Source organism: Lepidochelys olivacea (assembly GCF_965140295.1).
Source record: "Lepidochelys olivacea isolate rLepOli2 genome assembly, chromosome: 20".
Taxonomy (NCBI): Eukaryota; Metazoa; Chordata; order Testudines; family Cheloniidae; genus Lepidochelys; species Lepidochelys olivacea.
The window spans coordinates 18068435-18209554 of record NC_140430.1 but is presented as its reverse complement, the minus strand read 5'-3'; the positions used below and the strand labels follow the sequence as shown (position 1 = coordinate 18209554).

Here is a 141120-nt window from a genome sequence, read left to right as displayed (position 1 = left end):
ACAGATCAGGAAGGACAGAGTGGGGTCTAGTGGGTAGAGCAGGAGGGCTAGAAGTCAGGTGTCCTGGATTCTATCCCCAACTCTAGGACAGGAGTGGAGTCCAGTGGTTAAAGTGTATGTGTGCGAGGGGGGAGTCTAGGACTCCTGGGTTCTCATTCCGACTCTGGGGTAGGGGGTTAGAGTGGGGAGACTTGGAAAGCAGGACTCCAATGTTCTCCGTGGGTGGATCCTCGCTGTGATAACTTTTTTTTAACACACCACATCACCTGTCGGTGCCTCAGTCCCCCCCCACCAGGGCTCAGACTGCCCAGGATTCTGTGAGCTGCGCCCAGGAAGCCCTTTGCCACCCTCATGGGTATGAGTTGAAATAAAGCCTCCCGGATCATCTGGGGATGGACCTGCTGGGAGGAGCTATGTGCAGGAGGATGGGGAAGCTGCATGAAATGTGTGGGTGGGAGCAGAGGCCGAGGGATAGTTTCAAATTCCTCCTTCAGAGCATTCACAGAGCCAGGAGCAATTTAGATCTCCAGAAAGGGACTTTTCCACTCCCTCTGCCCGGAATTTCCTGTTAAGGCTCATTGCAGGTCTATCTCTCTCTCTCTACGTTTTTTGTCAATGGAGTTTTTATTCACCGCAGTGTCCCCCGTAGGAGACAGCTCCATCCGCTCTGGGTGCATGCAGGATGGATGTGGTTTAGGCACTGGGGCCAGGACTTGGAGGTTTCATTCAGCGGTACTTAGTGCCGAGCCCCACTGAAATCAAGGGGAGTGAGACCCCCCCCCTAAGAACCTTTGAGTAGCTGGGCCAAATTGCTTTAGAGGTCAGTATCATTATACCCATTGTACAGATGCGGAAACTGAGGCAGAGAGCGGCTAAGCGACTTGCTCAAGGTCACCATGGCAGAGCTGGGAATTGAATTCAGACCCCCCCCCCGTCCATGTCCTAGAGGGGCACCCTAACCACTGGAGCACCCTTTCTCTCCTAGCAGAGCAATGAAGCTTGGTCAAGTCACATCATTGCTCTCTGCCTCGGTTTCCCCACCTGTAAAATAGGAAGAATGCTCATTCCTTTGTCTGTTCAGATTATAAACAGGGCTTCTGAGTTTCGGTTTCAACCGATAAACACCAATAACCCCATGCTAAAAAAGAAAAAAATCATTGTTTTTCCATTAAACACCAGAAAAACACCAGACATGGTTGGTTTGTTCTTCTAAAGACTCAAAACCACATCACTGCTGATTAGCTGAAGTGGGGTGAAAACACCCTGCCCGTGAAACCCAACACGGAGTTCGGTTATGGTAAAATGAAATAATGTGTAGGCGCAAAATATAGATACGATTAAGTGAGCTCAGTCATAAGGAATGAAGCTGGAAAGAATTACAAGTACACAAAACACGACACCAAGGGCACCGATTCATTGGGTGCTCCGGGGCTGGCCCACCAGCAGCCCCCCACCCCCCCAAGCCCTATCAGCTTCCCCCCACTGCCTCCCCGTCCCTCCCCCTACCTGCCGCCCCCGCTGCAATCAGCTGTTTTGTGGTGTGCAGGAGGCCGGGAGGGAGCGGGAAGGACGAGGTGTGCCCTGGGGAGGGGGTGGAGCGGGGGCGGGAAGAGGCGGGTTGAAGGACCCATCTTGCACAACTAGCAAGAGTTCTGGCCTCTTGTGTCTGTTCAGTGCTTGGCCAGCGAACCTGGGAAATGGATTTTTCTCAGGGTTACCCCGCAAAGTAAAGTGAATGCAAGCCGCGGGGAAGGTGGCGCAGAGGCCGGTGGGGAAGGAAGCTCCGTGCGCTTTCTTCCCTCCACCTCTTAGCTTACTAGCTTAGGGTAAAATTGCTCAAATAAATTGGTTAGTCTCTAAGGTGCCACAAGTCCTCCTTTTCTTTTTGCGGATACAGACTCACACGGCTGCTACCCTGAAACCTTACTAGCTTTGTTTCTCTCATAGGTAAAAAAGGATGACCGTTTTCTTTGCCTGACGATCGGGCTGGTCAGAGAATCAAATGCTCATTCCTTTGTCTAAGCAGGCCTGGTTACCAGCTGCCCCTGGCGTTCCTGGCTTGAACGCACTTGAGTTATCATGCCAGCATACCTCCATAACTCTTAACACCCACCACGTGCACACGTCCCACCAGAACTGCAATGAGCAGCGAGTTATTAGCTTTCCCATGATACCTCACACGGCATCCTTCATACCTGGAAGATACATACAACAGTGTGCAGGGTGTGAATACAAAGGGGCTTAATGTCACAGGGTCCGGCTACACTGCAGTTAAAAACCCGCAGCTGGCCCGTGCTCATGGGGCTCGGGCGAAAGGGTGGTTTAACTGTGGGGTAGACTTTCAAGCTGGGGCTGGAGCCTGGGCTCTAGGACCCTGTGAGGTGGGAGGGTCCCAGGACTAGGGCTGAAACCAATTAAACAGCCCCCTCCCCTGAGTCCCAGGAGCCCAGTCAGCTGCGGGTATTAAATTGCAGCACAGAGGTACCCGAAGAAATGTAGGAGTGAAAGGTCATCGTTCTAGCCCATCCACTCTGAGGCAGGACCAAGTACACCAAGACCATCCCTGACAATTGTGTAACCTGTTCTTCAAACCCACCAGTGATGGGGATTCTGCAACCTCCCTATGTCCCCTGGCCCCATGTTGAACTGGTTTCAGAGTTCAAACGTGCTTTTACCAATATCTGTATCTTCCTTGCTCCAAACCCTGCTGGTCCTGCTCTCTGTGAACACGGAGAACAACTGATCGTCATCCTCTTTAGAACAACCTCTTCCATATTTGCAGACTGTTCTCAGTCCCCCCTCCGTCTTTTCTCTGGACTAAACATGCCCGGTTCTTTCAACCTTTCCTCAGAGGGCAGGTTTTCTAGACCTTTAATCATTTTTTGTTGCTCTCCTCTGGACTCTCTCCAATTTGTCCACATCTTTCTTAAAGTGTAGCACCCCAAACTGGACCTGGTACGCCGGGGAGGACTCACCTCGTGTCCTATATATGACACTCCTGTTAATACACCTAGGACAGTCAAAGTCCAGACACCCAAAGGAAAGATCAGGGAGGTCTTACCTCCCCCCTCCACCCAGTATAAGAAATTGAATTGTTTGTAGACAATATTACTGTGTATAAGAAATTATGTCAGGTAAAGGCTTCTATGAAAGCATGTAATGTCTTGAACCTGACGGTCACTGGGAGGTCTGTATACAGGATAGAGTTATGAATATTGCCTATATGTGTCCAAAATTGTAATTATAAATACAGTGCAACTGCAGCCTCACCTCAGAGCAGCCTGGAGAGACAATCAGGCAGGGCACCGCCTCAAGGCCCCTAGCAATGTGCAGCCAGGAAGAGACAACGGCCTATGGTGGATCACTCCAGTTAATCGGAAAACAATGAAAGAACTTGAAACTGAAAAAAAGCCCACAGTGGGAACCACCCCAGCTCTGTGTAACTCTGAATGACCACGTTCTGAGAAAAAGGGGAAAAAAAATGACAAAGGGCAAAGCCTGTCAAACGGGAAGGGGTTTGAAGGGAAGCTTAGCCGGAAACCCAAGGTCAGCGCCCCCGGCTTGTCTCCACTTGACATTCTACAACGGCATCGTGCTGAAGTGTAGCCACTCCTGGAGCTGACGAGAGGAGTTCTCCTGTCGGTGTCGGTGATCGCCCTCCCCGAGATGCAGTAGCTGGGGCTATGGAAGAATTTTTCCATCCACCTGGAGCTGTCTATATTGGGACTTGGGTGCATGACTTAACCAGGTCACTCAAGGATGTGGATTTTTCACACCCCCAGAGTGGCCTAGTTAGACTGAACTAATATTCTTGTGTAGACCAGCCATACGTGAAACCCTGGATCCCCTCTAGTGCAGCAGGCCTGCAGGCAAACTGTTCAGAGGCAAGAGGTAACTATAACTAGAAAAGGAAATACAGCTCAGGCAGATGTGAAGAACCTGAGATTGCATCTTGACGTTTATTTTCTGGGTTACTTGTCTCTGTGCACTTTTCCTTGCTATCTCATCTCTGAGTCGACGATTTCCCTATTACGAAAATGTCTTTGTTGTGCAATCTGTGTGTGCTGAAGTGAGCCAATAATTGTGGGCAGGTTTCATGCCTTCGGGGCTGAGGAACCAGAGGGGAAAAGTCCGAGCGGCTGGTAGTTAAGAACTCGGGGAGATGGATTTGGGGGACTTGGGACCAGAAGGGGCGGCTGAGTTCACCCAGCTAGAAGTCACGAGCCTGGTGGGAGCCAGGGTGAAACCTTACGCTTGTGGGCTGGCTACTGGTGTCCGAGCGCTGACCCATAACAACGTTAAGACACCCAAAGTGACAAGGCAGGGGGTGAGAGAACCCCTTCCTGGTCTGGGTGCTCCCCTAACTGTTATAACACCCAGGAGTGACATTTGCATCTTTGGCAGGAGCATCACGTTGCTGGCTCGCATTCCGTTTGGGATCCAGGCGAACCCCGGAATTCCTACCTCACCGGTGACCCCTTTGTTAAAGGTACACTGTATTCTCCCAGAAGGGGGCAGCACTGAGCGTCACAGTTCACTGTCAGGTCCTTGGCAGCCAAAGGGACAGGTGGAGTCCAGGTGTGCAGGGCGTGTGTTCACATGAGATTCTTTGCTGAGCGCTTGTGCAGCCAAGTCACTCCCCCCCTTCCCCCCCCCCAGTGCAGCCATGGTACATTTCCATTCATAGAATCATAGAATATCAGGGTCAGAAGGGACCTCAGGAGGGTCTAGTCCAACCCCCTGCTCAAAGCAGGACCAATCCCCGACTAAATCATCCCAGCCAGGGCTTTGTCAAGCCTGACCTTAAAAACCTCAAAGGAAGGAGATTCCACCACCTCCCTAGGTAACACATTCCCGTGCTTCGCCACCCTCCTAGTGAAAAAGTTTTTCCTAATATCCAACCTAAACCTCCCCCACTGTAACTTGAGACCATTCAAGGGCTCCCACTGTGCGGATTCATTCAGCCTATTGTTTCCCTCCCTTCCCTCCGTGTAACCAAGCCCACTAGATCCACCCCTCCACTCAGCAAGACAGAACAGGTTCACTTCATGTTGCCTCTAAGGGGCCAACAGGGATCACCTGGGCTAGGGCAAGGGATGAGTCCTCACTCTGTCACACCTGGGTCCGGCTGGTTTCGAAATGTTAGCTGTTAGGGTTGGCCAACATTTCATACCCACGAATTTAGACCACCTCTTTAAAGAGAGGGAGCGTGGCATATTCCAGCCCTTTACAATCAACAGGCTAAGTCACCTCATTTCAGTTGGGCGACACTCCCGGGCAGCCCGCTTGAGTCGGGCGATCTGATGGGCGCTTCTGGTTGACACGGTTTGCCAATTAAAATAAGGCCAGTTCAGCCCGGCAGGTAAATCCACGTATCGGACTCGCAAGACGAAATGCAGCTCCGCAGGGGACGTGCATTGTCATTCGTACTTTGCCAGTGCGCTCTCTATTAAAGACCCGGCTCCGATCCGCCATGGTCTTTAGGCTCCTAATTTTGAAATCATAGATGTACCAAATCCTGCTCCTGATGGCCATTGGGATTAGGAGCTGGCGTGAGACTGCACCAGTCTGCCAAATTCGCCATGCCTGTGAGTCACATCCACTTTGGATCACTGCCCCACTATGTCAGAGGCTTAATTATTTCCTTGCCTGTATCCCCCCATTGCCTCCTGCCCTATAGTTAGATTGTCAGCTAACTGGGATAGGGACCATCTGTTTGTGCCGTGTTTGAACAGCACCTTGCACATGATCCACGACGGGGTTTTTTTAGAAGCTACCATAATACACCTAATAAATCATGTACTGTACCCAGCACCATGGGGTTCTGGTTCATGACTGGTGTACCTCGATGCTACCATAATACACCTAATACTGCACAGTGGGGTGCTGGTCCATGACTGAGGCTGCTAGATGGAAATAGCGCGGCTCACTTGAGTCGTCACCTCGGCAAGCACGCTTGTTGCTCTGATCTGCAGCTATGTCAGCACAGCCAGCAAACTACCGGAAACCTCACCATCCCATTGTTTGTGTGAGTCATCTGTAGATACAATAGCTCAGCAGCATTGTTCTCCGCAGAGCTTAAAATAGATGAGCAGGGGTTCTCTGGCTGCTGTTCCTTTTATTGAGGTCATTTACAAAATAACGCCCCCCCAAAGTCTTTTCATTTGTAATTCGTAATTTTTTTTTTAAATTAAGGTGCATTTCTATTGCTGAAATAGTTTACACTCCTGTTTTTCCTTTCATCCCAAAGGGCTAGCGAATGTTTTGCCTGCTACTCACATTGCAGCTCCCTCTGGGGTGGGGCACAGCAGCTGGCTGACCGTGCAGCAAGTAGGAACAGGGCTCATTCACCGACCACGGAAAGGCAGCTACCTCTAGGTGGGGCATGGCAGCTCCTCAAGAGCAACACTTCACAATAGTTTAGGGCAGGAAAGCAGAAGGATCCCAGCTATCACCGCAGGACAAAAAGCAGGGTGGCAGAATTGGACGCTGGAACTGGGCCAGCACCCTGAGGTTAATGTCCTGGTTCCTGTGAAAAGGCTCATGTGGTCTCTAAGGAAGACGAGTGGTCAAGACCTTGGTTTTTCGTGTTTCATCTGAAATTCAGCCCTTCCAAATAACACAGCACCCCCACCCGGCTCCCTGCAGCGTGGCACCCCCGAAAGCTGCACTGGGACACTGGGGTCAGCTCTGACAGCACCGCGAGAGCGCTCCCTACTGAGCCTTCGTCCCTGCTCCCCCTACCACTCCAGGGTTCTCTGGCAGTCTCCCATCCGAGTACTTAGCACACCAGGTCAGCCTCTGAGAGCAGACGAAAACGCAGACAGCCATGGCGCTGGCTACAGCCAGTACACAGGAAACACAAGGAACTGAGATGCGATTTTTCCGTAGCATTCTTGGAATCAAAACATTCGTCTGCTCTGAGCGAAGGAGAAGCCGTCAGATGGAATCTGGGGAGGTGTGAACCACCCACGCACACCCTAAAGAGATAACAAATTGTATCAGCCTCTGAGATAGGTTTGATCTGATGTACTGTGGCCTATTAAGTCCTAAAGATGCCACAGGGCCCCGTTCCCACCCACCAATGGCCCTTGGGAAGCAGAGAATAGCCATAGTGTAGCATGGTCTAGATAATACCTAGTCCTGCCATGAGCGCAGGGGACTGGACTAGATGGTCCCTCCCAGTCCTATGATTCTCTGATTCTATGCTCCAGCATTGCCCTGATCTGCCCCCAGTGCTAAGAACTGGGTTTGTGCAGAGCCCTTATACCAGTCCCACACCAGCTGGAGAGACCTCCCCAGACCCAGCTTTCTGGCAGGAGAAATTCTAAGGGCTTGTTTATATGGGGACACTCAGGAAAGTTAATCCAAATTAACTTTTAAGCGGATTACTTCAAGATAATGGAGTGGTTGTTATGGGACTTGATTACTAAAGAACTAACCGCAGGTAATGTAGTTCATGCAAATCAACTTGGGTTTACAGGAAACAGAGCCTGTCAAACTAACTGGAGATCTTTTTTTGGTGGGATTACAAGGTTGGTTGATAAAGGTCACACAGTTGATGTAATAGACTTAGAGTTTGTAAGGCGTTTGAGTTGGTGCCACACGACATTTTGATTGAAAAACCAGAAAAATTGAAAATTAACAAGGCACACATTAGATGGATTAAAAACTGGCTAACTGATGGCTCTCAAAATGTAACTGTAAATGGGGAATCGTCATCAAGCAGGGCTGTGTCCAGTGGGGTCCCACAGGGGTCAGTTCTTGGCCTTACGCTATGTAACATTTTTATTAATAACCTGGAAGAAAACATAAAATCATCACAAATAAAGTTTGCAGATGACACAAAGATTGGGTGAGTGGTAAATAATGAAGAGGACAGGTCACTGATTCAGAGCGCTCTGGATTGCTTAGTAAACTGGGTGCAAACAAACACTATGCATTTTAAGATGGCTAAATGTAAATGTGCTCATCTAGGAGCAAAGAATGTCGGCCATACTTACAGTATGGGAGACTCTGTCCTGGCAAGCAGTGATCCTGATAAAGATGTGGGGGTCATGGTGGATAATCAGGTGAACAAGAACTCCCAGTGCGATGCAGTGACCAAGAGGGCTAATGCGATCTTGGAATGTGTAAACAGGGGAATCTTGAGTGGGAGTAGAGAGGATATTTTACCTCTGTATTTGTTACTGGTGCAACCGCTGCTGGAATCCAGTGCCCAGCTGTAGTGCCCAAAATTCAAGGAGGATGTTGATAAATTGGAGGAGCTTCAGAGAAGAGCCACGAGAATGATTAAAGGATTCGAAAACCTGCCTCATAATGAGACACTGGAGGAGCTCAAGCTATTTAGTTTAAAAAAGAGAAGGTGAAGGGGTGACTTGATCACAGTCTATAAGTACCGACATGGGGAACAAATATTTCATAATGAGCTCGCAGAGAAAGGTCTAACACGATCCAACAGTTGCAAGTTGAAGCTAGACAAATGCAGACTGGAAATAAGGCATACATTTTCAATGGCGAGAGTAATTAACCACTGGAACAATTTACCAAGGATTGTGGTGGATTCTCCATCACTGATACTTTTAAAATCAAGATTGGATGTTTTCCTAAAAGCTCTGCTCCAGGAATTATTCTGGGGAAGTTCTAGGGCCTGTGTTATCCAGAAGGTTGGACTAGATGATAATGGTTCCTTCTGGCCTTAGAATGCATGAATCTATGAACTGCATTAAACCCATGTGTGAACGCTCTTATTCAGAATTAAAACACCTTAATTTGGTTTAGCTTAATTCCCTTAGCCCCCCGCATACCCTGCTCCCTGCAGAACAGCGCCCCCTATCACCCTAAGGGAGTCATTCCCACCCACTTTAAGACTCCTTTGTGTTCCCATGGTCTAAAGGGGCTTGCTGAGTCTAGTTATTTGGGCTCAGATCCTCAAAGCTTCTCAGGTTGAAAACTTGGAAGTCTGGGCTTTAGATTCTAGCTGCCTATAGATTCCTCTTCTAACTAGAATTGCGGCCCAAACTAACCTTCCGGGCCTCAAAGGTCCCCTCAAACTTTTGGTCCAAATCTGGACCTGACTCTGCATTTTGTGTATGAGGGTGAACTGAAATCCTGGATCCAGAGTGACACTGGTGTCTGCAGTGTTGCCCAAGCCAGAAGGTCAAAAATCAAGAGTCAGGCCATTCAACTGGTTTAAAAATTATGGTTTAAAAAAATAAAGACACTTTGGGTTCTTTTTATTTGCCTTCTGCTTCCTGAGCCTTTCATGTGGCCCTCAGGATGAGCTTTCATGCCTCCACACCCAGAATGGTTAAGAAAAGTCATTTAAATTTTTTAAAGGGAAGCTGAGACTCTCCCTTATTCACAGGAGCTGGGGCTTTCTGAACAGCACCAATTATTGCAGGAGTTGGCAGCGCTGAGTTGGCGACATGGATCTGACCTTGATGGGTGCCCTCAGGCCGATGAACCAAAACCGGAGGATCCATCCCGAGGGCATAGTGCGCATATTCTGAACCACAGGTTTACAGGCTACACACTTTGACAAGGACTGAATCAGCGGTGGCATTCAGGGATCACCTCCCATGCTGTGCAAGATCTCTGCTTTATTCTGATTCCCCTTCCAACTGGCTGTGCATAACAACAGAGGTGGTGGCTGGGAAGCTCAGTCCTTAAAGGCACAATTGCCCAATACGCCACACCAGCGATGTCCAGAACGAGAAACATGCGCCCCGCCACAGCTCAGTGTATATGACATGCTCCCTTCTGTGTCTCATCCATCTTTTTGTTCTGTGTCCATACAGCGCCTAGCATAATGGGGATGCTGGTCCATGGCTGGGACTCCTAGGCGCTACTGTAATACACCAGATAAATAGTAACGTAGAGAACCTAGCACAATGGGATCTTGGCCCATGCCTGGGGGCCGGGACACTACCATAATACACCTAATAAATAATAATAATAATTTTTCACTGCCCCCCGCTCAGGGCTGTAGCAAACCCACATCCTCTGTGGGGCAGGCAAAGAGGGCACCGCAAGACCCGCACTGACTCATGAGTTCCATGCCCACCTCTGGTTTATTAAAAGAGGGTATGTTGCCCCCCGGCCCCACCTCCTGCAATCAGCCTCCCAGCAGCGACAGTGCATTCCTAGCCCTTGCTTATTTCCCGCCGGGCTGTGCTAGGAAGTGATGCATCTGGGAGCCCTGTGGCAGACTCAGAACACGAAATGCTTTCCTCATGGTTAAGGGCCCTGGGGCGGCTTGCTGCAGCCGGGTGTTCCACTGATGCTCGGCTCCAGTTACGGCTGCTTCACGCTTCACACTTCACACCCCCGCTCTCCCACCCACTCAGCGGCTTTCCGTGTTCGCATCAGAACCTGGTGTGTCACTGCAGACAGCTGTGCCAGCCATGCCTCCCTTTCTCATGGGGGGGGGGTCTAGCGGTTAAAGCTGGGGGGGTCAGGTCTCCTGGGTTCTAGTCCCAGTTCTATGGGGGTAGTGAGGTTAGAGCGGGGCGTCTGGGAGTCAGGACTCCCGGGTGGTATCCATGGATCTGGGTGGGGAGTGGGGCTGAGTAGTCAGAGCAGGAGGGCTGGGAGCCAGCCTTCCTCAGTTCAGCTGCCAGCTCTGGGAGGGAAGTGGAGTCTAGTGGGTGGAGCAGGGGAGGGTGGGAGTCATGGTACATGGGATCTAGGATGAAGTGCGCCAGTTGTTTAGCACAAGCGACTGGGAGTCAGGAGAGGTGCAGCTTAACCCATCCTATGGGAGGGAGCTTGGTCCGATGGTTAGATCGAGGTGAACGCCGAATCCGGGCCACTGGGATCAGGAGGGGAATGCAACCTGTCGGATCCAGCAGTGACATGTCCCCTGTGGTCCAGTGGCTAAGGCATTGATCGTGTTCTGATTTGGTGCAGACATCTCCAAATATTGCTCTGTAGCCACATTACTTAATGACAGTACAGGCCGCCAAGGGCCACAACACCCCCTCGAGGCAGAGGGGACGTGTGGTGGTGGGGGGGTCGTGTGAGGTCATGTACCCCCCCCCGCCCCCTGGATTTCTGCCAGGATTTATATGCCCTGCCCTGAACCCCACCAGAATCTGTAAATTGTGCCCCGCCCCCAATCACATTAACCAATTCCTCTGTCACCTTGGGACGCCCCCCCCTTTGCCGTTGGTTCCCCTCTTCCTACTGCCTTCCTCACCGTTTCTCCCAGTGCCCCAAAAGCATTTGACGTTCACCTTAGAAAGTGGCGATGAATTGTGACAGCAGCAGAACCTAACTGATTTTTCAAGAGAGATTTAGACATGAAAGAGCCTAAATCCCATCAACAGCCAATAGGACTTTGGCTCCTAAGTGCCTAAATCCCTTTTGGAAATGAGATTTCAGGATCCTTAAACTGGTATGCATTGCAACGTGAGTGCAGCAAATCCTGGCTACCTGCCAATCTCTGGGCTGCTGTTCCTCACCCTAGGCCAGGCCAGGGTCCAGGCCAGAGCGGGGAGCTGGCCTGGAGCCCCAGGCCAGTCTCAGCAAGGTCAGTCTCCCCTTTCCTCCACCTCAGCCCGAGTCACACTCCCCCCACTTCCTGATTAACACATTTCAAACTCCTCTTTGCCCTGCTCCCTTCCCATGCCATCACATGCTCCCTTTTCCACATCCCCTTCCCCATGCCATCTCACACACCCCTCTGCCCATCTCCCCTTCCCATGCCACCTAACACACCCCTTTGCCCATCCTCCCTTCCCATGCCATCTCACACACCCCTTTGCCTATCCCTCTTCTCATGCCATCTCACACACCCCTTTACCCATCCCCCCTTCCCATGCCATCTCACACTCCCCTTGGTCCACCCCCTCTTCCCATGCCATCTCATGCTCCCCTCTGCCCATCCCCCTCCCATGCCATCTCACACTGAACTTTTCTGATCCCCTATCCCCTTTGCCCAGCCCCCTCCAATGTCATCTCACACCCCGTGATACTCTGTACCTCAGGCCTTAATGGCTGGATGCCGGGAGAACTGTAACACAAACTGCTTTTGAGATAGTCAGTGACTAACCTTCTTGCAGGAAACTAAGGGGGCAGGTGTGACACTCTGTACCTTGAGGGGACACCCTGCACCCCCATGTTCATCCTTATAATATGACTGTGTGGTATCCAAAGCAAAGTTTGTCATGTCGGGTGTCTTTGGAAGGCTCATGATGCCCTGAGCATTGTTGTTATAGTGAGGTTATAGGGTGTAATTTCATGTATATAGTTATGAGGCTGAAAATGTGTCCTCATGGCTTAAAACAAGGCCAGGCAAACACTCTCCAGGAGCAGAGGGGCAGCTCACACCTCATCAGGGCATGTATGGGACAAACCCAGCCCAGCCTCACAGGAACAAAGGACACCTGCCTAGGCAGCAACAAAGGATCTGTTGGACTCTGAAGTGAGTGAAACCCCTTCCCTGGGTCAGTTTGGGACTGCAGTGAGGTAATGCTCAGCTGACTCTGAAGGGGGTGGGGGGCAAAACCAAAAGGGAAGAAAGAACATGATAAAAGGGAGAGAGGTTTGCCATGCTCTTCCACCTACATCTCCAGACACCACACCCAACGACTGAGGCGCTGATCAAAGGGGAGAACCTGGCTGAAGGGCAACCAACCAGCCTGTGGTGAGAAGCATCTAAGTTTGTAAGGGCATGGAAAGTGTTAAGATCAGCTTAGAATGCATTTTGATTTTATTTATTGATCAAATCTGACTTCATAGAATCAAAAAATCATAGAATATCAGGGTTGGAAGAGACCTCAAGAGGTCATCTAGTCTAACCCCCTGCTCAAAGCAGGACCAATTCCCAACTAAATCATCCCAGCCAGGGCTTTATCAAGCCTGACCTTAAAAACCTCTAAGGAAGGTTTCCACCACCTCCCTAGGTAACGCATTCCAGTGTTTCACCACCCTCCAGTGAAAAAGTTTTTCCTAATGTCCAACCTAAACTTGCCCCACACTGCAACTTGAGACCATTTCTCCTTGTTCTGTCATCTGCTACCACTGAGAACAGTCTAGATCCATCCTCTTTGGAACCCCCTTTCAGGTAGTTGAAAGCAGCTATCAAATCCCCCCTCATTCCTCTCTTCCACAACTAAACAATCCCAGTTCCCTCAGCCTCTCCTCAGAAGTCATGTGTTCCAGTCCCCTAATAATTTTTGTTGCCCTCTGCTGGGCTCTTTCCAATTTTTCCACATCCTTCTTGTAGTGTGGGGCCCAAAACTGGACACAGGACTCCAGATGAGGCCTCACCAATGCTGAATAGAGGAGAATGATCATGTCCCTCAATCTGCCGGTAATGCTCCTACTTATACAGCCCAAAATGCTGTTAGCCTTCTTGGCAACAAGGGCACCCTGTTGACTCATATCCAGCTTCTTGTCCACTGTAACCCCTAGGTCCTTTTCTGCAGAACTGCTGCCTAGCCATTTGGTCCCTAGTCCATAGCAGTGCATGGGATTCTTCCGTTCTAAGTGCAGAACTCTGCCCTTGTCCTTGTTGAATCTCATCAAATTTATTTTGGCCCAATCCTCTAATTTGTCTAGGACCCTCTGTATCCCATCCCCACCCTCCAGCATATCTACCTCTCCTCCCAGTTTAGTGTCATCTGCAAACTTGCTAAGGGTGCAATCCACGCCATCCCCCAGATCATTAATGAAGATATTGAACAAAACTGGCCCCAGGACCGACCCTTGGGACACTCCACTTGATACAGGCTGCCAACTAGACATGGAGCCATTGATCACTACCCGTTGAGCCGGACGATCTAGCCAGCTTTCTATCCACCTTATAGTCCATTCATCCAGCCTACACTTGTTGTGCTTTGACTTATAATCACTTAAAATCTCTCTCTTGGAGTTAATAAATTTGTTTGTTTATTCTACCTGAAGCAGTGCATTTGGTTTGAAGTGTGTTAGAGATGTCCCTTGGGATAACAAGCCTGGTACATATCAATTTCTGTGTTAAATTGACAAACCCATATAAGCTTGCAGTGTCCAGCGGGCATAACTGGACACTGCAAGATGGAGGTTCCTAAGGTTGTGTCTGGGACAGGAGATATTGGCTAGTGTCATTTGGTTGCACAATCCAAGGAGCAGTTTACATGCCAGAGGCTATGCTTGAACAGCCCAGGAGTGGGGGGTTCTCACAGCAGAGCAGGGTAAGTCTGGCTCCCAGAGTCGAGGATTGGGGTGACCTAGCAGATCCCCAGTCCAGATAACACCAGAGGAACATCACAGTGGCACAGCAAGCCGAGTGTATATACAGTTTGTTACTTCAAGTGAAGTTCAACAAACTTTAAGCACTGATATTTCTGATTTTAAGTGAGTCTTAAGTTCAGTGGCTAACACTAGTCAGAGGAGATCACAGTTTTGTTATTTCCTGTTTGCTTATTTTGGGAAAGGGAAGTAAAAATAGGAAAGCAGGAAAATGAGTGAAAGCAGTGAAGCGATTACGAAGTTGTAGCTTTTTAGGCTGCAGGTTGCAGAAAAGGAGAGGGAGTACCAGAGATTATTACAACTGAGAACTGGAGATAAAAGAAAAAGAGAATGAGAGAGAAAAAAGAGAAAGAGAGAGAGAGAGAAAGAGAAAGAGAGAGACAGACAAGAAAGAGAGAGAGAAGAGAAAGAGAGAGAAGAAAGAGAAAGAGAGCAAAAACACCAGCTTGACCTGCTAGAGAAGCAGAACCAGAACCCCCCAATCCCAACGACTCCCATCACTCCAAAAATCCACAAATGGGAACACTTATGTCCTGCATACAGTGAGGAGGACGATATTGCTGAATATCTGACTACTTTTGAAAGACTGTGTGGAATACATGAAATCCCTGATGATAAGAGAGTTCCTTCCCTGATTGTGAAATTAACTAGTAAAGCTCGAAATGTATTCAATGGAATGCCTATTGAAGATGCTTTAGACTACTGTAAATTTAAAGATACTGTTTTGTGAAGTTTTCAGATTACCCCTGAAACATATCGAGTTAAATTTAGGAATCTTAAGAGGGAAATTGGTATGAGTAATGGGGCATATGTAAATAAAATGAAAGATTTGTTGGGAAAATGGAGAGGGGTAAGGAGGTGGCAAGTTTTGAAGGAACGCTTGATCTTGTGGCTCATATAAGGCTGATGTGAAGCAGTGTCTATGGGACAAAGATGTCAAGTCTGTGGACGAGATGGCTTTTTTAGTGGATGCCTTTGAACAGACTCAGGCGTCTATTGAGGGCAGGCCACAGAAAGAGGGGTTTACAACTGGTGGGAAGGGAGGATCCCATTTTGCCCCTGGGGAGAGAGAAAGGGGCTGGGGGCCTGAACAGTCTCTGACCCAAAAACAGCCCTCTACTGCTAATCCTCATCCCAAATCTCCTGTTAAAGCAGAAGAGCCCGGAAGGTGCTATCGGTGTAATTCCACTGATCACCTGAGGAATAGATGCCCTGTGCTAGGAGGAAGCAGGCAACCAATAGCTCATGTTAGTTCTGCTGTCCTCAACACAGAACCACCCCCAAGCAATGGAAACCGATCATATTGGTTCTGGGAGGTTAGCCTCTGCAGAACCAGATATGGAGCATGTTAAGGCTGTCCAAATTGATGGCAGGGAATACTTGGGGCAGAGGGATACAGGGGCCCAGATCTCTCTGGTTAAGCAGAGTGTGGTCCCAAAGGCCAGTATGTTGCCTGGCCAAATGGCAAAGACCGTGGGAGTGGGCAAATGCAGATTCCTTATACCACTAGCTAAAATCCACATGGCTTGGGAAGGTTTGGAAAGTGTTTTGACTGTGGGGGTAATGGAACACCTCCTAGTCGACCTGCTTCTTGGTAATCATTTTTTCTGTGTAGCTCAGGTTAAAATATTTGCCTGCAGCAGGAGGGGGTTTTATGCTGGGACCCCCGAGGGAAAGGGTAAGAGTTTTCTCAGGAACTGCTGAGAGAATGGGAGAGAGTCTCCTTGATTCTTCTGCAGCAGGGGGAAGCCACATGCTTCCAGATGGGAGGGTGGTTTAGACAAATTCCTGGACTGCAGCTGAAGGCAACACCACATCAGGAAGGGATGGGAGCGTAATGCCTGCCAGGGAGAGAATTGTCCAGGTTATTAGCTGCCAGCAGGTCGCAGCTGAACCAGAGGCAAAACTGGCTCTAGGGAGCACAGAGAAATTTGTCCCAGAGGAGAGCCCAGAGAAGGGGCAGAGGATCTCAAAAACCACTGAGGTGGGTGAGGATTCCTGTGACTCTGTAACACAGGGAAACAGGGTGCTTCCAAGTATGGGAGAGGCTGAGACTAGCTCCTTCACAGCAGAAGACAACATGCCCCCAAGTGCAGGGGCAGGAGAGGGGTTGTCAGTGATTATGAAAACTGCCCCAGTTGTTAGCTGGCAGAGTTTTGCAGATGAACAAGGGACAGAACTCTTCCTAGGGAGCACAGAGAAACGTGTCTTAGGACGGGGCCCAGAGGAGGAAACTGGGGAAGGAATAGTGCGGGCACAGGAATGTCTCCTCGCTGGTCATTTGGGAGAGGATGCCCAGGACAGAATGGCTGAGTCAGCATCTGTGCACCCAGGCACTCAGCCTGTGACTTGGGTTTTGAGGGGGGACCTGTGTGACCGACTTCCTGGAGGGGAGCAGTCACACAACTGACTTCTCTGGGACAGAGAAAGGGGTGGCGGAGGGTGCCCCAATCCAAGTCCCAGTTTGTCAGGATGCTATTTCTGATAAGTTTTTTGGAAGTAACTGTGTCTCTTTACATCAAGATGCAGCTCCAGTGCCTGGACCTGAGACCAGGAAATTGCCAGGTGGTAATTTGTGAGAACACAAATGACCCACCTGACAGAAAAGGGGGCGTTTTCCCTCAGGCTGGTGAGATGCAGAGAGCAGTTATGGAAAAGCTGATGGGGAAAGGTACTTCTGATCAAAGGGTAAGCACGCCTAGCCCAGAGGGCACAGATCACAGCCCTCTCGGGCACAGGGAAGGACTCAGTGCTGGGAGGGGGAAACACCGGGTAACCCCAAAAGAGGAGCTGTATTTTCTGTATATGTACAGTCCTGGGGTTGGGAGACTGCTCCCCAAAGGGCCAGCCAATGTGCAGGATCCCCCTGAACACCTACCTTGCCAGACCCTGAGGCACCAAAATTCCAGAAACCTGATTAAATTAAGAGCCCACACAGAGGGGAACACTGAAGGGAAAGAAAAGCCAGTGACTGATTACATGGGAGAGAGTCAAAGGACACCCTGGGTGATGAACAAACTAACCTCAAACTAGAATATCTGAACAGAGGGCCTGGTATTATTAAGATACCTGTAAATGTCCATCTGTGATAAAATGTTTTGGTAAGTTTTGGGGCTAAGAATTTTGACACGGATGTTAAACCTTGTGCTAATGCTACTTTTCAGTTAATACCTGTAAACAGACCACAGCAGAGAAACCACAACAAACCTGGTTTGCTGGATGAGGGGGAAACTGAGGCATGCTGCCTTATGGCCTTAATGGTTGGATGCCAAGAGAACTGTAACACAAACTGCCTTTGAGATAGTCAGTGACTAACCTTCTTGCAGGAAACTAAGGGGGCAGGTGTGACACTCGGTACCTTGGGGGGACACTCTGCACCCCCATGTTCATCCTTATAATATGACTGTGTGGTATCCAAAGCAAAGTTTGTCATGTCGGGTGTCTTCGGAAGGCCCATGATGCCCTGAGCATTGTTGTTATAGTGAGGTTATATGTTGTAATTTCATGTATATAGTTATGAGGCTGAAAATGTGTCCTCATGGCTTAAAACAAGGCCAGGCAAACACTCTCCAGGAGCAGAGGAGCAATTCACGCCTCATCAGGGCACGTATGGGACAAACCCAGCCCAGCCTTACAGGAACAAAGGACACCTGCCTAGGCAGCAACAAAGGATCTGTTGGACTCTGGAGTGAGTCACCCCCGATCCCTGGGTCAGTTTGGGACTGCAGTGAGGTAATGCTCAGCTGACTCTGAAGTGGGGGGTGAGAGGCAAAACCAAAAGGGAAGAAAGAACATGATAAAAGGGAGAGAGGTTTGCCATGCTCTTCCTCTCTCTTCCACCTACACCTACAGACACCACACCCAGCGACTGAAGCGCTGATCAAAGGGGAGAGCCTGGCTGAAGGGCAACCAGCCAGCCTGTGGTGAGAAGCATCTAAGTTTGTAAGGGCACGGAAATATCAGCTTAGAATGCATTTTGCTTTTATTTCATTTGACCAAATTTGACTTCTTGTGCTTTGATTTATAATCACTTAAAATCTACCTTTTATAGTCAATACATTTGTTGGTTTATCTTTACCAGTGAGTTTGTATGAAGTGTGGGGCAAATCTGCTCCGGTTGGCAAAGGCTGGTGTATGTCCACTTTCCATTGTTGAAGTGGTGAACCAATTAATAAATTTTCATTGCCCATCTTGGGCAGTACAAGATGGTATATTCCTGGGGTACAGTGCTGGGAACTGGGGGGATTTGGCTGGTGCCTTTCTCTGCGGGATTGATGAGTGGCTCTGGGAGCATTCATGCAATCTAGCTGGGTGTGGGGCTCCACATGCAGTTGTGCTGAGTGATCGCAGCTCCTGGAGGGGTTTGCTGCTGGTCACTAGCAAGGCATTGTGAGAGACAGCCCAGGCTGTGGAGAGTGCAGGGGGCACAGTCCCAGGCCACATCCCGGTCCCAGGCTGAACCCCAGGGAGATCCCGTCACACCATCTGACCCTCCCCTTAGCTCAGCCCCCTCCCATGCCATCTCAAACACCCCTTTGCCCATCCCCCCTTCCCATGCCATCTCACACTCCCCTTGGCCCACCCCCCGTTCCCAGGCCACCTCACACTCCCCTTGGCCCACCCCCCGTTCCCAGGCCACCTCACACTCCCCTTGGCCCACCCCCCGTTCCCATGCCACCTCACACTCCCCTTGGCCCACCCCCCCTTCCCAGGCCACCTCACACTGCCCTTGGCCCATCCCCCTTCCCCATGCCACCTCACACTCCCCTTGGCCCACCCCCCCTTCCCAGGACACCTCACACTGCCCTTTGCCCATCCCCCTTCCCATGTCATCTCATGCTCCCCTTAGCCCATCCCCCCTTCCCATGCCACCTCACACACACTTTAGCCCATCCCTCCTTCCCTCACACTCCCCTTGGCCTCACACTCCCCTTGGCCCACCCCCCCTTCCCATGCCACCTTACACACCTCTTTGCCCATCCCTCCTTCCCATGCCACCTCACTCACCCCTCTGCCCACCCCCCTTTCCCATGCCACCTTACACACCTCTTTGCCCATCCCTCCTTCCCATGCCACCTCACACTCCCCTTGGCCCACCCCCCTTCCCATGCCACCTCACACTCCCCTTGGCCCACCCCCCTTCCCATGCCATCTCACGCTCCCCTTTGCCCACCCCCCTTTCCCATGCCACCCCACACACCCCTCTGCCCACCCCCCCTTCCCATGCCCTCTCAGTCTTTCTTCCTATGCCCTCTCTCTCACTTATCCCGTCTTTCTTTCACACTCATCAGTTCTTTCTCACGCATCCCCGTTCTCCGCCTCTCTCCCCCCCGCGGCCCCGGGCCGGGCTCCCCATGATGGCTCCCCGGCCCGGGCTCCCCATGATGAGCGCGCTGCTTTCCCCGCAGCTCTCTTTCCTTTCCTGCCCCCGGCGCTGTCAGTGGAAATTCTCAGCCGCGCTCCCGCTTCCCTCGGCGCCTCCCTCCCTTCCTCCCGGGTCCGCCCCGCGCCTATAAAGCCCCTGCGCTGGGCGCCGCTGGCTCATTTCGGCCTCGGACCCCCCCCAGCCCGGAGGGAGCAGCCGCCTGCCCCCATGACGGCTCTAGAGCGCAGCCAGGACCCCGAGAGCCTCCTCCAGGCCGGCTCCCGGCGCGCCTGCCCCTGCCGGAGCCTGGACTGGTGCCTGCTTCTGGGGCTGGGCGCCCTGGGCGCAGCGCTCCTGACGCTCGCCTTGTTCTCGGTCTGGAGGGTCCTGCCTCCGCCGCTGGAGACCCCCGAGCGCTCCCTCCTCTCGCTCAGCATGGGAAAGGTAACGGAGTGGTGGGGAGGCGTCTGTCCAGCCCAGGGTCCCCTGCCTGTCTGCCCCAGCGAGCGGGGGCCCCCATCTGTCTCCCTGCCCACAAGGCAGGGGTCTGTGGGTCTGGCCCTTCCCCTCCTGCCTGTCTGTTGCTGGAGCATGGGGATCGGTCGGTCTGGGGGGGGGGGGGGATCTGTTTGTCTGGCCCCGCTGGGGGTGCGGGTGGGCTCTGTGTGTGCGGAGATGGGGGGGTAGCATCTCTCTCCTTGGCTAGCTGTCTGTCTCCGTGCCCCTGTGGGGTCCTCCTCTCCCGCTTTCCATACCAGACCTTCCCGACCCCTCTCCAACACTTGGTGTAAACACCCGAGTGCACTAGTTGTTTGGGCAGCCAGTGCTTAACCGCTTCACGAGCAAGGAGCTGCATGCTGAGGAAGGGTGGCCTAGGGGGTAGGGTGCTGGCCTGGGCCGAGGGAGACTTGTGTCGAATTCCCAGCTCTGCCACAGACTGTCTGTGTGACCCCGAGCAAGTCACTTCATCTCCCTGCATCAGTTTCCCCACTCTCCTATGTCACAGGAGTCCTGGGCAGTGTCCAGATGCTACAGGCATGGGAGGAGGATGGTGTGAGGCAGCTGATTCTTAATCTTAGGGCACAGTGGGTGATTTAGGGATGTGGCACTTTAAGCCCTAAATCTTCTGTCAGCTGCCAGTAGTTGCTGTAGGTTTTGTCACGGATCCTGCCAGCTAAGCAGGACTGGGAGAGAGGTGCTGGAATGCTTTGTGTAGCGGGCAATGCTGAGACCCACCGAACCAAACTGTAACCCTTGTATGTAATGGAAACCACTTCCAGCCAGGGGGTGCGGGCGCACCCCTGCTTCCAGCACCTATGATAGGGAGCGCTCTCCGTTTAACCCAGTGCTTGACTTGCCCCCTTGGGGCCCAATTTCTAGAGGTGCTGGGTTCTTGCGACACAAACTGAAGTCAACAGCTGCCACAGGCATAACTTGAAAACCAGGCCTGGGACGTCACAGGAAAACAGCCCAGAAACCCCAGCGCCCGCCTTTGTAAACTGTCACTGTGTGTGACCAGTCAGGCTGCTGGAAAGTCCTTTTCATTCCAGCTGTCAGCATCTCCGCTCTAAAGTTCTGCATCTCAACTTCCCCAAAAGTTGGCCTGCGCTCGGGCCCTGCCTTTGAGTCTATGCCCATTGGATCTAGTTTATATGATCTAGTTGGTGCTGCTCTCTTCGCTCCTGTGTCTGGGGGTGGGAATAGTATCTTGTCTGACCCTTGCAGAAAACAGCTGTTCTCGAGCATGGTCAAGTGCATCTTTGTTTGTAAAACAAACACTCTCTTTCCTTCTTTTCAGGAGGCTGGTGCCCAGGTATTGCCCACAAGCGGTGAGTATTTTACAGTTACTTGACATTAATGGCTCATGTTTTCCCCTTCCTGAAGGGGGAAAAAATGGGAGTTTGGGGGATCTAAATCCCTTGGAAGCTCTGGGATGGGAGACTAATAGATTGTTTGCATCGCTGGTATACACGAACCAATGTAACTGCTGTCCGCCTGTGGCAGGGTACTGGATAATTCCCCTAGCCTCATGCCATTTGTGCATCAAAGGAGACTTTAAAACTCATGCTGTTTGTACAGTAGGGAAATCTGTCTCTGTCACACTGCAGATCTAAGCAGGTTTGAGCTGGACCAATACTTAACACCTCTCCCATCCAACTAAACCAGTGTTCATTTAATCAGGGGTGCTCTATCCTCTAAACCAGACCCCCAGACCACATTACATTTTGGATGCAATGCCAAACCAAATTCTTGTCTACTCCTGCTCCCTTAGGCAAAAATCCTGTAGGTTGCTACCTTCACTGTCTTGACTAAATTCAAACTCTAGTTATATTCTGCCGACCTAAACCACAGACATACTTTCTGTTGGATAAGTGAGATCCCCCATTTGCTTCCTCTCTGAAACTGGGTGGCTGTCACAGGAGTATTGTGAAGTGTTCAGACATGAAGGTAGTGGAGGAGGAAGGCGTAAGACAGATGATTCTTAAATTTGAGGGCACAATGGAGGATTTAGGGATGTGGCACTAAATTGCTCGTAAATCCGTTCTGCTCCACCCCAGAGGTGGCTGCATTTCCACGGTAGACATAAGTGATTCTGACGTATCAAGCTGCTGGAGTCAAGCAGTGAGTGCTTTTGAGGTCTCTCTGCGTGAAAGAGCCATAAAAGAGACGGTGAGGTGGTGCTGATTTGTTATTTCACCTAACCACTCGACCTCTGGGGGCTCGCCAGCCTCCTGACTTGGACAAATGCATCGGTAACAAGGCTGTGTGGATGTATTTCCCAGCCTCCGAAGAGTTAACGGTGGATTTTTCTCTCCCTGCAATGATTGCTGCTGTATATTTCATGAGCACCTCACCCCTCCTAGAGTCAATGCCCGTTGTCTTGGTTATACGTGCTTGGGAGAATCCAGTAGGGTGTCTAGAAAGGGGGCACTGTGACCATATAGGATACAGACTCTGCCTAAAGGCTCCGTTAAGGCAGAGCATAAAGAGAAGGCTGTGGAGATAGGAATCTAGGGTGCGTTGCCAGCAGCGGACCCTAGAGAGTGCTAAAGCTCTGAATACCTTGTTCATGGCTCATGCGAACAGAGTCCCGGCCGCTAGATTGACATGAGTCATGTTGGCTAATTCTGCAGCATGTGACCTTCTCCTGCCTATGGGAGTGGGAAGGAAATGGTTTCACTGCTTGCAAAAATAACACCGGATGCAGAGAAGTCCTAAGGCAGCGGTCCCAGGGTGAGGAAATGCCTGTAAACCCCCTGGCTCGGACCCATGAGCTCGTACTGGGGCTGGATCGTCAGTAGCCATAGCTCAGGGCTCTGCGGTAGGATGGCCCCATCCTGCATGGAGCTGAGGATTGGGGTGGTTAGACAACCCCTGCCGCTAAAGGAGAACCTCTCATTAGCTCTTGTCAGTGCAGAGCCGGACACATGGTTGAACAGTTAAGACTCCATCCAGCAGAGGTCACTGCGGTGCATGCATTGACTAGCCAGTTCACTCCTACACTCCCATACTTTGTAGGCCCTAGCTCTAACGCCCTTTTCATCACTGCTTTGCAAAGGTCGCAATCATTTCTCCCCATTTTGCAGCTGGGGAAACTGAGTATTTATCCCCACCTCTTCAAAGATGACTAACATGCCTTCCCTCTTCTACCCTGTTTCTGCAGATGTAATCCAGGACAGGGTAATGGGGTTCTATCACGCCACGGGTATTGATGGAGTGGTTTTCAGCTCCAACTTCAACTACCACGACACCTCGCACAAGCTGGAAGTGAAGGTCGGAGGCCTCTATTTTATCTACGCCCAGCTTGCTGTCAAATGCATTGCCAAGTGCAGCAAGAAGCAAACAGTGGAACTGATTATCAAGCAGGAGTCCGGAGACACCCACAGCCGTGTTCTGACCATCTCCCTGCACTTGTCCTCCAAGTCGGAAGAGACCATGTCCAAGTTCTCGGCAGTTCTGCAACCTCTGAAAAAAGGGGACTCTCTCTATGTGGTGATGAAAACTAATAAAACAGACATCGAGAACTGGCAGCTGGACCAAACCAACAAAAAAGACAACTTCTTTGGCCTCTTTAGGCTACCTAGCTCTGCTGACCAATAGGTGGGAGCAAGGACCTCTGCGGTGGGAGTGGCAGTCTGTATATCACCTTAGGTTCTCTTGGACTCTGCTAGAGGTTGTGGAGGCTAGATTCCACCCAGCTAAATGCCCAGGGTAACAATCAGCAGCAGACACTGGGGAAACATGGGTGTGTTGCTAGCTCTGGGACAGCACCATCGCTTTGAGTGGCGACAGCTGGTTTCCATTCGAAGCAGGACTGAAACGGAAGGAACACGCTGTGAGGCGTGCGCTTGCCACACCAAAGAACTGGCGTGGGTCTGGTTTTCGCAATCAGTGATATTTATTATTATGTGTTTCTTTATCATTCTGTAATTTATTGTAAGCAACTGGGAGATTGAATGAATGGTGCTGCTTTTTTTTTTTTAATTTTTGTGTGGGGATTGCTCTAAATGTTGACAAGGACAGACATTTCCATTGGGGCACACGGCAACCTGAGTACTGACGTAGTAATTCCCATGACTGTCAGTATTATAATTGTCCGATCACTGCTGCATGTGGTATTATGTCATCTGTCTGGTCTTATGGCGGCTAGGGTATGGTGCTTATCAGTGTGGTTTAGGCATTGCCCGCTGCTGGCTGGCATTGCAACTGCTCAGTCATGTGTCATAGACCCTGCATTGCTGAAAGCTACTGAAGATTCTCTTTTAGTAGAAGTAGATTGAGGCCTGTTCTTCTGGAGCAGGAAGGTCTGAGATCTATCTGAGCTTGTCACCATGAAGCCCTAAGAGGCGGCAGATTTGTTACAAGAGCGTGTTTGCCTAATTATATTTTGCATTCTGTGATTATGTGTCTGACAGTGACTAGTGTCAGCATCTGTGTGGGCCCCCCCCAAAAAAATTTACTACTAAAAATACACATATGAAAATGCATCTGTTTGAAACTTAATTGGAAAGAGTCCATTTAGAATTTAAACAGCCTTCTGCGATGCTCCTAAAATTGGGTCTTACTCACTAGCGCAATGTCTAGTCAATTTCCATTTCCTGGTTGTGGTGTTAGCTGAGGGTGGAAATTGACTAGCTGGTTTCCACTGTACAATCGGAGTGACAGGCAAACAGCGTAAATAGGATTATTAAAAAAACGTATTTCACCCCTAATTGTCACCAGGGCCAGGGGTCGCAACAGCTTTCACAGGAGTCTTCTTGAGTTATTTAAGCGGATTATGATTTTTACAGCAATTTAGAGAGGCTTAAATTAGCAGATACAATAGTTGCCAACTTTCATGGCTTTGAGGGGTCTTGGGATATTTAGTCCTTTTCTTAAAGCCCCAGGCTCTGGTGTCACGTGAATGCATCAAAGTCTCAGGAATCGTTCCCCCCCCCCCCCAAAAAAAATCAATCCTAGCTCTAGTTTGTGGAGAAACGCTGGAAAAAAGTGGCCCCGAAAGGTGCAAAATCCAGAAAGCAAATAAAAAGAATTCCAATTTTATTTATATCCATTTTAAATTTCCTGATTTTTTTTTTGAGCCAAGCTCACGATGTTTGTGCAGCCTGACTTGTGATATTTTGAATGCTTGGGACTGGTAACCCTGCACAGAGCAACTACAATCGTGCCAATAACTTGACTTCAAACTGCACTTATCAAAGGCTCGGGTCTATCACTGCAATAGCATTACTTGGAGTAAGATACTATTCTGCCCGCAGAAAGTGAGCAGTGCTGGCTCCTAAGTTATTGGGGCCCTGATCTTTTCATTAAAGGAGAGGAGACTGCAGCTTGCCTTGACTTCAGCTGGAGTTGGAGGGATTTTGCACTTCTGGAATAAAGACTTCCATAGCTTGCTCCTGTTCTGTTGCATTGATGCTCTTCTGAACCCCTTAGGTAAAGCAACAGTGGTTCCAGACCTGCGTGTTTTTAATACAAAACACCCATGGTCTGTGAAAGCTTGTCTGACATTCAGATGTATGTATTTTCTTCCTCCATACTGGGGTATATTTAATATATGAATATACAGTTTAAGTATTTATTAACAGTCCATCATTTCCAACCAGTGGATTAATCCACAAGTACTAAGCTCAACTCAGTCAGGAGTGAGTTTAGAGGAGTAGTTTCTTAACCTTTTCCATCCTTTACAAAAAGAATCTAGGGATTCCCTTTTCCTCTCATCCTAAAGAGTGTGAAAGGGTGTAACCCCATAGGCAGAGAACCTCTGATTTTAGGACACTTGTTCTCTGGTGTCTGGAAAGAACTTGTTCTCATCTATTTAAATAAGACCTGAACTGTGTGCACGGGAAGAACTAAGACTCAGGTGTATTATTATCATATATGCTCTAACTTGTTTTGTAAAAACACTTCTGGAATATATATATACTATATATTTAGTATGCACTTTAAATGGCTTATTTATTTTAATACAGCAGTTAAAATGGACGTGTCCATCAATAATAAACTATTTATACTCAAGAGTCTGAGTGAACTTGCACTGTATTTTATAAGCTGGTTTCTTTGATCCTTTTGGGCCCAACGCTCCAGACGTACTGTTGTAAGGAGGAAGGTGAGTTGAGGCAGTTCAGAATCTGCTTTTCTGTGTTAATTATCCGGCAGATCCGTCCTTTGGAAAAAGCCACGCTGTCTAACCTGGCCTTTCTCCCCTATTGGTCGGTGAAAATTCAGCTTGGCCTTAGAGCTAAAGAACTATAAGTCCAGTAATGAATAGCCCTGGATTGGTCTGGGGAGATGGAGCCTATGTGGTTTTGTAAGTTTGTCACATGGTGTAGCGAGGCAATGACTCACCGGTGCGGCACCTCCTGCTGGTCATCTGGGAATTAGCTCTTTCCAGCCTTCGGAGCGCCCTCTGCAGGCCAGTGTCTCACCTGACGCTAGCCCTGTGTCCCTCCCGGACCCTGTGCCCCTTTACCTTGGGGTGCTGCCCCCTGGCAGTGTCCCAACACTCTGGGTCTCCCCTCCCAGGGAACCCCCAACCCTCTAAACCCACCTTGCCTCAGTGGCTACTGCCAGTCATCTAGTTCCCGCTCACTGGGGCAGACTGCAGTCTGTAAACCACTCATCATGGGCAAGGGGGTTTGGACCAGCTGCCTCTGCCTAACCCCAGGCTATACCTCTGCAGCCCCAGTACCTCCGTAGGCCTTGCACAAGGCCTGCAGCCTGGGGAGTTAACAGGCTGCAGCTCCCCAGTTCCTCTTACCTTTCCCCAGCACTGCTCCGCTCAGGTACCCTGCTCAGCTCCCAGGCAGCCAGGTCCTTCTCTCTCAAGAGCTCGAGAGAGTCTTCTGCTCCTGGCCCCCAGCCCTCTTATAAGGGCCAGCTGGGCCCTGATTGAGCTGGCCACAGCTGTGGTCAGCTACACAGTCAGCTTCCCCCAGCTGTTTGTAATCCCTTTTACCCAGTCACAGCCCTCTCCAGGGCTGCTTTTAACCCCTTCAGGGCCGGAGGGGGGGCACCTCACTCCCCTACACATGGCCAAAACTTTTACTGGTACCTTTGCTTCTACATCTCCAACCGGATGGATCTTGAGCCTCACGCTTAAGAAGTGACCTCAGCTGGAGCGGTGGGTGCTGACCACGTAGACACCAAGGCCCTGAGTTTCACAGTTGGCTGCTAAATTCAGTGCCTGCTGCTGAAAATGTTGGTCTGCCCCATCCCACGGTGAGTCACAGAGCTAACTCCCATAGGAGTCCTTGGCTCTGCCCTCTTCCACTCACCCTTTGAAAGAAGACGCAGAATTGTTCTTGTTTTCTTGGTGCGGATCGGAGCAACTTCATTGCTTTCTGTGGAGTCGCTCAACAGTTGCCCTGGGGTAAAAGAGAGCAGAATCTGCCTCATGGCTACTTCTCCCAACCTTCTGGAGGTTTTGCCCGACATTAAAACTTGAGTGACTTTCCAGAGTTGCTGGTCCTTTTATGGTCCATCCATAGGAGGTTACCCAACAAGGAGACTTTGGGTCAGGGTGAATGCAAGACATTTCCCAAGTTTTGGTCAGGAAACCTACTCTTAAGCCAGCTCCAAGCGATGTGGTGGCACCAAAGAGCATTCCCGGTCTTCTGGAAAGATCGCCCAATGGGGTCACGTGTGAGCATCTTCCCTCGAGCATCTGCTCCTGAATGGGCTTGCTCTGGAAACATTCAGCACCATGTTGAGCTGGAAATGAATCTAGAGACAGCCGAACCACCTCACGCGGGACTCTCAAGAGAACCAGTCTCTGGATGGGATTTTATTAATCCTTTTCAAAAGGTCCTGGATCACTGAGAGACAGGAATTCATTTAGGGATTGATTCTACTTTGGGGCTAGTCCAGCCAACTGTCCCAGGCCAACATACACCACCACTTCCCAGGGAGCGAGCTTATAAGAGGGGGAAAGTTGTCCCTCTATGGTCCATCCAGCCCTTGGCCTCAGCTAGTCGCCTCGGGGTGGGCAGGAAGCTCCCTGTCAAAGGATCCAGCCTGTCCTCTTGCTGAGACATGCCTCTTCATTCAGCGGCTGTTGGATGCCGGACTGCTTGTTAGGATATAGACATTCAGGCCTGTCTGCAGAGGCCTCTGCTTTAAGAATTTAGGTGTATTTTTATCACTTAGCTAGTTATGGAGGTATAAAACAAAGACGGAAACTCATAGTCTGCCTGTGTATGGGCCTTCTCTCGCTAGGAGACTCTGAGCCCCGGCTCTTAGGCTAAGCCGGGGTGGCCAACCTGTGGCCCCGGAGCCCCATGCGGCTCCTCAGAAGTTAATATGCGGCTCCTTGTACAGGCACCGACTCCGGGGCTGGAGCCACGGGCGGCAACCCTCCAATGTGCTCACGGCTCAACCCCTGGCTCTTCCCCCACTCCACCCCCCCACCCCCTCCCATGAGGCTGCCCTGCCCTCGCTCCTCCCTCCCCCTCCCCACCCCCAGCCTCCTGCATGCCATGAAACAGCTGATCGGGAGGTGCAAGGAGGGAGGGGGAGGCGCTGATTGGTGGGAGGCACGGGGAGTGGTGGGGCGGGGGGAGCTGACGGGGGGGGGGGGGCTGCTGATGTATTATTGTGGCTCTTTGGCAATGTACATCGGCACATTCTGGCTCCTTCTCAGGCTCGGGTTGGCCACCCCTGAGCTAAGGCCTTTGGCTAAGCAGCAGAGGCAGCCATAAGCTGGGATGCGAACGGTCACATCCTCACATCCCAAAACAATCATGTTGAAATAAGGTGCTATTGGGCTGTTCGGAATACAACCCTGCCCTGCTAATGCCGATCACCACCAGAGAAAGATGATTAAAGAAAACTTAGTCTGATAGCATCCTGTCTGGCAAGAGTTGTGGTTGTGAAACCCTCATTTCTGTATGCTTTATCTTTATGGCCCTCACTTTTCTATTGGCCCTTTAAAGAGTAACACATTTATTTGGGCATTTATTTGGGCCGGACTCCTCGTTGTTTTTGTGGATACAGACTAACTCGGCTACCCCCTGATACTTGACGCTTTTCTATTGTTAATCTGGCTGGTTCTCTGACTGTTTCTGTCTGTTGCATAATGAGTTTTGCTAGGTGTAAGTTAATTAGGATAGTGGGATATAACTGGTTTGAGAATTAGGTTCCAGGATGTTAGGACTGGTTAGCTAGCTTTCAGTAAAATGATTGGTTAAGATATAGCTGAGAATATTACTATATAAATTAGGGGCAAACAGGAAGTAAGTTGGGATTCGAAAATAAGGAAAAAGGAACTTGGATTTAAGCTTGCTGGAAGTCCACCCCAATAAACATCAAGTTGTTTGTACCTTCGGACTTCGGGTATTGTTGCTCTCTGTTCCCGCAAGAAGGATCAGGGAAGCGGGGTGGTGAAGGAATAAGCCCTCTAATGCTGCTTTGAACTGTTCCTGAGTGGTGTCACCCATGACCTACGTGTCCCCTCACCTGGCCCTCAAGCTTGGATGTGGTTCATCATGGTACATCACAGCATGGGGCGCTTGGTAGCTCAGCTCAAGGGTGTGACATCAGGCCCCCAGTGTACCCATCACAGGGGAGCTCTGTGTGCAGCAGGGAGGAGACAGAGAGAGGAGATGCGGTCATGGTGCCAAATACACATAGCCTTCCATCCTCTCCGGTGGAAACTGACGTGAGTTCAAGGCCAGAGGCATCTCTCTCTCTCTCTGCGTCAGCGTCACCTCCTCGCTCCCTCCCAAACAATAACAAGGGAAGTCTACACAACAGCCCACACAAAGCTAACCACATCCCTAGCAGTGACAATGTGAGCTCCAACTCACCCCTGGTTTTTAATCCTTTCCTTCCCTGTGTGATTAATGATCTCGGGGATTAAGTGCCGGGTTCGGCTGTAAGACTCCTGGCTTCAGTTGCTTCGGCAAGGCGCGTCCCCGCTCTGTGCCTCAGTTTCCCCAGCTGTTGAATAGGGAGAACAATCCGTCCCCTTGGCTGCTCAGACTGTAAGATCTTCATGTCTCATACTATGTGTCTGTACAGTGCCTGGCACGCTGGGGATCTTGCTTTTGCTGGGCACTCAAAGCACTGCTGTGATGCACGGCTTGGTGGCAGAGGGGGAGAATACACAGAGTCTGAAAGGTTTAGCATCTCTTCCCCTGAAGTTCCAGGATGAATGGGAGTCTGGTCCCCAGCAGGCCTTTGCAACACAATGGTTCTGTGGGAACAGTGCTGCCCGCTAGTGAAAGGGCGCCAGAGTGGCACGCAGCCTACTACCGCCGCTGACTAATGAGAGGGGAATTCTGCTTTAACTTGCGTGGTGGAGGTTTGGGGTTTTGAATCAGGCTTGTAGTCGTGCTTGCCCGAAAGCGTGATTTGATATCAGAGTGTCGGGAATGCTTCAGAAGCGCGAGCTGTGTGCAGAGCTCCCAGCTTCTCCAGTTCTGTCCTCTCCCAGCAAGGGGGCACTGTAGGGATGGGACGGGAGTGCTGGCTGGGTGCTGTAGTGTGGAAGCAAAAGTGCTGGGTGCGAGGGCAGCGCCTCTGTGCCTCAGTTTCCCCACCTATAAAAGGGGACACGGCCACCTCTCTTGTGAGGGTTGCATGCCGCTTAACTTTTACTCATCTGGCGATGGCAAAGCTCTAACGCCCATGAGCTGGAAGGGGTGGGGCTCGACCCCTACTCCCACCCCTTTGACAGCAACTCTTCCCAACTGCACAATGCTTTCGGCAGCCGATGTTGTTTGAGGCCTATGGGCCTGGCAGACGCCTTTGTTCCATTCTGCTCCCCACGGCATCGAACACCCTGGGCAGACCAGGGAACAGGCTGGGGACGAAGATCTGACTGCATCATGCCACGTCGTTAATAAAGTCTAGGATCTCGGTCCAAAAATCATATCCTGTTGGCTGAGCCAGAGGGGGGAGCTTAGCAGTTGGAGCCCAGGAAAGGAGGCGAATGGGTCAGAAATGGTTCAAATGGCTCATTTTTAAAAAGTGGCTTTTTTGATTAAAAATTCTGGCATTTTGCCCCCCCCCTTTTGGGGTGTGTGTGTGTCTGGGGAGGGGGGGATCTGAAATGAAAAAACAATTAGCCTTTTAATAGTTTTTCTTTCCTTTTTCCCTCTTGTGGTTTCCTTCCCCCTTCACATCTTATTTTTGTCTCTTTTTTTCTCAAATTTTTCTTGCTGAAAACCCAGACGTTAATTCGAAGAGCTCTTTTAAAAAATCAAAAAATTCCAAGGGGGTGGCGCAGAATAGAAAACGGAGGCAGAAAAAAACCCATGACCCAAAATTGGGTCAATTTTAAACTCCACTAAATGATCATTTGGATAATTTTTCATTCCCCCACCCAAGTTGTTTTTCTCTTTTCAATCATTTGGGGGGGGCGGCATGGGAGGAATTGAACTCTTCTCCCTCTGCGTTTCCAGGTTGGATGGTAATTCTGGGTAAATAGGGGCGGTGATAAATACACAATAAACCAAAGTCACGCATTGTGCTGCTGGAATAGCAGGGGGCAGCACTGAGGTGGGAGGGGCAGTTAGGAGCTGGCGGGGGGGGGGGCTCTCCTTGTGGGTGAACTCCAGGGCGTGCTACACTGAGCGTGTCTCACAGCAGCCGCAGTCAGTGTCCTGTAAGATGCAAGAGCAGAGGTGGTGAAGCTGATTCCTCTCTGCAAGCAACTGGGACTGGAGTAGCTGGGAGCTCCCCCGACAGCCAGGGCTCCTGCCACTTCCTACAGTACCCCCCTGCTGGGAGAGGCTGCGCGCTCCCCCTTCCCGCACAGCCAGTTCTCCTGCCCCATTTCCTACAGCGCCCCCTGCTGGGAGAGGCTGGGCGCTCCCCCTTCCTGCACAGCCAGTTCTCCTGCCCCATTGCCTACAGCGCCCCCTGCTGGGAGAGGCTGGGCGCTCCCCCTTCCCGCACAGCCAGTTCTCCTGCCCCATTGCCTACAGCGCCCCCTGCTGGGAGAGGCTGGGCGCTCCCCCTTCCCGCACAGCCAGTTCTCCTGCCCCATTGCCTACAGCGCCCCCTGCTGGGAGAGGCTGGGCGCTCCCCCTTCCCGCACAGCCAGTTCTCCTGCCCCATTGCCTACAGCGCCCCCTGCTGGGAGAGGCTGGGTGCTCCCCCTTCCCGCACAGCCAGTTCTCCTGCCCCATTTCCTACAGCGCCCCCTGCTGGGAGAGGCTGCGCGCTCCCCCTTCCTGCACAGCCAGTTCTCATGCCCAATTTCCTACAGCGCCCCCTGCTGGGAGAGGCTGGGTGCTCCCCCTTCCCGCACAGCCAGTTCTCCTGCCCCATTGCCTACAGCGCCCCCTGCTGGGAGAGGCTGGGCGCTCCCCCTTCCCGCACAGCCAGTTCTCCTGCCCCATTGCCTACAGCGCCCCCTGCTGGGAGAGGCTGGGCGCTCCCCCTTCCCGCACAGCCAGTTCTCCTGCCCCACTGCCTACAGCGCCCCCTGCTGGGACAGGCTGGGCGGGAGGAGCCACTCGACCTCTTGTTGTGGTCTCAGGGAGATGGAGTTGGAATCCCGGTGACGCCTCACCACAGCCACCGGACCTATTCCCTGGGGAGATAGACCATAGCAAGGAGCTGATTCACTGACCCCTCATCCGCTTGCCCTAACTCACTCGTCCCCCTCCCCTGCCCTCCAGATCTGTGGGCTAGACCCCAGGAATCCTGGCTCCCACTTCCCTTCCTCGGATCCTTAGCCCAGACTCTCATCCCCAGCACCTTCAAATAGAACCCAGGAGTCCTGACTCCTCCTAGTCCAATGCTCTGCCAAACTAGATCGTAAACCAGAACCACACTCCCCCAGACAGAACCCAGGAGTCCCACCTCCTTGCTTGAATCACTCCCCTCCCCTTCCAGAGCGGGGTCTAGAACCCAGGAGTCCTGAAGTCACAGCCCGCAACACACGTTATGCCGTTAGCCCCTCAAGCTGCGCTTTCCCGAGCCATGCAATCAGTCTGAGCCGCAGCCCATGAAATGCCCACGGCCAGCCAAGGCCCGGGCCTACTAGCTAGCCCCGTGGAAATGTGGCCCCCGGGTCATATGTCTCCGCGGACACATTTGGTTGCCACAGGTCTTCCCGTCAAAGCTGCATGCTAGGGACCGGAAACGCAATCCCTGGGCTGGTTCACTCCCCACCGCCCCCATCGGTTCTGCTCCGGTAGCTGCCAGCTTGGCTGTGATGAGGGCTAATGAGTTTCTGTAAGAGGCTGGCAACATAACAAGCCTGAGACTAATGAGAACCAGGCGGTGAGCAGCTGGGGGTGGGTGGGGAAGCAGGGCTGCTGTTGCTGTGATTAGCACTCGCTAATTGCGGTTCTCACCCTGTCATTGATTTGACCCAGATTCACAAAGGGACTTAGGTGCCCAAGGCCCACCCTGTGGGAGATTCAATTCCTTCCCCCTCTCCCCCCCCCCGAAGGAGAGAAAGGGTTTGAACAGGGGTCTTTCAGCTCTAACTCCTGAGCTATGTGATATTTGGGGGGATGCCTCAGTTTCCCTTGTTGAAGCTGTTCCATCATGGATCTAATTCAATACGCCCTGGGGCTGGCCCCTGGTCTCCCACCTGGGTGCCCAAAGCACCAGTCTACAGAGTCATTCTCCGTCTCCTCTCTGTGACTCAATGACTCTTTAATTATTTAATCCAGTGGTTCCCAAAGTGGGGGTCCCCCGTGGGTTATGCAGGGGTCCGTCTCTTGAGCCAGGGCCGGACTGCATCAGAACAGTGTTCCAGCGAGTCTGGTGCATGGCGGACGCCATTTTGTTCTTAAATGGTGCCTTCCACACACTGTGACCTCGCACGCACCGAGTGTGAGAGGTCTCATTGGCAGGGGCCTTCTCTCGCCGGCGGGGGTATTCTGGTAGCACTGTACCGGGAATGAAAGTCAGTCAGATGCCAAAGGGATGCTCGGGAGGAAAATGTTTGGGAACTGCGAGTGAATTAAATGCACCAACACATAGCCCCCGACTTTCTAATGGACAGTCATGCAATCTGGCTGGCTGAGTCCTGGGGCAGGGGGTTAGGAAGCACCTCTCTTGCTCGCACAGTCCAATGAATCTCAAACTGGTTCCCTCCCACAGCTGGGACCAGAACCCAGGAGTTCTGATGCCCAGGCCCTCTGCTCTAACCACTAGACCCAACTCTCCTCCCACAGCTGGGACCAGAACCCAGGAGTCCTGACTCCCAGCCCCTGTGCTCTAACCACTAGACCCAACTCTCCTCCCACAGCTGGGACCAGAACCCAGGAGTCCTGACTCCCAGCCCCTCTGCTCTAACCACTAGACCTCACTCCCCTCCCACAGCTGGGGCAGAACCCAGGAGTCCTGACTCCCAGCCCCTCTGCTCTAACCACTAGACCTCACTCCCCTCCCACAGCTGGGGACAGAACCCAGGAGCCCTGACTCCCAGCACCCCCTGCTCTACCCACTACAACCACTCCCTCCTTTCCAGTTTTGCTAAATCTCATTAGTTCCCCCCGCAACCCCTGCCTGTATTTCAAACCCGCTGCTTGCTCCAGAAAACCCGGCCTGCAGAGAGCCGGGCAGGCAGAGAGCGAAGCTCTGGGTCTGACGGTCCCGCCCGAAGTTCGGCTGAGGCGGATGCATGGGAGAGGAAGCTGTTCTCAGAAGGCAAGGGGGAGTCGGAAAGAGGGGGTGGGGAGAGGGGCTTTTGGGTGAAAAATTCCATCTTCGGACCTGGCCCCCGGGCTGCGGTCGGGATTCTCAGAACGGAGCAGGCCGGGGGCTTTCGGCACCGGGGGCCGTGTTATCTCTGCCCATCAGTCCACAGTACAGGTGCATGCATCTGGCCCTGGCCTATTTAAAGACAGAGGAAGCTGAGGTCAGAGCTGGTTGGGGCCCTGAGCTTGGGTGGGGAGTGTACGCGTCGGAAAATATAAACAAACAATCAACAACTCGCATGCCCTGCACCTTCCTATTAACATGCCCAGCAGGGCTAGGGCATTACTCCTGCTTTAGCTATGGGGAAACTGAGGTCCCGAGCCACTCACCCAGGGAGTCAGCAGGGGCACTAGGAATCAAACCGACAGCTCCAACGAGCCAGGTGAGCCCCCCACCCACTGTCCCGTCCTTCCCCCCTGTGACGCCAGCCCGGCTCAGTAGGTAACCAGAAGGCATTGAGACCAGTCTGTAGAAGACTCCAGGCATCCTGATCAAGCCTTCGCAGCCTGGCACTCCTTCTCTTCCTTGTTGCTGAGATCCCAGGGTGGCACCGGCAGCTGGCATTGCAGCCAGCGCCTGGCCCAGCCACAGCGCCGTCCAGCTGAGGGGTGCAGAGCACTGAAAAGACAGACTAAACCCGCCCCTCCCCCCCAGGGTGGGTATTATCACGCCAGCCTTCCAGATGGGGAAACTGAGGCACACAGCCAGGCAGGAACTTGCCTGAGTGAATCCCTGGCAGAGTGAGGAATAGAACCCAGGAGTCCTGACTCAACAACACCCTTCGTCTATCCCACTAGACCCCACTCCTCTCCCAGAGCTGGGAACAGAGCTAAGGAGAGCAGACTGCCAACCCCTGCCCCCTGGAGCAGGTGGTCTGGGGCTCGGAGCTGGACACGGCTGCCCGGCTATCTTATTGTCACGTGTGCTGCGGTACTTTTCCAGCTCTCAGGCCGTGCCCTCGGCCTCCCGGATGAACTGCCAGCCTCAGCTGCAGTAACCCGGCTGCGGGTGCTTCTTAATCTCAGAACCCAAATTCGTGCTGGGCCGACGTAAGGGGCTGATAGTGGGAGCGATGGAGGGGGAAGGCCCTGGCATGGCTGCAAAACCCAGGGGACGCGATCTGGCTGGCTGGCACGCAGCGATGGGTAGGTGCCATGGATTCCAGGATACAGCACTGTCATCACATGCATCGTTAGGATCTTTTGCGGCTCCTCCCAACTTTTAGACCGGGCAGGGGTTCTGGGTGTGTAGCAAACTCCAAAGCTCCCCACCCAGAATGGATCCCAAACTCCCAGCCCCCCACCCCATGCCCCTCCCAAATCTGGGAATGGAACCCAGGAGATCTAGCTCACAGCACCCCTGCTCTAACCATTAGACACCACGCCCCTTCCAGCGCTAGGAATGGATCCCAAGCATCCTGACTCCCAGCCCCCCCTACTTTCACCACTAGACTCCTCTCCCCTCCCAGAGCTGGGGATAGTACCCAGTAGTCCCAGCTCCCAGGCCTCCCGCCTCTAACCATTAGATACCACTCCCCTTCCAGAGTGCAACCAGGTCTCCTGGCTGGCAGCACTCCGTTCACTGCTACAAACACTTTTTGTTTGTCCTTTCCTATAATCTCATTTGCACAAACAGTGGCTCAGTCATTCAATATATTGGCACCAGTCCTCATTTACTACCCTAACTTCCTCCGTTTGCCCCAGAGAGGCCATTCTCACATTTCCTCTTCATCAGGTTTGTGATGGGACTGCTCAAGGCAATGCAAAATAAGTCCATGCACAGGAATTGCAGGCGGGGAACTCGATGCTTTGGGCGGGTGTGGCAGAACAAAGGGAGGGGTGGAGCATGGCGCTAACCCATAATACTCTGGGTCACGCAGTTAACCCCTGGATGATCATTTTACTGGTGCAAGGCACACCCCTCCCCAGTGGGATTCTAGGTATGCACTTAATGCAGCTTGTTTATTGACGCTCTAGGAGCGAGTCCTGGGACAGAGGTGGGCGCAAACAGCGCCAAGCCCAGTCTGAGATTTCAGCCCAAGCACCGGTGCCTGATCCGCATGAAGTTATCCAGCATGGACTCTAGGGAAGAAGATTTAAGGCCTGGGCTACACAATGATTTTGTACCCATACAGGTATATTATGGTAGCACCTAGAAGCCCAACTGATGGACCAGGACTCTTTTGTGCTGGGCGCTGTACATTATTTATTAGGTGTGTTACGGTAGCACCTCGGAGCCCAGTCTCATAGACATATAAACTTTAAGGCCAGAAGGGACCATCACGATCATCTAGTCTGACCCCTCTGCACAGCGCAGGCCACAGACCCTCACACACCCACTCCTGTAGCAGGCCCTTAACCTCCGGGTGGGTTAATGATCCCCTCAAATCTTGATGCAAAGACTTCAGTTACAGAGCAGCCACCATTTACACGAGTTCAAACCAGCAAGTGACCCATGTCCCATGCTGCAGAGGAAGGCGAAAACCCTCCCGGGTCTCTGCCAATCTGGGGGGGGAATTCCTGCCCCACCCCAAATGTGATGATCAGTTGGACCCTAAGCACGTGACTGAGATCCACCAGGCAGACACCTGGGAAAGAATCCTGTGGAATAACTCAGAACGCTCCCCACCGTACGCCCTTGGAGGTGACCGCATCAGATCATCCCCGCCAGCTCAGTCGTGAAGCCAGTTTGGTTTGTTCCACTCCACTGCTCACCTTGGGAGGCTGGTCCACTCCTCTGATGGTTAGAAACCTTGCTTAATTTCAGGCCTAAATAACTTTCACCCAGTGTTTATCCATCTGACTTATTGATACAGCGCAATCAGATCTCCTCTCGGCCTTGGTTTGGTTAAACAAGCCAAGTGCCTTAAGTTTCTTTTTGTCAGGTAGCTTCTCCATTCCTCTCATCAGCCTAGCAGCCCTTCTCCGCATCTGGTCCAGTTTGAATTCATCTGCCTTAAACATGGGAGCAGGACCCCACTGTGTGCACATTATTTATTAGGTATATTATGGTAGTGCCTAGGAGCCCCAGTCATGGAGCAGGACCCCATTGTGCTGGGCGCTGTACGTTATTAGGTGTATTACGGTCGCACCTGAGAGGCCCACCACCTCACTGTGCTGTCTCTATACAAACATCGACCAATAATCCCTAGCTTTTATCATCGTTAGCTCTCAAAGTGCTTTACCCAGGAGACCAGTATCATTATCCCTATTTTACAGATGGGGAAACTGAGGCACAGGATGGGAAAATGACCTGCCCAAGGTCACCTAGCAGGCCAGGGGCTGAGCAGGGAAGAGAACCCAGGTCTCGTGAGTCCCCGTCCAGAGCCCTACCCATAAGGCTGTGCTGCGAAAGGGGCAGGGGTGTGATTTGTTTACTGGTATGGCAGAACAAGACCCAATGGCTGGACGTTGACGGCAGATAAGTTCCAGTTAAAACAAGGCACATTTTTACAAGGCATGTGATTAACCAGTGGAACAAACTGCCAAGGGAAATGGGGGGTTTTCTACCGCTGGAGAGCTTCAGATCAAGACTCCATCCCTTTCTAGAAGATGCTTTAGCCAAATATACAAGTTACTGGGCTCAACCCAGTGGGGCTGGGTGTTCTTCTCTGGCCTGTGTTACACAGGATACCAGCTTGGATGATCTAACGGTCCCTTCTGGCCTTGAAACCGATGGATCCATTTAAACCCCTAGTATGACTGGAGATATACTGCTATAAAGGTATTTCCTACCCTGTCCCATATAGGAATAAACTAAATTGGTACAAGCACCTTTACACTGATATAACTGTGTGGGTACGATGTGGGGGGAGGGTTGTGTCATTAACTATAGTCTGCTGTAGTTAAAGAGACACCACTTTTGCATGCAGAGAAGTGCTTTGAGATCTACTGATGAAAAGCACTAGATAACTGCTGGATCGTAATTAATAATAACATAATAAATAATGATAATTATTATTATTCAGGCAAAGAGCAAACTCCCCAGCTGTCTGCAACAGCTCCCCCCTAGAGAAATGTCACAAAACTAACAACGCAGCCCGTCTTCAAAGACTGAAAACTTGCTTGCACGCTTAGAAAAAAGACACGCAAGGGTGCCACCAAGTGACTCCTGCCATAGCAGGGGTTCTCAAACTTTTGTACTGGTGACCCCTTTCACACAGCAAGCCTCTGAGTGCGACGCCCCCACCCCTTATAAATAAAAATATGTTTTTATGTATTGAACACCATGATAAATGCTGGAGGCAAAGCGGAGGTTGGGGGTGGAGGCTGACAGCTCGTGACCCCCCCCTGTAATAGCCTCATGGCCCCCTCAGGGGTCCCAACCCCCCAGTTTGAAAACCCCTGTGCCATGGCAACAGGAGCTGTCTGGTGGATCAGACCAATGGTCCACCTAGCCTAGTAGCCAACAGTGACCTTGCAAGAAGCCCCCCCTCGTGGTCACTGGAGAAATTACCTGCTTCTCATATCTCCCCCTCCTGACTGCAGCATTTCAGAGAATCATAGAATATCAGAAAGAACAGGAGGACTCGTGGCACCTTAGAGACTAACCAATTTATTTGAGCATGAGCTTTCGTGAGCTACAGCTCACTTCATCGGATGCATACTGTGGAAAGTACAGAAGATCTTTTTATACACACAAAGCATGAAAAAATGGGTGTTTACCACTACAAAAGGTTTTCTCTCCCCCTACCCCACTCTCCTGCTGGTAATAGCTTATGTAAAGTGATCACTCTCCTTACAATGTGTATGATAATCAAGGTGGGCCATTTCCAGCACAAATCCAGGTTTTCTGCCCCACAAAACAAACCCATTCTCCTGTTGGTAATAGCTTATCTAAAGTGATCGCTCTCCTTACAATGTGTATGATAATCAGGTGTGGGTTTGTGTGTGTGTGTGGGGGGGGCGGAGGGTGAGAAAACCTGGATTTGTGCTGGAAATGGCCCACCTTGATTAGCATACACATTGTAAGGAGAGTGGTCACTTTAGATAAGCTATTACCAACAGGAGAGTGGGTTTGTTTTGGGGGGGGGTGGGGAGGAGAAAACCTGGATTTGTGCTGGAAATGGCCCACCTTGATTAGCATACACATTGTAAGGAGAGTGATCACTTTACATAAGCCATTACCAGCAGGAGAGTGGGGTGGGGGGAGAGAAAACCTTTTGTAGTGATAAACACCCATGTTTTCATGATTTGTGTGTATAAAAACAAACATCTTCTGTATTTTCCACAGTGTGCATCCGATGAAGTGAGCTGTAGCTCACGAAAGCTCATGCTCAAATAAATTGGTTAGTCTCTAAGGTGCCACAAGTCCTCCTTTTCTTTCTCCTTACAATGTGTATGATAATCAAGGTGGGCCATTTCCAGCACAAATCCAGGGTTTAACAAGAACGTCTGAGGAATGGCGGGGGCGGGGGTGGTGGTGGTTAGGAAAAACCAAGGGGAAATAGGTTGGTTACCTTGAATAATGACTTAGCCACTCACAGTCTCTATTCAAGCCTAAGTTAATTGTATCCAATTTGCAAATGAATTCCAATTCAACAGTCTCTTGCTGGAATCTGGTTTTGAAGTTTTTCTGTTGTAATATCACAACTTTTAGGTCTGTAATCGCGTGACCAGAGAGATTGAAGTGTTCTCCGACTGGTTTATGAATGTTATAATTCTTGACATCTGATTTGTGTCCATTTATTCTTTTACGTAGAGACTGTCCAGTTTGCCCAATGTGCATGGCAGAGGGGCATTGCTGGCAGTTGATGGCATATATCACATTGGTGGATGTGCAGGTGAACGAGCCTCTGATAGTGTGGCTGATGCGATTAGGCCCTGTGATGGTGTCCCTTGAATAGATCTGTGGACACAGTTGGCAACGGGCTTTGTTGCAAGGGTCGGTTCCTGGGTTAGTGGTTCTGTTGTGTGGTGTGTGGTTGCTGGTGAGTATTCGCTTCAGGTTGCAGGACTGTTTGTAGGCAAGGACTGGGCTGTCTCCCAAGATTTGTGAGAGTGTTGGGTCATCCTTCAGGATAGGTTGTAGATTCTTAATAATGCGTTAGAGGGGTTTTAGTTGGGGGCTTAAGGTGATGGCATTCTGTTATTTTCTTTGTTAGGCCTGTCCTGTAGTAGGTGACTTCTGGGAATATCAGGGTTGGAAGGGACCTCAGGAGGTCATCTAGTCCAACCCCCTGCTCAAAGCAGGACCGATCCCCAATTTTTGCCCCCGATCCCTAAACGGCCCCCTCAAGGCTTGAACTCACAACCCTGCGTTTAGCAGGCCAATGCTCAAACCACTGAGCTCTTCCTTCCCCACCCCAGGCCCTCTACACTGTGTTAGCACTGAGCATGTCACAAGCCCCGTGGGCTTTAGATCCTTCCCTTTGCCCATTTTGCTCCGAAGAGAAAAGAGTTTCCTACACCGGCCTCCCCTCTCTAGCAGCCTGGCTTGGAATCCTGTCCGGGGTCACAGAGAAATGTTTTGTGGCTACTTCCTAAGTTGTAAGCCATAAAGCCATAAACGTGGTACTTAGTTGGGCCGGATTCAGGACAATTCAGGGCAAGAGCGGGCCAGGGCTGGGACAGCAGGGGCTGCAGGTCGGGACTGAGCCCCCCCCCCCCCCCGCAGAGCTGGGAAATCCCCCTGTGCCCGGCCCAGTAGGCCACAGACGGCTTTTGCGCTCTAACTATGGGACGAGAGTGCCCTCTGCTGGAGCTGAGGCCCAGGTACAAGGTATCCTGACTGCTCTGCAGAAGAGAGACAAGGTGGGTGAGGTAACACCTTTGACTGGGGCAACTGCTCTTGGCGAGAAAGCCAAGCTTTCAAGCCACATAGAGCTCTTCTTCGGGTCTGAAGTCACACGATGGGTGCCTTCAGCCCTAGGTCAGAGGTGGGCAAACGATGGCCCGCAGGACCCTCCCGCCCTTCCCCTGAGCTCATGGCCCGGAAGCTCGCCCCCGGCCCCTCCCCTGCTGCCCTGGGCAGCGGGGCTGTGAGGTCTTGCCGGGCAGCAGAGCTGCAGAGCCGCGGCCTGACCCGGTGCTCTGTGCTGCACGGTGGCACGGCTGGCTCCAGCCGGGCGGCGCGGCTGGCAGCTGCCGGTGCTCCAGGCAGCGCGGTAAAGGGGCAGGGAGCAGGGGGGGTTCGATAGACGGCAGGGGAGTTCAGGGTGGTGGTCAGGGGGTGGGAGTGTGGATAGGGGGGTGGGGCGGTCAGAGGGCGGGGAGCAGGGGGTTGAATGGGGGAAGGGGTCCCAGGAGAGCAGTCAGGAAGGAGAAGGGGGGGATGGATGGGGTGGCGGGGGGCAGGCAGGGGCAGGGGTTCCGGGGGTGGTCAGGGAGAAGGGGTGGTTGGATGGGGCAGGGGTCCCCGGGGGGCAGTCAGGAATGAGAGGAGGGGTTGGATGGGGTGGCAGGGGGCGGTCAGGGGACAGGGAGGGGTGGATGGGGCAGGGGTCCCGGGGGGAAGGCCATCAGGGGACAGGGAACAGGGGGGTTGGATGGGGCTGGAGTCCCGGGGAGGGGCTGGTCAGGGGGTGAGAACCAGGGGGGGTTCAACAGGGGGAGAGGGCACAGCCTCCCCTAACTGGCCCTCCATACAATTTTGGAAACCCGATGTGGCCCTCAGGCCAAAAAGTTTGCCCGCCCCTGCCCTAGGTGATGCTAAACTGCTGCTGTGTGGCTGTATAAACAGCTGCTGCACTCCACCTCAGAGCCAGCTGCATCTCAGCATCAGATGAGGTATCCCTGTATAAACAGCCCCCATGCCACACCCCAGAGGTGGGTGCACCTCAGCAGCAGGTGGGGGATTCCTGTATAAACAGCCGCTGTGCCTCACCTGGGAGGCAGCTGCATCTTAGCATTGGGAGAAGGATCCATGGATAAACAGCTGTCACTCCCCATCTAAGAGGCAGCTGCATCTCAGGGTCAGATGAGGGAATCCCTGTCCAAACAATGCTGCATCCCACCCCGGCTACAGCTGCAACTCTGTGTGGCGTGAGGGATTCCTGTAAAATAGCTGCTGCATCTCACCCCAGAGGTGGCTGCATCTCAGTGCCAAGTGTATCACAATGACATCAAGTGGCAGAGAGTTCCACAGATTAACATTCTGTTGTGTAAAAAAAGCATTTTCTGTGACTCATTTCAAATGCGCCACCTTTCCATTTTATTAGTTCCCTGCTTGTTCTTATATCATCAGAAAGTGAAAACAGGAGCAGCTTTCTCTGTACCATGCATTATTTTAGTACTTAAAGAGAAGGATCCCTATATACAGCCCAAGCTCCTCACTCCAGAAGTGGCTGCATTTCAGTGTCGGGCAATGGATCCCTGTATAAAACAGCCCCCACACCCCAGCCCAGAGCTGGCTGCATCTCAGCACGGGGCAACAGATCCCTGCGTAAATGGTTACTGCCTGCCTCCTACCCTCTGAATCTCCAAAGAAGCATTTGTCTCTCGCCCATCCACTATTTTAGACCACTCCAGCAGTTCAGGGCAAAAGTCTCCCCTCCAAAACACGCCAATTGTTTTTTGTGGGAATTTGCCGGGGGAGGGGGGGAGGGGACATTTTCTTTTTTCAATTTCCCAAGCAGTTTCAAAAAAATGTTTGACGAAAAAAACCCTGAACAAATTCCATTTTTTTAAAACCAGTTTTAAAAGTTATTAAAAACAGCCCAGGCCATTTTTTAAACAACCCCCCCCCACCCCAAATTTTCAGGGCTCCCCCCATTACATTTTTTCTCACCAAACTATGGACAAAAAGCTGTGTCAAAAATGTGGGCAATTTGCAGAAAAATTAGGGCGAGATGTGCATTAAAAAGGAGGCGGGGGGGGGGAAAGGGTGTCAAAAATGAGAAAAATGTTAGGGCGAAAATTGCAAAATAAAGAAAAGAAAAAAAGTTTCTGATGGAAACCTTTTCACCAGCTCCCATCCCGCTTTGCCCGGTTCCTCTTACCCGACAGTGCCCTCTTGTGCCCCCCAGAGGTCTGGCATTGACGCAATGCACCTTGCCTCCATTGGCTATAGCGCCTACTAGTGGTCTGTGGAAGGCATTGCACCCGTCTCCTCTTGCTCTCATGGGTCCGGGTGAGAGTCCTGCTTTCAATAGGTTGCAACAACTTGGCAGGCCGAAAGCTTTGCAGCGAAGTAAGAAAAACCTTCCATTGTCAAACGACAAAGCTTTTCCCTTTTCCTAAACCAGAAGAAAAAGCCTGACTCACATCAAGACGAGACTCCGGCGCGCGGCCCTGACCACACCCTCCCACCTCTTGCCTTTGAAAGACAGGCCCTGCTGTGGGAGGGGCAGCCGTTGGCAGGGCAAGCGGGGGGGGGGTAGGCGGGCTTTGAAGCTGCACCTCACAAGATCCCAGGCACGAATTGCACAAGTGTTAAAAATATCCATCTCTAGGATCCTGACTCATAGCTGGAGGGGGCTGCGTGCTACTTTCACTATTGCAAAGCGCAGATTGCCAGCTCTGAAGGCTGCAGCGAGGAGCCAGCACGAGCTTACCAAAGGGTGGGACGGTGGGGATCGCTGAGCCGGGAGGACGGTGGCCTCTATATCCACCCCTGCAAACAGCCCTAGGAGGCTGCTTCTTGGTTTCGCTGGTCCTGGGCTTTGTGGAGGGTTAAGAAGGCTTTAAGCCATCTGTGAGTGCCCTACTTGTTGATTGTATTATCATAGCGCCTAGGAGCGGCAGCCATGCACTGGAACACCCTGTGGTGCTAGGCGCTGTACATTATTTATTAGGTGTATTACGGTAGCACCCACGCACTCTCATCACAGCCCAGGACCTCACTGTGCTAGGCACTGTACATTATTTATTAGGTATATTACAGTTGCACCTCAGAGCCCCAGTCATGGATCAGGACCCGTGTCTACAGACACAGTTCCTGCCCCCAGAGAGCTGACAATCTAACTATAGGGCAAGGGACAGAGGGACACAAACAGGAGTACAAGGAATCCCTGAGACACTGTTGGCCCCTCTAATCTTTAGGCTGTGGCTGGTACTTGGTCTAAGTTAGAGCAGCCTCAGGGCTGCTCTAACTCATGATCATCACTCCCCACAATGGCCTCCTATAAGAAGCAGAGAAAAGCCACGCCCCTGAGTCCTCCCCTCCACCAGCTCAGCACCACCCAGGGAGGCAGCATTGTCCGGGAGGCGGCTCGACCCTTGTCAAGGCTCCTTTACAGAGCCTTAATGTCACTTAGGCCCTCAGGAGCCCTTAAGCAAGGGGGGCTGTGTCGAGTGCCACTGAGTCCCTGGCAAAGACACCACAGGTGCTGAATTTTATTTTTCCTGGGGGGTGCCTCAGCTGCCGCTCTGCCCCGAGGCCCTGCCCCCACTCCGCCCCTTCCCGTGAGGCCCCACCCTCACTCCACCCCCTTCCCCGAGGGGTCCCCCTGCTTGCTGCTCTCTGCCCTTCCCTGAGCGCCTCCCGCCAGCTGCCAAACAGCTGATCAGTGGCCCCACCGAATGTGGCTGGTATGTGCTGAGCACCCACGTTTTTTCCCCATGGATGCTTGAGCCCCGGAGCACCCACAGAGTCGGTGTCTATGAAAGCCCCCCACTGCTTCCTGCACATTTAAATCTCCAGGGTCGTACGCAGCTTAAAAATGATTTTGGCGTCTAAACTTGCAACCTGGGGAGGAGCGGCTGTGTTGCTCCCTCCCAGGGCACGTGAGTACCTGGGTCTGAGCAGAACTCACACAGCGGGATGTGCGGGAGGAGGGACTTAATGTATGGCAGGGTAAATCAGCAGGGTCCTCCGGCACCCTCTAGTGGCCATGCCACTCCTGGAGGACGATGAGCCGTAGACCCGCATGCTTTCATACTCAGAGCTCCTGCATTCAATCCCGCTGCTGACAGCCACCCTGTTACATTAAATAAAGCCAGGGACTTCCACATGTGCTCGGCTGTGGAATCACCACAGCTTGAGTTCCGCCTTTGTCTCCTTTGTTACCACACAGCAACTGCTAGTGGCTGAATGAGGTGCTGTAGGTAAGTGCATCATGAGGGCCACAGCACGTTGCAAGCCTCTGTCAAGGATATGGCATGAAGAGGGAGATGATAGTGTCTTGTTCTTGCTTTTGGGGAGGGGGGCGTGTCCCAGCCTGTACCTCTGAAAATGCCCCCTCTCCTCAGGCAGCTTAGAGGGGCGGGTGAATAGTGAGCTGGATGAACAGACAAATGGATGGCTAGATAGATAGACGGCTAGAATGGCTAGACAGCAAGAGGGCAAGATAGAGAAAGAGGCAGAAGGGCCAGTGGATGGATGGACAGACGAAGAGAGGTGGAAATGGGGCCCTGACAGAGCAGGGAAGGTACTTGGTGCTGGTGGCATTTGCTGCTACTTTGTTTCATTTAACCTGGGGCACTCAGGGAATTTCCTTGCAGGAAGAGAGGTGCCAGTCAGTCACTAAAGTGCCGGCAGAGCATGCTCAGAACTTCCCAGCGGCAGCCGGGCTGGAACCCAGCCCAGCTCCTCTTTTTGCAAAAGCCCCAGCTTCTGCCAAACAGGCTAAAGGGGAAGCGCTTAGCAGCACCGACCCTATGGCTAGGGCCCTACCAAATTCACGGCCATGGAAAAGCGTCTTGGACTGTGAAATCTGGTCTTCCCCTCTTGAAAGCTGGTCTTTCGTGCGCTTTTACCCTATACTGTACAGACTTCACGGGCAAGATCAGCGTTTCTCAAACTGGGGGTCCTGACCCCACAAGGGAGTGGCAGGGCGCAAGGTTATTTTAGGGGGATCGCGGTATTGCCACCCTTACTTCTGCGCGGCCTTCAGAGCTGGGCGGCCTGAGAGCAGCGGCTGCTGGCCGGCTGCCCAGCTCTGAAGGCAGCACCTAGCCAGCAGCAGCGCAGAGGCAAGGGGAGCAGTATCACCCCCCCCCCCCACAATAACCTTGCGAGCCCCCCCACCCCCACAACTCCTTTTTGGGTCAGGATCCCTACAATTGCACCACCATGAAATTTCAGCTTTAAATGGCTGAAATCATGAAATTTACGATTGTTAAAATCCTAGGACCGTGAAGTTGACCGTGAATTTGGTAGGGCCCTACCTGTCGCACACAGGTGAGCTGTTCTCATTCCTTTCCAGTAGAGGGCAGCGGTTTACAGCCACCCCCACCCCCCCCACTACCCCAGGCCTAAATCCCTCCAGTAGGGGGCAGCAAGGACACGGACACACATCCACGCACAGCTGGTTTCCTACACAGTGTCTTGCAGGCTGGGGACCGTTCAACAGTGGGCTGCGCCCATGTGCCTTCCCCTTGCAACACAGTCATGAGCAATGCAGCAGCCGCATCGTGCTGTGGGCTCTTAGTCGCAGAGCCTCATGGGTACGTAGGCATCTAACGCCTGTGGGCCTTAGGGCCTCACCCCAGGGACTTGGCCTCGGGGACACCCACCCCCCCATGTGGGAGCCACCAGCAGAAGGAAGATTCCACCCGTCAGGGAGCATCTGAAATCTCCGTGGCCGCCCAGTTGCTCTTGCCCTGATCTAGCCGCTTTCCCTTTGAGGAGAGTAAACTTCCTGTTTAGAGCATTTGCGCTCGGAAACCCGGCTCCCCTCCCCCACCCCTACTCCAGCACAGATAAGAGCAGCCCCAGCAGGCTGTTTCCCAGCGCAGCGGCCAGATATCATCGCAGCCACGGAGCTGTATAGTCTCTCCTCCACCCCCATCCCCACCCCCATGGTGTCCATGGCCCCAAAAGGCCCCTGCCCTGTCAATTTCCCCTCCAGAAAGTTGCTAGGGGAGAAGCCTGCCTGGCCCTGACTCACAGCAGGCCCCACACCTGCACCGGGAACTGGGGGAATCCAGGGCCCTGTGCAGTACGGCAGGGGATATGGCAATCAGGACACCTGCGTTTTCTTCCCAGCTGTGGGAGGGCAGTGGGGCTAGTGGTCAGAGAAGGAGGGGCTGGGAGCCAAGACTTTGGGTTCTGTCCCTGGCTCAAGAAGGGGCGTGGGGTCTAGAGGCTAGAGCAGGGGAGTGGTGGGGGTCTGAGAGTCAGGACACCTGGGTTCTAGCCCAGGCTCTGGGTGGGAGTGCTGTCTAGTGGTTAGTTTGGGGTGGGAGTCGGTTTATATGCCACTGAGAAGTAGCTGCTTCTGGGTCCGGGGGTTGGTGTGGCCACACAACAACACTGCACAGGGATTGCACCTCCAAGGGCTGATATGCAGCTGCCTCTGGGGTGGGACCTAGCACCTGTAGGACGGCACCCGGCAACGCAGCACCAAGGCTCAAGGCTCAGGGGGAAACGTTGTGTGACCAGATGTGAACACAGGCAGGACGCCAGAGTTCACAGCCCCACGCTCTGGTAAAACCCCGATGGAGCATTAATGATCTGAGCGTCTCTCTCTCTCTTGCCCCTTATCTTGAAGATCCATCTTCCCCTTCTCGCTACAGCAGCAGCTCGAGAGCGCCGCAAACAGCCAGGAGGCAGCGCGATCAGAGAGGCCTACTCCATCACGGGCACGGCCGAGATAAGGGATTCGCAGAATCACCCACAGCCCGTGGTTCTGCTTCTGCCGACAAACCCGCCGGTGCCTAAAGTAGGTCGAGGCAGCCACAGGCCATCGAGGCTGCAGCAAGAGCCTGGGTGCAGCAGAAGGAGAAGCACGAAAGCCCCACGAGAGATGGAGGAGCCGCAGGAGTCTGCAGTGAGCCGTGCCGGCTCCTCGGCCCCATCGATGTTCTGTGCGGCCCGAGAGAGCCGTGGCCAGGCCTAAGTCTGGCTGCGTTTCCCTGGGCTTCATGCATGGGCTTGTGTTGCCTACACTGCCCCCTCTCCCAACCCTGGCTGTCCCGGTAAAGGAAATTCATCTTCCCTTCCCTTAATGCCACAAACAGGGCAGCCATCTCAGCGCCACTGGGCACCAACCCAGGGCCAGGCCACAGGTCCGGCTCTCCAGCTTGGGTCACTAGATCTGCATAACTGTGAGATTTGCGGCCTGGCACCACGCTGACCCTTGGCATCATTTCAGGGCCGGATTTAGGGGCAGGTGACCCCAGCCGCTGGGCCCCCGTCATGCCCTATCCTCGACAGAAGTTTGCAACGTGCGATGGCGTTTGCCTGCAGTACCGTATTCAGCCACTAGCCGTCGCTGGGTGGTGGCTGGGTGGTAACAAGAGAGACAAAGTGGAACGCGAGCTGGGAGGCTGCTTTTGTTAGTAAATGCCCCCTCCTTGAGGAGGACTCTGGGATTCCACCGCCGAGCGCATGTTGAAGTCCCTGGTTTTATTTAATGGAACATGGTGGCCGGGCTTGTGGGGCGTCGGGCTGGGGATGCTGTTTTTGTTGTTTATAGATTCTTGCGTGCAAATGTATCGTCTGCTACCACCGGGATAAATCGTGCAGCAACGGTGTGAAAGGGGATCCCAATGCAATAAAAAATAAGGGATTCAAAAGTTCAACAAATAGGGGGGGGGGGAGGGAGAGTGGCACCAAAGACACTCCTCTCCTGGGGGACCATTTGGTTTAGGGCCGGCCCTGCATCAGCTTTTCTACGGCTGGCGTTGAGACCTATGACAACACGGTTCCAGGACCCCCTCTATTGTCCCCTCTCAGGAGCCCCAGTCTCCCCCACCTTGCTCCTTCCCTTTCTGGCTGGTGAGGCTCACCCTCAGGGGATGGGTCTGTCCCACTTCCCAGCTGCTCCCAGGAGTCGCAGTGGTTTCGGCAACAGCAGATGCGGGCCTGGCCTGCTCCCAGCTGCGACGTGTGAGGCCAGTTGTTACGATTGCCATGTGTATGTAGCAAAACACCTGGCACCTTACCTCTTTTCACTGGCAATCGGCAGGGCAGTAGAAAAACTGGCCAGACAGAGCAAAAACCAGCCAGTGGCAACCCAAGCCCACCCCCAGCCCAGAATGCTCAAGGATGTTTCACCAGTATGTGGCATGTTGCCCTAGTGCCAGGACTCACAATGCCAGCTTCAGCACATAGATACCACAGCTCCCCTGGGAGATAGACCAGGTTCTCTCCAGGTCACAGCTGGGGAAACCTGAGTCACAGAGAGCGGAAGGCCAAGGTCACACAGTGAGTAAAGAACCCAGGCATCCTGATTCCCAGCCCCCCACTCTAACCACTAGTCCCATCTCCCTTCTCACAGCCAGGATAGAACTCAGGCATCCTGACTCTCAGCCACCCCACTCTAACCACTAGTCCCCACTCTCCCCCCAGCCAGGATGGAACCCAGGAGTCCTGACTCCCAGCCCCCTGTTCTAACCCCTCGACCCCACTCTCCCCCCAGCCAGGATGGAACCCAGGAGTCCTGACTCCCGGCCCCCCCCGCTCTAAACACTAGATCCCACGCCCCTCCCTTCCCAGTGCTGGGGATAGTCCCCAGGCCCCTGACTCCCAGTCCATCACCCAGCAGACCATGCTGCCACTCACAGATCTCAGTCATTCTCTACACAAACAAGAGCCATCTTGCTTTGATTATTTTTTTCTCTTCCCACTTGTGGGCTCTGAATTTTGCCATTTCATTATTATAAATATCCCACCTGTAGGTGCCTGCTACCCCCCCACCCCCCCGGCCTGTGGGTTTGCAGCGCTGAGTAACCCGGCGCTGTTTCTTTTACTGTAACGCTACTTCCCCGATGCTTATCACACCCACAGCCACCCAAATTCTTCTTTCAAGTCAGTTTCATTTCCCATGGCAGCCCCTGTTGCTTTGGTACAGAGATTCAGCTGGCAGCAGGGAGGGGAGAGCCGCCCCCCCATCCCGCACCACCCCCTCGGGTTGGATTGGTTCCTGGGCCGATGTGCCTCTCTTAACGCTGAATCCTCTTTAGATGGGGGCTTCCCCTTCTGTTCTGTAGACAGCAGCATCAAGCATCTTGAATGCAAATCCACGCCTCAGTAGATTAATGGAGCCTAAAGCTGGATCATCGATTCTGACCTTCTGTATGACATAGGTCAGAGAATTCGTCTCCATTTTCTACCTAGGTGACATCATTGGTCCCAATAACCATTGAAACAAGAGTCCAAGGGGAGCAGGACACCTCCCGGTGGCTCTCAATCCAGATTGGAGGCCTCGCTGGGAGATGCTTTAGTCAAACACAAGCTCAAAACCAGGGCAAGGAGGTGAAATTCTCAGGCCTGTCTCCGATTTGGCGATCTGAGAGTCTCTTCTGGCCTTAAGCTCTCTGATTAAGCTGTGGTCAAACTAGAGAATGCAATCATGTGCCTGGTTTTCAGCTGGGGAAACTGAGGCACGGAGGTTTACCCAAGGTCACGGGCAGAACTGGGAATAGGACGCAGGCCCTGGGACTCAGCCTCCCAATGCAGCGAGGCGGTGTGCTCCACTGACGGTGCCATCAGCTTCACGAGGCTCGTGGGGGACTGGACTCGGCCCGACAGCTGAGTGAAAGTTTTCAGCTGAAACTGCTGTGGGTGAAAAATGCAGATTGGAGACGCCGAGCTATTTCATGAGGTTGAGTCGGTTTTGCTAAAATGTTTTGGCTGCAACAAAACCAAACAAAGACAGTCCTAAAACCCCCTAAACATTCCGGTTTGACATTTACAGCATGAAATTTTTCGGCTGGAAATTAATTTCCATTTCAAAATTTCAAAATGATTTTTTTTTTTAAAATAAAAAGTGTGTGGAAACGGACCAGATCATGCTCGAACCTGACCCACTCTGGCAAGTCCTCTCTTACTAACAATACTGTAATGTGGTGTGTGTGTGTGTGAGCCCTCTGCTCTCTGCAGAACTGTCATGAACTGAGTGATAGGTGTGCAAGCGAGCGTGTGTGACTCCATCGCCCTCTCCTGGATGCAAACAAAACCGCAAAGTTGGGTGTCAGACTCCAAACACCTGCCAGCAAAGGGAGATTCTCCTGTGCTCTTTAAGCTAGCAGCGGGCAACTGTCCAGGCAAAGTCCTAAGTGGGCTGCGGGCGGTTTTGTTACGCTCATTTGTACTTCTCTAGGTTATTTCATCTCCACGCTGTAGGGCAGTACTAGTTTCCTTGGGCTACAAATGGCGACACTGAGGCACAGCCAGAGGAAGTAACTTGTACTAGGTCACACAGTGAGTTAGTGGCTGGGTATAGAGCCCAGGAGTCCTGGCTCTGGCCACTAGACCCCACTGCCCTTCCACAGCTGGGCACAGAACCCAGGAGTCCTGGCTCCCAGAGCACCTGCTGTAACCACTAGACCCAGTATCGGAATCAATGTGTCCTGACTCATAAGCCCTGTAACCACTTGACCAGACTTCCCTCCTAATGCTGACTGTCATAGGGCGTGACTGCCCTCTAGCATCCTCTGTTGGCCAAGCACAGCACGGCAGTGCATCCCTGTCTCAGTTTCCCCTCCCCCAGGTTTTGTCTCTCCCGGAGATTCATGTGGCTCGGGGAGCGGGGGCACTCCCAGAGTTCAGGATAACTAAAAGCCAAACAACCCCCAAGTCCTTTCACCCCCATGTGGGCTCCTCTTCAGGATGCCAGAGGGTTAGCGTCCAGTATCTGAGCCTCTTTCCCTGGAGTCCTTCCACAGAAGCGCAGCACGCTACACCTCGCTGGGTGGTGCTTTCCCCCTTGGAGTTTTCCCCGCCCTTTTACGAGGGCCAGGTGTTTCAGGTTGTCACCTAGCTGCAGCCCTCTTAATTGCCACACAAGGCGGGCTCCCTAGCTCTAGACCTCCTGTCCCTCAAAGGACCAGCTGCCCTGGTACCCCAGGCAATGGGCCAGCCGACCGTGATGGGCTGTTGCAGTCAGACGTGGGCGTTTGGGGCACCATGACTTGGCTTCGTGCCATTCTCCCCCTGAGCTGGGCGCTCCCCCTGCTGTGTCCATATGCCCCACTTCTCAGTGCCATTGAGCCACAGCCCCTGAGCTCCAGCTGCAGGAGCTGATGCAGAGCTGCCCTCCCCAGCCGAGCCGTATCTGGCCACGGCTTGCAGCAGTCAGGAAATCCTCCTGTTCTCATGTGGTGTGACCTAGAGGGGCCAGATAAGCATGCGTGTGTGAGAGAGCTGACGCCGGGCATTTCCATCCCAGGCAGGGGCCTGGTGCATAACGGGCTTCTCATCTCTGGCACCTCCGGATCTCGGAAAACCGTGGACCGGGCAGGAAGTGCCTTCTCACCTACTCTGCCCTCAGGTCTGGAGTGGGGACTCTAGCCATCATCCGCAGTTCCCTAAAGCCTCCTGCACTGGAGCTAGTCACTTCATCAGCAGCTCTCAAAGCATAGTGTCATTATCCCCATTTTACAGGTGAGGAAGCTGAGGCGCAGAGCGGTGACGCAACCTACCCAAGTTTGCCCAGCAGTGCAGCTGGGAATAGAATCCAGGTCTCCTGAGACCCAGTCCTACCTACTAGGCCATGTTGCTTCCCTGCTGAAGGAGAGTTCCCAGTTCCCTCCCTGCTCACACTTCCACCCCGAGCCAGAATGAGAACCCAGGAGTCCTGACACACAGGGACTTATGCTGTCTATCCCTGGGAACGCACCCCAAGAATCCTAACTCCTCGCCCCCTTCCTCTAACCACTAGACCCCACTCCTCCTCCAGAGATGGGGCTAGAACCTGGGAGGCCCGTTTCACAGCCTTTACCTAAGCCATAAGAGCCTTTTGCTCTGAGTCTGTAGCGGTGCAGACCCTGCCCTGCGCTAGCTTGTTTGATTGCCCCGTTAGCGCACTCTCTGAGAGCGGGGTGCAGGCCCAGACCAGGTCAGTTTGCTTCCATGGTGGAGGCAGAGGACTGGTCCCCCGGGACGTGAGCCTCAGTGCTAGGCTCTCCTTAACTCAGCCGGCTTCCACCTTGTACATGCTTGGTTGGGAGACCACTACAGAGAGCACAGAAAGCCGGGGTGGGTGATTTCCACTGAGTCACTGCAGAACCCGGGGCCCCAGTGTGGTAGCAAGAGACGCTACAGTTCGGGGGAGGTGTAAAACCCAGCTCCTGACCGCTTGTGGTCATTAAACATTCCTACGGTGCATTTCGCCGGGGTGCACGCTGGCCAAATGCCACCCCACGTCTTTCCATTCTGCCTCTTTAAAAGGTCCCCTGTCATTTGGATTCTTCTTGGTTTCCTAACCGAAACTGCCATGGAGCATTGCTGTGTGCGGTGGAATACCTGCCGTGTGGCCCACCCCAGAGAGGTGAACAAACCCTCTAGACTGAGGGCCAAATTCTGCTCTCCCACTAACACCAGGTGTAAATCTGTTATGCTGGCATCTGTCAGTTATAAATGGACTTCAGTGGAGTCATTCCAGCTGCACACCGGTGTCACCGAGAGCAGAAGCTGATGCATCAAATAAAACTGAAACCTTGAGTTGAATAAAAGGTCAGGTTAGTCCCAGGGTGCTTTGGGACCCAGGGGTCAGATCCCAGGCTAGTGTAAATGGGCCCAGTCAACGGAGCTATGTTGATTTACTCCAGCTAGGATGCTGGAAACTCTTGGAAGTGGCTGGAGGTTCACTGGGCCTGAGTCAGATCAGACAATCTAACCCCACGGTTTTCTAACGGAGTTACTCGTATTTACACCAGGGGATGAGAACGCTACCTCTCCAGAGCAGATGCAAGGCCTGATTCTGCTCCCATCGACACCAGTGTCATTCCAGGGGCATTACGCCACCCTTGCTCCGGTGGGAGTGAGAATGAGGCACCGGGCTGCTGGCGGTGGGGTAAAAAAATGGCAGAACCTCTTGGAAATCCTCAGATGACCTGAGTGGTGCTACCCTGATTTACACCAGCAAGGGGGATCTGGCCCCATTCACTCCAATGGAGCAAGGGCCGATTTGCACCAGCCGGGAGTCTGGCCCTAGGGCTCATGCAGGGACTTTTCCTTCAGAGCAGTCGCATCGCACAGGGCAGAGGAGAGAACTCATTCTATTTTGAAGCTCAGCAGTGGCCAGTCTTTGCTCTGTCCCTTTGGGGGGCTCCAGGGGCTTTACAGACACCGATTAACCCCACAGCTTGCCCCCCTGCCAATCCTGCTCCCACTGAACTTAATGGCAGATTTGCCAGTCACTTCAGTGGAAACCGGATCGGGCCCAGGGAGGTAGATTATGTGTAAAACCAGTGGCAGAACTAGGAACAGAATCTCAGAATCCTGACCCCCCCCCAGCTCCTGTGGTCTTGGACCCCCCTCCTCTCCCACAGTGGGGAGTAGAACCCAAGAGCCCTTATTCAAGTTGAGAATAGAACCCAGGACCCTCTGCTCTAACCCCCCGGTCCCCTCCCGGAGCCATGACTAGAACCCAGGAATCCCAACTCCCAGGCACTATCATAGTAAGACTGCGCTTCCTCCCGGACCCAGGCATTGCAGCCTCTTAGTCCAGAATCCCTGCGCTCATCTCGGACTCTCCTCCCGGCATCTCGCCGCCCTGCACCTCTCAGCGCCGGTGCAGCCCCCAGAGTGCTCTGGACTCAGGTAGGGAACGATGCAACTTTGTGATCCATGCAAACATTGCCCTCGCGGGAGCAGAAAGAAGGGCAGAGGGGTCTGTAGCAGGGGGGCCTGCTCTTTAAGGGTAAGGGGGTGTGTGGCCAGTCCAGTGGGAGACAGGCCCCTCAGCCTCCCGTCTCCCCTAGGGAGGCATCATCCAAGGCTTGGAAGGATTCGATTTTTATCTGCCTCAGTAAACATCAATTTCACCGTACATGCCCACAAACTAATGACAACAAATATTTCCATTGCTCATCACAGAAATGTACAGATGGGCAAAGTGAGAAAAAATGCCGAACTTTTTGGGGTTTGATTTCAGGCCATTTACTTTGTATATTTTGACCCGGGATGTTTGACCATTTGTGGCTGAACAGTTATAAAGCTTTACTGAAGCTGAAATCTCAGCCCCTACTTTTGTCAAATAATTACCTCCTCCCCCCGCACCCCGTGTCCCCCAACTATGAAAATTGAAACCAATAAGAACAGGAGGGGAAAAGCTACCTGTAATTTTGCACAACTGTGAACATTTAAATCAATATTTTTTTTTTACAAATGCCTAAAACAAACACCAATATCATCCATCAAATTATAAACAAAATAAAAATCAAAATTCTGCCCCCCCCCCCAAACATACCCAGTGGCCCTGGGGTAATGGATAAATAACCATTAGATACAGCTGCTCCCTGAATATCAGGGAATACTCATTGTAAAATAAATAGGCGCACACACGGCACGTTCACGGCACGTAGCGCAGAGCAGGGAATGGGGGGAGCCGGGTCACAGCCCCAGTGGCCGGAAATCAGCTTCGCCTCACGGACTCCAGTGGATCGACGCTCAGGTCTCCCGGCCGGAGTTCTGGGCCCGTTCCCGCAGGATTCTCCCCTTGGGTAAGTCTTACATCAGTATCGCTTCCGCAAAGTTCCTCCGGATTAACACCGCAGCGAGTGAGAGGAGAACCAGGCCCGTTCTTGCCAAGGTCGGAGACACAGGGCTAAATAGTAAGGGCCCAATCCTCAGCAGGTGTAAGCTGGCATTGCTCCATGGCAGCGACGCCGATTTGCACCAGCTGACAGGATGGCTCTCTGCAGCTCTTCTTGGGGAAGACTCCTCGGGCCAGACCCTCAAAGGGACGTGCCCGGATCAGGATCAGGGCCTTCCCCATGAGCAAAGGGAACTGCAGGATTTGACCCCATCAAGCACCATCAGTTGCTAAGCAGAACTGCAAGCCAATTAAATACACTTTCCTCCCACCAACACCCTGGCAGCTGGCGTAAACAAGCATGGAATGATTGAAGTTGAGTTTGAAGTTATAGATTAAAGTTATAAAGATTGAAGTTATACTGACATACAGCAGCTGAGGGTCGGCCGGCCTTGGCGACCTTGAGGCGAAATGTCCCTTGTGGTACCCAGTTTCTTTGCCTCTCCACTTTCAAAGCTCATCTCGGCTTTCAAAGCTATTCGAAAACCCGCCGGACCTGACAGAGGGACAGTGGCCAGCTAGTCGGGGGACAGCAGTATGACCTATAACACAAGGGAAAGGGAGAACCATCGTCCCTGTTTTGCAGCTAGGGAAATGGAGGCACAGAGAGGCAAGATGACTTGCTCGTGGTTTCACAACAGGTGGGTAGCATAGCTGGGGATAGAACCCAGGAGTCCTGACTCCCAGTTCAGTGACCTCCCGCGGACCTAACCACTGCCTATCAGAGTATCTTCTGTCCAAAGCACTCCATGCAGCTTAAGCTTCGGGATACCCTCGTGAGGTGGCATGTTTATGCTCAGACGGGGAAAGCAAGCCATACAGAGAAAAAGTGTCTGGACTGAGGTCGCACAGCAAGTCAGTAGCAGAGCGAGGACTTGGCTCCCAGTGTCCTGATCCCTAGTACAACGCCTCAACTGGAAGCCCACCCTTCCTCTTCCGAGCTCTGTGACCAGCCTCGGAAGTTAACATGATGAGCTGGATCCAGCCTGGGGAGCATATTAGACCGGCAAGGTGCAACAATATTTTAGGGGGTGCTGGGTCAGAGTGACGTAGGAAAACCACATCAGTGGCGGATTAAAAAGCACAGGGCCTCAATCCAAAAGCCATCAGTTGTGGCTCCGGGAAGGGCCTGCTCAGATCATGAAGGTGCCAAAATAAGACCTGGTGCCATCTCTGATCTGTAGCACCTGTCTCTGCGACACCTTGACGTAAATCTGCTCCTCCTCTTCCAGGTGGAAGATTCCTCCAAGGAAGCTGTTTTGCCGCCAGAACTCGCTGTCCTTCCCATCGCAGTAAAGGATCAGGTTCTCCATAAGTTTCATCTCCTCGACATACCTGGGGGTCTTCTTATAGATGCCATGATAGATGACAGAATTCTGGCCCTGCTGAGAGCAACTCTGTGCCATGAGATGGATCTTGGAGTAGATGTAATAGAAGCCAGGCTTGATGCAGACCAGGGAGCCGCCCTGGTAACCCACATCATGCAGGAAAGCCCAGTCCTTACTGTGTTCCCACTGCAGAGAGCCGTTCCCAGAGGTGGTGAAGGCCGCACCTGGGGAACACAATGCCCACAACACGTCAGGCCTCAGCTCCCTCCCTGGGTCTCAGCCCAGAAGGAGGCATAACTGGGAAGAGAACCCCGGAGTCCTGGCCCCATCCCCCCCCGCTCTAATCACTGGACCCCACATCCCTCCTAGAGCTAGGGAGAGAACCCAAAAGTCCTGGCCCCCATCTCCCCTGTTCTGATCACTGGACCCCACGTCCCTACCAGAGCTAGGAACAGAACCCTGGTGTCCTGGCCCCCCCCCAACTCTAATCACTGGATCCCACATCCCTCTTAGAGCTAGGGAGAGAACCCAGAAGTCCTGGCCCCCATCTCCCCTGTTCTGGGAAAAGAACCCTGGAGTCCTGGCCCCATCCCCCACCCCTGCTCTAATCACTGGACCCCACGTCCCGGCCCCATCCCCCACTGTTCTAATCACCGGACCTGACTCCCCTCCCACAACTAGGAACAGAACCCAGGAGTCCTGGCCCCATCCCCCCTTCTCTAATCACTGGACCCCACATCCTTTCCAGAGCTGGGAATAGAACCCAGGACCCCTAACTCCATCGCCCCCTGCTCGAATCACTAGACTAGACGCCCCTCACAACAGAGGCAGCAGACTATGCAGGACTTATGCAGGACTTCAACCTACCTAAGACATGAGCTGCTGGCTTCTCAGCGTGAAGTTTCCTGTCTGCAAATGAAACAAACAAACAAACAAAGGCCCAGCTGTGAGATCAGCCCAGCTCCGAGTCCTCTGTTCCCAGGGCCAGCGTGGGCTGGGGAAGAGCTTCCCGGGGCTGAGTTCTGGAGATGGGCCTGGATCGGAACCCAGCTCCGGGTCGGAACTTTGCAAATGGAGCCAGGCAGAGCAGCACCCCGGATCAGAACTGGGGCTCACCCTCCAATGTAAAGCAATGGTACCCTGCGTCCCCCCCAAACCCCCTAGTAATGTCACATTCATCTTCCCCCCCATCTGCCTTGTTCCATTGCAACCTCATCACGCCCCCCCCCACTCACTCCATTACACCCCCGTTCCATTCACCCGCCCTTGCACCCCCCCCCCCCCGTCACCACTTCCTTCCACTCTCCCCCGCGCTGGGTCTAGCCTGCACTTTCATCGGGACTGCTATTTAATTTCTCTCTCTGTTTCCTTTCTGTCTCGTTTCCACACACACCGCGGGCCCCCCCCCGCCCGCTTCACTGCACCTATCTCTGAAAAGCCTCCCCCCCGGAAAGCAGTTGCAGGGGCGGATGCGCTAGGCAAACATGCTGCGTCGCGTTGTATCGCAGTGAACCGTCTAGCACCCCACTGTCCTCTGCTGGATGGATTTGGAACTGCTTAGCCATGTGTCAGAGCCCCCATCCCCCTAGCAGCTCAAAAGAGATTTTCTGTGAGGGGGAAGCGTTTTTGCAGGAGGAGGGCCTGGGCCTGCACGTCCCATGTGGTTCTTTTGTGGAGCACGGCTGCGACGCTGGGCAAACCGGTACAATATTTATGCCATTGTCTGCGGAGCCATCCAAACCTTTCCCCCGGCCACTATTCAACTTCCTAGGCCAGAACCTCAGATGGTGCAAAGCAAGGGAACGCCTTTGACTTCAGTGAAGCGCTGCTAATTTGCGCCAGCTGAGGATCTGGTCCACTAAAAGCAGTTAGCTCACTGGGGCAGGAACTGTCTTTTTGTTCTGTGTTTAAATTGTACAGCGCCTAGCACTTGGGATCCTGGGCCATGACTGCTGTATGCGCTACTGTAATAAAAATCCACCACCCTGGCTTAGCAATAGCCCCAGCCCCCACCCATTATCCCAAATCAAATCCACCTCATCCTGTCCTGGGTCTTGCTTTGCTGCACAACAGAGATGCTCAGAACCTGACAGCAACAGCAGGGACAGGACCCATAATTTCTGTTCCAAAAAGAGCTGAAGGAGAATCTCTGTTCACAGTGTCGGGACTATGAAACAGATGAGCAGTTCTGGTACCATCCAGCAGGGGGCAGCGGTGCTCATATGCACTAACCACCTTGTTACTGTGCTCTTGACCAACATAATCAACACAACAACAGATTAAAGACAGTGCCACTGCCAAGTCAATATCATCATCATCCCTAACTCACTTATATACCACTTTTCATCAGTGGACTGCACAGCCCTTTACAAAGGAGCTCAGTATCATTGTTCCCATTATAGAGAAGGGGAAACTGAGGCACAAAGAGGGGTAGTGACTTGCCCTCACCCAGCAGGCCGGTGGCATAGGTGGGGATAGAACCCAGGTCTCCCAGTTGAAGGCTCTGTCCGCTAGGCTGCACAGCCTCCAAATACCTGCAGCCATTAACACCATCGCAAAATGCTCCCAGAGCAGAATGGTACCCCGGATCCTCACTCCAGCATCATCGATTCCGAGGCCAGAAGGGACCGTTTGGATTAGCTAGTCTGACCTCTGGTATAACACAGACCATAGGACTTCCCTGGATTAGTTCCCGTTGGAAACCAGAAAACCAGAAAAACCATCTGGAATAAAAAGCTCCCATGGATGGAGAACTGTAGCCCAGTGCTCGCTCCGATCCATTACATCAGAGTCACACCGCAGGAGAAGTTTCCTTTCCTCCCCCTGCTGCCAACAAGGGCTGTATAAAAACCACGGACGGGCCCCAACCTGAGAGTCTCTGAGGCTATGAATAAACCTTGGTTGACCAACCCATTACAAATAACCCTTTGCAATTCTTTGTGCTCGCACACATCTCTGTCCCTAGCGTGGAAGGTCTGATGCAGAGATGTTAACCAGAGGAAATGGGGTGGGGTGTGGAGACAAGGGGGCTTCGTTAACAGAGATTAGACCCACCCCGTGTCGGAGTCACACTAGGCTTTGTGGAAACTCACTTCTGGGTAGGGTCAGTGGGACTGTTCATTGCAAATCAATGAACCAATGAATTTAGAGCCAGATCCCCGACTGGTGTAAACAGGGCCAGATCCCAAGCTGGTGTAAATCAGCAAAGCTCCCTTGGAACCAATAGGGCCAGATTCCCAATTGGGGTAAACAGATGTCGTTCCATTGAAGTCAATTGGACCAGATCCCTGGATGGTGGAAACGAGCATTGCTCCACCGGAGTCAACAGGGGCCATACTGATTTACACCAGCTGAGGATCTGGCCCACCACATCTGCTTGGGAATAAATGGGTGAATGTTTTTATTTCAGCGGGTCCAACCGCGAGGCAGGAATTCTCCTCTCCCCGCTCTGCCGCTGGCGAAGTCCCAGCGGTGTAAGGGAGATCACAGTCAGGCACTGGGAGATCGCAGCGGCGTTAGGTTGGTTCATTCTCCCGGCCAAACCCCTCAGCTGGTGCGAACTCGGTGGGGCTGCTCTGATTTACAAGAGCTCAGTTCCCATTTAGGTACCGACAAATGACTTTTCCAGCGTGCAGCACCCCGGGTGCCTCTGAATATCTGGCCTTGGCTTAGGTCCCTTTGGTGTGTTTCCACAGCAGCGCTTCTCAGAGCCTGGGCCGATTCACGGGGCTTGTGCTACAGGGCTAAAAATAGCCATGGAGACATCTGGGCTCAGACTGGAGCCCAGTCTGAGACCTGGCAAGAGGGGAACGTCCCAGAGCCCAGGGTCCAGCCCGAGCCCAAACGTCTACACCACAATGAAACAGCTCTGCAGCCCTAGCCCCGTGGGCTGGGGTCAGCTGACACAGGCCCCCTGCAGGTGTTTAATCGCAGTGTAGACATGTGTGATTTAGTGGAGTGCTTCTGGAAAAAATCTGTCCCTCGTTGGGAGAGCCACGCTCTTAAAATCTGGTCTGTGTTTCGGCAGGCTGGCAGCTGAGGGTTCGCAAAAGGGGGAAGAGATTTACCTTGAATGGACTTCTCGGAGATGGCCCCTGCTTCCTCCTAGGATACAAAATACAAGCCTATTAGAAAGGAGACACACACAAAAACCCCAACTCCCAAACCCTGAACACTTTTGGCCAAACAGTTTTGGGCTTTTGGCTGAAAAATTTCCAGGGTTCGTTTTTTCAAATAAACGGTTGACATTTTCAGTGGACCCACCCCCATTTTCCAACCAGCTCAACCTGCCTTCCTCCCACTGGATCTGTGATTGGCTCAGCACCGGGCAGGATCAGACACCTAGCTACGTGGGGTGTACAGACACACTTTCGTGATTCTGCCAATAATGTTGGCTGCCCAGCTGGAGAAGTCTCGGGCCTGATTCTGTGGGGTGCTGAGAACCTGGGGCTCACCTAGAGTTACAGGGGCTGGGGCCTAGACCTTCAAAGATATTTAGACACCAAACTCCAGTGCCTTTGAGGGTCTGAGCCTTGGCATATATGAAATTGAGGACTGAAATGCTGCAGCATACCTAAAATCTTTGGGGTTAATAGAGGGATATTGGGCTGAAATTTAATGGCCTGTGATCTGTAGGAGGTCCGACTAGATCATCTAATGATCCCTGCTGGCCTTAAAGGCTGCTGGGCACCTGAAAATTTTGAAGTCACTTTTGAAAGTTTGGCCCAGAGTTGGGGATAGAACCCAGGAGTCCTATTACTCACCCCAACCCTCTCGCTCGAACCCACTCCAGTCCCAGAACCAGGAGTCCTGGCTCTGTGCTTGAACCACGTGTTTGGATGCAGTTTACAAGCACCTGTAGCTGACCCAGATTCTAACACTGCTTGTGAGGGCAGCTCGAGCCAGGCCAGCTCATGCTGGGCTCCGCTCCCCTGGTAGCCCAGGCTAGTAGGGGAGGTAAAAGCAAACCCACCAGGGCACAGGCGATTCAGACTCCCAAAGGAACAGCCCCTTCCCGAGCTGCTCCCCTGCCTGCCCCCGTGATCCCCATGGCCAATGCAGATTTCTGCAGGGGGTCTTGGGGCTCGTTGGTGGAGGGGGTTGGTTGTTGGGGTGGGAGGAAGGAGGGGGCTTGGACACAGCCCCTGGATTTTCCCGCTGTACAGACCCCGCCAGGAGGGGCAGCAGCAGGACCTGGGCCTGAGCAGTTTGAGATTCCAAAGGAATGTTTGCAACCAGCTGGCCTGGGCACCCACAAGCACAACGTGGCTTGAAATGTGTCTCATGTTATGAGGTGTGCGCACACACAGTGTAATACACGAGTGCCACCCCAACTTACACACACAGCAACAACCCCATTTATCCACACAAATCCATGCACACCCCCACAGCTCCAACCTCATTTTTTTACACACACACACAGAGTAATATAGCTCAGTGGTTTGAGCATTGGCCTGCTAAACCCAGGGTTGTGAGTTCAATCCTTGAGGGGGCCATTTAGGGATCTGGGGCAAAAAAAATTGGGGATTGTGCCTGCTTTGAGCAGGGGGTTGGACTAGATGACCTCCTGAGGTCCCTTCCAACTCTGATAGTCTATGAGTCTACACACACACAGCTCCAACCCTATTTATACACACAAATCCACACACACACACAAATCCATACACACACAGTAATACATGAGTGCCACCCCAACTTCACACACACACACACACAGAGCTCCAACCCCATTTATACACACAAATCCACACACTCACACACACAAATCCATACACACACAGTAATACATGAGTGCCACCCCAACTTCACACACACACAAACACACACACACAGAGCTCCAACCCCATTTATACACACAAATCCACACACTCACACACACACAGACTCAGATCCACACAGTGCCCTGTCGAAGCACACAGACACACCCGGACTCACCCTAGCAAAGCCACGCTGCCCATTCCCAGCACACACACAAACACAGAATGTTCTACACAAGCAGGTGTGCACATGCCAGTCCTGATTCAACACACACGCCAGGTTAACACAAACATACTGTCCCCTACTACTGCACACAGCCCCATCACAGCACACAGACACACAAACCGATGTCAACACATGCATGACTCTCTGCTAACACAAACCTGCGCTGTCCCTACTAGCAGACATGAGTCCATTCCAAATCACAGTCCCAACACAGCGCGCACAGCCCTGTCCCAGCCAACACACAACTCCATCCTCATATACACTGTCCCATTCTGCTGCACACACAGTTCAATCCAAACGCTCTTACACACGGCCCCATTTTAACACACAGACGCTGCCCAGACTCCACCCGAGTACACAAACACACACCCAGATCCCTGTCCCAGCAAATGCCTAGCTTTATCCTAACACACACACACACGCTCACACCAGTGCCTTTGCAAATCAGTGCACACATGCGTACACACACACAGATCCTTCCCAACACACTTGCAGAGTCAGCTCATTTTCACATTGCAACACACACACACAGCCCAATTCCAGCACACAGCACTGCCCACCTCCAAGTCCACACCAGCTCATTTCCCTGTTACTGTGTACACACATACACACGCAGAGCCCCCTGCCAATGCACACTGCCCCATCCCCTCGTGCATTCCCCCCCCCCCCGCCCCATCACTGCCCATGCGTGATGCAAGACTCTCGTCGCCCGCTCCCCTTTCTCGGTCACTCACCCCAACCTGGGACGTTGTCTTCTCCAGCTCTTTCTGGAAGCGGATCAGGAAATAGCCTTCCGTGGCCACCCCGGCCAGGGCTAGGATGACCAGAGAGGCCAGGAAGCCCTGGCTGTGCCAGCAGACCCGCCGCTTCCTCCTTATGGGCGGGACAAAGGGGACCCCGTGCTGCTGGCCGTCCACCACGAAGACAGAAGGATACACCACCCCATCGCCCATGATTGCTCTCGGCGGAGCGGGGGAAGGTCCACAGCAGAGCTCGGGAGATGCTTATGGACTTGACGGCAGAGCCAGAAGCCGACTTGACGCCGTCCCTAGCAAGAAGAGGACTGATCATCCCCTCTGTGGCCTGGGTTATGTATCCGAGCCTGTGACGCCCACAGCCCCGTAGAGGAAACCACACAATTACTCAACTGGCCTCTGAGTCCTTACACTTTTCTCTCGCTTGACTGGGTGGGGCTACCCTGCAAGAAGCCACGCCCCCTTCCCCCCACCCCCTCCCGGCTTTGCCTCCCTGCGGGAGCATGTCTTTCTGCTAGAGGCAGCCACAGGCTGTCTGTGCTTTCCAACCTGTGGTAGGAAAAAGGGACCTCCATGGGGACTTCCCAGCCCCGACTAACTCCCTCCTTCAAGAACTTCACTAGAGATCACCCAGACTCATAATTAATCAGCTACCTCAGTTATCAATGGGGATCAAACCCAAGCCCCCCAGTGTGCCCCACACCACCCCAGCCCACTTGAAGTATAGAAGCAAGTCCTATTGTTCTAGGTTAAACCCCAGTCCTGGAGGAGGATCCCGTTTTGCTACGTGCTGTACAGACACAGAACAAGTCTGTCCCCTGCTTCACCACCCCAAACTCCCACCACTGAAACCATCACTTTCTGTCTGAATCTCAATTCATTACAATCTGGCTTTTCAAGCTCTTTTTTCTCTCCGAGAGAGACGCTTCTCTGGCCTCCAAAAGACCAGGAGGACTCGGGGCACCTTAGAAACTATCAAATTTATTTTGAGCATCAGCTTTCGTGAGCCACAGCTAGCTCACGAAAGCTGATGCTCCAATAAATGTGTTAGTCTCCAAGGTGCCCCGAGTCCTCCTGGTCTTTTTGCAGATACGGATTAACCCGGCCGCGTCTCTGGCCTCGCGCAGCTTCAACTGGTTGGGCTGAATAAAATGGGGTTTGTTGTATCAATAACAGGCACCCCTCAGGGTTCTGCCCTCCAGTGATCTCAGCATTTGCTTCGCAAAACGGTCATGAAAATAAAATAAAGCAACACTTCTCCGCATCGCCCCTTCCCCTGCGCTTGCTACCTGCCTGTTTTAGCTCGTGGGGCTGTTTCTGACTGGAAAAGGACCCTGGCGGCTCCGGGCGGCACCGCTGAAATCCCATCAGCAGCGCAGCGGGGGCTCAGGGCTAATGCAGGCTCCCTGCCTGCCCTGGCTCCATGCGGCTCTCAGAAGCAGCTGCCAGGTCCCTGTGGTCTCTATGCGCATGGGCGGCCGGAGAGGCTCCAAGCGCTGCCCCCATCCTGAGTGCCGGCTCCGCAGCTTCCATTGGCTGGGAACCGCGACCAATGGCAGCTGTGGGGGCGGCTCCTGTGGGCGCGAGGACAGCGCGCGGAGTTTCCCTGGCTGCCCATGCGCCCAGAGGCCGCAGGGACCTGGTAGCGGCTTCCTGGGAGTCGCAGTAAGCGCTGCCGGGACCCCGCACCCCAACCTCATGCCCAAACCCCCTCCTGCATCCCAAACCCCTCATCCCTGGCCCCACCCCAGAGCCCACACCCCCAGCCTGAGCCCTCACCCCCTGCATCCTAACTCCCTGCCCCAGCCTGGAGACCTCTCCTGCACCCTGAACCCCTCATTTCTGGCTCCACCTGAAGCCTGCACCCCCAGCCCAGAGCCCATACCCCTCCCCCCCACACCCCAACCACTGCCCCAGCCTGGAGCCCTCTCCTGCACCCCAAAGCCCTTATCCCCAGCCTCACCCCAGAGCCCACACACCCAGCCGGAGCCCTCGTCCCCCTCCTACACCCCAGCTCAGTGAAAATGAATGAGGGTGGGGGAGAGCGAGCGACAGAGGGAGGGGGGATGGAACAAGCAGGGCGGGGAAGCCTTGGAGAAGGGGCAGGGCAGGGCCTCGGGAGTGGACAGGGCAGGGGTGTTTGGTTTTGTGCAGTTAGAAAGTTGGCAACCCTAGTTTAATTGCGGTGCAGATGTTCTGGCTTAGGCGGGAACCCGAGCTCCGGGTCCCTCCCCACTCGCCGGATCCCAGGGTTTTTCTCCAGCCTGATCCTGAACATCTCACCACAGCTATACAGCCCCTTAGTCCGAGTCCCTTACCCCGAGCTGGCTGACCTGGGCCAGCCGTGGGTTTTCATTTGCAGTGTAGACATACCCTAAGAGTCTGGACTTCCAATGCCCCAGCTCTAACGCACAAGACCCCTCCCCTCCAAGAGCCAGGAATAGAAGCCAGGAGTCCTGACTCTGAGCATTTCCTGCTCTTGTGCACTAGACCCCTTCAAGGGCTGGGACCAGAACACAGGAATCATGGCTCCCTGCTCTAACCCGCTAGACCCACTCCCCTTCCAGAGTGAGGAAGAGAACCCAGGAGTCCTGACTCTCAGTATCTTGCTCTGACTCACTAGAGCACAGCCTTTTAAATCCTTTAATTAATTGGCCAGGTCACTCGGAGCCTTTGGATGATGAAGTCGCCTGGTAATTCTCCATGGGAACCAAGGACTGGGGCTCTTGTGGAACTATACAGATAACGAACTCTTCAGGGATGTGGGAAAGGAGGTGAAGAAGAAGAAAGTCCAAGTTATCTTCTTGGAGATCCTTCTGGTTCCAAAGAGAGACAGGACAAGGCTGAAAATACTGGAGGTCACCCATTGGCTACACGACCGGCAGGAAGCTGAATGTTTTGTGGAACACTGGACCACACTTTAGGGGGAGAAGTGGCTCTCTGAATGGGATGCCCTGCATCTCACAGGTAGGGGGCTAATCTCCATGGCTGGAGACTAGCTGGCAGAGGTGCCCACTTTCCAGTTTGCCAGGGGATGCTTGACCCCCAGCTATGCTCCCATTCCACCCCTTCCCCCAAGGCCCCACCCCCGCCACACCTCTTCCTGCCCCTGCTCCTTCCCCCTCTTCCCCAGAGCCTCCTGCACACCGGTGGACGGGAGATGCCGGGGTCGGGGGGGAAGCTCATCGGGGGGGCTGCCAGTGGGTGCTCAGCACCCACCATTTTTCCCCATGGGTGCTCCAGCCCCGGAGCACCCACAGAGTCAGCGCCAGGAGGGCATTAGACTAACAACACGAGGGGAGGGTGCTTAGGAGGCAAAAGTGGGACAAATTCCGTGAGCAAAGGGAGCAGATATGACGAAGAACGTGGGAATATTTTTCAGTTGCTGATGTGCTCATGCTAGAGGCGTGGGTAATCAACAAGAGGAATTGGAAACACCCATGGAGGAGATGACGTTTGATATAACGGCATCACTGAAACTCGGCGGCGGGACAATTTGCATGACTGGAATGTTAAAATCTCTGGTTCAGGAAGGATGGAGTGGGTAAAACAGGAGTGTGGGGGAGTTGGCACTTGGCATTAATTAATTGCTTGTTTTTGAGTTATTGATAACTCAGACTCACAGGATCTTGAGTGTGTATGGATCCATGTGCTCATTAACAAAGCACTGGACGGGGATGCTGGTGCGGGTCTGTTACAGCACACCGGATCAAACCAGAGAACAGGATGAGTTACTCCTTAAACTTCAGCCTGCAATGTGTGGAAATAAAAAGTGTGTTCTTATGGGAGACGTATGCTGGAGGTCTCAGACAGCCAGGAGGAAAACATCATTAGAAATTCTAAAAGTTATAGAGGATCGTTTTCTAACACGAAAAGTATTGGCCCTGATACGAGGCAACTATTTTGGACCTCATTATGTCATATAAAGATGAATTAATCACTGGACTGGAAGACGGTGGTGCGGGACCAGTGATCATGCCCTGATCACATTCAATATGGACAAACAGAGGACAGTCCTGACCAGTAATACAGATACCTGTAGAGCCCTGTGCCGATACAAAAATTGTATCTGCATCCAGTCCGTGACCTGCAAAAACGGTCTGGGGTAGATGCACCTGTGGCTATAAAGCGGGTAGCTGCGCATTTGTGGGGTTTTGCACACTTGGTCCTTCAACAGGGCTGGTTTCGCAAAACTAAGGAAAATTATAAACAAAATTGATCAGGAGGGAAAAAGTTAGGCAGAAAAATGGGAATGAAAATTGGGAGTTCTTTAAGAAGAGTTTATTAGGTGGCCAAAAGCAGCAGAAAGAGGGAAGAGACACTTACATTACAGGGCTGAGAACTCCGGAGTCCACACGTAACTTTGGAGTCATTACAGATTCCCCACAAATGCGTTGATGGAACATGCGATTCCAGCTTACAGGCAAGATTGTTGAGAGACCCTGAGCTAATCCCAGGGAAATGCATCCAAATAGCAAGGGCAGCTGAACTGTTCAGGGAAAGGATCAAAACAATGACAGCCACTAGCAGAGAATAAATACGCAAGCTCAAGCCAGAGGAACCCAGGAGGCAGGAGAAAGAGAGAGAGACATGGACCGAGAATGCGAGGTATCACGGTCCAACATATATACTGTGGAAAGCAACATGAAAGGCAGAAAGAAAACGCCCTGCCGATGGCGTAAGAACCAAACAGCACCACTGTATGTCCCAGCACTGCATCGGTCCCAGGAATTGAAATAGCAGCAGTACGTGTAGCAACTGGGGGTGCAGAGATGCTCAGCAAAGAGGAGAAGATCTGCCGTGTGGCTCGAGCAGTGCCGAAGACTCAGTGTCTTCACCCTGCAGAAGGAGGCTGCCACCTATTCTACCGGGGTGGCTGCAAAGATGAGCCGTTCGGGTCCAGCAGGATTGCAGCGCCAGCTGCAATGTAAGCCCAGCAGTCCCAGTAAGCAGCCCGGGCTGGTCTTTTACAATGAAACCATTCTGAGGCCAGTGGGCAAACGCAGGCTCAGACACCAATGAAAGGAGAGACGTTATCACAGGAGTCCTGCCACCTACTGGGCGCTGCAAGCATGGATTGGGGAAGCACACGGGATCCCTGTTGGGAGGGCAGGATTCCCTGATGTTAAGACCAGAAGGGACCATTTTGATCATCTAGTCTCACCTCCTGCATAGGACAGGCCAGGAGATTTCACCCAGTGGTGCCTGCCTCCAGCCCACATCCTGTGAAAGAAAGCAGGGTGAGAACAGCTAACACGTACCAGATGTTCTTAGAAATCTACCCCAGGCAGGAATTGAACTCCTAGCCCACGGAAGGGGGCTCAGATGACTGCTTGCTTCCTTATGGCACCAAATGACACGGCTGCTGGAAACCCAGTCTCCAGGGCTGCTGTTGGTTACTTTCATAAGCCTGGCCGGTTGAATCTGGATAGCGTGACCTTCTGTAACAACCTGTTGGTGGTTGTGCTGGAGTCATCTCTGTATGGTATCTCATCGCCTCCTCTTGCACACCCACAGTCACTTCCTCACCAGCCCCACTATCGTTAGCACCAAGAGGCCTGTTATCTCATCAGGATCTGTGGTTCTGATGGAAGCTGTTTATCCACTTTCTCACCAGCAGGAGTCTTCTCCTTCCCCACCATGTCAAGAGCTCTGAAGCTTCTGGTTGCACCTGACTCATACCGTGGCCTGCGTTGGGTGGGCTATGACCAGAGTGAGTAGGACAGGAATTCCCCAGGCAGGGGTGTGAAGGCTGTAGATTTTTAACCAGGGCCAAAAAGAAAAGCCCAAGGGCTCTTCTTCAAACTTTTGATGACTTCAGTGGGAGCTTGTGTAATAATTTGATCATCACCAGGAACTGAACTCAGGCTTCCCAGAGCAAAGAGCATAAGATGCTACAGCGTGAGAGAAGCAGTTAAGCCCGCCTGCCTTCAGTTATAGCACTCAGACGGTTACGTTCAAGGCACACACGCAGAGAAGTTAGATAAAAACCTAAAATATTCTTGTTGGAAGGTTGCAACATAAAACCTCTCTATGTCTTAGAATCCAGAACCCTAAGGCACAAGAACCAAAAGACAGAGAGAGACAAAGCAGGTTGCTCCGTAAGATAGAAAGACACAAGGGAAGCATATGATCTGGGTCTTTCAGCAGTCAGTCTGCAGAAAGCCAGCCTACTGGGTTGAGTTCTATGATTCTATGAACTAAACCCAGTAGGCTGGCTTTCTGCAGACTGACTGCTGAAAGCCCCAGATCATATGCTTCCCTACAGAGCCTCTGGACTTCCAAGGAGGACCAGGAAACCCCTCACAAATGTAAAGTGATAGCTTGTCATTTTAACACCGTTTTCACTCCACCACACACGTCCCAGGTGAACCGCTCGCTAGAGGAGATTGCATAACACGTGCCGGACAAGGGGTTAGATTCACCTGCCACAGATTGACCTCAAGTCTGTAACAAGATGACTCCACACAGGATCATCCTGTGACCCCCTTCATTCATTCAGCGACAGTCCGTGTAACTGGGCTGGTTCAATCCTCCCATCTCCCAGGCTTCCGTGAAGGAGGCTATCCCGACATGCGCCGCAGCACGTGGGACAATAGCTGCCGTGCTCTGCACCAGCCGCTAAGGCATTATGGGAAAGCTGCCCTTATTTCACACCCCAGACGCACACCGGTAACAAAACAGCGATCTCCCACAAAGCCACTGAGGTTTCTCAGCGCTCGCCCGTGACACTTGTTTATCCCCTGATGTGATGGAGGGTTTTGTTTTACTGTGCTTCACCACACTGACCGGATACAACCCCCCACCCCACTTCTCCCCCCCCCCCCCCCCAGCGCTAGCTCGATGCCCTTCCTGCCCACATACAGCAGAGAGCCTGCACTGTGCGGCTGTCAATACCAACTGCAGCTGGGGAGGCAGGGCAGCGAATGCCACACGATGGGAAGAGAGTGAGTTGAGCAGGAAGCTTATGACAGCACCTAGCCACATCAGGGGAAGAGAGGGGCGCTTATCCTGACATGTGGAAACCATCTGAGCCAGAGGCTCAGCTCTGCCCCCTCACTGAGCTACAGCTGGGTGCGGTCTCACCCCCGCTCGGGGGGAATGCTGCTGGCAGCGACTCTGGCAGGCCTGGAGGTTTTACCGTGCTCAAGAGCAGGGTGTGCAGGTGACTCCATTAACAGGAGGTAAGGCTTCCCCCCACCCCACTGGGCTGTGAGCTCCCAGCCCCAAAGATCACACCCCGGTCCGCATCCCCCTTGTTTTGCACGCTCTCAGCACCTGGTTTTGCTGGAGGAAGAGATACTCAAGAGCCAGTGTGTTCAAACCGGGGCATCTACAGGGCGGCACCTTTAGGCTCTGAAAACAAGTGGCCTGATTGTCAGAGGTTCCTGCACGAATCACTGGGAGAGCTCAGACTTCGAAAAGCGGCCTCCTCATTTCCAGAGCTTCAATGTGGATTCAAAAGCACAAGGGACCCTGCTTTGGGAATGCTGGCCCAGGGGCAGATTTCCACAGGTATTTAGGCATCTAGAGGTATCAAGTGGGATTTTCAAAAGCGCCCAAGCAGATGAGCCGCAGGCCTGGGCACTTCTGAAAATCCCATTAGGAGCCCAAATAACTTGGAAACTCAGAGTGGTTTAAGCTTCTGAGACGAAGTTCTCCAACTTATTCACCAGAGGACAATGCTGCCTTGTGCCTAAGTAGTTCCTTGGGAGACATGTTAACTAGGGCCCTGATTTGGCAGAGTGTTTAGTCATGTACTGAAGTCCATCCCCATTCAGTCAAGCACATGTATAACTTTAAGCACATGCTTAAGTCCCATTAGGATGTGTCAAAGAGACAGGGACCCTCTTTTTGTTCTGTGTTTGTACAGAACCTAGCACAATGGAGGCCTAATCTATGAGTGGGTGGGCCCTAGACACTACCGCATTATGAATAATCAATAAGAATATTAAGTGCTTTGCTGAGAGTAGAGAGGGACTGCTTACTCAGGGCCCAGGAGAGGAGTGGTTGTTAGCTATGCAGAAAGTTTTCTGAATTTCAAACTCTCTGGCCCACCTGGATTCTCTGTTCATGCCACATTGTTTAGAAAGGAACCAAGATATATACTGTGTAACAGAATCATAGAATCCTAGGACTGGAAGAGACCTCGAGAGGTCTTCTAGTCCAGTCCCCTGCACTCATGGCAGGACTAAGTATTATCTAGACCATCCCTGACAGGTGTTTGTCTAACCTGATCTTAAAAATCTCCAACAATGGAGATTCTACAACCTCCCTAGGCAATTTATTCCAGTGCTTAACCACCCTGACTGGAAGTTTTTCCTAATGTCCAAGCTAAACTGCCCTTGCTGCAATTTAAGCCCATTTCTTCTTGTCCTGTTCTCAGAGGTTAATAACAATTTTTCTCCCTCCTCCTTGTAACAACCTTATATGTACTTGAAAACTTATGTCCCCTCTCAGTCTTCTCTTCTCCAGACTAAACAAACCCAATATTTCCAGTCATCCCTCATAAGTCATGTTTTCTAGACCTTTAATAATTTTTGTTGCTCTTCTCTGGACTTCCTCCAATTTCACAGAATCATGGAATGATAGAAGATTAGGGTTGGAAGAGACCTCAGGAGGTCATCTAGTCCAACCCCCTGCTCAAAGGGGGACCAACCCCAACTAAATCATCCCAGCCAGGGCTTTGTAAAGCTGGACCTTAAAAACCTCTATGGATAGAGATTCTCCTGCCCCCCCGCACCAGGTAACACAGTCCAGTGCTTCACCACCCTCCAAATGAAACAGTTTTTCCGAATATCCACATTTGTCCACATCTGTCCTGAAACATGGTGCCCAGAACTGGGCCCAATACTCCAGTTGAGGTCTAATCAGTGCGGAGTAGAGCAGAAGAATTACTTCTTGTGTCTTGCTTAGAACACTCCTGCTAATACAGCCCAGAACGGTGTTTGCTTTTTTTGCAGGACTGTTACACTGTTGACTCCTATTTAGCTTGTTAAATGCTAAGCGGTACTATACTGTTCAGACACTAGGTGGAGCCATATGTAACGTACTTTAGTTAAGGTCAGAACATTTCCGGGCGGTGTATTAAAGGATTTTATAGGGCACACATCTGGTGTATCTCTCTGGGAAGGAAGCTCTGCAGCCAGTCCATAGCTGTACAACAGTCTGTCCTGCAACCTACCGTATACAACCACGACATGACATGGTGTCAGGGATTGGTCCTGCTTTGAGCAGGGGGTTGGACTCGATGACCTCCTGAGGTCCCTTCCAACCCTGATATTCTATGATAAGAAGTAAAGGTAACCGAACTGCTGCCACAGGAGAGCAGAAACGGAAGGGAAACAGCAATGAAGGTTGCAAACAGAAGGAACAAAGCACCAAAGGTTTCAAGTTCTTCAGTGCCCCCGAGAACTTCAGCTTTGATAGACCTTTGGAATGGACAGACTGGAAGCAACATTTTGCAAGATTTCACATTGCTACAAAATTTCATGAGGAAAGTGAAGATATCCAGTTATCTTTCATTGATGCTATGGGGAAGCAGGCAGACCATATCTTTAAATCTTTTACCTTTACTGAAGACAGTCACAAGATGACTATGAAAGGGTTTTGGGTATGTTTGATGCATTATTTATACCTCAAAGAAATGTGGTTTATAAAAGAACATGTTTTCACTAGAGAATTCAGGAACTAAGAGAGGATGCTGAAGCTTTTATAAGAGCTTCACATGCATTGGTTGAAAACTGATTTTGGAATGGCAAAACCTGAAAACATCAAAGACAGGCTGGTTATTGGGTTAACAGAAAAGAACCTTTCACAGCATCTACCATTAAAGACAGACAAATCTACCCTCAGCTATACAGATAGCAAAGAAGTCTGAACTAGTCAAACAGCAGAATAAAAGGCAGGAGCAAATTGAAACACCCGAAACTAGCTTAGATGCTGTAAACACACACCACAAAAAGCCCTGAGGCTAACTACAAAGCATTTCAGAGTAAATGAACAAGATGTGAAAAATTTCATAGCTCAAGACGTGTGTCCAGCTAACAGTAACATATGTAATAAATGCACAAAATACGGACATTTTGCAGATGTTTGCTGTACTAGGGCAGTCAGGGAGCTGACTACGTTTATAGACAATCAAGAGCCATTGTTTCTGGGCTCTACCATGTGTGATGAAACAGGGCCAGCCTGGACAGTGAAACTGAATATTCATGGAAAGCTATTGATTTTAAAATAGACTCAGGAGCAGATGTGACTGTCGTCTCAGAAGGGCCTTTCAATCATCTTCAACCACTCCCAGAGCTGAAATCACTCAACACACCCCTGAAGGTGTATTTAGAATAGAGCACCACAAAAACAACTTACAAAGACAAACCGCTGGCATTCAGAGTGCATGTGGTCAAAAGATCAAAACCCAACAACCTTCTCAGCTGCAGCACGATAGCCATGATGGGCCGAGTGAGAAAGGTGCAAGAACTCGACAGAGAATTTGGTGATATTGAGATTTTGAAAGGAGCTCCTGTTCAAATAACCTCAAGAGACACTGCTGAACCATCTCGTGTCCAAACATCTCCACCACACAGACCCTGGAAGAGACCAGCTGCAGATTTATGCAAATTCAGAGGACATTAGTACCTGGTCTTAGTTGGCTATTTTCCCAGACATATCAAAGTAATGTACTCGAAAGACATAACACATGGCAGTGTTATCGAGAAACTGAAGAGCCCTTTTACTCATTTTGGTATTCTAGGACCACTAGTGATGGACAATAGATCACAATTCACCACAGTAGTATTGAAATCATTCCAAACGAAATAGGATTTTGATCATATTACCAGCAGCCCACATTATCCACAAGCAAATGGAGAGGCTGAGAGAGCTGTACAGACAGCCAAGAAAATCCTACAGCAGGGAAAATCCATTCCTTGTTCTTCTGAGCTGTAGATCAGCACCAACAGCAGCTACCAGATGTAGTCCAATACAATTCCTGGGGGGACGACAACTCAGAACTACAGTTCTGGCTCTGGAAAATAATCAGACTTCAAAGTGGCCCGACATGAAGAGTAGCCAAATCAGATAAAGAGGCAACAAGAGTTTACAAACACCTTTATAACAGATGCCACTAAGTTAGAGACCTGCTGGGTCTACAACCTGGTGAGTGTGTTTTTGCGTCAAACTGGCTGGAGAAAAAAGGATAGAGAACTCCAGCTACCATGAAGAAAAAGAAGTCATCACCCAGATCATGTGTGGTCGGGACCAGTAGTGCAGAAGTGCAAGAGAAACCTTTGACATCTAAAGAAAAATCAACAGAGCCAACTCTACAGAGGGCGGATGCAGACCAAGATGATGACACCTCACAGATTCCAAACCAACCAGAGACAGGGGGACAGCCAGATGACCAAGCTGTGACATGTTTGGGTCGTGTAATTAGAAGACCAGTGTGATTCAGAGACACTCAAGGGACTGAGCCATACTGAACTTTAAAGCTAGCGTGATCGGATGGGCTGCGGGTGAAGCTTCCCCTTAGGGAGGCTAGCCCACTGCCCTACCTCTGCCAACCAAGGCCACGCCCCTGCTCGCTGCTCTCTGCCGCCCCCATGGTCCCAGGTGGGGTGGGGAGGGGTGCTAAGAGACCAGCCCCTCCCCCCAATAGCCTGTGCCTGCCAGCCCTGATGCCATGGCAGGGGGGAGATTTTTCCGGGGGCCCCAAATTCGCCACTGCCGCCCCCCCCCCCGGCAGTGCAAGGTTTGGGAAGGCTTAGCCTCCCACAGCCTCCATTACGAGCCACCCATGCGTGATCCTGTAAATGGTAGGAATGTAAAACCAAGGGGAGAAGTAATCGAATGTTAAACTGGATTATACTGTTCAGCCACTACGTGGCGCCATGCGCGACATACATTACTTAAGCTCCTAACAGCTGTTTCTGGCAGTGCATTAAAGGACGGTGTAAGCGAACACATCTGGAGTCCCACTCTAAGAAAGAAGCTCTTCCGTCAGTCCATATCTGGCACAGAAGTCTGACCTATTAGTAACAGTCCTACAACCTACCGTGTACAAGGTGTACATGACAAATGGCACACATCAAATTTCTCGCTACTTTACTCTGGACTTTTACTCTACCCTCGAACCTGATTCACAGAGTTTTAGGTCAACGGGGACCATTAGATCATCTAGTCTCACCTCCTGCATAACACCGGCCGGAGAATTTCACCCACTTACCCCTGTATTGAGCCCAAGAACCTGTGCTGGACTAAAGTATATCCAGTCTTGATTTGAAGACATGAAGAGGCAGCCAATCCACCGCTTCCCTTGGGAGTTTGTTCTAGTGGTTAATCGTCCTTACTGTTAAAAACTGGTTCCTTATTTCTCATTTGAATTTATCTGGCTTTAACTTCCAGCCTTTGGTTCTTGTTATACCTTTTGCTGCTACGTTTTTCCACCCAACCTAACCCCTCTCATTCATTAGAGAGCGGTCACTGTTCGCCTCCGATCAGCCCATGGTGCCAGCGTCCCCGCCAAATATCTGCAAAGCTGCCTCATTCACCCCCTTCAAATCCCTCCTCAAAAAAAAATCGACAACCGTTAGGCTGCTAGTGTGCAGAGACCACCACCCACAAGGCTGAGCAATACTTGTTTCCTTGCACTCCCCCATCTGTCAATATCTGTCTGTTCTCTCTTGTCTTATGCTTTGAGTGTAAGGCCCTCGGGGGGCGGGGACAGTGGTTTTGCTCTGTTAAATTACAGCAGCTGGCAAAATGGGGTCCTGGTCTCTGATGAGGCCCCCTGGGCAATACAGTAATCATCACCAGCTTCTTTTCCCAACCCCAAGGTTGGGTAGAGCCAAGCTATGGTAATACAAATAAAATAAAATAAATAATAATATAAGAAGATTAACGAGCCTTTTAGTACTTGGCATTTCCTCCCCATGAAGGTATTTAGGTATTTATACATTAACTTAATCTAATGCACCCATGGCCCTCATAATTAGCCACATGAGCTGTATTGTAGCATTAGATTATGTGATATTTGTAAAAATCCACACAAGATCGCTGTAAGAAGTCAGGCATTTTATATCTATAGAATAATTGGTAAGGGGGCAGGAGAGGAAGCGCAAGCAGGGTAGGGGATATTACAGCATAGGAATGTCAGAATGAAGATGTGTCAGCCTTGTGTGACGCTGTAGCTGAGCTCAAACCCTCCCATCTGGACTCTCGCCGCGAGTGCTGGTGCCGCGTTTAAGTCGGGCAGCCGGCCATGGTCATGGCTTGGGAGAACTCGTCGAATTCCTGGCACAGGATCTGGAAATCCTCCTCCTGGCAGTCTTCCTCTTTTGGCCACTTCTCGATCCAGGTGTCCTTGTTAATGATATAGGTGATGCTGGAATGGAGAAGAAGGTTTGTACCTTTGATCTCGGGATTTACTGAGTAATCTACCTGCGTGGCTCCTCAAGGCTGGCCAGGCTTTGCCCTGTTGGCGTAGCTCACACCCACGCTGGAGCAGGCTGGGCCACATCCAGAGGTTGATGAGTCTGTTACAGCCTTGGCTGACGGAGATGGGTCTTTTAGCTCAGGCAGTAGAGGCTCCTGCTTTAAGTTCCAGAGGTCCCAGATTCAACCCATGCCATCGTCAGCTCATCCAGGATCCTGATGCAGCATTGGCTGGAGTCTGAGGACCACATCTGACTTGCGTAAGAATTGAGCTGACTGCATCCACATTTATCTTTAATATGGAGGTGGAGTCTAGCCAGAGACTACATGCATGCAAAGCTCTGCATTCAGCCACACATATATTAGGATGGAAGTCTCTGAAGAGGCAGCACCCTCCTTGTTAAAGAGGAAGGTGCCATTTTGGAACTCCCTGGTTATGGGCTTGGAGGACCCTGGGCTACCATGGGGTAACAACTCAGTAAGGAAGCTCAGTTGAAGATATTGGATAAACTAGACAAAGGGCAACTGTTTCAGGTCACACATACTAAAAAGGCCCTCTCCTCTGGTCACTTTCTATCATCAGGGGGTGTCCCTGGCTATAATCCCATCACGTCAGATCCTAACAAGTCCCCCCAAAAATCTGACCCAACATTGCTAATAGGCAGGACCCTACCAAGTTCACAGCCATGAAAAATGAGTCACAGTCCGTGAAATCTGGTCTTCATCATGAAATCTGGCTCGTGTGTGTGTGTGGGGCGGGTCGCAGTATTGCCACCCGTAGTTCTGCACCGCCTTCAGAGCTGGGGTCTCGGCCAGCAGCTGTCGCTCTCCGGCCACCCAGCTCTGAAGGCATGGCAGAAGTAAGGGTAGCAATACAGTGACCCCCTCCCCCACAATAGTCTTGCAACCCCCTTTTGGGTCGGGATCCCCAGTTTGAGAAATGCTGACTTAAGGGCTTTACATGTTGATATTTTTAAATACATATTCATGATTTGTGACAACACTGTGAAATTTAAGATTTAAATATCTGTAATTGTGAAATTCAAAAATGTCTAAAATGCTATGACTGTGAAATTGACCAAAATGGACCGTGAATTTGGTAGGGCCCTATTAATAGGGCTGGTAGAAAATTTTCCATGGAAACAATTTTATCAGTGGAAAAGTGGGGATTTGACTAAATGCAATATTTTGTGAAGTGTCAGCTTTCAGGAGAAAATATACATTTTCCATTCAAAAAACAAATGCTTGAAAACTGAAATATTTCAATTCAGCAGTCCTGCCATGGTGCCTCATGGGAGATGTAGTTGGGTTTACTCATGTTTCATTCTTCTCTATGGGCCAAAATCCCCAACCAGACTACATATCTCATGGTGCATTGCACCGGGAGACTCCTATGATGGAATGTCCTCCCCTCACCAAGAGGTAAGAAAGTATTGCATCATGGGATATTTAGTCTGACCAAGGAGCCCAGTCTTTAGAGCATGAGGCATCCAAACTACAAATTCCACGAGGCACCACGGCGGCATTTCCAAACCAAAATATTTTGGTTTTTCACCAAAAAGTAGAAATTTTCCATGGAAAAAAGCCTATTTTCCAGCCAGCTCTAATTGTAAGGCTCAGATTTTGTCAGGGATATTTTTAGTAAAACTCACAGACAGGTCATGGGTAGAAAACAAAAATTCATGGAAGCCCATGACCTGTCTGAGTTTTACTAAAAATATCCCTGACAAAATGGGGAGGAAGGAAAATCCAGCACCCACAGCTGCTAGGGATGCTGGGATCCTGTCGCCACCTGCTACAGCTGGGCAACTTCGGGGACCCCACCATCCACGCTCTCAGCGGCTGGGAGCTCGGGGTTCCCCTGTTGCCCGGTGGCTAGGAGCTGCTGGGGACCCACCTCCAGCAGTGGCTGAGAGCTGCGGGGCTACCAGCTGACAGCTCCAGCCCTGGGCCAGAAAACGTCACGGAGGTCTCTGGAAGTCACAGATTCCCTGACCTCCGTGACATAATCAGGGTCTTAGTCATAGATCATAAAGAAGCCTCTTGAGAATCATAGAATCATAGAATATCAGGGTTGGAAGGGACCCCAGAAGGTCATCTAGTCCAACCCCCTGCTCAAAGCAGGACCAATTCCCAGTTAAATCATCCCAGCCAGGGCTTTGTCAAGCCTGACCTTAAAAACCTCTAAGGAAGGAGATTCTACCACCTCCCTAGGTAACGCATTCCAGTGTTTCACCACCCTCTTAGTGAAAAAGTTTTTCTGCCTTGGGGTTTGTTTGGGTCTCTTTATAGCTACGGAAATCTGAACAACAACAATACTTTGTCTCATGGGCGCAACTAGGAGCCCGAGTCACGTATCAGAGCCCCCGTGTGCTAGAAGCCGTAAAAACTCGGACCAAAAACACAGGCCATGCACCAGTCTAAGTCTCTTTGACATGTTTTTATCAACAATACATATTTTGCAATGTAGAAACACTTAAATATTAATTTTCTATCATGGCACAGAGATGATAATTGCACAGTAAATTACTATTTTCCCACCCTTTCTAGCAGGTAATTCACCCCAATTCAGCCCCGAAGGACTATGGATGGATAAACCCCACAACTACTTGGACACACTGACCACACTACAGCTGGGCTTAGTGCTAGAGAAACACAGGGGTGGCCGCTAGCACTAGCTAAGGCGAAACTGCATCTGCAATCTCCAGCCCTACAGCGCAGACCCGAAGAAGCTCGGAGGGTAGGCTGCTTACTTCGTTTTCAAGTCCCACAAGTCACTGCTGAGTCCCCAGATCAAGTAGTCCTTGTTAGGCTCCAGCCTCAGAGACTCCCTGCACTTCACGTGGCTGACAAACGGGCGGGTTTCTCCGAGCGGATTTTCATCAGTCCCTGAGGAAGAGAAGAAAGACGGTCAGTCAGATGTTCCTGGTGGGGGAGCCAGTGGAGCCTGTTTATCAGTGTCCAGAAGGAGGAGCTCTTACCTGTTTTAATGACTCGCAAAATGTTCATCATGTAGGTGTCATAACTGTTTGATTCTTCAGTTCCAACAAGCCTGGTTTTATACACTGAGGGGGAAGAAAGTGACACTGGTTAAAGACTGTAGCAGTTTTCTGTAGGGAAACTGGTGTGTGATCAACCCACGGAGAGGCAGAGAGAATTAATTAAACAGGGTAGAAGACCTTGATCCATTCCATTTGTTCTAAGATTTCCCCAGGGCTTGGCTTAGGAGTTTCACATCATTCTTTTAATCTGGTGCTGATAATAGTGACATAAGTGGTAGCCAGACAGTTTAGTCAAGGGACAATTTGACAGCTTGTCATAAGAACGTCCATACCGGATCAGCCCTAAGGTCCATCTAGCCCAATATCCTGTCTTCTGACAGTGGCCAATGCCAGGTGCCCCAGAGGGAAAGAACAGAACAGGTAATCATCAAGTGATCCATGTCATGTTGCCCATTCCCAGCTTCTGGCAAACAGAGGTTAGGGACACCATTCCTGCCCATCCTGCCTAATAGCCATTGATAGATCTATCTTCCATGAACTTATCTAGTTCTTTTTTGAACCCTTTTATAATCTTGGCCTTCACAACATCCTCTGGCAAGGAGTTCTACAGGTTGACTGTGCGTTGTGTGAAAAAATACTTCCTTTTGTTTGTTTTAAACCTGCTACCTATTAATTTCTTTTGGTGACCCCTAGTTCTTGTGTTATGAGAAGGAGTATATAACATTTCCTTATTTATTCTCCATGCCAGTCATGATTTTATAGACCTCTGTCATATCCCCTCTTAGTCATCTCTTTTCCAAGCTGAAAAGTCCCAGCCTTATTAATCTCTCCTCATATGGAAGCCGTTCCAGAGGCCTAATAGTTTGTGTTGCCCTTTTCTGACCTTTTTCCAATTCCAATACATCTTTTTTGATATGGGGCGACCACATCTGCACGCAGTATTCAAGACGTGGGCATATCATGGATTTATACAGTTAAATATCTGTAATCGTGATATGGCAACATGATATTTTCTGTCTTATTATCTATCCCTTTCTTAATGATTCCCAACATTCTGTTAGCTTCTTTGACCGCCACGGCACATTGAGTGGATGTTTTCAGAGAACTCTCCACAGTGACTCCAAGATCCCTTTCTTGAGTGGGAACAGCTAAATTAGACCCCATCATTTTATATGTATAGTTGGGATATGTTTTCCAATGTGCATTACTTTGCATTTATAACTTCAAGATCTGCACCTAAACTGGGGTTCACAGAGTGAGTGGCCAGAGAGGCCAATGGAGACTCCAGATTGATACTGTAAACCTTCTATTTGGGTCAAAATGGAGAACTGCAGGCCCTGGGACAAAGCAAGAGCATCAGATCTCAATCTGAATATTTCTGAGTAAGAGGTTGGATTTGAATTCTTAGACCCTCTGGTTTTGGCTCTGGGTTGGGTTCCAAATCAGAAGAGGTCCATTTTCCAGATCTTGTTGGTAAAGCAGGTGAGTTCTCATGAAAACAGCTGATTTTGTGAGATTTCTGTCATTTTGGGGACCCAAAATCTCACGAGTCTCTTGTACAGGTAAATCCAAAACCTACCCTTATTTCAACCTCAGATCCAGCTGTAAGTCTGGACCGTGTCTCTACTCTCATATGTAAGACTCTGCAGATCCAAAGAGCAGTTTTACCATAATCGACTCCAGATTCACATGACATCTCAATTCGTTTGTTCAGGGTGATGGGACCCCTCATCTTGTGCTGCAGGAAGCAGTTTTCTGGGGGGAGGAGAAAGAAGGGAGTCACCAGGGAAGACATTCAAGTAGACCGGGGTGAAATTTTTCAACCACAATTCATTCGGCACAAAAGGCAGAATCAGTGACACTGAAATACTGTGCGAATTCATGTCAAATTCGCCAAATTGTTTGGTTTTGAACTCCGCCTCCCCAAATTCTGAAATATCTAAACATTAAAGGCACTATAGGAGAGCTAGGGTGTGTTATTAAATACTCCAAGAACCTGTATCCTAGCCTGCCCTGATGTAAGCAGAAACAGGACCCTCCTTACCCTCCGCGCACCGACAAACATCCCCATGACAGATCTTATTGAGAAAGCCGCTCTCTTTAGGCAGACGGTAGAACATGGTGCATTGGTCCACTACAGAACAAGCAGAGAATCACAGGTTAGTAGATTTTAAGGACTCAAGGCACAACTGGGATCTCATCTGACCCCCTGCCTCACACAGACTGTAGAATTGCACCCGCCATACCCGCATCAAGCCCATAACTTGTGACTGAGCCAGGCTCTGTTGTTTAGAAAGACATCCAGAGATTGGAAGCAGGGGCACCGGAACTGGAGAGGTCAGGAGGGCTGTGGCCCCATCACTTTTTACCGGCCGTAAGGGCGAACAACAAGGAGGAGGGGAGGAAAGGAGGGAGTGGGGGGCAGGGTGTTTGGGGGAAGAGGTGGTGCGGGAGCAGGGCTCGGGGAGCAGGGGTGGTGTCAGGGCCGGGGCTTGGCAATGCAAGGGCAGGGCCTCGGGGGAATGGCGGCCTGAGGGTGGGGGGCTCAGGGAGAAGATGCAGCGCGGGGGCGGGGCCTCGGGGGAAAGGGGCGGCGTAGGGGGGCAGGGCCAGTTCAGGCACCGGGGGTCAGCCCACTTTTGGGAAGCTTCCACCACTCCTTAGGGGACAACCCTGAAGCCGTTACTCAAGCCAAAGTCTCACTGAGGTCATTGCCAGAGTTTTGACTGAGCAAAGTGTGAATCATGACGAAGAGCAGTGAGAGAGATCTAAATGTTTTGAGTCTCTTGGGGAGACCTAGGCGGTGCTGTGCCCTAGAAGAGACCAACTGGCCATTTAATCTAGAGATTATCCTGAATCAAATCCTTGTATCTTCATTTCATAGATTGAGAGATTTTAAAGCCAGACTAAATGCTAAACTACTTATGCTAACCAATCTGTTCCACCTTGCCCTTAACTGTGATGCTCGGAGTACCTTTCCCAGACCTGAAGAAGAGCTCTGTGTGTCTCAAAAGCTTGTCTCTCTCACCAGCAGAAGTTGGTCCAATAAAATACATTACCTCCCCCACCATGTCTTTTTGATTTCATGACAACATCGAGAGATTTCCTGTGGTAGCATGTTCCAACGATTTATTGCCCTCAACTTCTGAGCAGCCCAAGCTTTGTGGAAGTTTGGATCCGGATATGAATTTCCTGACTCACCTTTCTACCAGATACTACACAGGAAGGCATGAAATGCACCTTACTGTGCCACAGTGCTTGTCCGTTCTTTCCTCCTCCTGACTGGTGATCAGCTCATGCTTTGAAGCATGAAGAATGAGAATTCTTGTCACTACTGGTGTTTTTCTTATTCATGCATCTGATCAATTTCCGTATTCCCATAACATGTTTGCTGCCATGATAACAGAAAACTCTGAGTGTCTGGGGAAAGGGACATATTGGGCATGACCCCAGTGATGAGAAAAGATACAGCTCACTGTTACCTAAAGAGTAATACTCATAGACTTTGACAGACCCCGGCTGAATGAGACCAACTTCGAAAAATTGATGAGCTTTAAACTGCAGGCATTCCTCCTCCATATGTGAAACCTGGGTGGGGAAAGAACAGAAAAGGAATGCTTAGGTCTTTGGAAAGGAAGAAATGGCAGAGGAGACAAAAAGGCATGAAAGAGAGAAAGGTTGAAGGAGAAAGGGTGATACACGGGGGATCAGATTCAGCTGTTGGTGTTAGCTGGTGCATCTCCCATTAAAGACCACAGGACCTGTGCACAATTTATCCTGCGGGCGATTCTGCCATCAGTTATACCTGGGCGTCTCTGGGGACACCCAGGAGTGCAATTTGGCTAAAGCAGGAGCCTGCAGCAGTAGTTCCTGAATTTAACACAAGATCAGAGAACGCCCTTGTAAAGTCTTACCTTGTCCAGGTAGATGATGAGGGTGCTTCTGTCCGAAGGAGAGCGGTCAATTTCATACTTGGAAATGTATCTGTCAACCCCTCTGGAAAGCTAAACACAATGAAGGAAAAGCAAGAAGCATCACGGTAAGGCAGGGACGCAAAATCCTGAAGCCGCACCAAAATGAGTCAAGCCCCACTACTAAGCCATATAATATGGATGAGATCATATGTCCCTCTAGTGGCAGGCCTGCATAATGCCCGACCCTACTTCGAGCTGAAAGGGTTATTGCTTTAGGTCAAGTGCAAGAGGGTCAGGCTAAAGGTCCCAGGTACAGTCCTCACGGACGATCATGATTTCTGTATGCATGGGGGCCGATTTCACATACAACACAATACTGCCTGATGGTAACGAGTTTCCATTGCTGATCAGAGGAGACCTGCCGTCCTACAACTGAAAGGCTCCATGTCCCAATGCCTTGAGCCATCCAGCTGCTAACCGACTCGTGTAGCTTCCATGTCTCAGACAGTGGGAAGAACCTCCCCCAGCTGGAGCTTTAAGCTCTGCTTAGCCTGGGCCTTCCTGTTCTACTGAATAGCTTGGATGATGCCAACGTACTCTGGTCAGATCATCCAAATCTGGCGAGAAGCCCGTGAGCATGGAGACATCGAGGATCGACATTGTGGCATCAACCACTCCGAGGTACCTAGTGGGGAAAAGCAAATGCCCTTGCACCAAAATTTAACACTGAGAAACCCATTTTGAAATTGACTTGCCAGTTCTTAATATTTCTTCTGCTGTCCTCTAGAAAAATCTATAGCCTGTGACCATCCATCCCCATATACACCCATCTATCTCTCTCTCTCTCCCCACATACACCCCTCTATCTCTCCCCACAGTATCCATACATTTCTGAAGCTCCCACCAACACAGTATGGTATTAAGCGGTAAAGCCCATCTGTCTGAGGCATTTAGGGCCAGATTTACGACGAGTAAAACTAACCTAAAGAGTTTTACCAAAGCAGATCAGCAGGTTAGGTGCCTAACTCCCACTGAAAGTCAATGAGAGTGAGACACTTAACTCCCCACGAGGCACCTATCTCCATTATTCGGCCACTTAAATACTTCTGTAGATCTGGGTCCTTTTTCTTGCTTAGATGCTCCAGTTGCAATGAGGGACAGTGAAAAATTAAAAACCTCAAAACCAAATATTCTTTGCAATTTGATTCAAATTTTCAAAATTAAAAAAAAAAACCAAGTCGATTTGCATGGGAAAGAAAACAAAGCAACATATAGTATTTTTACACTCCAATGCGGGCCTGCCTTCCCTATTTGAGTGGGAAATGCGTCTGTTTCAAATATGTCATGGCTGCAAATCCACAGGCTCTGGAAAAAAAATGTTCTACTTTGCTTGCGGAACTGGCCATTTGGACAGAAATTCCACAAGAAACGAAAGATCTCATTTGTTGAAATGCCTGGAATAAAAGGGTGAACTAGTTGCTTGGAAGTTTCTAGCCAGAACGGTTGCATGACAATGCTGGGAATTAGCTATAAAGTCTATTTATCTGCCTCTCGCTCTCTAGGTATTATTGATCTTATTAATTATTGTAGAGCCTAGGACCCCAGTCATTGTGCTGGGCACTGTAAAAACATAGACCCAAAAGATGTTCCCTGCCCCAAAGATCTTACAGTTCAAGGACAAGACCAGATATAACAGGTGGAGACCGACCGATGGGAAAGCCCAAGAAAACAATGAGACAATATTGGCCAGCATGATGGGCCCTGGCCTCAGCTCACCCGCTGCCTAACTCTTGTCAATTTTTTTGAGTGGGCATCAGAGCAAAGGAGAGTTTAAAGACAAGATTAGAGGGACAGTGAGGTACCTTTTTGGATACTTACATGAGGTATTTATATGGCTCTCATCACAGCAGGGCCTAGCCCCTTCTCTATTCCTGACCGGGAATTTAAAGCATGACAACCAAAGACTTTCCTTGAGGAAGTCATTGCAGGATTTATACAAGACCAGTGCATGCTGGGCCAGGATCCTTCCATGTAGACCAGCAACAAACCCAGCTGTGCTGCTGTGTGGTCTAGTGCATAGAGCACTGGACTGGAACTCAGGAGACCTAGCTTCTATTCCCAGCTCTGCCCCAAACCTCATGAGTGAGGTTAGGCAAGTCTCAGCACTGCTCTGTGCCTCAGTTTCCCCACCTGTAAAATCAGGGTAATGATACTGTTTTCCTTTATAAAGCACTTTGAGATCTCCTAATGACAAGGGCTAGATAACAGCTGGGGCTCATAATAGTGATTCAGTAATACTGATCCTTATTCTATGGAAGTGTGTCCTGTGTAACAATATTCATAGATTCTAAGGCCAGAAGGAATCATTGTGATCGTCTGTTCTGACCTCCTGTATAACACGGGCCACAGAACTGCCCCAGAATAATTCCTGTTTGAGCTAGCACGCATCTTCCAGAATACCCCCCAGTTTTGATTTAAAAATTAGCTGTGATGGAGAATCTGCCACACTGCTTGGTCAAGCGTTCCAATGGTTAGTTATCCTAGCTGTTAAAAATTTACACCTTATTTGTAAATTTGAATTTGTCTAGCTTCAACTTCAACATTATCATTAAAGGTCAGTGTTCTCACCTGGTGCAGATTCTGATGAAGACTGAACGCAGGGCTCCTTCCGGCCTCTTAGCTAGAAATGTTTCAAAAGAGGAAAAAATATTTTTTGGTGTAAGTTTCATTTTTGTTTTGTAAAAAGCCCCCAAACTTGGAAACTCAGCACTTTAATCAAATAGATCCTAGAACTGGGGTGAAAAAAAATCCCAAAGGAACCAGCCACTCTGAAGGATACCTGACACACAAGCTAAAAAGTAGCATTGAAAACTCTTGTGGTAAGTCTTACGATTTTTGATGTGTTTCTTTAAGCCCCAGCTCCTGGAAACAAAAGATGGCATGAGAATCTCAGCTTTCACTTAGCATAAAAATCCATTTCTAGACCTTGAGGTTGTGGAGAAAAGCTTAAAATGTGAAGTGGGAGCAACTGAAAGACTCAGAAACCAGAAGGCAAAGAAAACAAACCCCAAATGTATTATTTTAAAAATCTCACGATTTTAAGCGGATGTCATTGTTTTTTGGGGACACGACTAATGGGTTTTAAATGCATGAGTTTGGCAATTGTGAAAAGCCACTCCCACAAAAATGTGGTTGTGTGTTATCAGAGGAGAGAGGCCTGAATCAGAAGCTCGGATCTGAACTCCCCCGTACTTTGGAAAGTTCAGAACTTGATCCAAAACTCCTGGCTGGCCCCAATCTCTCCCAGAGGCCAAGACAAAATCCTGGCTCTGGCATAGGCTACATCGACACTACGCGCTAGGAGTGTGATTCCCCGGCTCATGTACGCATACTCATGCTCGCTCTCATCAAGGGTATAAATAGTGGTGGGGCTGCAATCAGTACTCAGTGGGGCTAGCCGTGCCTCGGTTGCTTATCCATGGCCCGGCAGCGACATCACTATTTATACTCATGCTAGCGTGGGTATGTGAGCACCCCTAACCTGTAGTGGGCACATAGCCCAGGGGATCTCAAACTGGGGGTCGGGACCCCTCGGGGCGGGGGGGGGTTGTCACAATTTTATTACATGGGGAGTCGCGAGCTGCCAGCCTCCACCCCAAACCTTGCTTTGCATCCAGCATTTATAATGGTGTTAAATATATAAAAACATGTTTTTACTTTATAATGGGGGGGGTCGCACTCAGAGGCTTGCTATGGGAAAGGGGTCGGCCGGTACAAAAGTTTCAGAACCGCTGACATAGCCTAAGTGTGTGTGCTCATGTCTCCCCCTAGGGGCTCAAATCAAGAACAGCAGCCCAGTCATTAGCGAAAGAGTCAGCCAAGTTATTAGCTAAAGAAGCAACAGGTCACATTTTCAGAGCCGATGGCTGTAAGGCCGAGCCCACTGACAAGTGTGATGACTCGACCTACGAGGCAACATGAGCGCTCCCAAACTTTCGACCCTTATATCTATAGCAAGCCGAACCGAGCCCTAGATCTGAGCACCCAACCCCTGGGAGAAGTGTGGACCCAGTTCTCAACTTCTTGGTTCAGACTCATCTCCCGTTTAGAGGGAGCAGATCCCAGAGTCCCATGCCCGACTTTTCATCCATATGGTATTGTGGGAAGACGAAATGTTCTAACCCTGCTGGTCAGAGGCGGCATGATGCCAGCATGCTGTCCCGCAGCTGGACTGACCCTACGTCGGAACACGTAGTGCCGAGCGATAACAGTAATATTAGCAAAAGAAAAAAGACGTAATCATAATACCTAGCGCTATGGTATTTTCCATTTTCATTATCCCCATTTTACAGCTGGGGAGACTGAGATACAGGAAGGCGAAGTAAGCTGTCCAAGGTCACCCAGCAGGCCAGTGGCAAAAAGGGAACAGAACCTGGATGTCCTGAGTACCAGGACAGTGCTCTGTCCACTAGGAAACATTGCTGCATTTGCTACCCTACCCGCCTTGACCTCACTATTACTTTATGCCCCACCCAACTCTACACTGGTCTGGGGGTTAACACAGCTCCTGGTTTGATCCAAACTCCATGGGAAAGTAACTGAAATGCTCTGTTCCCCCTGTGTAAAGGGAATAAGACTCCTCCCTTTGGCTGGTTAGACTGGAAGCTCTTTGGGGCAGGGACTGTCTCTTACCATTTGTATGTACAGCGCCTGGCACAATATGTCCTTGATCTTGGTTGAAGCCTTTAGGTCCTGCTCTAATACTAATATTTCTCTTCTGGTCCTTTCACTCTGTGCATCCTGTTCTCCTGGTCTTAAGTTAGGCCACAATTCGGGAAACATTTATGCACATCTTTGATTTTACGCTCATTTGACTTCAATGGGACTTCTCGTGTGTAAAGTTAACTACTTGTGTAGGTGTTTGGGTAGCGACAGCAAACTTAATTTAACCAGTCAGAAGGTAACTTACCATTCTGGGCTTCCCTGACAGACACCCTCAAGTCAAAGTTCTTACACTGAGATGTATCCTCTGGTATCTTTGCATTGTAAACAGTTACCACGGTCAAGGTTCCTTGCCCGGTGCCTCTTGCTCTCACAACAAAGTCTTTATTCAGCCTAGTCTGTAAAGAATCCGCAGTCAGATTGGGTGACTCTTAAATTTCTTAATTTTAAATAGGCCATTGCTGATGAAACGTGCCAGACTGATAGCTTGCAAGATTTCTGATGTTCTCTATGCCAAACAGTTGCAGATTCATACACACCTACGGTCCCCTTAATGGGCTTACATTTGTTCTTATAAAGCAGTATATAAATGCTAAGTCTTATTACAGAAGGGAGTTCACTCTCATTCACTCCTTCAGCCATTAGTTTCTCTGCTGAGCCTGTCAACGAGAGCGATGGGGATTCGCCATCAATGAGTGGAGACCTCCCAACTCATCTCATGCAGGACAGTAAACAACCATCTGATGGTAATGCCTAGAGCTGGGCAAGTAACTATGGAGCTGGGTGAATAACTGATCTTTCGGTTTGCTGGCAGGTCCAAAAAAATTGGCAAAAAACCATTAGGTTCAACCCGAACCAAATCTGAAAATTACAAAAATTGTTGGCAAATAAAAAAAAAAATCCATTTTGGGTGGAAAGAAGCCTTTGTTAAGGGGTAGATTCACAGAAGGGCAGCAGGAAAAGGTAGTGCTCTGCTTGCGACTTTTAGCTCAGTGGTCAGGGACTCACCTGGGATATCAAAGACCCTTGTTCAATTCCCCTCTGCCTGTGGAGAAGGGTTTTGCACTGGGGTCTCCCATATTGCACATGGGTGTCCTAGCCACTGGGCTATGGGACATTCTCATAAGGGCTTTCTCAAGCTCTCCAATTCGAGCTGTTCCACTTTTCAGAAATAATTACTCTCACTGGAGCAAATGTAAATGGAGCGAGGGGGGGGGGGGAGCACCGACTGGGAAAAAGAAAAAGGTCAGTGTCTGTGGTGCCTAAGGACCCTGAGATTGGGCACCCTGCGGATCCGGGGATCCAGGAAGCACCCTGGGGATCCAGAGCACAGACGCTTGGATTTCCCTCACAGCCGTCCTAGCGCATGGCCAGGAAGGGGCCCTCAGTAGGATCTGTGGCAGCAGGAAAAAACAGTACCTCCACCGTTCTGAGCACCATAGCAGTCTCATACTCAATCCTGTACATGAGGGGATTAGCACGGCCAGGCAGGAGAACAGAAACATCCAAATCCAGCTCCTGGTGTAGCGGGATGTCTATCTGGTACTGCGCAAGAGCCTGGAACACCATGATGATAGCCTGGAAGACCAGGAAAAAGACAAGAGGGTTACACCTTATTGTCCTATTGCCATGAACCAAGGGCCTGCATCCCTTTGGCTCCCGAATTACCCCAGTGGCCCGTGAATGAGATCAGAACCCAACCCTGACTGTTTAATGAACAGGAACTGAAAATACAACAACAGTTAACTCTCAGCGTTAGATGTTACACAGGATAGTAGGAGATATATTTTTGTTCGGTGATTAACATATAGTCATTAACACAGACATGAGCCAGCCCAGTAGCAGAGGCTCATGGGGAAACGGTTATCCATCTGCTATAAGCCACTATAGGCCTTATGTTTAGGTTAGACATTAGGAAAACTTTTTAACTGTAAGGATAGTTAAGTACCGGAACAAATTACCTAGGGAGGTTGTGGAAACTCTGTCATTGGTGTTTCTTAAGAACAGGTGAGCCAAATACCTGTCATGGATGATCTAGGTAATACTCCGTCCTACCTCAGTGCAGGGGACCGGACTAGATCAGTGGTTCTCAACCAGGGGTATACGTTACCCTGGGGGTACACAGCAGTCTTTCAGGGGTTACATCAACCCATCTGGATATTTGCCTAGTTTTACCACAGGCGACATAAAAAGCACTAGCGAAGTCAGGACAAACTAAAATTTCATACAATGACCTGTTTACACTGCTCTATATACGATACACGGGAATGTAAGTACAATATTTATATTCCAATCGATTTATTTCATAATTATATGGTAAAAATGAGAAAGTCAGCAATTTTTCAGTGATAATGTCTGTGACATTTGTATTTTTATGTCTGATTTTGTAGGCAAGTAGTTTTAAAGTGAGGTGTAACTTGGGGTTACACAAGACAAATCAGACTCCTGAAAGGGGTACAGTAGTCTGGAAAGGTTGAGAGTCACTGGACTAGATGACCTAGCAAGGGCCCATTCTGCCCTATATTTTTATAATTCTAGGATTAACAGGAGCCATGTTTCAACTGTATGGGGCATAACAAATGAGTGGCAATTTATACACCTAAAAAGTTACACATGAAGTATGTGCAACAGCGAGGATCGTGAACCGTTGGGACAATTTTTACGAAGAGTCATGATGGATTCTCCACCATGGGCAATTTTTAAAATCAAGATTGAATGTTCTTCTGTAAGCTCTGCTCGAGTTCAAAAAGGAATTACACCCGGGGAAGCTCTATGGCCTGTGTTATACATGAGGTCAGAACGGATGCTCACAGCAGTCCCTTCTGACCTTGGAAACTATGGATTTATATTAGGTTATCATGTCGACCTCCTGGACTAACACATGATTGTGCCCTATGGTGGAGTCTCCCTCTCAGTGGATCAAGTGATGGGGTTTCCATTCCTTCTATTGGGAGACCTTCCCACAAAACATATGGTTATGTCTGCCAAAGATTATACTCACTTGGGTAGATCCATACCCCCCTTCATAGAATTTCTGCTCTGTCAGCCATCTGACTATGGGTCTGACCAATTCGTACTTCTTCATGTGCAGCAAGGCCAGCAAAGCGTATGAGGTGGCCTCAATGCTGAAGGTGTGGGTGTTCATGTCTTCCCAGCGATTTCCCTCTAAACTCCATAAAAGAACGAGAACTAGAATAATCTTCACCAGGACACAGAACGGCACATTCTGAGCAGCTCCAAATGGAAAATACCACCTCTTGAACCATACCCATGTGAAGACGGGTCAGTGTGACTCAAATCCATAGCTACATCGATATTCCCACAGAAAATATCTAAGTGCTACAGAAAGGACGACTGCTCTTGCAGTTAAGAAGCTGGCTTAGGACTTGGATCTGGGCTCAGTTCCCAGCAACAAGCTATTTTGTGCAAGTTGCATAGGGCACATGTATACTGCGATAAAAGACGCATGGCACAGCTGCAGCTGGCCCGGGCCAGCTAACTTGAGCTCATGGGGATCAGGCTGCGGGACTATAAAATTGCAGTATACATTTGAGCTTGAGCTGAAGCTCCCACTCTGGGAAGTCCCAGCAGGGTCTCAGAGCCCAAGCCTGAGTGACCATGCTGCAGTTTTATAGCTCCATTGCCCAAGCCTTGCAAGCCCAAATCAGCTGACCCAGGCCAGCTGCGGGTCTTCTACAGCAGCATAGACATTCTCTCTGGGTCTTAGTTTCCCCATCAGTCTGCCTTGTCTACATAAACTATGATTTTCAAAGGGGCCTGAAAGAAGTAAGCAACCCACTCTCATTGGGCCTAATGAATTTGATTAGATGCCTTGCCTTTGAACTAGACTGTAAGCAGTGTGGGATAGGGGCTGTCTCTTGCCATGTGCCTAGCAAAAGGGGGCCCTGATCTGGGTTGGGTGTCACTGTAATACGGATTAGAATAATATCAGGCCAACTAACCAATACTCACTGTTAAACAAAACCACACCAAACTCTCAGCTGTTGTAGATCTCGCTAGCCTTTGATCACTTTCCCCCTCCCTCCTGTGAGCTCCCTCCCAACTTGGCCACATCTTTCTGGTACTGAGAACCCGCCAATAATCTACCTGTTGAAGTGCTCATAAGCACTTTCTCGCTGTCCAGTTCCCCCATCAGGGCTAAGGCATAGGACGTGAGAGCCACCGTGTAAGGTCTTCTCAGAGATGGATACCTTCTGGCCAAGTATTCCCCAGCTTTGTTAATGCTGTTCTTCAGACTCTGGGCGGTCAAAAAAACAAAAAACAAACAAACCCAAACACATCAAGAAACCAAGCCCACAGATCAGGCTGAAATTCTATTAACTTTTATATTTAAAAAAAAACCAATTCATGGAATTGTATTGGGTGTGAATTTCATTCTCCCAGCACACAACCTTCACAACACCCTCTGGCAAGGAGTTCCAGAGGTTGACAGTGCATTGCGTGAAAAAATACTGTGTGTTTGTTTTAAACCTGCTACCTATTAATTTCATTTGGTGGCCCCTTGTTCTTGTAGTATGAGAAGGAGTAAATAACACTTCCTTAGTTACTTTCTCTATACCATTCATGATTTTATAGACCTCTATCATATCCCCACTTAGTCGCCTGTTTTCCAAGCTGAAAAGTCCCAGTCTTATTAATCTCTCCTTATACGGAAGCCTTCTATACCCCTAAACATCTTTGTTGCCCTTTTCTGAACCTTTTCCAATTCCAATATATCTTTTTTGAGATGGGGAAACGACACCGGCGTGCAGTATTCAAGGTGTGGGCGTACCATGGATTTATATTGAGGCAATATGATATTTTCTGTCTTCTGTTAGCTTCTTGACCACCACTGCACATTGAGTGGATAATTTCAGAGAACTCTCCACAATGACTCCAAGATCTTTTTCTTGAGTGGTAAAACAGCTAATTTAGACCCCAATGGCTAATTTAGACCCCAGTTGTCTCTTCATGCCTCTTTCCCCCATCAGTAAAAGGGGGATAATAATATGTCCTTGCTCTGTCCTGTTTATTTAGATTGTAAAAATCTTTGGAGCAGGGATTTGCCTTTATTACAATATAAATCTAAGTTCCTGGAGGATTGTGCTGAGCTCTCTGGAGGATGTGGAATCTGGCCCCACAGCAAAGTTTGACGCGTGAACTCAAATCTGGCAACTCCATTCATTACTTTAGGCCAAATTTTCTCCATCACGTGTTCACGCACCACATCTGGAAAGGAAAATAATGCGAATACGTGAAGATACATGATAGACTTACTCACCGAGACCTGAGCGTTACAAATGTCTTTGGACTCCAGCAATGCGACAAGAACAAAAGCCGTCAGAGATGCCTCAGGCTCAGCACCCTGGTACCCTCCCTAAGGGGGAAACAAAGAACAAACCTCAAGGACAGAATTAATGATGTTATCTATCTACCTCTCTACTCTACCGAATCGACTTATGAGATTTATCTCTGCATTTTTAACACCCTCATCGCTACCATACCCGGGCACCAATTATAGCCGTGTCATGGTGCACTGGTACCAACCAGAAATGGCCTATCTACCTATCCCCACGTAAACACTACCCATCCATCCCCGTACACATCCTCTTTTTATTTGTCCATCTGCTTCCTACATCCTCCACGGCCCAGCTTGCAGGGATGCAGACAGCCCCATGTCGGCCGCTCTCTCCATGGCAGTGGCAAATGTTAGTACTCCTGGGGGAATTCTGTGCCACTGCAGATGCGCAGAATTAATGTATCCTGCAGAATTTTTTTTTTCCGGCAGAAAATACATTTCCGCCCCAGAAGCGCTGCAGTTCTGCCTTTTGCTCACCAAAGGTCGCTAGGGCACCAGAACAGCCAGCAGCAGGAGTGCAGTTGGTTGGTTGGGTGCCGCAGCAGCCTCTGGCGGGCAAAAGGCAGAACTGCAGCGCTTCTGGGGCAGAATGTATTTTCTGTGGGGAGAAAAATTCTGTGCGTGCCCAATGGTGCAGAATTCCTCCAGGAGTAGAAGTTAATCACAGCACCCTGCCTGTGGACCCAGGTTAGGACAGAGTGGGGCACACAGGGCTGCTGGGGGGTCCACAGGCTGGGGTTCAGAATGGCTAGTGGGGGACAGACTGGGGCATGGGATCAGGAGCTAGTGGGCTGACAGTGTTGAGCCTGGGGATAGGGGAAGGGAGCTGCAGGGACACATGGGGATGGGGGAGGAGGCTGCAGAGACCCATGGGGATGGGGGGTGTGGGGACAGGGGCAGATGTGCCTGACTGAATGGGAGAGGGCTTGGGGTCAGCCAGGGTCTGCATGGGGGAGGCTCCCCAACTCTTTAGCAATCCTGCCCCCCCAAAAACTTGTTCCATACTTCTCCCACCCATACCCAACAACCCTCCAGCCAGGTTCACTCTAGGCTCCTTCCCTCTCCCCCAGCTCCTCCATTACCTCTGACTTCCCCAAGCCTTTGCACTGCTTCTGACAGATGCAGGGAATATAGTTCTGTATTGTCCTTTAAATTAATTACTCAAAGTTCTGTATTAATATGCCTAGAAAGGAATCTATTTGTCAAAAAAAATTGCCAGAATCTTTTTTTGGTCTATATTGTTATAAACATACTTGCTGACAGATATTTTGAAATAAATTACCAAAATAATTTAAAGTGGCATGATTATATTGTGTTATTTTGACAAATAAAATATGCAGAATTTTAAAATATTGTGTGCAGAATTTTTAATTTTTTGGCACAGAATTCCCCCAAAAGTATGTTATGTCCCTATTTAAGCAGGGTCAGAAATGCCAGAGGTAGCTACAAATATAACCCATGATTACTCAGGGGGATGCTCTGTCCCTCTCTAGTAGTGGCTGGGCCACAGATAGGTGTTGATAAGTCTGCTACAGCCTTGGCTGACAGAGCTGGGGCTTCCACTAGAAACAGAGTGTGTGCCCCACTGCGTCAGAGCAATTACACAGACACTGGTCCAAACCAAATATTTACTCAGCTTTTACTCACTTCTGCTTCAGATAAAATTTCCATTGACTTCAACGGAGGTTCTGCCTGGGTAAGGACCCAGTGAAAAAGAGTAAAGACTTTGGGATCTGGCTTAGTGAGGCAAACTATTGATTTCGGAAGTGTCAAGCTGCTAGGCTGAATAGAATGGGGACAGTCTGGGGTATTGTGGGAACTAAGGTTAAACTTACCATCATACTTTTGGACATCACAGGAGCATTTTCATGGAAGATGCCATCGGGTTTCTGCTTTTCTAGGATCAGCCATTTCACAGCCCCGCAGATAACTTGAGAGTCTATGGCCACTAGCTTGCTAGCCAGGGAAAAGACCTTTGCTACATACGCTGTCAGCCTGAGGGGTTAACATGCAGAATCAATCAGGTCAGAAGGTCACTCCTGCCTTCCTGAAATTCTCCTCGACACAGATGTTTGAGCCAAAGTGTTACCATCTGTGCTGATGGATGAATTAAATGTGTATGAAAACTTCATCAATAATTGGTGTCAGGACAGATTTTGTGTGGATCATTCTAGTAAATCAGTTGCAGTAACTTGATTACCGCGCCCACAAATAAGCGAGCGAGCGAGAGAGATGTGAATGCTTAGAAATCCTTGGGTGTACGGCACAGAACTTCCTGCAGTAACTGGGCTTTCACTGGCATTCCACCATCCAAGTCTTACTTTGCTTAGCGTGAAATGTGATGGGATCATGACTAGGAGAGCTGTGATTATAGAATTTGTGTGCGCTGTGGACACCTTCCCACTGGGAACTGGACTAAAACCCACCAAATTCATTTCACACAAGTCATCAGGTTCTAATGAACATGTGTCAGACCTTTACTGATCTAGGCCACACTAGCGTCAGCGACCATTCAAGGAACTGTGTTCCATTACCAATCTCTGATGCCATCAAGTCCCCTCTGTTTTTAATCCCCTGGTGTACCTTTCTGAAGATCAAGTTCTACACATTAACTTTGTCCTTTCAGTATAGCCAGGGGAATAGATTGCTCTGGCTCATGTCTTCCAGAGGAATGGTATACAAAGGAGAAACTCTACACGACTCAGCAGAGCTCTATAGAAAAGCTGTCTTTACCATGTGCTTGAGGGTGAACTTAAATAGGCTGCATAGGAGTGGTTCGGTTTCTTATATGCCAGTTGCTGTGTGTAACCTGAAAAGGAGAAAGATCGATCTTTGAAATGTGTTGTGCACCTCTCCCGCCTTACCCCTCCCATCTGTCATCCCTCTCCCCTTTCTCCTTCTCTCGCTCCTCTTTGCAAAGCACAGTCTCTACCCTCAGCTACCTGCTTGCCATCCATTCTGTGTTTGTTAGCAGCAGTCAGTGGGACTGGGAATCCAGCCCATTGAAGCAACTAAACTGAGCACTCCAGAGACCAGGATCCAAGTCACTTTCATGCTGGCTCAGGCTAATGCACTCATCACATCTAAACTCTGGTCCTAGTGCACACAGAGCCGTGAGCCGAGCATGGCACAGATATCAGATAGGAGGAATCTCCATGACACATTCATGTCTTGGCTGCTCTATAGAGACTGCCGCAAGATGTCCTGGGTCAGATGAGCGAGGATTTTGGCAGAAGGGGATTAAGATTTGTTGGGGCCCTGGACACAAAGAACCTATGGGCCTGCCATGCCCTGTGGGACCAGGGGTGCCAGAACTGGGGGGGGGGGGCGGGAAGAACTAGGGAGGCCATAACTCCCCCCAACTTTTAAAAGTGCGAGGGCCATGCCCGCCCAGGTTTTAACATAGGCGGAATAGCCTCAGTCAGGTGTGGAGCAGTGATGTCATGGGCGTAGTTTGGGAGAACAGGGGAGGCGTTGCCCCCTCGAACTGCAAGCCTCGGGCCAGAGGCGACAGGAGGAGTGGTGCCATGGGAGATGGGGGAGCCACCGGCTCGGGGAGGCTAGCCTCTGGCCCCCCTCTTTTACCTGAGGCCCCGCCCCTGGAGGGGGTGGGAGGCTAGACTGGAGCCCCTGCCCCTGGATCCCACTGGTAGTGGTGTGCCCCAGGTGGTGGGGACATGGGCCAGCAGCTGTTCTCGAGCACCTTGGCCCTCTCCCCAGGCCAGGTGGAGGATCTGGGGCTTCCCATAGCAGCTCAGGCTCCCTAGGCAGCTCTTACCATTGCCTGGCTCTGGCTTCTGGCCTGGCCAGGAGGCGGGGCCCCAAGGGGAAGAGGAGGAGCAGGGGGCAGCGACACAGTTCCGGTGCCCCCCACACTTTTAACCAGGTTCTGGCACTCCTTCTGGGGCCCCTAGATTGGATTTTGGTAACACCGACATGTGTCCTGCTAGGAACTGACCTGAGATCCATCAGTTTAACCCACAAAGACCCCCAAACGTCAGTCCCAAAGTAAGTTTTTTGCTGTTATCAAGATGGAACTGATTCTAACCATCAACTATGTACATCTGTCCCACTAGGAAGTGGGCTGAGACTCACCAGTCCAGAAAATAACAATTTAATTGTTGAGGTGAGACAGATCTGAGCCGGAAGCATATGGGAAAATGGTTCTACTATAATCCTGGGGAAATTCTGGGCCACTGCGCACGGGCAGAATTCATGTCCCTTGCAGAATTTTTTTTGCCTGCAGAAAATACATTCAGCCAGAGAGGTGCTGCAGTTAAGCCTTTCACCCACCAAGGGCTGCAGCGGCCCCAGAAGAGAGGGTAGCTGCTCCCAGGTGGAGGGAAGAGAGGCTGTGTTCCTTACAGTGCTCTGCCCATGGGGCCAGGTCAGGAGGCACGGGATATGGGGGGACGGACAGCATGGGGCACATGGGGCTGCTGGGGATGTGTGTCAAAGATGGGTTCAGCAGGGACACATGGGAACTGGGGGTACAGGGACACATGGAGATGGGGCAGATGTGCCTGACTGAATGAGAGAGGCTAGGGGTCAGCCAGGGTCTGCATGGGGGAGGCTCCCTAACAATCCCTCCCCCCACCCAAAAAAACCCACATACCATACTTCTCCTACCCACACCTAACAACCCTCCAAGTTCACACCCAGGCTCCTTCCCAGCCATTACTTCCCTCTCCCGCAGCTCCAACTCACCTCCGGCTCCCCCAAGCCTTTGCACTGCTTCGGAGGGGTGTGGAAAATACATTTCTCTATTGTAGTTTAAATGAATTACTTAGAGTTCTGAAGGAATATGCCTAGTAAGGAATCTATTTGTCAAAAAATATTTCCTGAATCTTTTTTGTTGTCTGTATTGTTACAGACAAACTTGCTGACGGGTATTTTGAAATAAACTACCAGAATAATTGAAACTGGTGTGATTATATTGTGTTATTTTGACAAATAAAATATGTAGAATTTTGCAGAATTTTAAAATACTGTGTGCAGAATTTTTAATTTTTGGCACAGAATTCCCCCAGGGGTATTCTATAGGTTGACACCACTCCCTTTAGCGATCCTAGCCCCCACCCAATAGCCATATGCAGGAATAACCAAGCCCTAGTAATGAACAGGAGTCTGGAGAAGGATCTGCTGTCACCCAGGAAAGCCTCTTACCTCTCTTGATCAGGTTGATGGCCACAGCCCGGCGATCCACCCCCATCTTCTCCCACTGGTGGGTGCTGTCCAAGAAGTGGGTGGAAATGACCGTTGGGGTCAAACGGATCATGTTCTGTTCCCCACAGCCAGAAGGCACCACGATAAGATGCCCCAGCTTGGCCCCGTCAATGGAGTTTTCTACAATCTGAGCCACGGGGTTTCCTGGCCAAGAGAAGAACCTGGTGTGAATTCAAGCATGGGAGTGGCAGCTTGTAGGAATGGGGAGAAAGTGATCCCTCAATGGGTTCTGTAGACTTACACTCTGAACCTGAAATGTGCCTCAATGCCTCCTGAAGTCTGGGGCACCCACTGCCCTGTAGGACTGGGTCCTAAGACTGGATCAGTTGATCCAAACCCCTGCTGGGACCTTGCAGGTTGGAAGAGAAGTCAGTGATGTGGAGTCTGGGTATATTTTCAGTGCAGCTTGTTTCATTTACACTATGCACACCAGTCCTGGAGCAGAGGGAGTTGCAAACAGCATGCAGGTCAGTCCCCTCTCTCCGGGATCTTGGTCTCTAACACTAAGTCTCAGTTCCCAGGGAACAACAGAGATGAAAGCAAACACTCCTGCTGCTTTCCACAGCTCCCGCAAAGAAAATTCACAAAATGACCACCACCACTGTACTTCTTCCTCGATTAAAAACTCGCTCATTAGGAAAAAAAACTTGTAAGACTGTGTAACATTCGGTCCATTTGTTGACCTCTGGCCTAACAGTCTTACGAACTTCTGAGTTTCACTCAGTCCGATTTCTAAGCACTACACAATCACAGGCTCTTACTTACCATTGATGGTGACTTTGGTTTCTGGTTCAGTATTTGGAACGATATCATTTATATCTGGAGCTTTCACCTTCGTTACCTGTTCCCCACCTGTGAAAAGGAGAAAAGAACCCACCGTGAAAATAATGAGCGTCCCATGGGCTTTGCTGCTGCTATTTCTCCTGGGTCACAGGCTCCCTGCCTTCATACAGAGCCTGAAATGACGCCCTGTGGAGGGAGATGGAGGAAGGTACCAAGATGAGAGCGGGGTGGTGACATTGTAGTCCAAACTGATTGTCCCAGGATTCATACTGCTGACTTCCTAAGAAGCCAAACCAGCTGTGCGATCACAGGCATGAATTCGGCTGATTTAAAGTGATAGTAAAGACTTTATTAGTGGCCTGATTCTCCACTACTTTTCACCTTCTTATTAATTATGATTATTTGTACCGCAGTAGTGCCCAGAGGCACCAGTCTGGGGTTGGGCCTCTATTCTTCCTCTGTTGCCTCCAGTGATGGAGAATCATCTCTAGTTTTGGACTCCAACATTTTCTAAAATGTTCTCCTCTTCTACCCTTGAGAGCTACCTCTTGCATCAGTCAATAGCAAAATCTGTGTCACACTTTATATTCAAAAGTTTATATATATAGTTTATAAAAGGATTGACAACTTCTTAATATATGTTTTAATAAATGGCTAATCAATAGTTAGAGATTGTTAGAGTCCAGCAGATCGACAGGTTGCTTATAACCATCTACATCACCTTCTATTGAGATCTGCAACACATACTGCTTATGTCTGCACCCTGCTTATAACATAATAGTATTTTAAACCCTTTATTGACTGCTTACAACTGTACTCAACACTGTGTGACCAAAATCCACTTTGATTTGTGTCTGACTCCTTTGAGAGGAACATCAGTCCACTGGTTAAGACATTATCCTTGGACTGAGAACCTGGACTCATTCCTTACTCTGGTGCAGACTCCTTGTATGCCTTTGGGCTAGTAGTTAATAGCTTGGTGCCTCAGTTTCCCCAGCTGTAAAATGGGGATAAAAACATTTCCCTATCTCAGAAGTGTGTTGTGAGGATAAGTACGTTAAAGATCATGAGGTGCTCAGTGTGACACGGCTCCCCATATTCTGCATAGAAATATTGTTATGATATGAATATGGCACAACTACGTTTTATGCAATATCAGTCACGTGAGGTATCACTGGAAAGGTTATGATCCACTGAAAGTGTTTATCCAATGTGTATGCATGTATCATTTCTGTATCTGAGGTTAGGAAACCGTTACAACTGTGTGTGTATTTGGGGGAACGTCCACCAGACAGCAGCCAATCAGCCTCAGTGGGCCATTGGGAAGAACAATAAGACTTGGAAGATACTAATCTCCCGCCTTCCTGAGAAGCTCCTGGGGTTGCTGCTTTGACACTGCAGGGTCAAGTGGTCGGCTCACCTGGTACTAGACCCCTATCTTGGGCTTTCAGTGTTTTTCCATTAAGAGGAGAGGGGGTCAGACTGGGAAACAAAAGATTCCTGCCTTATGTATATTCAATTTAAGGCTGGGAAGTAAGGCAATCAGATTTTTCTCCATTGCCTCCCGTCCAAGAAGGAGATTGCTAAAAACATCTGAAGGAAAAGGAACTAAGCAAGGGCTGAGTCCAGGCTGAGAACTGGGGTCTAGCCTGTAAAGAAACATAACTGGAACTCTGAGCTGCAGAAACTCGGCAACCTTCCTAAAACAACATTTAGGGTGAGAAATTACGATGCGTAACCTGATTCTTTAGTATATTAAGATTAGTTTGTATGTTTTGTTTTATTTGCTCAGTAATTAAAACAGTTTAAAAATTAAAAAAATGTTTTGTTTTATTTGCTCCTGAGGTCCCTTCCAGCCCTCACATTCTATGATAATGTGTTCTGTTCGCTATCCCTTATAATCACTTATAATTTGCCTTTTATAGTTAATAAAATTGTTTTTAGTTTATTCCAAAACCCAGTTTGTGCAATTCATATCGGGGGGGGGGGGGGGAAAGCTGTGCGAATCTCCTTCCACATTGAGGAAGAGGGCGATTTTTATGAGCTTGCGCTGTGCAGATCTCTCTATACAGCGCAAGACAATATTATTTTGGGTTTACACCCCAAAGAAGGCGTGCATGTGAGCGCTGGGTAAATCCCCGAGCTGAATCTTTCCACACGGAGCTGATTTCAGTCTGTGTCTGCCGCTGGGTGCGGCCTTACCTGTGTCTGTGCCAGAGAAGGCTTGAAGGCCTGGCACAGCAAGGCCAGGGTGACGAAGCCCAGGCTGGTGGAATGGGCGGACGCAGCGGGACCCCAGCACATCAGGTGGCACCCCGGACAGTGGGGTCCAACCTGTCCCACTCCATTACTACGGGATGTGTAAGTACCTCAGATGGATATATGCAGTGGTGTTACATGACTGTGTGAGGCAGACAGAGGGACCAAAGAAATGTCCATATTTCACCCAAATTTTAAACAAGTGTGGGGTATTCCATGGAACTGAGGCAAGTCTTCCATTGACAGCTTGACACTGGCAGCCTCACATCTCACCAAAAACCGAAGCAATCCATTTGAAAATCCCCGGGCATGATCGTATGGCAGGCGCAGAATTTTTCTGGTGAGTCTGAGGCAAATTGGGCAAAGCGTTTGAAACAAACGAGGGCTCCAAAAATGAGACACCCTCACTTATCTATACCTTGTGTGCTCACTGGGCTCTTGCAGAATGAAAGGTGCTATATAAAGACAAATAATAGATTCATAGATACTAAGGTCAGAAGGGACCATTATGATCATCTAGTCCGACCTCCTGCGCCACGCAGGCCACAGAATCTCACCCACCCACTCCTGCGAAAAATCTCTCACCTATGTCTGAGTTATTGAAGTCCTCAAATCATGGTTTAAAGACTTCAAGGATTAGAGAATCCTCCAGCAAGTGACCCGTGCCCCATGCTACAGAGGAAGGTGAAAAACCTCCAGGGCCTCTGCCAATCTGCCCTGGAGGAAAATTCCTTCCCGACCCAAATATGGCGATCAGCTAAACCCTGAGTACGTGGGCAAGATTCACCAGCCAGATACCCAATCACTGTGGTTACTCACCTGCTGCAGCTGGATCCAGCACAGTGGATATAACAGTTTGTGTTATTCTCATCCCTTCAGGCTAGGAGGGAAGAAGAACACATGATCAAAGTGTAACAAAAGTTATTTGCAGTGTTGTTGTAGCCGGGTTCGTTCCAGGACAGGGGTGACAGCATAGGCACCGACTCTGTGGGTCCTCTGGGGCTGGAGCACCCAAGGGAAAAAAATGGCAGCCCCCCATCAGCTCTCCCCCTACCCCCCCAGCGTTTGCTGCCCACTGGCGGGCCTCGCGGATCAGCACCTCCCCCTCCTTCCCCATGCCTCCCGCCCACCGCAGACAGCTGTTTCGTGGCGTGCAAAAGGAATGTTTCCTTCTGGTCAGGCTGCACCTTTGAAGGAAAAAGGGGGAAGCCCAATTCACAGCCCCAAATGCCGCCCTAGTGTGTATCTACTGACTTCAGTAGAGCTCTACCAGGAACAAGTTAGTCCCCTAGAACCAAGCGGGTAAGGAATCGGTGTTCTCCCGGCTACATGTTGTTGCAGTTCTCAGTGAAGGACCCCTGATCCCCAAGTGAAGTCTCCCATTAAGAGGCCAAATGGCACTGATTTTCCATGGGCAAGCTGAAAGAGTCAGTTCTGGCACTTCTGGTCCCACCTCGCTCTCAAATATAACTGACTCTTTTCCTCCAATATCAGACCACTATTCACAGGGCCAGACTAAGGATGTTTGGGAGGGTCTGTCTTGGCCCTCATCACTGTAGTATCCGAGTGCTTCACGATCTTGCATGGATCTATCCCCACAACCCCCCCTGGGACATAGGGCAGCTCTAACATCCCCATTTTGAAGAGCAGAGAGACTAAGTGACTTGCCAAGGGTCACACAGGGAGTCTGTGGCACAGCACGGAATCAAACCCAAGTCTCCTACATCCTAGGTCAATACTTTAACTACTGGACCATCCTTCCTGTGCCACGAGAGCTCATGAGATGATTCCTTGAGATACACCAGCAACATTTCCCATGAAGTGTGTGTGAATACCTTTAAAACGTTTTACTCCCATAATTTTACTGCAGAAATGGAGCCCGCCTTGAGGGTGCTGGTCCAAGGAGCAAGATGCTAGGGGGCTTAGCAGCTGAGCTCGGGTCTCTCATGGGACACCTTGCAGAGTTACTTGTAGCAACTAGGCCATTAACAAGGCTGCTGTGGTCACCGCAGTGGAGGGAAGGAAGTGGGCCGAGGACGTAGGTGCTAACTTCTGAGGTAAGGGAAAGCCCAGATTCCAAAGACAACCTAGCCAGGCCGCCGGCTGCTTATCCTGTGACCAGACGGGATGGGCCTGTGACCCAGTACATACCACGACCTTCAGCTTCTTCTTCACACCGTCGGACGCGTACGAGTCCCAGACAGCAGCTTTCACCTCAACGTCGTGCAACCCTAGCTCCAGCGGGACGATCACGAGTGGCACCGCCCGGGAAGACATGGGCTCGATTTCCAGGATCTGCCGGTATTTCGCTTTGGAAGAGGACGCGCTGCAGAAAGCTGGATTGTGTATCAGCTCCATCCGGACCTGGGAAGAGAACATGGGGGCAGCTTTTACCCAGAGGAGTATGGTAACCAGAGGGGAGCTGTTCTCTCCGTTACAGACGACTGCTTTGCTGGCTGGGGTCTGAGGCTCCGATCCTGCCAGGTGCCAAATGCATTTTGCAGCGTCTCTCCAAGAACAAGTCCTAGAAATAGGCTAAAAAGCCCTGGTTGACGTGCAATGAAGCCGAAGGATCCAGACTGGCATCCCCTAGACACGTAAGTGCCACATTTGCCCACAGATCGGGGACAGCACAAACAGTAGCAGGGCAAGCTCTGCCTATTCATCTCTGCCTATTGATTCTTTAGGCTGACAGCTGAGATGGACAGGAAGAAGGCCAATGAAAGTCACCTGGGGCTGTGGCTTTGCGATAAGGAGGCTGGGGTGAGGATGTCGGCAAGCACGTGGACACGGGTGATCCAGAAGATATAGTGTACTTGGACTTTCAGAAGAGCTTTGACAAGATCACAAACCAAAGGCTCTCGGACAAAGTAAGCAGTCATGGGATAAGAGGAAAGGTCCTCTCCTGGATCAGTAACTGGTTAAAAGTGTCAGAGTAGCAGCCATGTTAGTCTGTATCCGTAGAAAGAACGAGGAGTACTTGTGGCACCTCAGAGACTAAGAAATTTATTAGAGCATAAGCTTTCTTGGGCTACAGCCTACTTTATCGGATGCACCATTTGGTTAAAAGTTAGGAAACAAAGGGTAGCAATAAACAATCAGTTTTTCACAGCTGGAAGTAAATAGCGGGGTTCCCCAAGGATCTGTATTGTTCTCTTCAGCATAGTCATAAATGATCTGCAAAAGGGGATACACAATGAGGTGACAAAGTTTGCTCAAGATAGTTAAGTCCAAAGCAGACTGCGAAGAGTTACTAAGGGATCTTGCAAACCTGTATGACTGGGCAAGAAAATGGCAGATGGAATTTAATGTTGATAACTGCAAAGTAAGGCACATTGGAAAACATAATGCTAACTATACGCATAAAATGATGGGTCTAAATTAGTTGTTTCCAGTCAAGATAGAGATCTTGGAGTCATTGTGGAGAGTTCTCTGAAGATATCTGACCAATGTGCAGCAGCCGTCAAAAAAGTGAACAGAATGTGAGGAACTATTAGGAATCAGATGGATAAGAAGACAGCAAATATATAATGCCACTATATAAATCCATGGTATGTCCACACCTTGAATACTGCTTGCAGTTCTGGTCATCCCATCTGAAAAAACATATACTAGAATTGGAAAAACTACAGAGAGGGGAAACAAACATGATTAAAGGGATGGAACAGCTTCCATATGAGGGGAAATTAAGACTAGGATGGTTAATCTTAGAAAAGAGATGACTGTAGGGAGGATATAATAGAGATTTATAAAATTATGAATGGTGTGAGTAAAGTGAATTGGGAAGTGTCATTTACCCCTTCACATAACACAGGAACCAGGGGTCCTCCAATATAGTTAATAGGAAGCAGATTTAAAACAAATGTAAGGAAAAGTATTTCTTCAAGCACTATACAGTCAACCTGTGGAACTCCTTGCCAGGGGACATTGCAAAATCCAAAAGTATAATTGGGTTCAGAAAAGAATTAGCTAAGTTTATGGAGGACAGGTCCATCTATGGAATTACCCAAGATGGTCAGGTGCAAACCCATGCTCTGGGTGTCCCTAAAACTCTGACAGCCAGAAGCCGGGACTGGATGACAGGGGAAGGGGTCACTCGATAATTGCCCTGTTCTGTTCATTCCCTCTGAATCACCTGTTGGAAGACCACTGGTCTGACCCAGCACGGCCATATATTCAGAACTACCACTAGAGGACATTCAAGCCCACATTGCAGACATATGTCCCATTCAGAAGTGAAACCGCGAACCCAGTTTAGTCAGACGGTGACCACCAAGCAGCCCTCATTTTGGGAACGACCTTCTGTAAATACACACCGTGAATAGGCTCTGTTTCACCTGATCATTTTAATGTGTCTCTTTCAGGACAGAACCAGCTTGGCACTGGCGATGCGTGACTCTGGCTTTGGGGAAGGCGGGGGCCTGAGTGCTGGAAGATCCCTAGAAGTGGTGGGGACCACCAGCCCCTGGACAGTGGCCCCGCCCCCTGCTCCCCCCGAGGGCTCCACCCATGCTCCACCCCCACTCTGTCCCAGGCCCCACTCCCCCGAGGGCCCCCCTCCACTGCTCATGCCTCTCTCTGCTTCCTCCTCCACCCACCACCTGCCACCTTCGCCTCTGCCTCTTCAGGAGAAGAGGTGCAAGTGGCGGGTGGGGGAGGGGGTGAAGAGGCACGAAAGGCGGGCGGGGGCCTTGGGGCAGGGGGCGGAGAGGCGTGAGAGGCGGGCAGGGAGGTCACGGGGGAGGTGGGGGAGCAGCACGAGAGGGGGGCAGGGCGGCCTCGGGGTAAGAGGCGGACCAGAGGTAGGAAGAGGAGCAGTGTGGGCAAGGCCAATGGGAAGAGCGGGGCCTCGGGGCGGAGCGTGGGTGGGCCACATCGTGTTTTGTGCTTAGCCTCTCCTGGCCTGTTATACCCACTGCCCATGCAGCTTGGGGCTGCAGTTTTCTGTGTGGTGGGGAGATCTCGAGGTGAGCACTCCTGGATCTAATGGCCTGTCTGAAGTGTAACTAGCAATGCAATACCTAGGTGCTAGATTTGAGTTTACCTTGATTTTGTCACCCTGATAGTTGTAGAGAATAGCCCGGATCTCCACCTGCTCATTCCTCACGACCGAGTAGGGCAGCCGGAGGTCGATGAAAAAGTCCTTCATCACTGTGATCTCATAGGGGTCAGCCACACAGATCCCTGCGGTGGGAAAGGACCTCAGGTGAGGATCAATGGGGTTTACGCTTTAATATCGAAACCCGTTTGCTATCGCCTGGATTGTTCCATCTCACTGTGATGTTTCCAGGTCTGTTGCTGCCTGGAGCCCCTTTTCCCCATTCAGATTTCTATTGGCTCACTTCAGCAAGCTGGCGTTGCCCTCACCTTTGGTTTCGGAGAGGCTCACAGCCAGCACTTCCCAGGTGGTGATGGAATCCTTCAGGAAAACGTTCATGGTCTTGGACGAAATTCTACAAGGAGAGGGGGACAGAGGTTTAATTTACAGAAGGAAGAAGCTGGGTCTCATGGGGCAGTCTCAATCCAAGGGTCTAAATCCCAAATCCACCCATCCTTAAATGAGATCGGACACTGAGATCCTAACCAGCTATAGACACGGACTTCAGCAGCGGTTGGACCCACTTATGCGCTGCCTTTGGTTTGGGAGCAAAATATATCATGGAACAATGGGCCAGGTCAGTAGAGATTTACTGATTTACACCCGCTGTGGATCTGGTCCTGTGAGAACCACAGAGCTCTTACCCGTCTTTGTTTGGTGGCTGGGCCAGCTGTTCCACTTGCCATAACCAACTTTCTGGAAAGTGGCTCCTCGAGGTAATATCTTCATCTTGTAAGAACCCTTCATCAATGTAACCTGGGATGTTAAATCAGAGGTAGTTAGCCAAGCTGTGAAATCCTTAATGCCCTGCATTGAGACTCAATAGGATGGCAGTGATGTCGTGGCATAAACGGTTATGTTTTGATGCCACCATGTTCTGGGGTTGGAGTATAGGTGGGTGGCTAGATGGGGGAAGGGGCCAGCCACCCACATTTGGTTGCCTATCTCCCCCACAACATCCCAGAGTGATGTGCTCTTCTTCTTTGGCTGCCGCCGCATATGGGGAGCCTCTTCTAGCTGCCTATGCTCTGGGACACGGATCTCACTCAGTGAACGTGAGCAGCACTGGCTCGTGTGGCCGAATATTCTTCCACTGTCCTCCTCTGAGTGATATTAAAACCCTGGCACTTGCTTCGTGACAGTTCCAGGTGGAGCTCCCGTTGCCGCTCGTCCCGTATGGTCTTGATATAGTTGCAGCAGTCGAGGAAGGCCTTCTTGCATTCATCCGTATCCAGGATGTACCCAGCCCGCTTCTCGCAGCTGTGCCCCATGGGGTTCTCGTACATCCCGTCTTCACAACATTTCTTCACTGCCTGGTCCTGGTAATCCGCCGCTGAAATGTACAAACCACAAGGTCTCTCCTACTGAGCGTCGGCTGAGCCTGTTGTCTCTCACAAGGTCTCAGTCCTCTTTACTCTCTAGTAGAGACGGGCAAAAGGCAGAGGAGAGTCAAAGCTGGTGAAACTTGCACCTTCTCCCAGCCCGCACAGAGTGTACGTTACCCCAACATAGACACCCTTACGCTCACACTCACCTACCCCCCTTGCGCATCACACACGAATTAGGTCCCCTGAAACTGGGGTCCAGATTTTCCCCTGCATCTGAACGCTGCTCAGAGCAAGGGAATGCTGACAGGGTCATCGGGGACTCAGTGACAGTGCCCTTATCCTATAGGTGGATCTTTCCCAGTGATACATGGGCTCCTAGCATTAGGTCATTGTTCCTACGGGCCTTACCCCTGAAGAGGGCTGGCAAAGCAGAACACCCCTTTTCAGTCTCTCCCGGCCTTGTTGTCCTTCCCACGCCCTGAGCAGCTGCCTACTCTGGAGATGGAGTGGGGGGCTGACACAAAACGTGACTTTGCTGATTTAATGCGGAATTCCCATCCACCAGGGGAGTTTTCCACTGTGGATATGACATCGACTGAATGGTTCATGCAAATGAGCATCTGGCCCAGAGTCGAAGCCGGTGGAATCCGCCCCGTGAAGGGGCAGAAGAGAGACGTGCAGCACGAAAAGCAACAAAAGAAGGGTGCTAGAGTACACATGGGAAAGTTCCTTCCTCATTTTCATGGAAACCTTCTTCCAGCTCCTTGGAGTGCACATTAGACCAGCCTGGATCCCCCTGCACCTGCCGGTCCTGTGCACCATGCAGCCAGCTGCATCTGAACACAGGTAAAACTGAGCTTCTCCTCTCCCCTCTTAATCCAACTCCACTTTCCCTGTTCTCGATTACGGAGAGCACCATGCTCCTCTGAGTCACCCAGGCATTATCCTGATCTCTCCGGTACAACAATACATGAGGGCAGTGGTTCTCAAACGTTAGCAACCTGAGGACCCCCATTTTGATTTAAAATTTTTGGCAGACCCCCAAACCCCTTGCTCAGCCCCAGGCCCTGCCCCCACTCCACCTCTTCCCCCAAGGCCCCACCCCACCTCTTCTTGCCCCAGCTCCACCCCTGCCCTTCCTTTTCCCCGGTTCTTTCAGCCCCCTCCCCCGAGCACACCCTATCCCCACTCCTCCCCCTCCCTCCCAGTGCCTCCTGCACGCTGCTGAACAGCTGTTCCCCAGCATGCAGGAGGCACTGAGAGGGAGGGGAGGAGTTGAGAGACGGAGTAGGAGGAGTTGATCAGTGGGGCCCACGGACCCCCTGGAGTATCCTCACGGACCCCAGTTTCAGAAATGCTGCACTAGGGGGTCAGATACATTGGCATGGGTGGGAATTTTGCCTTCCTCTAAAGCATCGGACGTTGGTCACTCTTGGGAAGCAGGATATCCACCTTGCTGGACAGATGGTTTGACCAGGGATGACAAATCCTTTTCCCCAGTCTCACTGGTACCTACTTTTGTTTGCCTTGTACTCAATTAGCTGAACAGAGCGACGTTGGCGCTTTGCTGGCTGGGGACACTCTGGATCTGCAGAAAGAGTAGAGAAAGAGAAATGAAGCCCTGGAGAGAGGGGAGCTCAGTCTCTGTGACCCAACCAGTCCTTCGCCTCCCTGCTGAGACTCAGCTGGCTGTTGTAGTGATGACTTTTGTGATGTAACAATCACACACGGCTCATCTATGCCCCTTTCATCCAAGAACCTCAAAACACTTTACAAAGGCAAATATCATTAACCCCAATTGGTAGATAGCAAAGCTGAGACACACAGAGGTGAAATTTTTTAGTCTCTAAGGTGCCACAAGTCCTCCTTTTCTTTTTTAGAGGTGAAATGTTGTCCCCAAAATCACGCAAATGGCAAAGTCAGAAATGGAATCTAGGCTTCCTGAATCCTGCATCCTACTGCAACCCATCTAACCTACCCCACTATCTCCAAGAGCTAGGAACAGAACCCAGGAGTCCTGATTCCCTGTCCCCCTCTAAACTCTAGGCCAGGGGTAGTCATTTATTTTTGTCAAGGTCCAAATTTCTGGGTCAAGGTGTAGTCAAGGTCCAGACTCCAGAGAAAATAATAATAAAAAACCAATAATGATGATGATGATGATAAGATTTCAGGGTCCATTCAAAAGCATCCGGCAGACCGGATTTGGCCTGTGGTCGGCCTATTACTACCTCTGTTCTAGGTCAAGCCACCTTCTCTGGACGCTTGTCCACTGGGAGGCAGATTGAAACCATCACAGCACAGACCACCAAGAGGCTGGCTTTCAATTTCTAGTGTCCTGGGGCAGGTGAACAAAGACTTGGAGGTGGACGGTTTTGAAACCCTGTTATCAATACCCCGAGCCACCCAGAGATCAGCCAGTCTGTGAAGCTAGTTGCTGAAAGGGGAGGTCAGCAAGGAGTTTCAGATCCATGCAGTGATACCTGATCTCAGGGGTGTTGAAATCTTAATGCTGGTCTCCAGGCTCAGTCCAGCATCTGCAAACACACCCTTATTGTCCTTGCCACTGCCAGGTGTGCACCCAATGTCGCTCTTCTCCACGGTGTCCCAGATCTGTGAAGAGTGGGCATAGATGACGGGAAATCATTATGAACAATGGTATTTTGTACACATATAGGCCTGGACTTCCACCGAGGTTCTAATCCCCCTTGGTCCCTTCGGACTCCCAGCCAGAAGGGTCTCAAAGCACTTTACCGGCTGAAGACTAGATTTTGCTCTTTGCATGCTACGAATTAAAAATGCTCTGTCTACGCCGTGTTTTGGAGCGAGCCTCCTGGTGCAGGTCGACAGGCTTGAGCTTGCAGGGCTTGTGTCAGCAGTCTGAAAACCGCTGCATGGACAGGTGCCACAAAGCGGTGGCTCAGGCTGGAGCTCCGGCTCTGAAGCACGCCCCCTTCCTTGGCGCTGTCTACATATTTAGAGGGCTAGCATGAGCCCCATAAATCCACGTGTTGACCAGGGCTGGGAAGCTTGCTCCCGCTTGCTCCAAAATGCTGTGTAGACATACCGTGTAAGATCGCAGCCACCTCGAGCATTGTGTTGAATGAGAACGGACTCAGAGGGAGGAAGGCAGTGATGCTGGAACACTTTTCAGAGTGCGGGAGCTGAGCTGCACACCCCTCCCCCCATCCATGCCCCCTGCCGCCCCCTAGAACTGGGACCGGGAGCAGGGCCATGGTGCTGGGGGGGGGGCGGGGGGACGGATGGGGGAAGGGGACCAAGGCTGGGGCCGCAGCTGGGGACAGATGCGGAGCCTTGGGTGCAGGGCTGGCAGCCGGGGCACAGGGCCAGGGGCAGGGCACGGAGCTGGCAGCCGGGACTCTGGGCACGGAGCCCCGCCCCATACAAAATCTGGAGGTGCTGCAGCACCCCCCACATGCCTAGTTCCCGCGCCGATGGAGGAAGGCCTCCTTCTGAATCACCAAAACTACTTCTTGTAGCTCCCTGGGTTTCCTTTAAAGTCTCCCATTCAAGGACTGAACTGGCCCACCCCTGCTTTGCTTGAGTCTGAAAAAGAGCCCATCCCAAGGAGTATGCCAGCAAGCAAAAAATTCTTGCTATTACCAAACAGAATCTCAGCTCAGTGCCTTCCACCCCGTAAAACACCACCAGTCACAGCCAAGGTCCTGATGTTTACATGGCCCACCTTTGTTTGCGAAATCTTGTGTTTCTTGTTCAGAACGTAGACTCCCTTGTCCACGGCCACCAGCCCGACACGCGCTCCAGCGTCTCCTTCCACTTTGATTTTCATTGAGGACCCTGGCTTGTGGATTCTATTGTCCGCCTCGGTGGCTCCTTTCACCACCAGCTATTTGGAAAAGGGTGAAGCAAGGAGGTTATTTTATGGCAGAGGAAGCCATTTACTTCCCTTCTTAGCATAAGAAAGTAGAGTAAATCTGAAGCTGATTCTAGATTCCAAAGGAATCTATTTATAGACCTTAATTTCTACCTATCTTTCTATTGCATCTCTAAGGAATCTCTTAATCGTGCTATTGACCCAGGAGACGCTGAGAGCTGAATCAGTCCCATTATCACTAAAAATGACTTTCTGTGTGTTTCTTCTCTCCAGACATGATTGAATGGTGCCCTAGTCTCCATTGTGCTAAAAGAGGAAGAAAAAGAAGTCTGAATCTTGAAGCGAGAAGAAAATCGTGGATAATAGTGATGGCTTTATGACAACAAGTGTCAATTTATATGAACAGAGCTAGATCCAGAGGACCAGAAAGAAAACCAACCCACCGTTCCCATGCAGGTGTCCTGGACATCCACCCAGACCGAGTCTGCTACAATCTCCGAATTTCCTACATGGTAGTAAGCCAAGATGCGGAATGAAGGGATGAGGTCTGGAGTGATGGGCAGGGACATGGTCACCAGAATTTGTGAAGCCTGCTTGGCCTGTCTTCCAGCACGGATGATCTTCCCTTTATTCAGGATCTAACAGGGAAACATGAGACATGGGTTGTGAAGGACAATGAACCTCATCATCCACCTGGACAAGACCAAGAGACTTGGAATGTTTCAGATATACATTAAGATCTAGAGTTGATGGAACTGGTTGAGGACTGCAGGTCCTGGCCTGAGGTGCGGAAGCTCTGACATTCAGATACTCTTCAGACTCCCAGATCCAAGCCTCATCCAATTTAGGACCATCCCTCATGACTGGAATGGGTTAGACGAGGAACTGGTTGGAGCAAAGGCCTGGGAATCTGGACCCCTGGATTCTACTTCTGGTTCTGCGTGGGAGTGCGATCTAGTGGTTAGAGCAAAGGATTGTGGGTCAGTGGTGGATTTAGAGTTAGTGGGGCCCTGTGAGCGGCTTCATTTTCACGCCCCCCAACCCCCTTCAGGACCCAGCTAAGAAAAAGAACATTCTCTTATCTCTCCCCTGTTTTTCATTCTTTTATTCTTCATCCTCCTCCTATATTATAAAGTAATGGAAAGTAAATCAAAATAAAGTGAGGTACCTTGACTGGGGCAGGGGGTTGGGGTGTGGGAAGAGGGGTGAGGGGTGCAGGCTCTGGGAGGAAGTTTGGGTGCTGGGTGCAGGCTCTGGGCTGGGGTAGGGGATTGGGGTGCGGGAGGTGGATAGGGGGACGGCACGGCTCCCAAAGCGACCAGCACACACCCACCCCCCACCAGCAGCAGCTCCTAGGTGGGGGGCAGAGAGGGGATGTCCAAGGTGTCTCGTGCGCTGCTGCCCTCAGGCGCCACCCCCGCAGCTCCCATTGGCCACAGTTCCTGGGCAATGGGAGCTGCAGAATTGGCGCGGAGACACCCCCCCGCCCCCGCCAGGGGCCGCAGGGACATGCCAGCCGCTTCCAGGAGTGAAGCAGTGCAGAGGGAGGCAAAGCGGGCAGAGAGCCACTTCTGCCCTGCTGCTGGCACGTCTCTGCGTGCCCCTTAGGGGGAGGGGGACAGCGGGTCTTCATGCGCTGCCCGGGGCAGAGGCAGCATGCAGAGCGGCCTCCCCCCCGGCCAGGGGTGCACAGAGACGTGCCAGCAGCTGGCTGCTTCCAGGAGCGGTGTGGGGCCACCGGCCATGGCACGCAGGCAGCCTGCCTGAGCCTGCTGCTCGGGGGCAGATTGTCAGATATTTGTCCTGCATTTTGGAGGCGCCCCTGTTGTTGGGGGCCCTGTGCCACCACACAGTTTGTTTCTTGGTAAATCCGCTCCTGGTGGGTGCATCCTTCTATGTGCATCTGCCTTACCCCCAAATTCAGACTTTGATTGCAACGCAATAATGTTTGGGGAGTCTCCTCCAATTTTCCAATCGGGACTTTGGAGCAACTAAAGCAAACTTCTGGCCCCAGATAATCCATCCTTGGTTTATGTTCAGCCTTGAGAAGTTGACATTGGGAGTTTAGTCAGTGCTGGGTGGCTACTCTAGGCCATGTAGACATGAGTAATAAAGCTTCTATGCAGGGCTTAAATTCAGCCAGAGCTCTCCGGTAAATATTTTCAACCTCCCTTGAGTTTTTATAGGTTATAGGGGGAGGTGCGGGGGACTCCGGGAAATTCTCTGTAAGAATTTAAGCCCTGCTTCTATGTCACTAGGGGGTCTTCAGTGCCTGGATGTAAAAGGAGAACCTACTACCCTGGAGCACAACACTTACCAGGTAGGTGAAGTACATGTTCTTGTTCACAATACTTTGGCTACTAGTTTGCAGGTGGAAGTTCACAAGTAAGTTGTCTCCAGGTCTGATCTCAGTAGTGGTGACTGCCAGATGGAGATAATTTTTAGATCCTCCTTGGGTCTGATAGGCTTCAGCCACCATGGACTTATGGGCCTGGCGGTTCTCCGGGAGGTCCCTGTGGTCAGTTTTTACCTGGAAGGATCAGGGGAAAAAAAAACAGTGTCAGTTAAAATAAATTTGAGCTTTAACACATCTGTCTGGGCCAGATTCTGTTCTCAGTTACACTGGTGTAAATTCAGAGCTGCTTCAGATTTACGTCATTTTCATGAAAAGCAAAGTCTGGACCCTAAATCTTTAAATGAATAAAAACTAGTTCATAAAGCCAAGAAAAATTAATGACCTCCTGTCCTTATTCTAATAGCAGCATCTAGTGCTTTTCATGCCTGGCTCTCAGAGAGCTCTACAAAGGAGGTCCCTTTGTGGAAACTGAGGCACAGGGAGGGGAAGTGAGGTGCTGAAGAGTGCATGGCAAACCAGTGGGAAAGCCAGAATTTGAACCCAGGCTGCCTGAGCCCAAGGCATAAAGCCGCATTGTCTTCCTTCAGGCATTCTTAGTGTTTCAGAAGCTTCCTTTCAGTTTCTTTATATAGTTTAGTGCTTTGAAAGACCCAGAAGACTGAAGCCTTTCTAGCCACAGGACAACTGTAGCATGGACTCTGGGCAGGGGAAGCTTCCCCACATGACCCCCCCACATCGTATCTCAGCCCAGCCCCCTCTCGTATTAAGAAGGGAGTTCAGTCTCTATGGCCCAGTCAATCATTGGCTTCTCTGGCGCCCTCTTCCAAGCCCCAACAAGCCAGCCCTCCATGTTGTTGCATTTTCATTAACCATACAGTCAATTCCTTCCGCTCTTTGCCAGATATCTGTGCATTTCCCACAAGACTCTGCCCCTTGTGAAATCCAGGTCACAGGCCGCTGGAAATGACTAGATCTCACCCAGCGTAGGGAGAATGAAGTTCAGATGCTATGCGCCAGCCTGGAGATGGAAACAGTGGTCGTATTGAAGCTGCACTGGCATCCACTGCCTGCAGGGTGAATGATTATCTTCAGTTTCCCATGACTGATTTAGGGCTGTGTACAGGGCGTCGGCCGGAGGGGGCTGCCCAATGGGTGCACACACCGTGCCCAACCTCCTGTGATAACGGAAGGTTACTCACGGTGATGTCTAACTGTGATTTCTCCCCAGGCGTGTTGATAACCAGCTTCGCCGTCCCGTCTCCCTGAGTCAGCCGAGAATCTTGGGAGCCATCCACCTTAACGGGAACGCGGGCCGCTGGTGAGCCATCGGGGTTTGTCACGTAGACCTGAGATCAAGGGGAGACAAAGGGATTACCGCCCAGCGTCATGTTGGACTAGGTTGGAGATTCTATGTGTGCAGTAAGCAACAGAGACAGACAGGAGAGAATGATCCCCCGGCTGCCCCACCCTACAACTTCACTGCCCTCTGCCGTTCCGTACTAGCGCCCCTCTACCCCAGTGCAAATTCCTACCACTCCCCAGGACTGTTGCTTCCCAATTCTCCCCTTCCTCCACCATTCATCTATTCCCCACCTCTCAACCCCCACCTCTCCCAAACCTCTCTTCTTACTGCCTTTGAACCTCAGGCTGCAACAGAGGAGCTACTATGTGTCCATCTGCATACGGAGGGTATATCGACCCTGCAATCAAAGGGGTGACCGCGGCATGGGTAGACGTCCCCAAGCTAGCTTTGATCCAGCTCTCCGGAACAACAAGAGCAGTGAAGCTGCTTGAGTTCACATCCAGGGTCAGTTGTACAGCCTGCCATGGCTCCACTGGTGTCGTTCTTTGAGCCGGCTAGATCAAAGCTGGCTCGGGTCTGTCTACGTGCACTGCAGTCACACCTCTGATTGTAGGGTAGACGTGTAACCTGAGCCAAAGGGCCCTGGAGCGCTAGGCCCAGCATAGAGCCGCATTATGAGCGTGGAGGAGTCTAGAATCCCTAAAGCCCCTGGTACTGGTACAAGGCCCAGGAAGCAGCGTACTAAGGCGTATGAGTGACCTCATGCCGTATTTTGTATCCCCCGCCACCACACTGCTTCCTAGATAGACTGTCAGCTTTGAGCCAGATTCTGATCTCAGTCATGAATTGATGTCAATGGAGATACTCCGGCTTGAGATAAGAACCTGGCCCTTTGTCTCCTGTTAATACCCCCCAAAAGGCCTAGTTCTAGGCAGAAGAGAGATTACCATGAGTTCAAAGGGCAGCCCCGGCTTGAAGTACTTGGCTGTTTTTGTGAAGTGGATCTGATAGGGAGACGTCACAATGTTAATTCCGGTTCTCTCCGCTTCCACCATGTCGCTGCCTGCACAGAGAAGCCACAGGATGGGTTAAGGAAAGCGGTTTCAGGACAGATTCTGATCTCATCTTCCCCACTGTCAGTCAGAAATAAATCTACCAGGGTCACTCTATTTTTATGCCATTGTAATTAACAGCAGGATCTGGCCTGGTATTTCCAAGGTACAAGGGACCTAAGCCATGAAGGACTTCATAGATCAAAAGCTACGCCTTGAATTGCACCCAGAGAAAGCAGGTAGTCAGTGTCACATCCTTCCTGAACTGAGGACTTATTTTTGCACCTCTCCAAAGTAAACGGTTGCTCACCAGACTGTGTCAAAACCGTCACAGTAACATAGATTGAGTGGCCGATGAGCTCCCTAAGGTCGACGAAACGGGCCTGCAGCATTGCTCTGGTTAGCTCTGCTTCCCCATTCCCATCAAGTATCTAGAAAGAGGGAAAGGGTTTCTTAATGTCACATGCACACACGTACATGTGCAGCTGTCGGCTCCCAAACTTCCGCGGGTTTAGAGCAGAGGGCAACTTTCTGCAAATGCCCCAGGTTGGTCTTCTACCTGGAGCCAGAGGATTGCACCCGGAATGGCACAGATTGTAGCCCACTTTGTTATTAGTGTCTGGGGGAGGCCCATGGTGTCCACAGGTCCCAGCATATAGTCTCTGCTGCTGCCCCTCTGTATTTGGGTGGTGGGGTGACACATCGCAGAGCTCCTCAGGTACATAAAGTTCACCGGCAGCACTTTGGCCACCCCGACATAGTGAGCAACGGTGCAGTCCCTAAGCCGTCCCTTTCACTCCTCTTCTGCGGTGGCTGCAGAGGGAGCTGCATGAAGCAGGCATGGCCGTGAGGGTGATGGCAGCAGAGAAGCTTGGGCTGATGGACTACTCCCCGAGCCCACAGCCCTGTACGGGCGAGTAGCACCTACAGCCTGCTGGTGGGAGAGAAGGTGGGCAGCTTTTAAAGGAGCCACCTACCACTTTATACGTAAGAGCAAGTTGGGAGTTTGCGGGGGATTATAGGACAAATCTAGTCAGGTCACACAATTTGGCTCTGCTCCATCTCATGTCCCCATCCCATACGGACCTTGACTACAGCCCTTGGTGGTGTTGAAGGTAAACACCCGATTAAGGTGATGTGCAGTTGGGGAGGTTCTTTACTACTTTATCTGTGAGGGCACATCACTTCCCCAGCATTTCTCCTCCAAGAACGGGCATTACCTCAATTCTCTTGAGTGACTGCGGGATGCTCTTCTTCTCATCACCTATCTTCACCCCAAAGAGGACAAAGGCAGTGCCGTCTAAGTCTTTCCCATAGAGGAACCTGAAAGAGGAGAGGATGGGTAAGAAAAGCCCCATGGAAACCTCCTGAGAACCTGTGGTGCTGGCTTGTGGGTTATACCAAAGATATTTCCATCGCGGTCTCTTGAAAGATACCATGTGCCCTTGGTTAAAGGTGGCCCAGTCACAGATCAAACTAAAATGACTCATTTGTTTTCAATTAACCTCTTTCTGCTGTGGTAGCTGGAGGAAGTGGCAGAAATAGTAGATGAAGGAACTGAGCTGAAGCCACAGAGTTTGCTTATGGGTCCAGCCAGGTTTCAGTTCCTCACCAGAAGAAACTTTACTTTGGGAGTATAGCTTGCTGAAAATTTCCCCTCTAAACTCTTTTTCAATGGCAAATTGGGTTATTTACCAAACAAAATTTTCTGTAAGAACTGTCTGTTGCCATAGGGGGAAAAAGAAATCTATTTTTAATTGAAAAACGGAATGCCTGAAAACCCAAAATATTTAAATTTGGAAGTGCTGCCATAATGCCTCAGGGGAGTTGTAGTTCTGGTGTCTCATGTGTCCATTCTCCGCAATGGGCCCGGGCTGCCCAGCCAGACAGCATCTCCCATGATGCACCATAGCCAGGGACTCCCATGATGCACCACCTCTCCTTCCACTCAACCAGCTCACAGAGACACCCACCTCGCGTTGATATGAATTCTGAGGTCCTCGTTGCCATCTATGTAGAAAAACTTCTCAGACGGCTCCAATGTGACTTCGAAACTCGGTAACACTGGAGAAACGAGAGGAGAAGGAAAGAACGTTGAGTTTATAGGATTGTACAGCTGGTCAATAAAGCCAAACTGAATAAAAAGTCTCCTCCATGATTGGGTCAGGAGATTAGAGAGAGGAGAGCTCTCTGGGACAGATGAAGGACAACAGTGGGGATCCTCACCGTACTCTTTAATGTCAAACTGTGCACTGAAGCTCTGCTGTGGGGAGTCTTCATACCTAGCCACAATATTCCAGGTTCCCAAACTACAGGGGGAAAATAAAAAGATGAATGAATGCACCTAGCACACATTTTGCTATGTCTGACTGGCCCTCTTCTTTCTCCAGGGAATTTAATTGGCCTGTAATGCTAACCCTAAGCCATGCATTGATCCCAAGATGACTTCAGGTCAATAAAGATGACTGGTGGCTATCTTAACTTCTGGCAATCTAAAATACAGTTGCATATTTTGAGGGGTATGGAGAGCCCAACAAAATCTGCACTCCTTGGGGCAGGGGTGGAACATATTGGGTAGGAGGACAAATTCGGATGGGTTCTCCAATCAAAAAGGGTTTGGACATTTATATGGCTCCTAAGAATAAGAACAGTTAATGCTAACAACAATTCTGGAAGGGTTCTTAAACCTCAGGCTTCCGGGCTTAAGCCAGTCTCTAAATATCAGGATGACACTGTCATGGGGATATTATCCCACATCTGTCGACTGCAGAGGCTCTTATGCTGTCCTCTGCACCATCTGGTGGTACCACTTTTGGCCACATAATACTGGACTAGATGGATCTTGAGTCTGATCCACTCTGGCAATTCCTATGTCACAATCACTGTGTTACTGGGGATAGATCGCTCTCAATAGGAAAATAACCACGATGAGTCCACATCTGCTTTAAACACTGCTTAGGAGGTTATTATCTCCAGGAAATGCCTGTAGGTGAAACAGCTAATGAATCATACACATAAATCTTCTGTTTCACTGCCTGATCTCTGTAGGTCTTTATTACTAGGGCCCTATTAAATTCATGGTCAATTCTGGTCAATTACTCAGCCACAGGATTTGAAACTTAGTCAATTTCATGTTTTCAGACTGTTTACATCTGAAATTTCACAGTGCTGTAACAATGGGGTTTCGGACCCAAAAGGCAGCTGGGGCGGGGGTGGGGGGTAGGAGAGGGTCATACAGCTGTTGTAGGTGGGGTTGTGGGATTGCCACCCTCACTTCTATGCTGTCTTCATAGTTGGGCTTCCTGCAGCTTCAGGAGGTACCCGGAGGTGGGTCTGATCTCCCGCCGAGAGTGGCTGGGCAGGAGAACAGTAAGTCCTGTTCCTCCCCAGCTCCGGGGACTAGCAGCTGGAGCCTGAGGAGCCCCCTGCCCTACCCCTCCCTTTCCCCTCCAATAGCTAGATTTTATGGGGGAGGGCTTATTTCACGGTCCGGGGCACATTTTTTACAGCCGTGACTTTGGTAGGGCCCTATTACATATGCACACCGTGATATTTAGGGCAACTTACTTGATAATTTCAGGTAAGCGATGGTTCATAGGGAAGATCCCGACTTTGCTGGATGAGGATACAGATTCCCTCTTCACAATAATGCCCTCAGGTGTCTGGCAAAGAAAAGCAGGTCAGAGATTAGAGGTGTCAGAAAACATTGTGAATTGTTCTGCCCCATACGATCACCTGGGTTTAAATTTGTGGGCTAATAAAAAATTCCGAGGTTTATAAATCAGCATTTAACAGTCAGTTACTTTGGCTGCTTTAGTCGACGTGATGCAGAGACCCCTTGGAAAAGGAACCCCCCTGTTCTTTGCAAATAACTCTTACCTCAGACCTGACAAACGTACTAGACCAAACACACCTCTTGCAGGGTGTTTATGCGTGACAGATAACATGTATGATAACTACCGAAAGCTCGCAACTTATTAAGACTCAATCACTGCAAGATTGCTCAGCACCCACCAGCCACAGCTGTCTGGAGGTTTGGGGATGGGTTTGAGGAAGGGCATAATATGCACTTCACGGACATGTCATGAAATAATGTAAAAATAAGAGAAACATAATATATAAATAAATATAAATAAATCATTATTATAATATAATTATAAATATATTTTGAAACAAAACGTTGATGTTGTCTCAAAACTATTTTTTTTCACTTCGAAAAAAAATTTTTTTGTGCAGAGATGTCATCAAAATAATATCAACGTTGTGAAAAATTTTGCTTTTTCTCAAAATGGCGTCTTCCTGTAGAAAACTGTTTCACCAAAGACCAGATCTATTCGTAGCTTACGCTTCAGACCCATGCTGGCTGCACAGCTCCCTTATCAATAACCTTTCCACCCTCCCGAAGTGCTCCCAAAACCTTGCTCCAGTCCTACACCCAACAACTCCAACTAAACCATGAAACCTCCCAATCAGCACAGCTGCCCCTCCGGAACCATAGAACTTTCCTCGTCAATGACAGCAGGAAACTTTCCATGCATTAGGTTTACAAGGTGAGGCTTCAATCAGCTATTAACTCATCTCCTATCCTTACCATGTTTTTATATGTTTGCAGTGTTGTAGCCATGTTGGTCCCAGGATATGAGAGTCAAGGTGGGTGAGGTCATATCTTTTATTCTGTTGATGGACGAGACAAACTTTCCAGACACACAGACTTGAAGAAGAGCTCTGTGGAGCTCAAAGCTCATCTTTTTCCACCAACAGAAGTTGGTCCAATAAAATATATTACCCCACCCACCTTGTCTGTCTCATGTTGTATCAGAGTGTTTACATTCAGCGATGTTAGTTAAAACAGTTTAGTTTACAAAACTCAATTCTTACAGCTAGTCATTGTGACAAAGTGACGGGAAAATGTCTTACCTGAAATTCAACAATAACTGGTTTCGACACTGGTTCCAGTTGATGACCCATAGAGAAGATTCGACAATAGACTGGAAAAAAATTCAGAAGGCAAATTAATGGTTGATTGCTCTGTCAGGCCTTGGGTTGGTTTATTTCACTTTAAACAGAGCACAATCTGAGATATCCTGAGTATACGGGTAAAAATATAGGAAACAAAAGGGAAGGATGAAATTAATAGGCAGCGTGTTTAAAACAAACAAAGGGAAGTTCTTTGTCACACAACACAGAGTCAATTTGTGGAACTCATTGCCATGGTATGTTGTGTAAAGGCCAAAAGTATAACTGGGTTCAACAAAGAATGAGCTAATTTCATGGAAGATTGACCATCTTGGCTAATAGCCATTGGTGGAGCTGCTCCAGGTGTCCCTAGACCCCCAACTGCCAGGAGCTGGGACTTGACAACAGGAGATGGATCACTCGAAATTGTCCTGTTCTGTTCATTCCCTCTGAATCATCTGGCACTGGTCACTGTCAGAGGTAGAATACCGGCCTAGATAGATCACTGGTCTGACCCAGTTTGGCCTTTATGTTCTTACTTTGGGGATTTGTTTAGATTGTTCCCCAACTGCAGCTTCTGATGATGGCTTTGCGACTGCATGCATATGTGCCAGGAGAAGTTAGGCTGAGATAAAAAGATTTTATTTCCCACAGGCCACAGAACAGCTGTGAAATGTAATGGCTGTGTCACTATCAACCTAAAATGGAACTGAAAAATAATTTTGAAGTGATGGGTCCATATCCCCTTCCCATCCAGGTCTAATCTGTGTATGGTACTTATGTGGCCCCCTTTTCTGTAATATATGGACGCCTCACAATCTTTAATGTGTTTATCTTCGCAACACATCTGCAAAGCAGGACAGTGCTTTTATTTTCATTTGACAGATAGGGGAACTGAGTTACAGAGAGGCTAGGCAACTTCTCCAAGGTCACACAGAGTTTATGGAAGAACAGGAACTTGACCACCAACCTCCCAAGACTTAGACTAGTGCCCTAACCACTTGACCATGCTTCCTCTCTTCCCCATCAATACTGAAAGCTCTGACAATTCCATGGAAAAGTCCTGAGGCATCATTCACTAATGCTTTGTACCTTGTGTCCAGAGTTGAGTGAATGATTTTTTGGGGGGTGGGGTTCAGTGGCCGAACTGAAAAAAAATCCCCCCAAATTTTTGTTCCGGGTCAACACGAAATGGAAGTTTGTTTGGTTTTTCTTGCCAAAACAAAATGATGAACTATTACGATAGGGCAACGCCCTTGCATGAAGTGTATTATGACTGGTAAACATTTTGTTTCGGGTCAAACAAAATGTTTTATTTTGTTGAGTTTTCTGGTGGTTTTTACTTAAAAGCAAATTTAGCTGAATTTCTAAACGGAACATCATTTCCAAACAAAACATCAAAATGTTGTATTTCAAAAACAGAATTAATCACTTTGACTTAAAAAAATTAATTTTTTTCCAGTCATAACTATTCTCCAAAATCAACCTGAATTCATGAAAAGTTTTGGTCAATCCAAAACTGAATTTTTTGGAGCATAAACTATTTGTCTGAAAAATTTCACCCAGCTCTACTTGTGTTTCACCCAGGGCAGAGTGGAGTAAAATGCTACCTCTGGCATGAGTGCAGAGTTCTGTTCTGGGAGCGATATAGGACTAATTTGCACAGGTGTGACTGATGATCCAAGGTGCACGGCAGCGGATGATCAGGTGTTAAGAATGACCGTTCCCTTGCATGGAGTGTACTGCAAATGGTCAAGTACCAGTGAATGGTAACATAGTCCTGAGGATGGGGACTTAAGAAGCCATGAATGAAATACAGAAGAATTAAAACCAGAAGACGAGAGACACAATAATCTCCACAGTATGCAACCTGCAGCAGATCTAAAATGAAGTCAGTGCACCCAAAGCCCAAAAGGGGTCAGAAGAAGGCAATACCTGTAGATCCAGGTGTGTAGATGGTTTTATCTGTCTGGATGAAGATGTAGCCACCGTGGAAGGTGACCAGAACCACTTTCTCCAAGTTGAATTGCGGGCTTTTGGCTTGGACAGCCACATACTGTTTGCCATCTTTCTTTAGGTCTTTGGTATGAACCTGAGTGAAGATTATTCAGTCTGGAGTTATTAGTTCAGCAGGTCAATAGTCACCATGGATAAAGTATCCATGCAGGAACAGTGAAACTTAATCATAAATCATGTTAGCAATTCTTACAAAAGTTACAAAGCTCCATGAAAAACACTATGTCATAAATTTCCCCTTGATCCATCTATTTGCTCAACATCTATTGTTAAAAGACATTCCAGTCACAAGTCAACTGTATGCTATGGCCCTTACAGGGATAATAAAGCTGCTATTCCTCTCTGTAGTTTGGCCACCTTGGTCCTAAAATACTAGTCAACACTGGAACTGGCCAAAACTCGAATTTCTATTCCCTGCGAAATGCCGACATTTTGAAGGTCATTTTCGTTCAGAATCGGAACAAAACCAAAACATGTTGGTAACTTTGAGGCAATCAAAACATTCCATTTTGAGAAAATCAAAACATTTTCTTCCTTTTTTGACTTTATTTTGTATTGCTATATATAATTGAATATACAATTAAATACATTTCAAAACTCTACGTTATTTCTAAATGAAAAAAAAATTCTATTTCAATAAGGCCAAAACATTCCATTAAAAAAAAAAATCAAAACAGACATGTTCCCGTGGAACGTTTCAAGGTTTTCAAGCATTTTCCAATCAAGAAATGTTCAGCCAGAAAACTTTCTACTAGCTCTAGCCACCAACTGAATGGGGTTGCAGTTGACTGGAACACCCACTCATCCAAAAACTCATGGCCAGGGACTCATTTACCTATACAACAGTCAGACCTTGATTTGGTTTTGTTAAAAGGTCACAATCAACTTTAAAAAAAAAAAGAAATCATCACACTTCTACCTGAAAATGATGACCTGTTTTTGTTACAAATGTCCCCTAAATTCATCATCGTGGAAAGAGATGAGGGATGAGATCATCAGCTCTTTCACGGCCTCTTTACACCAGGTAAAAGGGCCAAAGTGGTGTAAAGGGCCCCTAAAAGCCCCATATCTGGCCAGGGAGGATACCTTCAGGCCCAAGAACTGAGCGAATAAAGCTGCCTTCTGAGGATCCCTTCGTTAGCCCTGGCATAGGACGCATGCTGTTGCGGAGATGCATATCTGGACTGCAGCCCACAGTGCAGCCCTAGGAGGTTGCTCTAACTTAGTCAGGTTCCTGGGGCTGTCCAAATAAACTGGATGTCGTGGAGCAGACCAGGATAAGGAGGGTGCAAAGGTGGTTTAAAGCTAACACCCATTTGTGCCTTTGATGACATAGGAAAGGGGAGATTTTCAATTTCACTGCCCCCCCTCTCCACTCCCCGCATCTACTTAGTTGTCAGAACTTCTGTTGTCTGGGTGGAATTTTCCCATCGCATCCAGGGAGAGGTGTAGAAAAAAACAAAACAAAACGTAAAACATGATTGTAAATCACAAAAATTGGTAGGAGGGCTAGGATCCAAGGCAGGGGTAGGAGCTGAAATTGCTTATAACTCATTCTTTTTATATCAATTAGACTACACTTTATTATTCTAATGCCCAGAGGCCCTAAGCAAAGCCAAAGCTCCCATCTGTTAGGTATTGTACAAACACAGGGTAAGGCCTTCAAGTCTACGAATCGGTCCCTGTCCTGAAGATCTTACAATTCATATAGACAAGGCAAAGAAAGGACTACAGGAACAATGACTACTGGGGGATTTTAATCAACTGGCTAAGCGATTTATTTCCCCCCCCTTTGGTGGAAATTACCCAAAAACATCCGTGTTCCCAACGCTCATGATTTTACTGAGATTTTCATGATAGTCAGTATTTTTCCTCAAAGCTCCAGCTCCTGGATTCATGTGATTAGGTGCAAATCTCAGCTTTCCTGTTTTTAAACAAGGAAATTCTTGTAGTTGCAGAGAAAAGCTTGAAAACGTGACTCAAGTGCACCCGAAAGGCTCAGAAACCAGAAGACAAACAAAATGATCATGGGGGTGAGGGGAGGGGGGGAAGCCGTCATGATTTTTAAGCCAAACTCATGACTTTTTGATGCCTGACTGATGGTTTTTGAATATCTGGGATTGGCACCATTGAAACATATATTGTGATTTGGTTTAACCATTTGTTTTGCTGAGCGATCTGAGGCTGGGGTTTTACGCACCTTTATTATGGCTGTGCCCATCATCCCATTGTCAGAGTTCAGGTTGGTTTTGACTTGGTATAAAATGAGTCTCTTCAGAGGGAAGTCGTGTACGGTGATTGTCACCTCGGTTGGAGTGGTGAGACCATGAGCTTCCACCACGATCTTCTCTTCGCTGTCCACCCGCAGAACGTTAGGGGTGATCAGAGTGTATCTATGAAATGTTTATTCATTTACAGAAAGTCTTTGACAAGGTCCCTCACCAAAGTTCTTAAGCAAAATAAGCTGTCATGGGATAAAAGGGAAGGTCCTCTCATGGACCGGTAATTGGTTAAAATATAGGAAACAAAGGGTAGGAATAAATGGTCAGTTTTCAGAATGGAGAGAGGTAAATAGTGGTGTCCCCCAAGGGTCTGTACTGGGACCAATCCTGTTCAACATATTCATAAATGATCTGGAAAAAGGGGTAACCAGATAGTTGGCAAAATTTGCAGATGATACAAAACTACAGAAGATAGTTAAGTCCAAAGCAGACTGCGAAGAGTTACAAAAGGATCTCACAAAACTGGGTGACTGGCAAACAAAATGGCAGATGAAATTCAATATTGCAATGCACATTGGAAAACATTATCCCATATACAATGATGGGCTCTAAATTAGCTGTTCCTACTCAAGAGAGATCTTGGAGTCATTGTGGAGAGTTCTCTGAAAACATCCACTCAATGTGCAGCGGCAGTCAAAAAAGCTAACAGAACGATGGGCGTCATTAAGAAAGGGATCAATAATAAGACAGAAAATATCATATTGCCTCTATATAAACCCATGGTACGCCCACACCTTGAATACTGCATGCAAATGTGGTCGCCCCATCCCAAAAAAGATACATAGGAATTGGAAAAGGTTCAGAAAAGGGCAACAAAAATGGTTAGGGGTCTGGAACGGCTTCCGTATGAGGAGAGATTAAGAAGACTGGGACTTTTCAGCTTGGAAAAGAGACGACTAAGGGGTATATGAGAGAGATCTATAAAATCATGACTAGTGTGGAGAAAGTAAATGAGGAAGCGTTATTTACTCCTTCTCATAACACAAGAACTAGGGGTCACCAAATGAAATTAATAGGCAGCAGGTTTAAAACAAACAAAAGGAAGTATTTTTTCACACAGTGCATGGTCAACCGGTGGAACTCCTTGCCAGAGGATGTTGTGAAGGCCAAGACAATAACAGGGTTCAAAAAGGGACTAGATAAGTTCATGGAGGGTAGGTCCATCACCAGCTTTTAGCCAGGATGGGCAGGGATGGTGTCCCTAACCTCTGTTTGCCAGAAGCTGGGAATGAGCGACAGGGGATGGATCACTTGATGACTACCTGTGCTGTTTTTCCATCTGGGGCACTGGCATTGGCCACTGTCAGAAGACAGGATACTGGGCTAGATGGACCTTTGGTCTGACCCAGTATGGCCGTTCTTATGTTTTTATGTACTACATTTTAAACTCCATCTGAGACACCCACTTCCCCAAGCACGCCTCCTGCCTCTTCAGCACCAATGAGCGTCATACCATCCCCGCCCACCTCCAAACCACAAAGCCCAGGAAATGCAGAGGAAAGCAACTGACCCAGAGAAATCACCTTCTCTCTCAGACAACCCCTCACCATTCCTCTAGCAAGTCAACAGTTGCCTACCACGGTCACAAATGTGACACCCAGACAACTGAAATCTTTCTTCTGTGAGATGACAGGGTTCCCATGGGACAACTCTATGTTTTCCAGCTTGTGGCTTTCCTTTGGGTGTTATTTGCCCATTGGAACTTTAACTCATTTAAAGGTGTCTTTTCTTAGCTTCATAATACCAGAATTTAGGAATTATACTATGTGGCTACTAGTAAGGAGCAAAGGGTCATATTTGAAATCTCCTTTGGATAAGCTTGCATAAGTTGGTGCCAAGCCATAAACACATTCACTGGAACGAATCTCAAACTAAAACTCCAGGCTGGGACATCATTTTTTGAAGTCTAGCTCTTGCCCCCCCACAAGATTTACACAGCACGGTCAAGCAAAGTTCTCCCTTCACCGGGAGAGACGCAGCCAACCACGCCTACTGCAGACATCTCAGTAATGAGATCTGAATTCACAGGAACGTACAAATCCTCAGGCAAAATTGTTACCAAGTCTCAATCACTGATTTTCATCTCAAAGCCGTTTCAAATCAGTGCAACGCTGCTGACTTCAATGTAGTCATTCCTGATTTACACTGCTGTACGTGAGAGCAGAATTTTGCCCAATGGGAGGGTTGCCTTTATCCTCAGATTATAGAAATTTGGCACCAGAGTTCCACTTTTCAGGTTAAAAAGCTTCCAAATTCTACAATCCTGAAATAATCTGAAAATGAATGAGGTTGACAAAGATCACAGCAAATGGGAAAGAGAATTTCTGAAGCTGGCTCCCACTTGTCACGGAATTTCAGCCAAGGAAGAATAATTAAGGGTAGCCTCCACTCAGTCCAACGAACCCCAGGTTAATATCTTCATCTGCTCAGAATCACAGGAGGTACTTACAGATGGCTGTGAGAAACGGCTGGGAAACAGAACGCGAACACGGCCACTAGGTAGAGAACACGTCCCTCCATGGTGAGGAAGGTTGAAGTAGTAGCTTCTACCAGGTTTATTTATATTCATAGAATATCAGGGTTGGAAGGGACCTCAGGAGTTCATCTAGTCCAACCCCCTGCTCAAAGCAGGGCCAATCCCCAACTAAATCATCCCAGCCAAGGCTTTCAGAGTCCAATGTAAACCAAGAGTTTATGCAAACCACTAAGCAGTTATTGAATTTTGGGAAGGAGCCAAGGCAGCTTTGCATTCTTACTAGAATGACCTAGGAGGGATATTTGGATGGTTAGTTTGATGTTTGTTCTGTTATTTATTCAGGCTAGTGACAGCCAAGAATGGCCAAGCTCAAATCTAGGGATGGGGAAATTGCTCAAAACACATCTTGTTCAGATCTCCACAGGGAACCAAGTGCAAGGATTGGGAGTCAGGACTCCTGAGTGCCATTGCTGTCTCTGCCACTGCCTCACCATAGAACAGGGGTGAGCAAACTGCACCTCACCAGCCATTTTAAGCCGGGCCTTGAGCTCCCACTGGGCAGTGGGGTCTGGGGCTTGCCCCCCTCCGGCACTCCAGCTGGGGAGCAGGGTTGGGGGCCGCTCCACGTGGCTCCCAGAAGCAGCGGCATGGCCCCACTCTGGCTCCTACGGGTGGCTTTGCACGCTGCCCCCTCCCCAAGAGCCGCCCCCGCAGCTCCTATTGGCTGGGAACTGTGGCCAATGGGAGCTGCAGGGGCGGCGCCTGTGGATGGGGCAGTGGGCAGAGCCACCTGACCACGGCTCCGCATAGGAGCTGGAATGGGGACATGGCCACTGCTTCCGGAAGCCGCTTGAGGTAAGCACCGCCCAGAGCCTGCACCCCCAACCAGAGCCCTCACCCCCTCCCACACCCCAACCCTAATTTTGTGAGCATTCATGGCCCGCCATACAATTTCTATTTCCAAATGTGGCCCTCGGGCCAAAAAGTTAGCCCACCACTGTCATAGAATCCTAGGACTGGAAGGAACTTCAAGAGGTCATCTAGTCCAGTCCCCTGCGCTCATGGCAGGACTATATTTTATCTAGACCATTCCTGGCAGGTGTTTGTCCAACCTGCTCTTAAAAATCCCCAATGATGGAGATTCCACATCCTCCCGAGGCAATTTATTCTGGTGGTTAACCACCCTGACGGTTAGGAAGTTTTTCCTAATGTCCAACCTAAACCGCCCTTGCTACAATATAAGCCTTTTGCTTCTTGTCCTATCCACAGAGGTTAAGAAGAACAATTCTTCTCCCTCCTCCTTGTAACAACCTTCTATGTACTTGAAAACTGTTCTCATGTCCCCTCTCAGTTTTCTCTTCTTCAGACTAAACAAACCCAAGTTTTTCAATCTTCCCTCATAGGTCATGTTTTCTAGACCTTTCATAATTTTTGTTGCTCTTCTCTGGGCTTTCTCCAATTTGTCCACATCTTTCCTGAAATGTGGCACCCAGAACTGGACACAATATTCCCAGGGAGACCTAATCAGTGTAGAACAGAGCGGAAGAATTACTTCTCATGTCTTGCTCACAACACTCCTGCTAATACAGCCCAGAATGATGTTTGCTTTTTTTTGCAACAGCGTTACACTGTTGACTCATATTTAGTTTGTGATCCACTATGACCCCCAGATCCCTTTCCGCAGTACTCCTTCTCAGGCAGTCATTTCCCATTTTGTATGTCTGCAACTAATTGTTCCTTCCTAAGTGGAGTACTTTGCATTTGTCCTTATTGAATTTCATCCTATTTACTTCAAGACCATTTCTCCAGTTTGTCCAGGTCATATTGAATTTTAAGCGAATCATCCAAAGCACTTGCAACCCCTCCCGGCTTGGTATCATCTGCAAACTTTATAAGTGTACTCTCTATGCCATTATCTAAATCATTGAGGAAGATATTGAACAGAACCGGACCCAGAACTGATCTCTGCGGGACCCCACTCGTTATGCCCTTCCAGCATGACTGTGAACCACTGATGATTACTCTCTGGGAATGGTTTTCCAACCAGTTTTGCATCCACCTTATAGTAGCTCCAACTAGGTTGCATTTCCCTAGTTTGTTTATGAGAAGGTCATGCGAGAGACTATCAAAAGCTTTACTAAAGTCAAGATATCATATGACTATGGTCAAGTTTTCTGCTGGGTGTGCCTGCGTGTAACAGAGCTGGCTGCCTCCCTAGTGCCCCTTGTGGCCGGAGGCTGCTCTGCAGCCTCCTGTCTCAGTTTCCCTCTTGGTTCCTCAAATAAACTCCAGATTACTCTCCAAAGGTAATTAAGATATTTCCTTCCTGGGATCCAATTTATTTAGTCCTGACACACATTGGCCACCTCAGGCCCCAATCCTAGTTCAGTGTCCCTCCACTCTGTGAGAGAGCACTTCTTTCCTGAGCTGGGTCCCAATTTAAGGTCTCTCTCTCTCTCTCTCTCCCGCCCCCTTGGGTACGGAGTCCCCATCCCTCCTTCCTGGAGCTGTGTCCTTTACTCTCTGCAGGCCCCCCTAACTAGAGATCAGCCGCCTGGCTCTGACTTCCAGGATGCAACCCTTCTCCCGATCAGGGTCTCCAGCAGGAACCTCCTGCTCACTGCAATTCCTCTCTGTCATAGCTTCCTCTTTCTGCTCTCCTCTGGCTCTTTATAGCAACCAACTGCCTTCTATCTGGCCTCATTGAGAGGCTGTTAATGAGGCCCAGGTGGGCTGGACCAGTTCCCCCTTAAAGGGCCCGGTTTCTTTGTCTGAAAAATGGGGCAATAAATATTAATAAATAAGACCGCAGTGCTAATGGCTGCCAGCATCTGAGCCTTGGATGCAAAGACAGTCACAGAACCCATTAAAGCCCGTGGGGAAGCCCAGCACCGTTAGAGGAGTCTTTACCCAAGATCTGCCTCTAACTCTTCCAGAATGGTGCTCCTTCTTGGCAGGAAGTTTTTTTGTCCGTTTGTTGAGGCAGAAATTGGAGCCTCACAAAATGGAGCTCTGGGGCGGGTAGATCCTGAGCTAACAGGAGCACTCTGGAAAGAAGGACAACTTGTCCTGGGGAGGGAGAGGGATCAGAGACACCAGGGTCTAAAGCTGATCTCATGGATTAGTTGAGCAAAAACATTTGCAGTTGGGCTTCTTTTCCCAATAAGAGTACAAACGGTGACTCCAACACTTAACACAAGAACGGCCATACAGGGTTAGACCAATGGTCCATCTCGCCCAATATCCTGTCTTCTGACGGTGGCCAATGCCAAACGATTCAGAGGGAGTGGACAAAACAGGGCAATTTACTGAGTGGTCCATCACCTGTCATCCAGTCCCAGCTTCTGGAAGTCAGAGGTTTAGAGACATCCAGAGCACGGGGTAGCATCCTTGATTATCTTGGCTAATAGCCATTGATGGATGTATCCTCCATGAACCTCTCTCATTCTTTTTTGAACCCAGTTATACTTTTGGCCTTCACAACCTCCCCTGGCAATGAGTTCCACAGGTTCACTGTGAATTGTGTGAAGAAATCCTTCCTTATCCTTCTTTTAAATTTCATTGGGTGACCCCTGGTTCTTGTGTTATGTGAAGGGGTAAATAACACTTCCTTGTTCCTTTTCTCCACACCATTCATGATTTTATAGGCCTCTATCATATCTCCCCCCCACCGACTTCTCTTTTCTAAGATGAACAACCCCAGTCTCATTAATAAAAAGAACAGGAGGACTTGTGGCACCTTAGAGACTAACCAATTTATTTGAGCATAAGCCTTTTTGACAGCCGTTGCACATTGAGCAGATGTTTTCATAGAACTATGCCCAATGACTCCCAGGTCTCTTGCTTGGGGGGGTCACCCATCATTTTCTATGTATAATTGGGATTATGTTTTGCAATGTGCATTTCAGCATGGATAAATGTAAAGTATTTCATCTGCCATTTTCTTGCCCTGTCACCCAGTTTTGTGAGATCCGTTAGTAACTCTTCTCGGTCTGCTTTGACCTTAACGATCTTTATTGTCTACAAACTTTGTCACCTCAAGGTTTACCCCTTTCTTCAGATCATTTATGAATTTGTTGAACAGCTGGTCCCAGCACTGATCCTTAGGGGACCAGTGTTCCCTCTAACTTTTTACATCCATGTGCAGAATGAATTCTGTTACGTGCACCCATATGGAGGTGATGTGTGGTGGGGGTGGGGCCAAGGGCTGGGGCACAGGGTTGGGGTATGGGGCGGGGTGAGGACTCTGGCTGGGGGTGTGGGCTCGGGGATGCAGGCTGCAGCGGGGAAAGAGGACTCCCCTCAGCCCTCTCTCGCTGCACCAGCTCTGGGGCTGGGGGAGAAGTACCTCTCCCTGCCTGCATGGCCCTGCTACATGGCTTAGAAGGAATGTAGTGGGGGACCCAGCTATTTTTACCTGTCTCCACTGTGAAAACTGAGTTTATTCCTACCCTTTGTTTCCTATCTTACAACCATGTATTGATCCACGAGAAGACCTTCCTTCTTATCTCTTGACCCTTTTCTTTGCTTAAGAGACTTTGGTGAGGGACCTTGTCAAAGGCTTTCTGAAAGGCCAAATATAGTATATCACCTGGATCACCCTTCTCCACATGTGTGTTGACACCCTCAAAGAATTTAAATAGACGATGAGGCATGATTTGCCTTTACAAAAGCCATGTTGACTCTTCCCCAACAAATCGTGTTCAGTCTAGCTGTCTGATAATTCTGTTCTTTACTATAGTTTTAACCCATTTGCCTGGTACCAAAGTTAGGCTGACCAGCTGAATTTGCTAGGAACATCTCTGGAGCCTTTTTTAAAAGTCAGCATCACATTAAACATTCACCCGTCAACTGGTAACAGAGGCAGATATAAGCAATCGGTTACATACCACAGGTAGTAATTCTGCAATTTATATTTGAGTTCCTTCCGAACGCTTGAGTGAATACCACCTGGTCCTGGTGACTTATTACTGCTTAACTTATGAATTTGTTCCAAACCCTCCCTTTATTGACATCGCGATCTGAGACAGTTCCTCAGATTTGTCACCTAAGCAGAATGGCTCAGGCATGGGAATCTCCCTCACATCCTTTGGAGCGAAGATCGATGCAAAGACTTGATTTAGCCTCTCTGCAACCACCTTCCTTGAGTGCTCCTCCAGCACGTCAATCATCCAGTGGCCCTGCTGATTGTTTGGCTTCCTGCTTCTGAGGTATTTAAACATGATTTGGGCCTCGTTGGTTAGTTACTTTTCATATTCTTTTTGGCCTACCCACTTATACTTTTACACTTGACTTGCCAGAGTTTATGTTCCTTTCTATTTTCCTCAGTAGAATTTGACTTTCAATTGTTAAAGGATGTCTTTTTGCCTCACCGCCTCTTAGCAGTTGTTTAGCTATGATTGCTTGCTTTTTTTGGCCCTCTGACTGTTTTGTTTTGTTTTTAATTTGGGATATATGTATAGTTTGAGCCTCTATTATGTTTTTTAAAAGTTTCCATGCAGCTTGCAGGCATTTCACTTGTGAGTGTTCCTTTTAATTTCTGTTTAATTAGCCTCCTCATTTGTAATTCCCCTTTTTGAAATTAAATGCTACTGTGTAGGTTTCTTTGGAATTTTCCTCCCTACAAGATGTTAAATTTAATTACATTATGATCACTGTTACCAAGTGGTTCAGCAATATTCACCTCTTAGACCAGATCCTGGGCACCACTTCGGTCTAAATCAAGACTTGTCTCTCCCCTCCTGGATTCCAGGACTAGCTGCTCCAAGAAGCAGTCATTAATGAGGTCTAGATATTTTATCTCTGTATCCTGTCCCAAGGTGACATGTTCTCAGTCAATATGGGGGATAGTTGAAATCCCCCATTATTATTGGGTTTTCTGTTTTGTTGCTCTCTAATCAACCTGGGCATTTCACAATCAGTGTCACGATTACGGTCACTAGTATAGTCCCTCCTGCTATACTCTTGCTGCTCAAGCAAGGAATTTCTATCAGCGATTCTATGATATTGTTTGATTCATTTAAGATTTTTACTATATTTGACTTTATGCTTTCTTTCATATATTGTGCCACTCCCCCGCCAGCACGACCTACTCTGTCATTCCTACACAATTCATATCCTGGTATACTGTGCTCCATTGATTATATTAATATCCTCATTTAATACCAGGTATTCCACTTTGCTCATCTAAGTATCTAGACTTCTTGCACTTCTACACAAGTACTTATAAAATGTGTCAATTTTTCCATTGTCGGCCTTCATAGGATGGAACTAGACTCTTTTCTGTTTGACTGTTTCTCCTCAGTTCCTACCCGTACTTATTGGGGACGTATGTCTGTCATTTGTGAGTACTGCACCCTTGCAAGAAATGCAATCGTAAACCTGGGGATTTAGGGTTTGACATGTCTGAGCCCCAGTACCAGGGGAAAAAAAAATACAAAGTTGCTTTTGATAAGTTTCAATTTTATGTGGCAATGGACAAAAATCCTAAAGCGATGCACTAACGCCAACAGGGGAACTAGAAATATACACAATAAACTAAATTGGATCGAAACAGACTCCGGTTAGGGCCGGCTCACAGCCATGGGTAGCAAGAAGGAGCTGAGTGGAGGCTGGGCAGTTCTGCCTATATGTCTTCAGCACAGGGCATGAGGACAGCAGGGGTGCCCAGGCCCTGCTAGCCAAAAGACTCTGATCTCCAATGCATGGCGCAGATGCGCCCCAAGAATGGAATAATATAGACAAAATGTTCCAAGAACTTTTTTTTTTAAAAAAACTTATTCTAAGTAACACCCCCTCCCCCACAAGGGGTCCAGCTACAAGCCAGCAAAGAGTTAATGGGAAAGTTGGTTATCAGATGGTTTCCGATAATAACTGTTTGTTTTCCTGGCATTGGACAAGCTATTTGCAAGCGATCCAAGTCTAGACATTCTCCAAAATATGCAAATTGCAAACTATTAAACTATGGCTGCATCCATCATGATTCCATTATTAAGGTTGGCACCAGAAGTCTATGGTAAGCTTAACGTCAATCCCCCCCCCACTCCCACATACAACCCTCTCTGACTTTTATGGGACAGGACAGTCTTTGGTAAAAGGGTTAATCGAGCAATGTCTGTTGGCCTCCCTGGCAGAGGTTTAGTATTTTAGGAGGACAGGCCTGACTGCCCCTGACCCTGCATTGCACCAGCCTCCCACACGAACTGCTGATCATGTTTGGTGGGTGGATTATGGACTCTGATAAAGGCCGAGTTTGTTGGGTTTGGGTTGTTTCCAGAAATCTCCAGGGTGATTGATACCATTTGCAGAATGCTCTCTGCCCCAAACCTGCCCTCAGCTTAACCCTGAGTGAAGCCCTTCCTGCCCCAAACTGACCACTGTTGGGTTTTGTTTTTATTCTGGGTTAGGTCTAATACCAGAAGAGGACCTGTTTTTCCTGCTCTGGCTTGAGTATGGCTGACACCCCCACAGATCAACAGTCTAGTCCCTTGGGCTAGTCATCTTGTGCCTCCTCCCAGCCCAGGGTAACATGAGACTGGGTTGGGGTGTTGGATTTTCACAAGTGGGTTCACTCGAGTGCCTGCCCTCAGAAGCCATAAAATTTCACCCAGTTACTAAGCCCAATCACTTGTGTTTGACTGATGTATATTGCCAGAAAGGCAGCCAATCTTTATTTGAAAAAAATCAAGAAGCGGAAGATCCACCTCTTCCCTTGTAGTCTGCTCCAAACGTTCATCTTTTTCACCATTGAAAAATGTACACCTTGTGTGATTTGAAGAAGCCTAGTTCTTGCTATTCCTTTCTCTGCTAGATTAAGGAGCCCTTTAGTATCTGGTATTTTCCCCCCTGCCCCCACTACTAAGACCACCAGTCCCTATTTCACAAAAGTCATAAGATAAGAAGGTAAGGTATACACTAAAGGATTGAATAGCTTGTAACTGAACTGGTGGAATAGAACCACCCAAGCATAAATGGTTCAACTTGTCCATAGCCATGGTGATTTAGTTTAAGAATCCTCCCCACTTTTGCTCTGCATCCACACTGCTATTGTTCTCATACTCATGGACCTTAAGGTTAGAAAGGTCCATCACCACCAGCTAGTCTGTCCTCCTGCACATCGCAGGCCACAGAACCTCACCCACTCATTCCTGGAATAGACCCTGAACCTCTGGTGAAGTTACTGAAGTTCTCCAATCATGATTTAAAGATTTCAAGTTACAGAGAACCCACCATTTGCACTCGTTTAAACCTGCAAGTGACCTGTGCCCCATGCTACAGAGGAAGGCAAAAAACCCCCAGGGTCTCTGCCAATTTCACACGGGGGGAAAATTCCTTCCTGACCCAAAACCTGGTGATCAATTGGATCCTGAGCATGTGGGCAAGACCCAGCGGTGGAAACCTGGAAAAAGAATTCTCACAGTAACTCAGAGCCCTCCCCACCTACTGTCCCATCACTGGCCATTGAAGATATTTGCTGCTAGCAGTTGCAGACCCTAACTCTAACCCTTTCTTTTTGTTCCATATCATTTCAGTTGCAGTGCCCTCAAGGGACCTGTTCCAGAGCTCCTGCCGTAGCTTCCAGAAGCAGCGCATTCTACATCCTAAAAGGGGCAATAAGGGGCAGAAGTGAGAGGACTCATGGAACCCGTTTGTGTTAATCCCCATCCACAATGGCACCAGAATGATTCCAATTTAACCAGGTTTTAAACAGGCGCGCAGTGAATCTACAAGAACTGGTTATTAGACGGCTTGGAGAGAGTAAGCACACTGGGGTGTGCATGTAGAGTGCTACACATCCAGTTCTTAGGATGCCAAATCGCGTTGGCAACCCTAGGAAGGACTATGAAGAACAAAGCATTAAGGAGAACTAGCCATCTCATGGATGGCAAACGCCATGCTGCCTTCAACCACAAGACAAGCAACACGATATACTCCAGCGTATGGAATCTGCAGACCGGCTATAGCGCTGATGTGAAGTCAGTAGCTCCCCCAGCTTCCTGTTAGAAGGGATATGTGGAATACAGTACCTGTCCATCTGGACGAAGATATAGCTACTGTGGAAGGAGACAAGAACCACCTTCTCCAGTCCAGGGTGACCTGTGGGGGCGCATGGCCTGGACGAACACACACTGGTTTTGCTTGGAATCTTTCTTCTGGTCTTTGATGGGAACCTGAATGAGAAGGAGATCATGGCTCTGGGCGTTCTTTCCTGGTTTCAGTCACCAGGACGAGATACTTTATGCAAAAAGGCTTTGTAGTGATAATGAATTTTAAGTAATATATTGATATCGACAAGACTTAGTAAGAGAAAGAGTCCATAAAAATCAAGGCTGTCAGGAGCCTTTGACTACCCAGCCATACACACAATTCCTCCAGCACTGAGGTATCATAAGACAGTATATCTGCTCAGTGGAGAATACTCTTGGTGTAAAGGGGTTCCCTGGATGGCATAAAGCTAGCATAGGTGGCTTTTTGCCCTCCTCTCTTGTAGCCTGTGTCATAGCATACATGCTCTGAGGAAAAGGGGGTTTGACTGAAGTAGGCTCTGTACTCAGGCTACTTCCGGCTACTAAATTAGAGTTGCTCTGAGGATGCTCTAAATTATGCCGGAGGCTGGACCCAGAGTACAAAGAGGGGCAGAGGTGGCTTAAAACTGCATCAAGTGTACCTGGGATGGAACAGATAATCCAGACTTTTTAAAATGAAACCTCATTTATGGACATTCAACATGTTTATAGGGATTTAAGGGACAACATTCTCCAATCAAGTCCAGACACTCACCAAAAATATTACATTTCCAAAATACTGTATAATCGAGGTGCTGGTCGTGACTCCATGATTAAAGATGATACCATGAGTCTATTATGGTTGCACCTAAGGATGGCTGCTTCTGGCCGAAACGAACACTGGATAGACAGATGCTCTATGGCAAATTCACCACAAACTGACCATTGCAGGAGGAACTGCTTGGAAACCAAGTGGCTGCAGGAGCAGAAAGCCATGGAGATTAGTTACTGACAGATGTCCAATAAAGAATAGCAGCACTCTTAGATAGTACTCGTCATCAGTAGACCTCAAAGCCCTTCACAAAGGTCAATATCATTGGAATGGGGTGCACTCACCTCTCACGAGTGTCCGCTGGCTGAGTGAGTGTACACACTCTCTGTCCGGTTTGTGGTGGGCCTTTGCTGACTCGACCCTCCAGCCGGTCACACACAGTCCGTATGTGAAATAAAAACAAGTCCAACAGGGGCCTCTCTCAAGCTGTCCCTGCTCCGGTATAGAGTGGTGGCCCAGGGCTCCCTCCCTGGAGGCAATGTCTTCGCCCTCTCGGAGCTTTCTGTCCCTCTGTCTATCCATCTGTCCGGAGCCTTTCTGGCCTTAGCTCTACAATTAGGCCACTACAGTTCAACTCCCCTTCTGGGGTGCCTCAAAGTCCAGGCCTCTTTCCCAGTGGCTGGTGGGGGGAACCTAGGCCTGCCTTCTACTCTGGGTCCCAGCCCAGAGACCCTACAGATCACAGCCACCCACCATGTCCCTTTAAATAAACTGCATTGTTGCTCCAGTTCCCTGGGCCACTTCCCCATGGCTCCTGCACACTCTTCACCCTTATCTCAGGGCCTTGTCTTGGTGGAGTCCCAGCAGCCAGCCTGGAGCACCATCCACTCTCCTCCAGCTCTAGCAAGGAACTGATCTCAGTCTGGCCCGCACGCAGCTCTTCTTATACTACCCTGCTGGGCCCTGATTGGTTGCTTTCCACACAGCCACTCTAGGCAACTTGGAGGACCTCTCTACTGCCCTTTCCTGGGGAAGGGTGTGGCAGGGCCATAAGGCATCCAGCAGGGAGCCTCAGGGCCTAGCCCATCCTGTCACAATCATTATGCCCATTTTACAGATGCATAGTTATAAATAAAATTTGGGCACCATTTGTTTTTAATTGTAAGTTTGTCCTGCGTGTATGTGGTGTGTGTCTCATGACTAGTTTTTGTTTGGTTTTTATTTTGTTGCAACAAAAGTCAATTTTATACTTTTATTTAATTTAAGTGGTACCACACTATTTTAATATTGTGATTGGAGTATAGCCATCATAATATTATTAATAGCAATTTTTTTGCAAAGTACAAAAAGGCATCAATTATAAATATATGTACATATATTTTTGCTGACACACAAATAATGCAATTGCAAACAAAAAGCTTTATTTTTTTTTTTATTAATCACAGGTTTTTTCATTCAAAGAAAAAAATGTAAGGGTAAACCTCAACATTAAGGTAAAGGAAATATTAATGAAACATCAATTTCTTGTTTGGATTTTTATAAACTTGTTCGCACTTTCAAAGGCGGTTATAAGAATGTTATAGCAAAATTAAAAAAAAATGTATGCTATGTCTGGTTATGTTGCAAAATGTTAAAGCTAACCAAACAATTTCAACAGGTTTCCACCCTTGTTTCCCAAACAGATTGAAGTGTCATGAAAGTTTAATACATCAAAGAATTTGCATACCTGT

At 49.8% G+C, this 141120-nt stretch overlaps 3 protein-coding genes across 3 annotated transcripts; 1 reads left to right on the top strand and 2 right to left on the bottom strand.

The window, feature by feature from the left end:
• Nucleotides 1–19806: 19806 nt before the first annotated feature.
• TNFSF9 (TNF superfamily member 9) lies at nt 19807–26049 on the top strand. Its single transcript, XM_084610692.1, has 3 exons — nt 19807–20047; nt 21402–21432; nt 23268–26049. The coding sequence occupies exons 1-3, from the start codon at nt 19832–19834 to the stop codon at nt 23702–23704; spliced, it is 684 nt and encodes a 227-aa protein (XP_084466818.1). The 5' UTR covers nt 19807–19831; the 3' UTR covers nt 23705–26049.
• A 31216-nt stretch (nt 26050–57265) lies between these two features.
• On the bottom strand, nt 57266–64395 carry TNFSF14 (TNF superfamily member 14; the record flags this gene model as incomplete). The annotated part of the gene is made up of 4 exons (XM_084609836.1): nt 57266–57684; nt 58328–58369; nt 61528–61564; nt 64177–64395. The coding sequence occupies 4 exons, from the start codon at nt 64393–64395 to the stop codon at nt 57266–57268; spliced, it is 717 nt and encodes a 238-aa protein (XP_084465962.1).
• Nucleotides 64396–77301: 12906 nt separating this feature from the next.
• On the bottom strand, nt 77302–129657 carry LOC311510463 (venom factor-like; the record flags this gene model as incomplete). Its single annotated transcript, XM_084610125.1, has 40 exons — nt 77302–77578; nt 80382–80517; nt 80610–80693; nt 82299–82385; nt 82675–82764; nt 84113–84218; nt 84545–84634; nt 85142–85229; nt 87173–87224; nt 89514–89664; nt 90686–90844; nt 92268–92431; nt 93374–93524; nt 94548–94643; nt 96461–96620; nt 97359–97434; nt 99792–99995; nt 100617–100703; nt 103713–103773; nt 105045–105257; nt 107938–108077; nt 108261–108346; nt 108636–108747; nt 109112–109324; nt 110836–110907; nt 111800–111929; nt 113023–113184; nt 113616–113810; nt 115490–115702; nt 116728–116874; nt 117779–117894; nt 118194–118314; nt 119104–119206; nt 119857–119947; nt 120110–120192; nt 121451–121545; nt 122801–122871; nt 124775–124931; nt 127056–127248; nt 129587–129657. The coding sequence occupies 40 exons, from the start codon at nt 129655–129657 to the stop codon at nt 77437–77439; spliced, it is 4968 nt and encodes a 1655-aa protein (XP_084466251.1). The 3' UTR covers nt 77302–77436.
• Between the last annotated feature and the right edge of the window lie 11463 nt (nt 129658–141120).

Bases quoted from the DNA above. Each gene is read 5' to 3' on its own strand.
- TNFSF9 (XM_084610692.1), top strand. From the start codon at position 19,832: ATGACGGCTCTAGAGCGCAGCCAGGACCCCGAGAGCCTCCTCCAGGCC. The intron at 20,048-21,401 runs GTAACGGAGTGG...CCTTCTTTTCAG, and splicing joins TCTCGCTCAGCATGGGAAAG to GAGGCTGGTGCCCAGGTATT. The intron at 21,433-23,267 runs GTGAGTATTTTA...CTGTTTCTGCAG, and splicing joins CCAGGTATTGCCCACAAGCG to ATGTAATCCAGGACAGGGTA.